Source organism: Ranitomeya variabilis, chromosome 5 (assembly GCF_051348905.1).
Source record: "Ranitomeya variabilis isolate aRanVar5 chromosome 5, aRanVar5.hap1, whole genome shotgun sequence".
Taxonomy (NCBI): Eukaryota; Metazoa; Chordata; class Amphibia; order Anura; family Dendrobatidae; genus Ranitomeya; species Ranitomeya variabilis.
The window spans coordinates 6,548,516-6,692,694 of record NC_135236.1 but is presented as its reverse complement, the minus strand read 5'-3'; the positions used below and the strand labels follow the sequence as shown (position 1 = coordinate 6,692,694).

General features: G+C 49.7%; 1 protein-coding gene across 2 annotated transcripts; it reads left to right on the top strand.

Annotated features, from left to right (window-relative positions):
• The first annotated feature begins 53,404 nt into the window (after positions 1-53,404).
• EPHB4 (EPH receptor B4) lies at positions 53,405-118,571 on the top strand. 2 transcript variants are annotated; one of them, XM_077261515.1, is made up of 16 exons: positions 53,405-53,850; positions 101,465-101,541; positions 102,966-103,650; positions 109,578-109,733; positions 109,836-110,165; positions 110,246-110,382; positions 110,450-110,612; positions 110,706-110,808; positions 113,454-113,518; positions 113,731-113,844; positions 113,928-114,175; positions 115,503-115,718; positions 115,872-116,021; positions 116,102-116,295; positions 116,632-116,787; positions 116,887-118,571. In XM_077261515.1, exons 1-16 carry the CDS (start codon positions 53,796-53,798, stop codon positions 116,999-117,001), a joined length of 2,964 nt encoding a protein of 987 aa, XP_077117630.1. In that variant the 5' UTR covers positions 53,405-53,795; the 3' UTR covers positions 117,002-118,571. The 2 variants fall into 2 exon arrangements, with proteins under 2 accessions (XP_077117630.1, XP_077117629.1); XM_077261514.1 differs by having other exon boundaries at positions 110,688-110,808.
• Positions 118,572-144,179: the final 25,608 nt, after the last annotated feature.

Below are 144,179 nucleotides of genomic sequence, written 5' to 3'. Positions count from 1 at the left end.
ATAGCCATTTGCAAGAAAAAAAAGGTCCGATATCCGGAGTTAAAACATGCGATGTCAAAGCGATATTTTATTGCAACATCCGTATGAAATCCATGTGCAATGTGATTTTAACATGAGATTTTACATACAGCAGTTCTCTGACATTTACATATCATTTTACAATGAAATATTCTTCAAAACACACATATATATATGTGATAGATAGATAGATAATAGATAGATAGATAGATAGATAGATAGATAGATAGATAGATAGATAGAAAAGCCGGCAATTCCTGTTCGCTTACAGTAAAATCACACTGACAGGTTACAATAGAATAGAAATATACACATAGTATAGGGATATATATACAGTATATACAGTATATATATATATGTCATTGACACACACATATATATATATATTTATATTTCATACAGCGCTAGATAGCAGAATAGTCGGTAATTCAATTGCCGGCTTTTGCTCTCTCCTTCCCAAACCCGACAGGATATGAGACATGGATATATACAGTAAACCATTTCATATCCGTTATATTTTTACATATTCCTCACTACTGTTAGTGTCTGTGTGCAAAATTTGGGGGCTCTAGCTGTTAAAATAAAAGGTTAATTCACGGTAAAAACAGGCGTGGGCTCCCGCGCAATTTTCTCCGCCAGAGCGGTAAAGCCAGTGACTGAGGGCAGATATTAATAGCCAGGAGAGGGTCCATGGTTATTGCCCCCCCCCTGGCTACAAACATCTGCCCCCAGCCACCCCAGAAAAGGCACATCTGGAAGATGCGCCTATTCTGGCACTTGGCCACTCTCTTCCCATTCCCGTGTAGCGGTGGGATATGGGGTAATGAAGGGTTAATGCCACCTTGCTATTGTAAGGTGACATTAAGCCAGGTTAATAATGGAGAGATGTCAATAAGACGCCTATCCATTATTAATCCAATAGTAGGAAAGGGTTAATAATACACACACACATTATTAAAAAGTATTTTAATGAAATAAATAAACAAATGGAGTTTTAATATCTTTTGTCACGCTCACGCCCTGACTGGAGGGCGTGAGTTCGGGGGGTTTGTGGCCCCACTGTGCCACAAACCAGACTATCCTGGAAGGGGCGTGACTAAGCAGCTGCCTTGGTCTTCACTGGAGCCCCTGATGGTGAGGTCAGGCTTGTGCGGCAGGCAGCTGCCAGGTGCTACTCCAGGGCGGTGTCTGGCTGTGGCTGCTGATCCCACTGGGGAGACAGGAACACCAGGATTGGTGCGGGCATCAGGCAGGACTGGCAGAAGAGCACGGCAGAAACTCAGACGAGTAGGCTGGCACGGCTGAGACACAGGGCTGGCAGAGACACAGGGCTGGCAGAGATACGGCAGAGAACACAGGGCTGGTAGGCATGGCAGAGACACAGGGCTGGTTGATGTGGTGTATGAAGGAACAGGTTGGGACCTGTTCACACAGGAGAGAACCGCCAGGCTGCGGATAGGAGCGGTAGAGCAGCAAGAGATAGCGCAGCAATAAAAGCTAAGCAGAGCAGAGCCACAAGGAATGTGGAGAGGAGCTGCAGCAAGAGGTTTCTGTAGCAGCAAAGCAGAGCAGAACCGCAAGGAATGCGGAGAGGAGCTGCAGCAAGAGATTACTGCAGCAGAAGATAAGCAGAGTAGAAAGGAGCAGAACCACAGGAGTGCGGAGCAGAGGTAAAGCCACAAAGGTACAGAGCAGGCAAAGCCGCAAGAGTGCGGAGTGTAAGCAGACTGAGAACACGAGGAAAGACAGCAGGGAAGGAGGCCACAGACAAGGAGACCGAGATAAGACTAAGTTCAGACAAGGAAATGGAACAAGACAAGAAACAAGGACAAGGACACAGGGACCAGGATATTCTGCCTCCTGGAGGGCGGACAAGATCAAGGCAAGAATACAGAGTAAAGCCTACAGAGAGGGAGTAACTCAGAGCAAGGCCTGGCAAACTCAGAAGCAAAACACCAACTGAGCTAACACATTGCACAGGCCCAGTCCACAGGGAGGAACTGCACTAAATACTGGAGGCCTCCTGGCAATTGGTCAGGAACAGATTAGACAGATGCACCTGATTCCTATAAGAACGAGAGAGTTCAGGCGCCGCCCCCCTATACACAGAACTATGAAGCATGCAGAAAGCAGAGACACAGAACATGGAGCTGGCATGAAACAGAAATCGCAACATGACCTGGAGCAGTGGGTAAGATAGTGTGAGAGATGAGAGGCCATGCCGTGATGCCAGCAGAGTTGGTACATCTTTATTGTACTCTCAATCCACCTGAAGACCCTGTTTCTCCTGTAAAAAAAAAAAAAAGGAAAATAAAAACCAACAATATTCCATACCTGTCCGCCGTACATGTCCCACGATATAAATCCTCCTAATGCATCCTGTCATGGTTCCCAATGGCAAGGGAACGTAAGAAACATATAAATAACGAACGAGCTCTCGGGTGATGGAAACTCGAGTTGACCGTGAGCTAAATCTACCACACAACTAATAGTAGCCAGGGAGCATACCTACGGCTTCCTAAATGCCACGCGCCAGCCGGAGGACTAACTAAGCCTGGTAGAGGAAGAAACAGACCTGGCTTACCTCTAGGGAAATACCCCAAAAGATGATAGCAGCCCCCCACATGTAATAACGGTGAAATAAGAGGAAAAGACATACACAGTATGAAAGTAGATTTAGCAAAGAGAGGTCCGCTTACTAGATAGCAGAAGGATACAAAAGAGGACTTCACGGTCAACTGAAAACCCTTTCAAAAAACCATCCTGAAATTACTTTAAGACTCCTGTGTCAACTCATGACACAGGAGTGGCAATTTCAGCCCGCAAGAGCTTCCAGCTACAGAGAATTACAAAAACTGCAAACTGGACTAAAGATACAAAACAAAAGGTCAAAGTCCACTTAGCTGATCAGCAGACTAGTAGCAGGAACATGCAACCGAAGGCTTTGGTTACAATGATGACCGGCAAGGAAATGACTGGAGAGCAAGGCTAAATAGGAAACTCCCAAACGCTGATGGAAGCAGGTGAACAGAAGCAGCAAAGTGCAAACAAGTCACCAGTACCACCAGCAACCACCAGGGGAGCCCAAAAAGCGGATACACAACAGTACCCTCCCCTTAAGGAGGGGGCACCGAACCCTCACAAGAACCGCCAGGGCGATCTGGATGAGCCCTATGAAAGGCACGAACCAAATCCGAGGCATGAACATCAGAGGCAGTTACCCAAGAATTATCTTCCTGACCATAGCCCTTCCATTTAACCAGATATTGAAGTCTCCGTCTGGAAATACGGGAGTCCAAGATCTTTTCTACCACGTACTCCAATTCACCCTCCACCAGCACAGGAGCAGGAGGTTCAGTAGAAGGAACCACCGGTACCTCATATCTCCGCAACAGCGACCGATGGAACACATTATGGATAGCGAAAGATGCCGGGAGGTCCAAACGAAAGGAGACAGGGTTAAGAATCTCCAAAATCCTATAAGGACCGATGAACCGAGGCTTAAATTTAGGAGAAGAAACCCTCATAGGGACAAAACGGGAAGACAACCACACCAAGTCCCCAACACGAAGGTGGGGGCCAACACGACGACGGCGGTTAGCAAACTGCTGAGTCCTCTCCAAATTATTCCAATTCCAAATTATCCACCACTTGTCCCCAAATCTGATGCAACCGATCCACTACCGCATCCACTCCAGGACAATCCGAAGATTCAACCTGACCAGATGAAAAACGCGGATGAAACCCTGAATTGCAAAAGAAAGGAGAAACCAAAGTGGCAGAACTAGCCCGATTATTAAGAGCAAACTCCGCCAACGGCAGAAAGGCAACCCAATCATCCTGATCCGCAGACACAAAACACCTCAAATAAGTCTCCAAAGTTTGATTAGTTCGTTCCGTCTGGCCATTGGTCTGAGGATGGAATGCAGACGAAAAAGACAAATCAATGCCCAACCTGGCACAGACTGCCCGCCAAAATCTAGACACGAACTGGGTACCCCTGTCAGAAACGATGTTTTCCGGAATACCATGCAGGCGAACCACATTTTGAAAAAACAGAGGGACCAACTCAGATGAGGAAGGCAATGGCACCAAATGAACCATTTTAGAAAAACGGTCACACACCACCCAGATGACAGACATCTTCTGAGAAACAGGGAGGTCCGAGATAAAGTCCATAGAGATGTGCGTCCAAGGCCTCTTCGGAATAGGCAAGGGCAACAACAACCCACTAGCCCTAGAACAACAAGGCTTGGCCCGAGCACACACATCGCAAGACTGCACAAAAACACGCACATCTCGAGACAGGGAAGGCCACCAGAAGGATCTAGCCACCAAATCTCTGGTGCCAAAAATTCCCGGATGACCTGCCAGAGTAGAAGAATGAACTTCCGAGATGACTCTAGTGGTCCACCCGTCAGGAACAAACAGTCTACCAGACGGACAACGATCAGGTCTATCCGCCTGAAATTCTTGCAAAGCACGTCGCAAATCAGGAGAGACAGCAGACAAAACCACTCCATCCTTAAGGACACCAGCAGGTTCAGAATTCCCAGGAGAGTCAGGCTCAAAACTCCTAGAAAGAGCATCTGCCTTCACATTCCTAGAACCCGGTAAGTACGAGACCACAAAATTAAACCGGGAAAAGAACAACGACCAACGTGCCTGTCTAGGATTCAGGCGCCTGGCAGACTCCAAATAAATTAAATTCTTGTGATCAGTCAAAACTACCACCTGATGTTTGGCACCCTCAAGCCAATGATGCCACTCCTCAAATGCCCACTTCATGGCCAAAAGCTCCCGATTACCAACATCATAGTTTCGCTCGGCGGCCGAAAATTTTCGCGAAAAGAACGCACAAGGTCTCATCACTGAGCAGTCGGGACTTTTCTGCGACAAAACCGCCCCCGCTCCAATCTTGGAAGCATCGACCTCAACCTGAAAGGGAAGGGAAACATCAGGCTGGCGCAACACAGGGGCAGACAAAAAGCGGCGCTTAAGCTCCCGAAAGGCCTCCACGGCAGCAGGGGACCAATTGGCAACATCAGCACCCTTTTTAGTCAAATCCGTCAGAGGTTTAGCAACGCCAGAAAAACCAGCTATAAATCGACGATAAAAATTAGCAAAGCCCAAGAATTTCTGGAGACTCTTCAGAGAAGTAGGCTGCGTCCAGTCGTAAATAGCCCGAACCTTGACAGGGTCCATCTCAATAGAAGAAGGGGAAAAAATGTACCCCAAAAAGGAAATTTTTTGAACCCCAAAAACACACTTTGAACCCTTTACACACAAAGAATTCTCCCGCAAAACCTGAAAAACCCTCCTGACCTGCTGAACATGAGACTCCCAGTCATCAGAAAAAATCAAAATATCATCCAAGTACACTATCATAAATTTATCCAAATATTCACGGAAAATATCATGCATTAAGGACTGAAAGACAGAAGGTGCATTAGAAAGGCCGAAAGGCATTACCAAATACTCAAAATGGCCCTCAGGCGTATTAAATGCGGTTTTCCACTCATCCGCCTGCTTAATTCGCACCAAATTATACGCCCCACGAAGATCAATCTTAGAGAACCACTTAGCCCCCCTTATGCGAGCAAACAAATCAGTCAGCAAAGGCAACGGATACTGATATTTGACTGTAATTTTATTCAGGAGTCGATAATCAATACAAGGCCTCAGAGAGCCATCCTTTTTAGAGACAAAGAAAAAACCGGCTCCTAAAGGTGATGAAGAAGGACGAATATGTCCCTTTTCCAGGGACTCCTTAATATACTCGCGCATAGCAGCATGTTCAGGTACAGATAGGTTAAACAAACGACCCTTTGGAAATTTACTGCCAGGAATCAGATCTATGGCGCAATCACAATCCCTGTGAGGAGGGAGTGAACCAATCTTAGGCTCTTCAAAAATATCACGATAATCAGACAAAAATGCCGGAATCTCAGATGGAATAGATGACGAAATGGGCACCATAGGAGTGTCCCCATGAGCCCCCCGACATCCCCAGCTTAACACAGACATAGCTTTCCAGTCAAGGACTGGGTTATGAGACTGTAACCATGGTAATCCAAGCACCAAAACATCATGTAAATTGTACAACACAAGGAAGCGAATCACCTCCTGATGGTCTGGAGTCATACGCATAGTCACTTGCGTCCAGAACTGTGGTTTATTACAAGCCAAAGGTGTAGAATCAATACCCTTCAGAGGTATAGGGACTTCCAGAGGCTCTAAATCAAACCCACAGCGCCTGGCAAAGGACCAGTCCATAAGACTCAGAGCGGCGCCAGAGTCCACATAGGCATCCACGGTAATAACTGATAATGAACAAATCAAGGTTACAGACAAAATAAATTTGGACTGTAAAGTGCCAATTGAAATAGACTTGTCAACCTTCCTAGTACGTTTAGAGCATGCCGATATAACATGAGCAGAATCACCACAATAGAAGCATAACCCATTTTTACGCCTATAATTCTGCCGCTCGCTTCTGGACATAATTCTGTCACATTGCATTTTCTCTGGCGTCTCTTCAGAAGATACCGCCAAATGGTGCACGGGTTTGCGCTCCCGCAAACGCCGATCAATCTGAATTGCCATTGTCATGGACTCATTCAGACCTGTAGGCGCAGGGAACCCCACCATAACATCTTTAACGGCATCAGAAAGGCCCTCTCTGAAATTTGCCGCTAAGGCGCACTCATTCCACTGAGTAAGCACAGACCATTTACGAAATTTTTGGCAGTATATCTCAGCTTCATCTTGCCCTTGAGATAGGGCTATCAAAGCTTTTTCAGCTTGAATCTCCAAATTAGGTTCCTCATAAAGCAACCCTAAAGCCAGGAAAAACGCATCCACATTGAGCAACGCAGTATCCCCTGGTGCCAATGAAAATGCCCAATTTTGAGGGTCACCTCGCAGCAAAGAGATTACAATCTTAACCTGCTGAACAGGATCTCCTGAGGAGTGAGGTCTGAGAGAAAGGAATAATTTACAATTATATTTGAAATTCAGAAACCGAGATCTATCTCCGGAAAACACCTCTGGTGTAGGGATTTTAGGTTCAGAAATAGGAGTATGCATAACAAAATCTTGTAAATTTTGAACCTTCGTAGCAAGATTATTTAAACCTGCAGCCAAACTCTGAGGATCCATATTTAAACAGGTGAGCTCAGAGCCATTCAAGGATTATAAGGAGAGAAAGGCAAAGGCAGTAATTAGAGCTGAAATACAACTGATCCAACTATGGAGCAAGCATAGGGAAAAAGAAAAAAAAAAAAATTTACAGACTTCCTTTTTCTCTCCTTTCTTCTGCCAATAAGTTTAACACAGGCCGGTCATACTGTCATGGTTCCCAATGGCAAGGGAACGTAAGAAACATATAAATAACGAACGAGCTCTCGGGTGATGGAAACTCGAGTTGACCGTGAGCTAAATCTACCACACAACTAACAGTAGCCAGGGAGCATACCTACGGCTTCCTAGATGCCACGCGCCAGCCGGAGGACTAACTAAGCCTGGTAGAGGAAGAAACAGACCTGGCTTACCTCTAGGGAAATACGCCAAAAGATGATAGCAGCCCCCCACATGTAATAACGGTGAAATAAGAGGAAAAGACATACACAGTATGAAAGTAGATTTAGCAAAGAGAGGTCCGCTTACTAGATAGCAGAAGGATACAAAAGAGGACTTCACGGTCAACTGAAAACCCTTTCAAAAAAACATCCTGAAATTACTTTAAGACTCCTGTGTCAACTCATGACACAGGAGTGGCAATTTCAGCCCGCAAGAGCTTCCAGCTACAGAGAATTACAAAAACTGCAAACTGGACAAAAGATACAAAACAAAAGGACAAAGTCCACTTAGCTGATCAGCAGACTAGTAGCAGGAACATGCAACCGAAGGCTCTGGTTACAATGATGACCGGCAAGGAAATGACTGGAGAGCAAGGCTAAATAGGAAACTCCCAAACACTGATGGAAGCAGGTGAACAGAAGCAGCAAAGTGCAAACAAGTCACCAGTACCACCAGCAACCACCAGGGAAGCCCAAAAAGCGGATACACAACAGCATCCGCTCCCGGCTGTAAAAGACTGGGGAATGAATGAAAATCAGAGAACGGAGCTTTGGTGACCAGCGGCGCTGTCACCGAAGCTGCGCCCCCTGGTGGCATAAACTCATATGAACTTTAGTGTGAGAAAATATTCTGAAAAATTCCCACGCTACAGTTCATATGAGTTTATGCCACCAGGGGCGCAGCTTCTATGATGGCACCGCTAGTCAACAAAGCTCCATTCCCTGGATATCATTCATTCCCCAGTCTTTTACAGCCGGGAGCGGCCGCATTAGCAGCGCTCCCGGTTGTAAATGTAAATTCCCCCAGATATGGATTACTGCGTGGGACATGACTGTACAGAGGACAGGTATGGGATATTGTTGCTTTTTTTATTTTCCTATTTTTTTACAGGAGAGCGAGGGTCTTCAGGTGGATTTAGCGTGCAATAAAGATAATAAAACCCCATGTGTTTATTTATTTCATTAAAATACTTTATTCATAATGTGTGTGTTTATATAACCCTTTATTACTATTGGATTAATAATGGAGAGGTGCCTTAGGCTACTTTCACACATCAGGTTTTTGGTTTCAGGCTAAATCCGGCAAATTTACAAAAAAACGGATCCGGCGTAAATTGTGAAAAACTGATGCACCGGATCCGTTTTTTAGCTGGATCCGGTTCTCTTTACTGCGCATGGATTTTTGACTTCCTGATTGCGGGGATGAGAGGGAGAGAGAGATTTCCCATGCCAGAATCGAAAACAAAGCTTCTGGGCATGCTCAGTGTACAAAAAATGGATTTGGTAGCCGGAAACGTTCATTCATACATCCGTTCCATGCGTTTATTGCCGCAAAAGTCCCTTCAGGCTTTTTCGCCGCACAGAAAAAACGTTGCAGTGCACGTTTTTTGTGTCCGGCAAAAAAGCCTGAAGGGACGGATCTGGCACAAAACGGATGAAACGCATGTCCTTCAGGCACAATCCGGCGCTAATACAACTCTATGGGAAAAAAACGGATCCGGCGTAAAAAAAAAGGATTCGTTTTTTTCAAAAATTGCCGGATTGTGCCTGAAACAAAAAACCTGAAGTGTGAAAGCAGTCTTATTGACACCTCTCCATTATTAACCAGGCTTAATGTCACCTTACATTAGCAAGGTGACATTAACCCCTTATTACCCCATATCCCACCGCTACAGGGCAGTGGGAAGAGAGAGGCTAAGTGCCAGAATAGGCGCATCTTACAGATGTTCAGATGTTTTAGCTGGGGGGGCTATAACCATGGTCCCTCTGATTTACTATACACCGCGCTGAATTACCGGCTTTCCAAAGAACACCAGTGCGTAACAATTTGACAGAACGTGCATGGTGCGAGTGTTGTGTGATTTTTTTCTCGCACCCATTGACTTACATTGGTGAGTCCCCTCCGAGATACACAGCAGATCGCAGCATGCTGCGATTTTATTCTCAGTCCGATTTCGGCTGAGAAAAAAATCACAAATGAGATGTCACCTATTGAATAACATTGGTCCGATTTTTTATCGGATTGCACTCGTCCGTTTTTCTCGCAAATGGGTACGAGGCCTTACACTGATACTTGGGGATGAAATCCGTCTTGTGGTTGTTGTGGAATCTGGATTTTCAGATTTTAGTTAATGATATGCTCGTGCTCCGGGGCGGACTGTGGGTGGGGTTGTGGGTGGGGTCTTTATGTGGTGCTCTGATAGGTATTCATGAGTATGGCTTCTGACAGGTCACTGACCCGCCCCCTAATTTACATACTGAATATTCTATTTATCTTGGAAAAAACCTTCTGCAGGTGGGCGGTGGCGGTGTTCTCCTGCTAGTCATAAAAAAAGTAAAAAGTTTGAAAATGGCGCCGGCCACGCCTGCACAGTAACATCATCACCGATAGCTGCTACTGCACAGGCGCCATTTTCAACCTTTTTTTTTTTTTTTAAGAATACCGATAATAAATGGGAAATGTGTAAGAACATCCTAAATAGGCAGTGTAAGCGGTTTATACCTTGTGGGAATAAAAGGACAAGAAATAGGAAAAACCCAATGTGGCTAAACAGAGAAGTAAGACAGGCAATTAACAGGAAAAAGAAAGCATTTGCACTACTAAAGCAGGATGGCACCACTGAAGCTCTAAAAACTATAGGGAGAAAAATACTTTATCTAAAAAACAAATTAAAGGAAACGGAGAAGCACATTGCTGAGGAGAGTAAAATTAACCCCAAACTGTTCTTGAACTATATCAATAGTAACAGAATTATAAGTGAAAGTGTAGGAAAGAAAGGTTGTAGATGAAAAGGCGAATATATTACACACCTTCTTCTCCACGGTATTCATGGTGGAAAATGAAATGGCGAGAGACAAAGAAAACCCTATATTAAGGGTCACCAATCTAACCCAAGAAGAGGTGCGAAACTGGCTAAATAAGATTAAAATAGATAAATCTCCGGGTCCGGATGGCATACACCCACGAGTACTAAGAGAACTAAGTAATGTAATAGATAAACCATTATTTCTTATTTTTAGGGACTCTATAGTGACGGGGTCTGTTCCGCAGGACTGGCGCATAGCAAATGTGGTGCCAATATTCAAAAAGGCTCTAAAAGTGACCCTGGAAATTATAGGCCAGTAAGTCTAACCTCTACTGTTGGTAAAATATTTGAAGGGTTTCTGAAGGATGTTATTCTGGATTATCTCAATGAGAATAACTGTGTAGCTCCATATCAGCATGGGTTTATGAGAAATCGCTCCTGTCACCAATCTAATCAGTTTTTATGAAGAGGTAAGCTATAGGCTGGACCACGGTGAGTCATTGGACGCGGTATATCTCGATTTTTCCAAAGCGTTTGATACCGTGCCGCACAAGAGGTTGGTACACAAAATGAGAATGCTTGGTCTGGGGGAAAATGTGTGTAAATGGGTTAGTAACTGGCTTAGTGATAGAAAGCAGAGGGTGGTTATAAATGGTATAGTCTCTAACTGGGTCGCTGTGACCAGTGGGCACCGCAGGGGTCAGGGATTAGCAAAATTAGGATTATTTAGTCTAGAAAAAAGACGACTGAGGGGCGATCTAGTAACCATGTATAAGTATATAAGGGGACAATACAAATATCTCGCTGAGGATCTGTTTATACCAAGGAAGGTGACGGGCACAAGGGGGCATTCTCTGCGTCTGGAGGAGAGAAGGTTTTTCCACCAACATAGAAGAGGATTCTTAAGGCTATGGGCACACGTTCAGGAATGTATGCAAAATTTTCCTGAGCAAATCCGGACTACTTTCGCCGGAAATCGGCTCGCATTTTTGTTGCGTTTTTTACCCGTTTTTTGAGTGTTTTTTTTGTGGATTTTCCCGGAGGTTCCCAATGCAATAATATAGCAGCAAATCTGAGAAAAATCTGCAAAATTAATGAACATGCTGCGTTTTTTTGCGTGATGCGTTTTTTTGCGGGAAAAAAATGCAACATGGGCACAAAAATTGCAGAATGCATTAAATTGATGGGATGCTTAATGTAAGTGTTTTTTAAGCATTTTTGCAGCGGAAAACCGCCGAAAAAAAAACCCACAAAAAAAGCAACAAATCCGTAACGTGTGCACATAGCCTGACTGTTAGGGCAGTGAGGATCTGGAATTCCTGCCTGAGGAGGTGGTGATGGCGAACTCAGCCGAGGGGGTAAAGAGAGGCCTGGATGTCTTCCTGCAGCAGAACAATATTGTATCATACAGTTATTAGGTTCTGTAGAAGGACGTAGATCTGGGGTTTGTTCTGAATACAGGCTGAACTGGATGGATGAGTGGCTTTCTTCAGCCTTGCTAACTGTGTTACTATGTCATGGCACAGGGTGACCCCAGGAAGCCTGCGCTCTGCCCCATCCTCCCAGTGTCCGGACTGTCACATTCCTGATCCTGAGGTTTCCTATCACACCACCCTGTGACTTCCTGCAGAGACACCCGGAGAAGAGACACTTGGAGAAGAGACAGCACAGAGGACACGAATAGGGACGAGATTGAGAAGAGACGAGTGACAGCAGCAGAGATCGCTAAGCGGCTGCAATAATGTCCGCAGAGAGACAGCAGGGACTGGAGAACAAGGACTCCGCTCACAGGCCGCACTACATCATATGGCCAGCAGGAGGCTCCAAACACTAATATTCCCAGGAACAACGTCATCAGTGCATCCAAGGAGGACTGACTGCTGAGCCGTGCATCTAATCTCTAATCCGGGGCCCCTGTGCAAGAAATGGGTCTGGGCCCCCTCCTTTCATGGTGACAAAAGCTATATATTTTTAAGCATAGCCACACACCCACGTATATATTACATAGTCTCCTTTATTATGTATATTGCCTTCCCTTATTATACAGTGCCCTCTCTTGTTATGTACAGCACCGTCTCTTATATATCGGATTATATAGAGCCATGTTTTTTGTTACATACCGTCCTGTCTTGTTAGCTGTATAATGCACTGACGGCTGATGGAGCATGGGACAGCTTTTCTAAAGGATAAGCTGATGGACTGGTAGTCTGGTCACCGGCTCCTCCATCAGCAGTCATTTTATATCTAACAAGAGAGGGGACCATGTAATAAAAGAGGGTGCTGTGAATAACAAGAATACACTATGTAAGAGACAGCACTGTACATGACAGCAGAGGAAGCTATATAATAAGGGAGGGCACTATATATAACTAGAGAGGATAGTACACAATAAGGGATGATGTTATACATAATAAAAGAAGAAACTAGCTAACTAAGAACGGCGCTATACATAATACAGTGGATACGGAAAGTATTCAGACCCCTTTACATTCTTCACTGTTTCATTGCAGCCATTTGGTAAATTCGAAAAAAGTTCATTTTTTCTCATTAATGTACACTCTGCACCTCATCTTGTCTGAAAACAAACAGAAATGTAGAAATTTTTGCAAATTAAAAAAGAAAAACTGTAATTTCACATGGTCATAAGTCTTCAGCCCCTTTACTCAGGCACTGATATGTAAGTCCCATGCTGTCCATTTGCTTGTGATCCTCCTTGAGATTGTTCTACTCCTTCATTGGAAGAAGTTTGGGACCACCAGAAGTCTTCCTAGACCTGGCCGTCCAGCCAAACTGACCAATCGTGGGAGAAGAGCCTTGGTGAGAAGGTAAAGAAGAACCCCAAGATCACTGTGGCTGAGCTCCAGAGATGCAGTAGGGAGATGGGAGAAAGTTTCACAAAGTCAACTATCACTGCAGCCTCCACCAGTCAGGCCTTTATGGCAGAGAAGCCTCTCCTAAGTGCAAGACATATGAAAGCCGCATAGAGTTTGCTAAAAAAACACATGAAGGACTCCCAGACTATAAGAAATAAGATTCTCTGGTCTGATGAGACAAATATAGACCTTTTTGGTGATAAATGTAAGCGGTATGTGTGGAGAAAACCAGACACTGCTCATCACCTGCCCAATACAATCCCTACAGTGAAACATGGTGGAGGCAGCATCATGCTATGGGGGTGTTTTTCAGCTGGAGGGACAGGACGACTGGTTGTCATTGAAGGAAACATGAATGCGGCCAAGTACAGAGATATCCTGGATGAAAACCTCTTCCAGAGTGCTCTGGACCTCAGACTTGGCCGAAGGTTCACCTTCCAACAAGATAATGACCCTAAGCACACAGCTAAAATAACAAAGGAGCGGTTTCAGAACATCTCTGTGACCATTCTTGACTGGACCAGCCACAGCCCTGACCTAAACCCAATGGAGCATCTCTGGAGAGACCTGAAAATGGCGTCCACCAACGTTCACCATCCTACCTGACGGAACTGGAGAGGATCTGCAAGGAATAATGGCCGAGGATCCCCAAATCCAGGGGTGAAAAACTTGTGGCATCATTCCCAAGAAGGCTCATGGCTGTACTAGCTCAAAAGGGTGATTCTACCCAATACTGAGCAAAGGGGCTGAAGACTTATGGCCATGGGATAGTTCAGTTTTTATTTTTTAATACATTTGCAAATACAGTGCCTTGCGAAAGCATTCAGCTCCCTGAAACTTTTCAGCCTTTTCCCACATATCATGCTTCTACATAAAGATACCAAATGTAAATTTTTGGTGAAGAATCAACAACAAGTGGAACACAATTGTGAAGTTGAATGAAATTTATTGGTTATTTTACATTTTTGTGGAAATTCAAAAACTGAAAAGTGAGACGTGCAATATTATTCGGCCCCTGTAACTTAATACTTTGTGGCGCCACCTTTTGCTGCGATTACAAGTCGCTTGGGGTTTGTCTCTATCAGTTTTGTACATCGAGAGACTGAAATTCTCGCCCATTCTTCCTTGGCAAACAGCTCGAGCTCAGTGAGGTTTGATGGAGATCGTTTGCGAACAGCAGTTTTCAGCTCTTTCAACAGATCCTCGATTGGATTGAGGTCTGGACTCTGACTTGGCCATTCTAACACCTGGATATGTTTAGTTGTGAACCATTCCATTGTAGATTTTGCTTTATGTTTGGGATCATTGTCTTGTTGGAAGACAAATCTCTGTCCCAGTCTCAGGTCTTTTGCAGACTCCAACAGGTTTTCTTCAAGAATGGTCCTGTATTTGGCTCCATCCATCTTCTCATTAATTTTAACCATCTTCCCTGTCCCTACTGAAGAAAAGCAGGCCCAAACCATGATGCTGCCACCACCATGTTTGACAGTGGGGATGGTGTGTTCAGGGTGATTCGTTTGGCATTGTTGCCAAAAAGTTCGATTTTGGTTTCATCTGACCAGAGCACCTTCTTCCACGTTTGGTGTCTCCCAGGTGGCTTGTTGCAAACTTTAAACAACACTTTTTATGGATATCTTTGAGAAATGGCCTTCTTCTTGCCACTCTTCCATAAAGGCCAGATTTGTGCAGTGTACGACTGAGTGTTGTCCTATGGACAGACTGTCCCACCTCAGCTGTAGATCTCTGCAGTTCATCCAGAGTGATCATGGGCCTCTTGGCTGCATCTCTGATCAGTCTTCTCCTTGTCTGAGATGAAGTTTAGAGGGACGGCCGGGTCTTGGTAGATTTGCAGTGGTATTATGCTCCTTCCATTTCAATATGATCACTTGCACAGGGCTCCTTGGGAGGTTTAAAGTTTTGGAAATCATTTTGTATCCAAATCCGGCTTTAAACTTCTCCACAACAGTATCACGGACCTGCCTGTTGTGTTCCTTGGTCTTCATGATGCTCTCGGTGCTCCACACAGAACCCTGAGACTATCACAGAGCAGGTGCATTTATACGGAGACCTGATTACACACAGGTGGATTATATTTATCATCATTAGGCATTTAGGACAACATTGGATCATTCAGAGATCCACAATGAACTTCTGCACCGAAAGTAAAGGGGCCGAATAATATTGCACCCCCCACTTTTCAGTTTTTGAATTTCCACAAAAATCTAAAATAACCAATAAATTTCGTTCAACTTCACAATTGTGTTCCACTTGTTGTTTATTCTTCACCATAAATTTACATTTGGTATCTTTATGTTTGCAGCATGATATGTTGAAAAAGGTTGGAAAGTTCCAGGGGGCCGAATACTTTCGCAAGGCACTGTATTTATACATTTCTGTTGTTTTTTTTCAGTGAAGATGGGGTGCAGAGTGTACATTAATGAGAAAAAAAATGAACTTTTTAGAATTTACCAAATGGCTGCAATGAACCAAAAGTGAAAAATTTAAAGGAGTCTGAATACTTTCCGTACCCACTGTAAGTGCGCTCCCTATATACTAAGGCTTCTTTCACATTTCCGTCGGTACGGGGCCGTCACAAACCGTCGGCCTGACGGACGTTGTGCACAATTGTGCACAACGTGGGCAGCGGATGCAGTCTGACGACGCATCCGCTGCCCATTGTGTGTTCCGGGGAGGAGGGGGAGGAGTTCCGGCTGCGCATGCGCGGTCGGCACTGGCGGATTCGACGGACGAAAAAATGTTACATTGAATGTTTTTTCGTCTCGACGGACCGCAAAAACACGACGCATCCGTCGCACGACGGATGCGACGTGTGTCCATCCGTCGCAATCCGTCGTTAGTTCAAGTCAATGGCAAAAAAACAGATCCTGAGGGCACATTTGCAGGATCCGTTTTTTTGCCATAACGACGGATTGCGACGGCCCCAGAAGACGTAAGTGTGGAAGAAGCCTTAGAGACTGTTCTATACATAATAAATGAGTACACTATAATAATAATCTTTATTTTTATATAGCGCTAACATATTCTACAGCACTTTACAGACATTATCTTCGCTGTCCCCGATGGGGCTCACAATCTAAATTCCCTATCAGTATGTCTTTGGAATATGGGAGGAAACCAGAGTACTCGGAGGAAACCCACACTAACACGGGGAGAACTATATACTAAGGGACTGTGCTATACATAAGTGAGTACACTATATACTAAGGGACTGTGCTATACATAAGTGAGTACACTATATACTAAGGGACTGTGCTATACATAAGTGAGTACACTATATACTAAGGGACTGTGCTCTACATGAGTACACTATATATTAAGGGACTGCTATACATAAGTGAGTACACTATATACTAAAGGACTGTGCTATACATAAGTGAGTACACTATATATTAAGGGACTGTGCTATACATAAGTGAGTACACTATATACTAAGGGACTGTGCTATACATAAGTGAGTACACTATATATTAAGGGACTGTGCTATACATAAGTGAGTACACTATATACTAAGGGACTGTGCTATACATAAGTGAGTACACTATATACTAAGGGACTGTGCTATACATAAGTGAGTACACTATATACTAAGGGACTGTGCTCTACATGAGTACACTATATATTAAGGGACTGTGCTATACATAAGTGAGTACACTATATACTAAAGGACTGTGCTATACATAAGTGAGTACACTATATATTAAGGGACTGTGCTATACATGAGTACACTATATATTAAGGGACTGTGCTATACATAAGTGAGTACACTTTATATACTAAGGGACTGTGCTATATATAATGAGTACACTATATACTAAGGGACTGTGCTATACATAATAAGCGAGTACACTACATACTAAGGGACTGTGCTATACGTAATAAGTGAGAACACAATATTCTAAGGGACTGTGTATGTATACATAATAAGGCTACGTCCCTGTATCCGTGTGCAGTGTCGGTGTGCTGCCCGCTTTTACAGACGCATTGAGCATTGTGGACAGATGAGACCAAGATAGCGCTTTTTGGTAAAGCACATCATTCTACTATTTATCGAAATTGGAATGAGGTCTAAAAAGAAGAGAACACAGTACCTGCAGGCAAATATTGTGGAGGTTTAAACATGTTTTGGGGCTGTTTTGCTGCCTGTGGCACTGGGAATGTTGACTATGTGCAAGGCATCATGAAATCTGAAAATCGGATGAGAACAGAACATTCTCGGTCCCTCACGGATTTTATTCTCAGATCCATGTGTAAGATTGTAGCAGTACCATATGCAGTGAAGAGGCAGTGACCCACAAAGTTCCAACACAAAAGTCTCTTTAATGTGTTTCCTCACAGCATTAAAGTCCAATTCACACAAATGCATATAACTTCAGTGTATATTATCAGTGTACAGTTCACACCAGCTCATAGCAATACATATCATATGGCTTTAAACTGCAGTCCCTAAATAGGCCAGACGTCCCTTGTCCAGTTTCCCTGGGCGACCGCACGCCATATTACAGTCTCCATACACACAGCCTCATATGTTATAGACACTGCACACGCCAGCCTTCCTCTGACTAGTTCCCGTGGGTGTCCTGCATCGCTGTATCACAGTCTCTTAGTCTCATGACTCACACAGCCATACACAGCCCAGTATATCCTCTGGATAGCAGCCGGGCACAATATCCACCTGTTTGCAATCACTACACATGCTAGTCCTCTATTGGCCAACCTCCGGGCACAGGACATCCACCTCCGGGCACAGGACATCCACCTCCGGGCACAGGACTGTCCACATCCGACTCCTTCGGGCACAGGAAATCCACCTCCGGGCTCAGGACTGTCCACATCCGACTCCTTCGGGCACAGGACATCCACCTCCGGGCACAGGACTGTCCACATCCGAGACCAGTACCATGGACGACTTGCATCGCTGTATATGCTGCGGGTGCCAGGCTATTCAGCTGCCCTGGGTGCTGGCTCCACTGGACTGTGCCTCCATGCACTCAGCCAGTGCTCTGCAGGCCTCTGCTCTGCACACCAGCACACACCAGACTGACACTGACGTGCACCTCACACACCTGACATACCCATACCCCTTACTGCAGGGCTTTTATCACACAAACCTGTGGCCTTCAGCCACATGGAAAACCCGGATCGGAAATCCGTGACTCCCATGCACACCTATGGACTTCATCCGTCTACATGCACATTCTGGGGAGCACAAACAGCGCCCCCTAGCTGTAACAGGTGTCGCAGCCTCACATATCCTCCACCCCGTTTATACCTGTGGGGTTGAACATTTGTTACCCCGTATGGGCGCGGGAAAGGGCATCCGTATGATCATGTAACATCCCCGCCCAAAACAACATTTTCAGTTTCTCCTACCAACACCTCTAGAGGGAACCTATCGGGATTACACTCTGACCCTAATTTGGCGACCCATATGGCAGATATCTCAACATTTTTGGGTTCTACGCCCGACACAGTATATAAACACATTCTCTGCTGCAACTGCAGTGCCTCTTGCTGCTGCTGCCAGAACTGCAGCTCCTGCTGCGCAGACTTCGGGGACCTGCAGATCCACAGAAAATCTTCGAACCCCACCGAGTTACCGCCAGAAGCCACAGCAAGCTGTCTTGAAAAAATTTTTTCAGCAGATTTTGCACAACGCTATGCAGCACGCTTTGGGGTATGCCTCAGTTCACACTGCCCGCATTCTCCACCATATGTAAGATTGTGGTAGCATCGTACGCAGTGAAGAGACAGTGACCCACAAAGTTCTAACACAAAAGTCTCTTTAATGTGTTTCCTCACAGCATTAAAGTCCAATTCACACAAATGCATATAAGTTCAGTGTATATCATCAGTGTTCAGTTCACACCAGTTCATAGCAATATATATCATATGGCTTTAGATTTGCAGTCCCTAAACAGGCCAGACTTCCATTGTCCAGTTTCCCTGGGCAAATAGATCAATGGCTGCACTCAAAATTTACTGTGCTAAGGCAAGGAAATGTGCAATATGTGAAATGTGAATAGCATAATGGCTAGGGAAATTTATGAAAAAACACATGAGATTCTTAGCACAAGATTTGGCCAAAAGTTGTGAGCCCATCCACCAAACGTCAAGGTAATCTCAGATCGGATGGGTAACTGAGCTGACTGCCTAGTGTGAACACTTACCTATGGCTAATAACATGGTAAAGCCTGCTTTTATAGGAAGCCTAGAACCAACTGTTAGGATGTAATTAAAATCACAGCATGGTGAAGGGCGGAGCGTTCAAGCCAGAAAAATAATACATAGTAAATATAAGAAAACTGACCGAACAGCAATCTAATCTGAACTGGTGCATAACCAAAAAAGTCATATAGCAAATAGATCAATGGCTGCACTCAAAATTTACTGTGCAGTTTCCCTGGGCGACCGCACGCCATATTACAGTCTCCATACACACAGCCTCATATGTTGCAGACACAACACACGCCAGCCTTCCTCTGACTAGTTCTCGTGGGTGTCCTGCATCACTGTATTAGTCTCTTACAGTCTCTACTCACACAGCCGTACACAGCCCAGGATATCCTCCGGATAGCAGCCGGGCACCATATCCACCTGTTTGCAATTGTTACACATGCTAGTCCTCTTTCGGGCACAGGACATCCACCTCCGGGCGCAGTACTGTCCACATCTGTCTCTTTTGGGCACAGGATATCCACCTCCGGGCACAGGACTGTCCACATCCGACTCCTTCGGGCACAGGACATCCACCTCTGGGCACAGGACTGTCCACATCTGAGACCAGTACCATGGACGACTTGCATCGCTGTGTACACTGCGGGTGCCAGGCTATTCAGCTGCCTTGGGTGCTGGCTCCGCTGGCCTGTGCCTTCATGCACTCAGCCAGCGCTCTGCAGGCCTCTGCTCTGCACACCAGCACACACGAGACTGACACTAATGTGTACCTCACACACCTGACACACCCATACCTCTTACTGCAGGGCTTTTAACACACACAAACCTGTGGCCTTCAGCCACATGAAAAACCTGGATCGGAATTCGTGACTCCCATGCACATCTATGGACTTCATCCAATTGCATGCACATTCTGGGGAGAATAAACAGTGCCCCCTAGCTGCAACAGGGGTCAGAGCCTCACACGATTTTCATGTATGTGTGAATTGACCTATAAAACTCTACGAGCCCCTGTGCCATCTGATAAAAAACCTGGAAGCACACAGACATTTCACACCAATGTGAGAAAGTAGAATAAGGGATTTTACAGATAACATTATCACTCCACGTCACACAGTGCACACACAGAATAATATCTACATCCAGGCACTTACCGCTGACATCTCATCTGATTATAGCTGCTTTATCCTGTTTCTTCTCCATCTAGTCAGTGTCATGGTTAGGACATGTGTTATGATCCGGTGACCTTGGAGCCGCATGAGACTTTCTCTGGAGAAGGTGGAACCTGTACTGACCGCAAACCCTAAACTAACACCGCAACTAGAAGTAGCCGTGGGATGTACCTAACACATCCTAGACACCTCGACACAGCCGGAGGACTAAATACCCCTATAGATGGAAATGGGAATTCTATCTTGCCTCAGAGCAGAACCCCAAAGGATAGGCAGCCCCCCACAAATATTGACTGTGAGTATAAGAGGAAAGACACACGCAGGCAGAAAACAGGATTTAGCAAAAGAGGCCACTCTAGCTAAATAGAAAAGGATAGGACAGAATACTAAGCGGTCAGTATTAAAACCCTAAAAAATATCCACAGCAGATAATACAAAAATTCCACATCTAACTAAAGACATAGAATGTATATCTGCATCTCCTGAGAATCCAACATGACTGAAAAATCCAAACACAGTCTAAGCTGGACAAAAAACACAATGAATTGCACTGAATTGTAAAGCACACAGAATGTGTGCTGCAAAGACAAAAACCAGACACTTATCTTAGCTGAATTGGCAGCAGGGCAGGAGGAACCAGACAGAGATACAAAACCTCCAAGAACAATGGACAACTGGCAAGGGCTAATGGATCCTGCACTCCTAAATACCCCAGTCAGGGCTGCAATCAGCAGAAACACCTGCCCAGGATTGCAACCCAGAGACCACTGCACTACCAGCACTACCACCAACAACCACCGGAGGGAACGCAAGAGCAGAATTCACAACAGACATGGTTAATGTCCTGTTCTCTCAGGGTTAATTTTGCTGGCCTTCCTTTGGATCTGGGAGGGGTATTTATACTCACTCCAGACTAGGATTCCCTGTCACCTATACTTTCGTCTAGTCTGTGTGCCTGACCCCTTGAGTGTGTGCCGGGTTTGCAATTGATTTCCTTGCTCTCCGTGCTTAACTCTGCTTGTTTGTTCTTTTGGATTTCTGACCTCTGTCTTCCCTTCTGACAATCCCGTCTCACCCCTTTGGTACCTCGTGATCTCCTGGCTCTGATCTTAGCTTGTTTGACTATTCTCCTGTGTTACTCGTCTCCTCTGCACCCCGGCATCTGGCTCCGCCCCGACCACCTCTTACTCTGTCACATGGTTCAGGTCTTGGTTGTTACCTGGTTAGTAACCCGGCGCTTTGCTCATCTCCCTTGCTGTGGTGCGCAGCTCTCCCCACAGCAGTATTACCTGGGAGTCATGACTTTATAGCTGACAGTACAGTCTTTTCCCTGGTGGGGGGGTGTTAGTATGCTATGGATCCGGTACAGGCTCTCACGGAGCAGGTTAATGAGCTCTTTCAGCTTATGCAGAAGCTGTCCATGGAGCAGCAAGCCCTGGTCCACTCGCACCAACAGGTGCAGAGATAAGTGACAGGTGCTTTATAGGGGTCTGCTCTGTTGGGGTTCCAGAAGGAGGGCCCCAGTGATGTATCCCTATCGGACCCCGAGCCACTGGTAAAGTTACCCAATTGGAAGATAAAAAAATTGGTTAGGGTCTTAAAGGAGGGATGCAAGTTGTTTTTCGAATTGCGTCCCCGGGCCTCTGGAAATGAAAGGCAGAGGGTGGGGATCGTAATGTCCTTGTTAAGGGGGCTCCACAGGCATGGGCTTTCTCTCTCCCTTCCTCTGCTCGTGAACGTTTGTCTGTGAACCTGTTCTTTGAGGCTCTAGGGCACATTCATGAGCCTGATAGAGTGTGTCTGGCAGAGGATATGGTGATGAGTGTGACACAGGGGAGGCACTCCGCTGAATGGTTCTGCTCAGAGTTTAGGTGTTGGGCAGCCGAAGTATCTTGGAACACCGCGCCCTGAAGGGGTTGTTCCGCAAGAGCCTGTCTGACCGTCTAAAGGATGCTCTGGCACTTCATCCTCCTCCTGATACCCTGGAGGACGCCATGACACAGGCGGTCTGGATGGCCCGGAGACTCCATGCAAGAGGAGTGATGCAACAAGAGACTCCCTTGTACTCCAAATTGTGTGACTCTGCACCTGTATCTGAGCCCATGGAGATTGGGTCAGTCTTGGTTATGGAGAAAGAGAGAAGGCACCGTAGAGACAACTTACTATGCTTTTACTCTGGAGCCTCTGGACTTTGGAAAAGGAATTGCCCCTCCTGCCTTTCTTCAGTGAAACAGTCAGAGAAACGACTGAGTCTGGGCAACAATTGAGGAGGTTGTCCAGAATCCCAGGTACATTTTTTCTCGCTTGCAAAAATTGTGCTCCAGGTGGAATTGGAACTTGCTGGCGGTCCTGTGGTGACCACCACCTTTGTTGACTGCGGTTATTCCATTAATTTGATTGATGCCCAAGTTGTGACTCGTAATAAGATAGGGACAGTCAGGCTGGAAGACCCTGTTAAAATTGTGGCTGTTGATTCATCCACTCTTACCCGGGATGGAATTTGTTTCAGGACTGATGTCTTTTCTCTGAAAGTGGGTTCCACTCACATGGAAAAATTAAGTTGTTTTGTGATGAATAATCTACCTGCAGGACTGGTATTGCCCTGGCTGCAACACCACAATCCTGTCATTGATTTGGTGGTGGGGGAGATTACTCAATGGGGATGTAAGGGTTATGGTCCGCGTTGTAACTTGGGACCTTTTGTTAATCCGGTAAAGTCTGTATCTGTATCGTCTGTCGGTCTGGAGGGTATTCCGGAGTACCTGAAAGACTTAAGGTACCGTCACACTAAACGATATCGCTAGCGATCCGTGACGTTGCAGCGTCCTCGCTAGCGATATCGTTTCGTTTGACACGCAGCAGCGATCAGGATCCTGCTGTGATGTCGCTGGTCGCTGAATAAAGTCCAGAACTTTATTTGGTCGTCCGATCGCCGTGTATCGTTGTGTTTGACACCAAAAGCAACGATACCAGCGATGTTTTACACTGGTAACCAGGGTAAACATCGGGTTACTAAGCGCAGGGCCGCGCTTAGTAACCCGATGTTTACCCTGGTTACCAGCGTAAAAGTAAAAAAAACAAACAGTACATACTCACCTGCGCGCCCCAGCATCTGCTTCCTGCTCTGACTGAGATCCGGCCCTAAAGTGAAAGCACAGCAGTGACGTCACCGCTGTGCTGTTAGGGCCGGAGCTCAGTCAGTGTCAGGAAGCAGACGCTGGGGGCGCGCAGGTGAGTATGTACTGTTTGTTTTTTTTACTTTTACGCTGGTAACCAGGGTAAACATCGGGTTACTAAGCGCGGCCCTGCGCTTAGCAACCCGATGTTTACCCTGGTTACCCGGGGACCTCGGCATCGTTGGTCGCTGGAGAGCGGTCTGTGTGACAGCTCTCCAGCGATCAAACAGCGACGCTGCAGCGATCGGCATCGTTGTCGCTATCGCTGCAGCGTCGCTTAATGTGACGGTACCTTTAGAAGACGTGTTTTCCGAAAGTGAGGCTGAGGCGCTTCCACCACAACGACCTGGTGATTGTGCTATTGATTTAGTCCCAGGAGCCAAATTACCCAAGGCTCGTTTATACAATTTGTCTGGGCCTGAGCGCCAAGCCATGAAAGAGTACATCACAGAGAGCCTCTGCAAGGAGCATATTCGTCCCTCTGTCTCACCCGTGGCGGCAGGGTTTTTCTTTGTGAAGAAAAAAGATGGTGGTTTGCGACGGTGCCTTGACTTTCGGGAACTGAATAAGATAACTGTAAAGAACACTTACCCTCTCCCTCTGATTCCTGATTTATGTAATCAACTCATGGGGGCCAAATGGTTTTCTAAGCTTGACTTACGAGGGGCTTATAACCTTATAAGGATTCGGGAGGGAGATTAATGGAAAACAGCGTTTCTGACGACCGAAGGGTTGTTTGAAAATTTGGTTATGCCCTTCGGTCTCACTAACGCCCCTGCTGTGTTCCAGAATTTCATTAATGTTGTTTTTTCTGACTTGATTGAACGTTATGTGGTCATTTACCTGGATGATATCTTGATATACTCAGAGGACACTCAGTCACACTTACACCATCTACGTACGGTTCTTGTGAGACTCAGGGAGAACCATTTATACGCTAAGCTGGAGAAGTGCTCATTCTTTATGCAAGAACTGTCTTTTCTGGGTTTAATTGTATCAGGGGAGGGATTCCACATAGATCATGGGAAGGTTCAGGCCATTTCTGATTGGGAGCAACCTCATGACCTGAAGGGATTGAAACGATTCCTGGGCTTCGCTAATTATTATAGGAAGTTCATTAAAGGGTTTTCGCAGGTTGTGAAACCCTTGACGGACCTCACTCTCAAAGTTGTGGATGTAAAAAATTGGCCTGTGGCTGCAAAAAATTCCTTCCAGACACTGAAGAAATGTTTTACTTCAGCACCCGTGTTGATACAACCCAATCCGTCAAGACCTTTTATCGTGGAGGTCGACGCTTCGGAGGTGGGGGTGGGGGCAGTGTCCGTCCACCCTTACTAACCTTAAACCGTGTGCCTTTTTCTCTAAAAAATTCTCTTCGGCCGAGAGAAATTATGATGTCGGCAACAGGGAATTGTTGGCAGTTAAATTGGCCTTCAAAGAATGGAGGCATTTTCTGGAGGGGGCTGTTCATCCCTTTAAGGCATCATCTACTATATAATTGTCTAAGGGTCACTTCTGTCTTTCTGTCTTTCTTTCTGTCACGGATATTCATTGGTCGCGGCCTCTGTCTGTCATGGAATCCAAGTCGCTGATTGGTCTCGCCAGCTGCCTGTACTGGCTGCCGCGACCAAACAGCGACGGCCACAGTCTGATTAGTCCCTCCCTACTCCCTTGCAGTCAGTGCCCGGCACCCGCTCCATACTCCCCTCCAGTCACCGCTCACGCAGGGTTAATGCCGGTGGTAACGGACCGCGTTATGCTGCGGGTAACTCACTCCGTTACCGCCGCTATTAACCCTTTGTGACCAAGTTTTTACTATTGATGCTGCCTATGCAGCGTCAATAATAAAAACATCTAATGTTAAAAATAATTAAAAAAATAAAAAAATCATTATATACTCACCTTTCCCGCTCCTCGCGACGCTCCGGTGACCGCTCCATGTAAGCGGCAGGTTCCGGTGGCAAGGATGGTCTGAGAGAAGGACCTGCCATGACGTCACGGTCATGTGACAAAGTTAAATTGATTTAAAAATAAGTTCCAACGAGCCTGACGAGGAGAAAGACATCTAGCGGATCTAAGGAACTCTAAATTGCGATGGTCAGTTAGCACTATGCTCTGCTGTGCAGCTCCTTGCAGATGATGCCTCCATTCTTTGAAAGCCGCAATAATAGCCAGCAATTCCTTGTCTCCCACGTCGTAATTCTTCTCTGCTGAGGTTAGTCTACGGGAAAAGAAAGCACAAGGATATAGCAGACCCTTCTCTCCAGTTCTTTGGGAGAGAATAGCCCCCAAGGCATTATCAGAAGCATCCACCTCCACAATGAAAGAAAGTGTTGGATCTGGGTGTATCAACAGCGGTGCTGAGGTGAAACAGATCTTAAGCCGATCAAAAGCTTCTTGAGCCTGTGATGACCACTTAAAGGGCTTTTCCTTCTTTGTCAAGGAAGTAATGGGACGGACAATATCAGAAAAATTTCGAATAAAGCGTCTGTAGAAATTTGCAAAACCAATAAAGCGTTGGACCTCCTTAACATTCTTGGGTACCGGCCAGTCAAGGATAGCCTGAATCTTACCAGATTCCGTGTTCAGCCCCTGGGGAGAGATGATATAACCTAAGAACTGTATCTCAGAAAGATGGAACTCGCATTTCTCTGGCTTAATATACAGATGGTTCTCTTTCGGACATCTTAAAACAGTTTTGACATGTTCTTCATGTTCCTGTAGAGTCAGAAAAGATTAGTATATCGTCCAAATAGATCACCACAAACTGGTCCAACAAATCTCTGAAAATGTCATTAGCAAGGTGTTGAAATGTTACAAAGCCCAAAGGGCATCACAAGATATTCAAAGTGTCCATACCTGCATCTGAATGCTGTCTTCCACTCATCCCCTGGACGAATATGCACCAAATTATAAGCCCCACGAAGATCCAGTTTAGAGAACACCTTAGCATGACGGACTCTTTCCAGTAATTCGGGAATCAGAGGCAAAGGGTAACGGTTTCGTATGGTTACCTTATTGAGTTCCCGATAGTCAACACAGGGTCTCAGGGTCCCATCCTTCTTTTTTACAAAAAATATACGTGCCCCTGCTGGTGAGGAAGAAGGACGTATGAAGCATTTGGCCAGATTTTCATCAATATACTCTTTTAAGGCTTGAAGCTCAGGTGCCGCCAAAGGGTATAAGTTACCAAAAGGAATAGCTGCCCCAGGAAGCAGCTCAATGGGACAGTCATAATGCATGTGTGGAGGAAGCCGATCTGCATTCTTCTTGTCACAGATGTCAGAGAACTCTTTATATGCTGGAGGTAAAGAAGATACCTGTACATGTGGTTCCGTAGCCGTGGACTCAGGGACAGCTTCTGTTAACGCTGAGTTGCTCCTTGTTGGAAAGATAATTTCCTTGGTCTCCAAGTTGATAATTGGGTTCTGAGAAAGCAACCAAGGAATGCCTAAAATCACAGGAAAATGAGGAGAAGAAATTAGCAAGAAAGAAAGTTGCTCTTGATGATTAGGCTCCAACAAAATTTCAAGGGGTACGGTCTCCTGATCCACAGGCCCAGAGATTAAAGGTGACCCATCCACTGTTTCCATGGTAATTGGAGAGGCTTTTTGCTGAATTTCAATACCATGTTCCTTGGCAAATGCGATATCCATGAAATTGCCACCTGCACCAGAGTCAATCATAGCTCCACTGTCCTGAACACAGGATCTTAATAGGGAGAGAACAGTGAGAGTTCTTTTCCTTCAGCTCCTTGGGGGGTGAAGTCATAGAAAGTGAATGGAATACAGTGTTTAAAGGCAGGCTACATTCAGAGATGTCAGATTCATCATCACAGTTGTCATACTCCCCTATTGCTGCTAGCACCTTGTTAGGCCGTCTGGGACACTTAGGACAATTGATCAGAAAGTGGTCAGACTGGCTGCAGTAGAAACATAGACTTTCACAAAGGCGATGCTCCCGGCGCTCATTAATCTCGCGCCTCTGAACAGAATCAATTTGCATGGGCACCTCCTCCACCTTCCGAGATGTTTTACCTGCAGGCTATTTGGAAGGAAGGGAAAAGTTAGAAATACGGTTATATGCAGCAAACTTCTCCTGCCTACGCTCAGTAAGGTGAATGTCTATGCGCACACAATGCTGTATTAACGTTTCTAGCTCTTGTGGTGACTCAGAGCAAGCTAATTCAGCTTTTACAATGCTAGACAGACCCCTTTTAAAAATAGGCAATTGTGCATAACTGTCCCAATTAGTATCTACCGCTAATCTCCTGAATTCAGTAGCATACTCAATAACAGAACGTTTAGCCTGGCGTAAAGACAACAAAGCAGATTCAGCGGTTGCATGGCGATTAGGATTGTAACGGGGTCTGCTGTGCTGGAGTACCTCTTTCAGTACCACCCCGTGTTTCAGGAGGTCCACTCTGCTTTGGCTGGAGTCTGAATGAAGGACGCTGACTGGAATACCTTGATTACATGGGCGCATATAAAATATCACTGCTTCTCCACGTATTTCCAGTGTGACAACTCTTTACTCACAGAACACAGAATATACAGTATATCACAACAGATTCAAAAGCGGCAGGCCAGACATACATTACAATAGCCGCAGGTGGCCGGAGCCTGTTGATATTTACTGTAGGAATTACAAAGGTGGGGGAGGTCAGAAGGGGGATATCTTGTCTCCTCTACCCAGGGGCGCAGCCTGTGGGCTGATGCATTAGGGACATATATCTCACATGGAACCTATTATATATACAAATAACTGCATAACATACCCTGAACCCAAACAAGTGTCACGTGGGCAAAGCGGAGGTTCAGTATTTAGGACATTGGGTGGGAAGTGGGAAAGAGCGACCAGAACCAGCCAAGATTGAGGCCATAGCCAAATGGCCCACCCCACGCACTAAAACCCAGGTCATGGCATTTCTAGGGACAGCGGGGTATTACAGGAAATTCATTCCTAATTACAGCAGCGTAGCCAAGCCCCTCACTGATCTGACCCGTAAGAACCAACCCCGCCAGGTAACCTGGACCCCAGAGTGTGAGGAAGCCTTCCGCCAGCTAAAGGACGCCCTCACTAATACCCCTGTATTGGCCGCACCCGATCCAACTTCCTTGTTCACACAGACGCTTCTATGTTTGGACTGGGGGCAGTACTGAGCCAAGTCGGGCCGGACGGTCAAGAACACCCGCTAGCTTACCTGAGTCGGAAACTACTGCCCCGTAAAGTAAGCTATGTGGCCATCGAGAAGGAGTGCCTGGCAGTAGTATGGGCACTCAAAAAGTTACAACCATATTTGTATGGATGACAGTTTTCCCTCCTAACGGACCATAATCCCCTAGTCTGGCTTAATCGGGTCTCCGGAGACAACGCCAGATTACTGCGGTGGAGTTTAGCCCTACAACGTCTGGACTTCACCATCCACTACAGACCCGGCAAACAAAACGGTAACGCCGATGGACTCAGTCGACAAACGGAACTTGTACCAACCCCATAAACTTCGGTCATCCCCAAACCGATCTGTTAAGGATCAGACTGTGTATGTCAAACGCGTCGCTGAAAGGGGGAGCCGTGTTACAGAACCCCCCAGCACCCAGAATACTGGGCAATATACTACATGACTGGGCAATATACTACATGACTGGGCAATATACTACGTCACTGGGCAATATACTACGTCACTGGGCAATATACTACGTGGAAATGCATATTCTAGAATACCCGATACGTTAGAATCGGGCCACCATCTAGTTGATCATAAAAACCTGGCCTATATCGAGTCCGCTAAGAGATTGACCCCCTGGCTCAGTGGGTGTCTATGATCCCAGGGAGGATAACTTTATCATCCCACCACTGCCACCAATATGTCACGGATCCCAGGGAGGATATCTTTATCATCCCCACCGCTCACACTAATATGCCAAGAACCGAGGTTGTTTGGTTGCCCAGTTCTTTTCTGAAGGGGATTTATCTATATCCCACTTCCCATTTCCGGTTTGGAACTTGCAGCTCTCTGGCGCCCCCTTAACCTCAGGTCAGACAGGGTGCTGCAGCTAGGATAATTAGTCACCAGAAAGACTGCGTGCTATGTACTGGCTAATGGGCACACTGCAGCGAGGGTGATATAACTACTCCCATTCAGGCGGGAACAATAATTATCAATGCCGTCCGTCACTGCAAAGTCTCCCAAACGCACAGGACAAATCCACTGCCACCAGCTCAGATTTCTTAATTAATAACGGGTCCGGACCCAACCCAAATTATTAGCGTAATTCACCTCAGAGGACGTGACAGTACGTCATAGAGCAAGGAGAAACGAAGCTAGTAATTTTATATATTTTACTCAAAAAAGGTAGGCAGTATTTACAAAAGTATGAAAGGATATTATAAAAGTGGACAAGTATCGCATGTACAGTACAATTACAAATAAAACGGGATTAAAGTTGAAAAAAAAAACTGTTACAGTTCTCATATCATTTCAGATCATGGTAGACCATGTGGCTTGGGCGAACATATATATCCCAGTGCATGACAGACTCTCAGCTAGACCCAGGACAAAAGACTAGTGAAGACTAATGTCTCACTCACTTATCTCCGTGCCCAAAACCAAGGCACTGTCCCTGTGGTGACCTCACTCAGAGGCTGAATACTCCCCTTTCTTAGAGTTATGACAAGCCATTTCTATACATAACTCACAATATGAACCTCGTAGAAGAACAACACAATGATCATGATGCTCACCACGTCATGGGGGTTCCTTTAAGTAGAAACACGGAGTAGATAAATGACCCGCTTGCTGAGAAATACGTTCTTTGCATTTCGTTGAGTTTAGATCCTAGCGATTTAAGTGAGTTCTAGATTTCTTGGTGGACATTCGGAATATGTAACCCATATATCTCTATCCCTGATTGGTGCCATTATACATAACTTTTCAAGAACAAAGGAGTCCCATGCGGTTGGAAAGTTGGTGTACCAGTAATAGCTGGTATCAGGCGGGAGGGTGGATGAAGGGTTTAGACAGAAGACTGGCTTTCCCAGCTCAAAACCATAAAAATTCCTCAGTGAATGTTGCTGGCACGCTGGTTTCACATTACAGCTATATAGCAGGGGGAGGGAGGAAGAGTGGCATAGAATTCCAGCCTGTGCTGGCAGGCAGAGGAAACTGCAGCTGAAAGCTCTGTATGTGTAATTGAAGTAATAACAACTTCTTCCTATTTCCTGACAGTGGGCACTTTTTTTTCTCGATTTCATTGTACCATTACGTTCCGACCAGGGTCTAAAAATGTAAAGGCGAATGCCTTATCCTGAAGTTTTGATTCTGTGTCCCCTCCAGAACCTCCTTCCTCCATTCTTCAACCGGGAGGGCTTGTGGCAGAAGTCTCATCTGAGTTACAGGGAGAGATTTTGGAAGCACAAGCTCCCAGGAATAAGCCCCCAGGTAAATTGTTTGTACCCGAACATTTCTGTCTCACACTCCTGCAAGAATTTCATGATTCTGTGTTAAGTGCACATCCTGGTATTGCAGCTACCCGGGGGGCAGTAGCTAGGAGTTTTTGGTGGCCCTCTATGGGTACGGATATCAAAAGGTTTGTAAATACTTGTGGGGTGTGTGCTCGCTCTAAGAGCTCTCAGGTCCGGCTGGCCGGGGAATTGGTACCTTTGCCAATTGCGGATAAACCATGGACACACCTGTCCATGGACTTTATCACTAATCTTCTGTCTTCCAAGGGTAACTCTGTAGTCTGGGTAGTGGTTGATAGGTTTTCGAAGCAAGCCCACTTTGTGCCGTTATCTGCGTTGCCTTCTGCTGAAACCTTGGCTCGCTTGTATATACAGCACATAGTTCGGTTGCATGGAGAGCCTGTGAACGTGGTGTCGAACAGGGGTGTGCAATTTGTGGCCAGGTTTTGGAGGGCTTTTTGTAAGAATTTGGGGGTTACGTTGTCATTCTCCTCTGCTTATCATCCAGAATCTAACGGACAAGACTGAACGCACCAACCAGTCGTTGGAATAAATTTTGAGATGCCTTGCCTCTTCCAGACAGGAGGACTGGTGTGAGATATTGCCCACGGCAGAATTAGCGTTCAATTGTTGTATTAATCAGTCTGTTGGCAATTCTCCCTTTCAGAACAATTATGGGTTTGTTCTGCAGTTTGGAGACTTTTCCCGCATGGATTCTGGTTGTCCTGGTGCCGAGGGTCTGGTGCAATAGTTAAGAACCCTTTGGAGGGAGGTTCAGGGGGGACATCTCCAAAGCCCAGAAGAAGTACAAACATTTTGCGGACAGGAGGAGACGGTCAGCTCCTGTGTTGGCTGTGGGGGAGGTGTGGTTGTCTACCTGTAACATCAAACTTAAGATACCTTCTATGAAGTTGGGCCCCAGGTTTATAAGTCCATACAAGATTGTAGAGGTGATGAACCCAGTGCCCTATAGATTACAGTTGCCCACCTCCTTCAAAATATCTAATGTCTTCCACAGGTCCCTATTAAAACCTGTGGGGACAGTTAGAGAAGATTCCTCATCCAATGTTCCGCCAGTGTTGGTAGAGGGTCAGCTGCAGTACGAGGTAGGGCGCATCATTGATTTACGGTGGGTGTGTCGGAGGCTTCAGTACCTAATTGACTGGAAGGGATATTCCACTGAGGATCGGCCAAGGGTACCGGCCAGTTCTGTGCACGCTGATCGACTGGTGCTGGCTTTTCATGCCAGATACTCTGAGAAGCCTGGGAGTCCAGTGGCCCCCCATTAAGAGGGGGGTACTGTCATGGTTAGGACATAAAAGTCCTGTTCTCTCAGGGTTTATTTTGCTGGCCTCCCTTTGGATTTGGGAGGGGTATTTATACTCCCTCCAGACTACATTCCCTGTCAGCTACACTTTCCTCTAGTCTTTGTGCCTGACCCCTGGAGTGTGTGCCCGGTTTGCAATTGTTTTCCTTGCTCTCCGTGCGTTACTCTGCTTGTTTGTTCTTTTGGATTTCTGACCTCTGGCTTCCCTTCTGACAATCCCCTGTCTCACCCCTTTGGTACCTCGTGATCTCCTGGCTCTGACCTTAGCTTGTTTGACTATTCTCCTATGTTTATCATCTCCTCTGTACCCGGGTCTGGCTCTGCCCCGACCACCTCCGACTCTGTCACATGGTTCAGGTCCTGGTTACCTGGTTAGTTACCCGGCGCTTTGCTCAGCTCCCTTGCTGCTGTTTGCAGCTCTCCCCACAGCAGTAATACCCAGGAATCATGACAGTTGGTGATATTTCGGCTGATCTCGGCGATATTCAGGTTTTTTTTGGTGACATTTCGAGTGATGGCAATATTTGAGGGCTGTTGGTGACATTTCGGGTGATCTCGGTGATATTTGAGCGGTGTTGGTAACTTTTCGGGTGATCTCGCTGATAATTGGGGTTGTTGGTGACATTTCGGGTGATCTCGGTGATATTTGGGTTATCTCGCTGATAATTGGGGTTGTTGGTGATATTTCGTGTGATCTTGGTGATATTTCGGGTTATCTCGCTGATAATTGGGGTTGTTGGTGACATTTCGGGTGATCTTGGTGATATTTCGGGTTATCTCGCTGATAATTGGGGTTGTTGGTGACATTTCGGGTGATCTCGGTGATATTTCGGGTGATCTCGGTGATATTTGGGGGTTGTTGGTGACATTTCAGGTGATCTTGGTGATATTTCGGGTGATCTCGGTGATATTTGGGGGTTGTTGGTAACATTTCGGGTGATCTCGGTGATATTTCGGGTGATCTCGGTGATATTTGGGGGTTGTTGGTAACATTTCGGGTTATCTCGGTGATATTTGGGTTATCTCGCTGATAATTGGGGTTGTTGGTGATATTTCGGGTGATCTTGGTGATATTTCGGGTTATCTCGCTGATAATTGGGGTTGTTGGTGACATTTCGGGTGATCTCGGTGATATTTCGGGTTATCTCGCTGATAATTGGGGTTGTTGGTGACATTTCGGGTGATCTCAGTGATATTTGGGTTGTCTTGCTGATAATTGGGGTTGTTGGTGATGTTTTGTGTGATCTCGGTGATAGTTGGGGGTTGTTGGTGACATTTCGGGTGATCTCGGTGATATTAGGGGGTTGTTGGTGATATTTCGGGTGATCTCGGTGATAATTCGGGTGATCTCGGTGATAATTGGGGTTGTTGGTGACATTTCGGGTGATCTCGGTGATATTTCGGGTTATCTCGCTGATAATTGGGGTTGTTGGTGACATTTCGGGTGATCTCAGTGATATTTGGGTTGTCTTGCTGATAATTGGGGTTGTTGGTGATGTTTTGTGTGATCTCGGTGATAGTTGGGGGTTGTTGGTGACATTTCGGGTGATCTCGGTGATATTAGGGGGTTGTTGGTGATATTTCGGGTGATCTCGGTGATAATTCGGGTGATCTCGGTGATATTTGGGAGTGTTGGTGACATTTCGGGTGATCTGAGTGATATTTGGGGGTTGTTGGTGATTAGTTTGGTTGATCTCGGTGACATTTGGGGGTTGTTGGTGATATTTTGGGTGATCTTGGTGATATTAGGGGGTTGTTGGTGATATTTCGGGTGATCTCGGTGATAATTCGGGTGATCTCAGTGATATTTGGGGGTTGTTGGTGATTACTTTGGGTGATCTCGATGATATTTGGGGGGTGTTGGTGATATTTCGGGTGATCTTGGTGATATTAGGTGTTGTGAATTCCGTTCTTGAACTCCCTCCTGTGGTCATGAATGATACTTCGGCGAGTTCTGTCCGTGGACTCCCTCTGGTGGCTGTGAGTGGAACTGCTGGTTCTGAGGTTGCTCCCTCAGCTGCCCTCGTTTGCGGCTAGGCTGGCTTCTCTATTTAACTCCACTCAGATCGTTACTCCATGCCAGCTGTCAATGTATTAGCACTGGTTCAGATCTCTCTCAGATCTTTCTGATGACCTGTCTACTCCAGCGAAGGGACTTCTCTCTCAGATCTTTCTGATGACCTGTCTACTCCAGCGAAGCTAAGTCCCTGCTAGTTAATTTTGTTGTTCATTTTGTACTGAATATATTTCTTAGTACTTGCTAAGTTCTTGTCCAGCTTGCTAACATGATATTGCCTTGCTAGCTGGAAGCTCTGGGTTGCAGAGTGGCACCTCCGCACCGTGAGTCGGTGCGGGGGTCTTTTTGCACACTCTGCGTGGCTTTTTGTAGCTTTTTGTGCTGACCGCATAGATCCCTTTCCTATCCTCAGTCTATCTAGTAAGTCTGGCCTCCTTTGCTGAAACCTGTTTCATCCCTGTGTTTGTGACTTTCCTCTTAACTCACAGTTAATATATGTGGGGGGCTGGCTTTACATTTTGGGGAATTTCTCTGAGGCAAGGTAAGGCTTATTTTCCTATCTTTAGGGGTAGTTAGCTCTTAGGCTGTGAAGAGGCGTCTAGGGAGAGTTAAGTACGCTCCACAGCTATTTCTAGTGTGTGTGATATAGGATTAGGATTTGCGGTCAGCAGAGTTCCCACTTCCCAGAGCTCGTCCTGTCTTCTAGTTTAACCATGAGGTCATTCCAGGTGCACCTAACCACCAGCACCAGGTCCATAACAGTACAGCTGGCCCACAAAGTGTTAATGCATCTCAATAGAGGGATAAGAGAAGTTCTGAGACCATTTTTTTTTCTCTGCAGTGTGTTTTGTCTTTCTTTTCCCCTTAACCTCTGGGTGGTTCAGGACTCAGGTGTAGATATGGACATTCAAGGTCTGTCCTCTTGTGTTGATCACCTCACTACGAGGGTACAAAGCATTCAAGATTATGTAGTTCAGAATCCGATGTTAGAGCCTAGAATTCCAATTCCTGATTTGTTTTTTGGAGATAGATCTAAATTTCTGAATTTCAAAAATAATTGTAAACTGTTTCTTGCTTTGAAACCCCGCTCCTCTGGTGACCCCATTCAGCAAGTAAAAATCATTATTTCTTTGTTACGTGGTGTCACGATATGGTATGAAATATCATAAGTTAGTTTTCTTGCTAGCATGCGGGGGCTAAACCCCCCCTCTCTCTGGTTCTCTTTCCTTCCCTGTGTTTCTATCTGTCTGTGTAGAAGAGCTTGCCTTGTGGGGGAGTTTTATTGACGGAAGGTATTTACGACGGTCATAGCTGCAAGGGAAATTTGTGTTAGCAGGAACTGTTAGAGAAACTTCTAGAATCATGAAAGTCTTTTGTTCCATTTTTGTAAGATATTACGCAAACCGTTTACGTTAAAAACACGAAAATAGATGTTCTTATTCTCTCTCGGTGGATCTATCAATGACTCTAATCCCAGGCTTGTAGCTCCCTCTGGTGAAGAAGTAGGGATTGCTCTGTAAATAATAGGACATATTTGATCTCATAAGAAAGCTCATGTTAATACAAGCTGAATGCTGGGTGTGCTATGATTCTGATATGTACTGGAACGGAGTTATAAGCATTAGACCAATTTGTATTCAAAGTACTCAGACTGAAAGGTAGGAGGATCTGGAAAAGCCAGCCCTTTCTGTGATGTCACTAGCTGTAGGTCTAAAGTTTGTGGCCAGATCCCCCAGCTCCTGCTTCTTGTCTTTTCCTGTGAGGCCTGAGCAGCACGACAAATGAGCTGGGATGTCTGGTTGCCTGCAATGCAATGATCTGAGAATATGTGAGTGTTATCTTTTCTTCATTTAATCCTTTTATTTTCATAATTACCTTGTACATATTTGCAATTGTCTCATTTGTAACATCTTTGTGAAATATTTTATAAACACTGCCTAAAAATCATTTATGGGGTATCATATTTATTACTAGTTCGTTCTCCATGCTCTAAAAACGTACCCTGTCTTTGAAGGGAATTTACGCTACTGTTTTGGGTTAGCAGCCGAACCCGGTTAATCGGCGCTGGTGGCAGCTTACCGTGTGCCGGCTGTTGGGGGGTCACTGTAGCGACTGCGGCTTGATAATTATTGTTCCTGCCTGAGTGGGAGTAGTTATCGCGTTGCTGTAGTGCGCCCAATAGCCAGTACATAGCAGGCAGCCTTTCTGGCGACTAATTACCCCAGGTGCAGTACCTAATCTGACCTGAGAGTAAGGGGGGCGCCAGAGAGCTGCAAGTGTTAAGTGGAACTGTAAGCGGGATAGACACAAATCCCTGCAGTTCATGGTATATTGAAGAGCAGTGGGATACCTAAAATAAGCCCCTGCTGTAAACAAGAGGTCAATAGCCTCGTGTGTGTTCTTTTTTCATCACATTGTGGCAGTGGAGGGATAACTAGGATAAGCCCCCCTGCACATGTGATAGCCGTCTGCTGGTCTAAAGTCACCCCAATCCGTGACATATTGTAGGCAGCGGCTGAGGGATCTTGACAGTCACGGTGTGAATCGTGACAAATTGGTGGCAAGGCGGTGGGATATTAGAGCATTAGTGATTTGGTTTGAGCAATCATTCCTCTCACTAAAAACTTGCAGAAAGTTCTTGCGAGAACTCTGCGCAAATAAGTTTGGAGAACGAACTCAGTGTTTATTAGTTGTGAGACAATTGTGTACTGGTAATTATCCCCTCCCTTTCTCTTTGTTTTTCTATTCTCTCTTTTATTTGGCAACCATGGTTGGGCTAGGAGAAGCCTTCTATGAACAGCAGACCAGAGACACCCTTGTTGCCTTATGCAAGTCACAGCACATTGACTATGCAAGTAAAAGCAAAAGCGAACTGGTCGCAGCCCTGATGCAATGGGAAGCCGCTCTAGACCACTCACAGAGCCCAGAGGCCGCAGAAGCCGGCACAAGCGAACATGGTGCTGCAGCAGAGGTCCAACCACTGAATACGGGCCCTACTGGCAACCAAGGGGGCGCAGACCTCCTCCTGCAGCTGGCTCTGCAACAATGCTCCGCAGATGACCTAGAGAGACGCCTGCAGCTGATCCAGCAATACCAGGAGCGAGCCGAGCGAGAGGCCCAGCGAGAGGCAGAGAGAGCCGAGCGAGAGGCCCAGCGAGCCGAGCGAGAGGCCCAAGCGCAGAGGGAGTACCAGCTGCAGATGGCCCAACTACAAATGCAGGGGTCGTCCCAGTCCAGCCGTGAGCCCAGCAGCGCTCAGACACCAAAGCCCCGGCCCGACCACTTTCCTGTTATGGAAAAGGATGGGGACTTGGACACTTTTCTGCGGGCCTTTGAGAAAGCCTGCAGGCAGTACCAGCTGCCTACACAAGAATGGGCACGGTACCTGACACCAGGGCTGAGAGGAAAAGCTCTGGAAGCGTTTGCTGCACTCCCTCAAGAACAAGATGGTGACTATGAGGCCATCAAGCAGGCTCTGATAGCCAAGTACCAGCTTACACCCGAGGTGTACCGTAAAAAGTTCCGGACCCTCCAACGTGGCCCACACGACAGTTACAGTGATGTGGTGCATGGACTGGGGACCCACTTTGACCAGTGGACCCAAGGACTGTCAGTGACCACCTTTGTACAGCTGCGAGACCTGATGATCAAAGACCAGTTCTTCCGTCTTTGCCCAACTGAGGTGCGACAGTTTGTGATGGACAGAGAACCCAAAGACGTGACGAAAGCAGCGCAGATTGCCGATGCCTATGAGGCCAACCGTAGATCGGAAGTGCGGAAGCCAGTCACCACCAGCTGGAGAGGGGGTAAGCCTGCAGCCAACGCCAGTACCCCTGCCAGCCAACACACCAGAGGTCCTGTCCCCGTGGCCAACAGCACCAGACCTACCACCGAACTTCGCCAGTGTTACCACTGCAGGCAGACTGGACACCTCAGTCACCAATGTCCAGCCAAGCAGAAGAACCCCTCATCCCAGGCCCCAGGGCCTAATGCAGCTGTTCTTTTGGTGGGTGGTGTGGTTGGGAGGGTGTGTGACAACGTACAGCCCGTCACTGTGGGAGGTCGTGTTGCTACAGGCCTTAAGGACATCGGGGCTGAACGAACCCTCATCCGACCCGAACTGGCGGCCCCTGAAGAAATCATTCCGGGGAAAACCCTAACTGTCACTGGGATTGGGGGCATCAGCTGTCCCTTACCGATGGCCCGGGTTTTTATTGATTGGGGTGCCGGGAGCGGGGTGAAGGAAGTGGGGCTGTCTGATAATTTGCCCACTGATGTTTTGTTGGGGACTGATTTGGGGAGGTTGGTTGCATACTTCGTGGATGACCCTCCTCCCCAATCTACTAATGAGGGTAAAGTTAACCCTGATGATGATGATGATGATGATGATGGGAAATCGCATGTGTTACCTGACCATGCTTTATCTTGTAGTGATGCATCTGTTAACCATTTTTTCCCTAGGATTGATGGTGAAAATGTTGTACCTGTGCCAACTGTATCTGATAATAATGTTTCTGTGAAAGTTGATGTGTCCATAGGTACAGGAGTGCTCAGCCACGTCGCTCTGCGGAGTGAGACGGCTGAGGAACCCCTAGCAGGGGCAAGTGTCGGTGCTACAAGAAATGGGGAGATACATGGGAACCGTGAGCAAGGTGATGCCATGCAATTGACCAGTGCCACCGAGGAAGGTAACTGGCCCATAAGTAGCAATGCTCCTGAGGTAATGGGGGTGGATGGGGAGGTAGAGCCCATAGCAGCGTCGGCTGTTGGGTCTGTAGAAATCCCCGGGGAGACAGCCTACGTAGCTGCTGTCACCCGCAGTCAGAGTGCCCGGAACGCAGATACCTGTCTGCCTTCCGGACCCTCCTCAGTCATCAGTGTGACTGAACCAGAGGTGGACCCAGTGCAGGTCCCAGAGGGCTCCCGTGGGGAAGGGACCCTGACATCGCTTTTGGCTTCCCCTAGCCAGGAGTTTCAGGCCGCTCTGCACACAGATGCGAGCCTAGAGAGTTTGAGACAACTCGCCGGGACGCGCTTCTCCGAGACTGATAAGGAGAAGGTGTTCTGGGAAGGAGGAAGGTTGTACCGGGAGACAGTACCCGGAGAATCACAAAAGAAGTGGTTGAGGGAAAGACAGCTGGTCGTCCCACAGCAATTCCGGGGTGAGTTGTTGCGGATTGCCCATGAGATCTCGCTAGCTGGACACTTGGGTATCAGCAAAACTAAGGCCCGGCTGTCTCAACACTTCTATTGGCCTAAGATGGGGACAGATGTGTCAAACTACTGCCGCTCCTGTGTCACCTGTCAAAGAGTGGGGAAGGCGGGGCCTGCTCTTAAGGCTCCCCTGATCCCTTTGCCAGTGATAGAGGAGCCTTTCCAGAGGATTGCGGTGGACATTGTGGGCCCGCTGGCCGTCTCCAGCAGCTCTGGAAAGCGATTTATTCTTACTGTGGTAGACTACGCTACCCGGTACCCAGAGGCAGTAGCTCTGTCGTCAACTAGGGCAAATAAGGTGGCGGATGCCCTGTTGGCCATCTTTTCACGTGTAGGATTTCCCAGGGAAATGCTTACTGATCGAGGGACCCAATTTATGTCTCACCTAATGGAGGCTCTCTGTAAGAAAATGCAGGTGAAGCACCTGGTATCGAGTGCGTATCACCCACAGACCAATGGCTTGTGTGAACGTTTCAATGGTACCCTCAAACAGATGCTACGCATGCTGGTTGAGACACAAGGGCGCGACTGGGAGCGGTACCTCCCACACCTGCTATTCGCTTACCGAGAGGTTCCGCAGGCCTCGACGGGGTTCTCCCCCTTCGAGCTCCTGTACGGCAGGCGAGTCCGGGGACCCCTTGGGTTGGTAAGAGAATCCTGGGAAGAGGAGCCGAACCCTTCTGAAGTGTCCATAGTGGAGTATGTCATGCGCTTCCGTGACAAGATGCAGACCTTGACGCAGTTGGTGCATGACAACATGACGCAGGCTCAGGCTGATCAGAAGCACTGGTACGACCAGAACGCCCGGGAGCGGACCTACCACGTGGGTCAAAAGGTGTGGGTGCTGGTTCCTGTACCAACGGATAAGCTTCAGGCAGCCTGGGAGGGCCCGTACGTCGTCCACCAACAGCTCAACCCGGTCACCTACGTGGTCACGCTTGACCACGCGCGGGGTAGGCGAAAGGCCTTTCACGTCAACATGATGAAGGCTCATCACGAACGTGAACCTTTCGTCCTACCGGTCTGCAGCTTACCCGAAGACGGGGAGGAAGACACCCTCCTGGACATGCTGGCCCAAGCCAAGGCCCGTGGGTCCATTGAGGACGTGGAGGTAAGCGCCTCGCTAGATGAACCACAGCGGTTGCAGTTGCAAACCATGCTGGAACCCTTCCGGGTCGTGTTCTCCAACCGGCCTGGAAGGACTGAGTTAGCCGTCCACGAGGTGGACACCGGGAAACACGCCCCACTACGGCGAACACCCTATCGAATCTCTGACCAGGTGCAGCAGATTATGCGCCAGGAGATCGATGAGATGTTACAGCTGGGGGTGATTCGACGGTCAAAGAGCGCGTGGGCCTCACCTGTAGTTCTCGTGCCAAAGAAGGACCGGACCACCCGGTTCTGCGTGGACTACAGGGGGCTCAACGCCATTACAGCCGCTGACGCGCACCCAATGCCGCGCATCGAGGAGCTGCTTGAGAAGTTAGCTGGCGCAGAATACCTGACAATAATGGATCTGAGTCGCGGATACTGGCAGATTCCCCTGAGCCCCGAGGCGCAGGAGAAGTCCGCCTTTATCACACCCTTTGGACTGTACGAGTCCACGGTCATGCCCTTCGGCATGAAGAATGCCCCTGCCACTTTCCAGCGGATGGTCAATCTCCTGCTTCAGGGACTGGAGAAGTACGCTGTGGCGTACTTAGATGACATTGCCATCTTCAGTCCCTCTTGGGATGAACACCTGCAGCATCTCGAGGAGGTGCTCGGGCGAATTCACCGAGCAGGACTGACTATCAAGCCGGGAAAGTGCCAGATGGGCATGAGGGAGGTTCACTACCTGGGGCACCGGGTAGGTGGAAACACCCTAAAGCCAGAGCCTGACAAAGTGGGCGTGATCGTGAACTGGCCCACTCCCAGGAACAAGAAACAGGTGATGTCCTTCCTGGGCACTGCAGGGTACTATAGGCGCTTCGTGCAGCACTATAGTAGCCTGGCAAAACCTTTGACGGACCTCACCAGGAAGAAGCTACCCCACATCGTCAACTGGACAGATGGCTGTGAGGGGGCCTTCCAGGCGTTGAAAACCGCACTGTGCAACGCCCCTGTGTTGAAAGCAGTCGACAGCAGTCGACCATTCTTGGTACAGACCGACGCCAGCGAGTTTGGCCTTGGTGCTGTGCTCAGCCAGGTGGACTCGGAGGACCAAGAGCACCCCGTGTTGTACCTGAGCCGGAAACTTTTGCTGAGGGAAGTGGCCTACTCCACCATTGAGAAGGAGTGCCTGGCCATAGTCTGGGCCCTGCAGCGCTTGCAGCCCTACTTGTACGGGCGCACCTTCACTGTGGTGACCGACCACGACCCTCTGCGCTGGCTAAGCACCATGTGTGGAACCAATGGCAGGTTGCTACGCTGGAGCCTTGCCCTTCAGCAATTTGACTTCACCATTAAACACAAAGCGGGCAAAGAGCATGGTAATGCAGATGGACTCTCCCGCCAGGGTGAACCCACGGAGGTGCGCATGGAGGCATACCGAGAGGTCCTGCCGCCATAGCGCACGCCAAAAGGGGGAGGTGTCACGATATGGTATGAAATATCATAAGTTAGTTTTCTTGCTAGCATGCGGGGGCTAAACCCCCCCTCTCTCTGGTTCTCTTTCCTTCCCTGTGTTTTTATCTGTCTGTGTAGAAGAGCTTGCCTTGTGGGGGAGTTTTATTGACGGAAGGTATTTACGACGGTCATAGCTGCAAGGGAAATTTGTGTTAGCAGGAACTGTTAGAGAAACTTCTAGAATCATGAAAGTCTTTTGTTCCATTTTTGTAAGATATTACGCAAACCGTTTACGTTAAAAACACGAAAATAGATGTTCTTATTCTCTCTCGGTGGATCTATCAATGACTCTAATCCCAGGCTTGTAGCTCCCTCTGGTGAAGAAGTAGGGATTGCTCTGTAAATAATAGGACATATTTGATCTCATAAGAAAGCTCATGTTAATACAAGCTGAATGCTGGGTGTGCTATGATTCTGATATGTACTGGAACGGAGTTATAAGCATTAGACCAATTTGTATTCAAAGTACTCAGACTGAAAGGTAGGAGGATCTGGAAAAGCCAGCCCTTTCTGTGATGTCACTAGCTGTAGGTCTTAAGTTTGTGGCCAGATCCCCCAGCTCCTGCTTCTTGTCTTTTCCTGTGAGGCCTGAGCAGCACGACAAATGAGCTGGGATGTCTGGTTGCCTGCAATGCAATGATCTGAGAATATGTGAGTGTTATCTTTTCTTCATTTAATCCTTTTATTTTCATAATTACCTTGTACATATTTGCAATTGTCTCATTTGTAACATCTTTGTGAAATATTTTATAAACACTGCCTAAAAATCATTTATGGGGTATCATATTTATTACTAGTTCGTTCTCCATGCTCTAAAAACGTACCCTGTCTTTGAAGGGAATTTACGCTACTGTTTTGGGTTAGCAGCCGAACCCGGTTAATCGGCGCTGGTGGCAGCTTACCGTGTGCCGGCTGTTGGGGGGTCACTGTAGCGACTGCGGCTTGATAATTATTGTTCCTGCCTGAGTGGGAGTAGTTATCGCGTTGCTGTAGTGCGCCCAATAGCCAGTACATAGCAGGCAGCCTTTCTGGCGACTAATTACCCCAGGTGCAGTACCTAATCTGACCTGAGAGTAAGGGGGGCGCCAGAGAGCTGCAAGTGTTAAGTGGAACTGTAAGCGGGATAGACACAAATCCCTGCAGTTCATGGTATATTGAAGAGCAGTGGGATACCTAAAATAAGCCCCTGCTGTAAACAAGAGGTCAATAGCCTCGTGTGTGTTCTTTTTTCATCACATTGTGGCAGTGGAGGGATAACTAGGATAAGCCCCCCTGCACATGTGATAGCCGTCTGCTGGTCTAAAGTCACCCCAATCCGTGACATATTGTAGGCAGCGGCTGAGGGATCTTGACAGTCACGGTGTGAATCGTGACACGTGGCGACCCACAAGACTGGGCATTCTCCCTTGCGCCAGGAGATCCTGCATTGCTTAATGTAGATGCGTTTTTTCTGGCGCTTGGATTGCTTTATGACGAACCTAACTCTGTGGATCAGGCAGAGAAAATCTTGCTAGCTTTGTGTCAGGGTCAGGATGAAGCGGAGATATATTGTCAGAAGTTTAGAAAGTGGTCTGTGCTTACTCAATGGAATGAGTGTGCCCTGGCAGCAATTTTCAGAAAAGGTCTTTCTGAAGCTCTTAAGGATGTTATGGTGGGGTTTCCCACTCCTGCTGGTCTGGATGAGTCAATGTCCTTGGCCATTCAGATCGATCGGCGCTTGCGTGAACGCAAGGTTGTGCGCCATTTGGCGGTGTCCTCTGAGCAGAGGCCTGAGCCTATGCAATGTGATAGGACTTTGACCAGAGCTGAACGGCAAGAACACAGACGTCAGAATGGGCTGTGTTTTTACTGTGGTGACCCTACTCATGCTATCTCTGATTGTCCTAAGCGCACTAAGCGGTTCGCTAGGTCCGTCACCATTGGTACTGTACAGCCTAAATTTCTTTTGTCCGTTACTCTGATTTGCTCTTTGTCATCCTACTCTGTTATGGCATTTGTGGACTCAGGCGCTGCCCTGAATTTGATGGACTTGGAGTTTGCTAGGCGCTGCGTTTTTTTCTTGGAGCCCTTGCAGTATCCTATTCCATTAAGGGGAATTGATGCTACGCCTTTGGCCAAGAATAAGCCTCAGTACTGGACTCAGTTGACCATGTCATGGCTCCTGCACATCAGGAAGATGTTCGCTTTTTGGTGTTGCATAATTTGCATGATGTGGTCGTGTTGGGTTTGCCATGGCTACAGGTCCATAATCCAGTATTGGATTGGAAATCAATGTCTGTGTCCAGTTGGGGTTGTCAGGGGGTACATGGTGACGTTCCGTTGTTGTCAATTTCTCCTTCTACTCCTTCTGAAGTCCCTGAGTTTTTGTCGGATTACCGAGATGTATTCAATGAGCCCAAATCCAGTGCCCTACCTCCTCATAGGGACTGTGATTGTGCTATTAATTTGATTCCTGGTAGTAAATTTCCTAAGGGACGACTTTTCAATTTATCTGTGCTGGAACACGCCGCTATGCGGAGTTATATAAAGGAGTCCTTGGAGAAAGGGCATATTCGCCCGTCGTCGTCACCGTTGGGAGCAGGGTTCTTTTTTGTGGCCAAGAAGGATGGTTCTCTGAGACCTTGTATAGATTACCGCCTTCTCAATAAAATCACGGTCAAATTTCAGTATCCTTTGCCTCTACTGTCTGATTTGTTTGCTCGGATTAAGGGGGCTAGTTGGTTCACCAAGATAGATCTTCGAGGGGCGTATAATCTTGTGCGTATTAAACAGGGCGATGAATGGAAAACAGCATTTAATACGCCCGAGGGCCATTTTGAGTACCTGGTCATACCATTCGGGCTTTCTAATGCTCCATCTGTGTTTCAGTCCTTTATGCATGACATCTTCCGAAAGTATTTGGATAGATTCATTATTGTATATTTGGATGATATTTTGGTCTTTTCGGATGATTGGGAGTCTCATGTGAAGCAGGTCAGAATGGTGTTCCAGGTTCTTCGTGCTAATTCTTTGTTTGTGAAGGGGTCTAAATGTCTCTTCGGAGTTCAGAAGATTTCCTTTTTGGGTTTCATTTTTTCCCCTTCTACTATCGAGATGGATCCTGTTAAAGTTCAGGCCATTTATGATTGGACTCGGCCTACATCTGTGAAGAGCCTTCAGAAATTCTTGGGCTTTGCTAATTTTTACCGTCGCTTCATCGCTAATTTTTCTAGTGTGGTTAAACCGTTGACTGATTTGACCAAGAAAGGTGCTGATGTGGTGAATTGGTCCTCTGCGGCCGTTGAGGCTTTTCGGGAGTTGAAACGTCATTTCTCTTTGGCCCGTGTTGTGTCAGCCAGATGTTTCGCTTCCTTTTCAGGTCGAGGTTGATGCTTCTGAGATTGGAGCAGGGGCTGTTTTGTCTCAAAGATCTTCTGATGGCTCTGTGATGAAGCCATGTGCTTTCTTTTCTAGAAAGTTTTCGCCTGCTGAGCGTAATTATGATGTTGGCAATCGGGAGTTGTTGGCTATGAAGTGGGCGTTCGAGGAGTGGCGACATTGGCTTGAGGGAGCCAAGCATCGCGTAGTGGTCTTAACGGATCACAAAAATCTGACTTATCTCGAGTCTGCTAAGCGGTTCAATCCTAGACAGGCTCGATGGTCGCTGTTTTTCTCCCGTTTCAATTTTGTGGTTTCATACCTTCCGGGTTCTAAGAATGTGAAGGCCGATGCCCTTTCAAGGAGTTTTGTGCCTGATTCCCCGGGAGTTCCTGAGCCGGCTGGTATTCTCCAAGAGGGGGTAATTCTGTCTGCCATCTCACCTGATTTGCGGCGGGCGCTGCAGGAGTTTCAGGCTGATAGACCTGACCGTTGTCCAGCAGAAAAACTGTTTGTCCCTGATAGATGGACTAGTAGAGTTATCTCTGAGGTTCATTGTTCGGTGTTTGCTGGTCATCCTGGGATTTTTGGTACCAGAGATTTGGTGGCTAGGTCCTTTTGGTGGCCTTCCTTGTCACGGGATGTGCGTTCTTTTGTGCAGTCTTGTGGGACTTGTGCTCGGGCCAAGCCCTGCTGTTCTCGTGCCAGTGGGTTACTTTTGCCCTTGCCAGTCCCGAAAAGGCCTTGGACGCATGTTTCCATGGATTTTATTTCAGATCTCCCTGTCTCTCAAAGGATGTCGGTCATCTGGGTGGTTTGTGATCGCTTCTCTAAGATGGTCCATTTGGTACCCTTGCCTAAGTTACCTTCCTCCTCTGATTTGGTTCCACTATTTTTCCAGCATGTGGCTCGTTTGCATGGCATTCCGGAGAACATCGTGTCGGACAGAGGTTCCCAGTTTGTTTCAAGGTTTTGGCGGTCCTTTTGTGCTAAGATGGGCATTGATTTGTCTTTGTCTTCGGCTTTCCATCCTCAGACAAATGGCCAAACCGAACGAACTAATCAGACTTTGGAGACCTATCTGAGATGCTTTGTTTCTGCTGATCAGGATGATTGGGTGACCTTCTTGCCATTGGCTGAGTTCGCCCTTAATAATCGGGCCAGTTCGGCTACTTTGGTTTCGCCTTTTTTTTGTAATTCTGGTTTTCATCCTCGTTTTTCTTCTGGGCAGGTTGAGCCTTCGGACTGTCCTGGTGTGGATTCTGTGGTGGACAGGTTGCAGCAAATTTGGACTCACGTAGTGGACAATTTGACATTGTCCCAGGAGAAGGCTCAACGTTTCGCCAACCGCCGTCGCTGTGTTGGTCCCCGACTTCGTGTTGGGGATTTGGTTTGGTTGTCGTCTCGTCATGTCCCTATGAAGGTTTCTTCTCCTAAGTTTAAGCCTCGTTTCATTGGTCCTAATAAGATTTCCGAAACTCTCAATCCTGTGTCGTTTCGTTTGGCCCTTCCAGCTTCTTTTGCCATCCATAATGTGTTCCATAGGTCGTTGTTGCGGAGATATGTGGCGCCTATGGTTCCCTCCGTTGACCCTCCTGCTCCGGTGTTGGTCGAGGGGGAGTTGGAGTATGTGGTGAAGATTTTAGATTCTCGTATTTCGAGACGGAAACTTCAGTACCTGGTCAAATGGAAGGGCTATGGTCAGGAGGATAATTCCTGGGTTTTTGCCTCCGATGTCCATGCGGCCGAGTTGGTTCGTGCCTTTCATTTGGCTCGTCCTGATCGGCCTGGGGGCTCTGGTGAGGGTTCGGTGACCCCTCCTCAAGGGGGGGGTACTGTTGTGAATTCCGTTCTTGAACTCCCTCCTGTGGTCATGAATGATACTTCGGCGAGTTCTGTCCGTGGACTCCCTCTGGTGGCTGTGAGTGGAACTGCTGGTTCTGAGGTTGCTCCCTCAGCTGCCCTCGTTTGCGGCTAGGCTGGCTTCTCTATTTAACTCCACTCAGATCGTTACTCCATGCCAGCTGTCAATGTATTAGCACTGGTTCAGATCTCTCTCGGATCTTTCTGATGACCTGTCTACTCCAGCGAAGCTAAGTCCCTGCTAGTTCATTTGTTGTTCATTTTGTACTGAATATATTTCTTAGTACTTGCTAAGTTCTTGTCCAGCTTGCTAACATGATATTGCCTTGCTAGCTGGAAGCTCTGGGTTGCAGAGTGGCACCTCCGCACCGTGAGTCGGTGCGGGGGTCTTTTTGAACACTCTGCGTGGCTTTTTGTAGCTTTTTGTGCTGACCGCATAGATCCCTTTCCTATCCTCAGTCTATCTAGTAAGTCTGGCCTCCTTTGCTGAAACCTGTTTCATCCCTGTGTTTGTGACTTTCCTCTTAACTCACAGTTAATATATGTGGGGGGCTGCCTTTACATTTTGGGGAATTTCTCTGAGGCAAGGTAAGGCTTATTTTCCTATCTTTAGGGGTAGTTAGCTCTTAGGCTGTGAAGAGGCGTCTAGGGAGAGTTAGGTACGCTCCACAGCTATTTCTAGTGTGTGTGTTATAGGATTAGGATTTGCGGTCAGCAGAGTTCCCACTTCCCAGAGCTTGTCCTGTCTTCTAGTTTAACCATCAGGTCATTCCAGGTGCACCTAACCACCAGGTCCATAACAATTAGGGGGTTGGTGATATTTCGGGTGATCTTGGTGATAATTCGGGTGATCTCGGTGATATTTGGGAGTGTTGGTGACATTTCGGGTGATCTGAGTGATATTTGGGGGTTGTTGGTGATTAGTTTGGTTGATCTCGGTGATATTTGGGGGTTGTTGGTGATATTTCGGGTGATCTTGGTGATATTCCGGTGATCTCGGTGACATTTCGGGGGATCTCGGTGACATTTCCGGTGATATTCCGGTGATCTCGGTGACATTTCGGGGGATCTCGGTGATATTCGGGTGATCTCGGTGATATTCGGGTGACCTCGGTGACATTTCCGGTGATCTCGGTGATATTCGGGGGATCTCGGTGATATTTCCGGTGATCTCGGTGATATTCGGGGGATCTCGGTGATATTTCAGGGGATCTCGGTGATATTTCAGGGGATCTCGGTGATATTTGGGGATCTCGGTGATATTTGGGGGATCTCGAGTGATATTTCCGGCGATCTTGGTGATATTCGGGTGATATTTTGGGGGATCTCGGCGAAATTTGGGGGATCTCGGTGTTATTTCCGGTGGTCTTGGTGATATTCGGGGGATCTCCGTGATATTCGGGGGATCTTGGTGATATATCCGGTGGTCTCGGTGATATTCGAGGGATCTTGGTGATATTTGGGGGATCTCGGTGATATTTCGGGTGATCTTGGTGATATGCCGGTGATCTCGGTGACATTTCGGGGGATCTCGGTGATATTTCCGGTGATATTCCGGTGATCTCGGTGACATTTCGGGGGATCTCGGTGATATTCCGGTGATATCGGTGATATTCGGGTGATCTCGGTGACATTTCCGGGGATCTTGCTGATATTCGGGGGATCTCGGTGATATTTCCGGTGATATTTCAGGGGATCTCGGTGATATTTGGGGATCTCGGTGATATTTCCGGCGATCTTGGTGATATTCGGGTGATATTTTGGGGGATCTCGGCGAAATTTGGGGGATCTCGGTGTTATTTCCGGTGGTCTCGGTGATATTCGGGGGATCTCGGTGATATTTGGGGGATCTTGGTGATATATCCGGTGGTCTCGGTGATATTCGGGGGATCTCGGTGATATTTGGGAGATCTCGGTGTTATTTCCGGTGGTCTCGGTGATATTCAGGTGATCTCGGTGATAGTCAGGAGATCTCAGTGATATTTCCGGTGGTCTTGGTGATATTTCAGGGGATCTCGGTGATATTTGGGGATCTTGGTGATATTCGGGGGATCTTGGTGATATATCCGGTGGTCTCGGTGATATTCGAGGGATCTCTGTGATATTTGGGGGATCTCGGTGATATTCGGGGGATCTTGGTGATATATCCGGTGGTCTCGGTGATATTCAGAGGATCTCGGTGATATTTGGGGGATCTCGGTGTTATTTCTGGTGGTCTCGGTGATATTCGGGTGATCTCGGTGATAGTCAGGAGATCTCGGTGATATTTCCGGTGGTCTCGGTGATATTTGGTGGATCTCGGTGACATTAGTGTGATCTCGGTGATATTCGGGGGATCTCGGTGATATTTCCGGTGATCTCGGTCATATTCGAGTGATCTCGATGATATTTCAGGTGATCTCGGTGATATTTGGGGGTTGTTAGTGGTATTTTGGGTGGTCTTGGTGATATTTGTCGGTGTTGGTGATATTTCGGGTGATCTCGGTGATATTTGGGGGTGTTGGTGACATTTTGAATGATCTCGGTGATATTTGGGGGGTGTTGGTGATATTTCGGGTGATCTCAGTGATTGGGGGGTTGTTGGTGATATTTCGGGTGATCTCAGTGATTGGGGGGTTGTTGGTGATATTTCGGGTGATCTCAGTGATTGGGGGGTTGTTGGTGATATTTCGGGTGATCTCAGTGATTGGGGGGTTGTTGGTGATATTTTGGGTGCTCTCGGTGATATTTGGGAGTGTTGGTGATATTTTGGGTGATCTTGGTGATATTCCGGTGATCTCGGAGATATTTCCGGTGATTTTGTTGTTATTCGGGGGATCTCGTTGATATTCGGGGGATCTTGGTGATATTTTGTGGGATCTCGGTGATATTTCCGGCGATCTTGGTGATATTCGGGTGATATTTTGGGGGATCTCGGTGAAATTTGGGGGATCTCGGTGACATTTCCGGTGATCTCGGTGATATTCGGGGGATCTCGGTGATATTTCCGGTGATCTCAGTGATATTTGGGGGATCTCGGTGATATTCGGGGGATCTCGGTGATATTTCCTGTGATCTCGGTGATATTCGGGTGATATTTCGGGGGATCTCGGTGAAATTTGGGGGATCTCGGTGATATTTCTGGTGGTCTCGGTGATATTCAGGGGATCTCGGTAATATTTCGGGGGATGTCGGTGATATTTCCGGGGATCTCGGTGATATTCGAGGGATCTCGGTGATATTTCCGGTGGTCTTGGTGATATTTGGGGATCTCGGTGACATTTCCGGTGATCTCAGTGATATTCGGGTGATATCGGTGACATTTCCGGTGATCTCGGTGACATTTCGGGTGACGTCAGTGATATTTCGGATGATCTCGGTGATATTTTGGGTGATCTCGGTGATATTTCGGGGGATCTCAGTGATATTTGGGGGATCTCAGTGATATTCTGGTGATCGCGGTGATATTTCCGGTGGTCTTGGTGATATTTCTGGTGGTCTCGGTGATATTCGTGGGATCTCGGTGATATTCGGGTGATCTCGGTGATATTTCCGGTGATCTCGGTGATATTTCCAGTGATCTAGGTGATATTCAGGTGATCTCGGTGATATTTCTGGTGATCTCGGTGATATTCGAGGGATCTTGGTGATATTCGGGTGATCTCGGTGATATTCGGGTGATCTCGGTGACATTTCGGGGGATCTCGGTGATATTCCGGTGATCTCGGTGATATTCCGGTGATCTCGGTGATATTTCCGGTGATCTCGGTGATATTTCCGGTGATCTCGGTGATATTTCCGGTGGTCTCGGTGATATTCCGGTGATCTTGGTGATATTTCCGGTGGTCTCGGTGATATTCCGGTGATCTCGGTGACATTTCGGGGGATCTCTGTGATATTCCGGTGGTCTCGGTGATATTTGGGTGATCTCGGTGATATTTGGGGGATCTCGGTGGTATTTCCGGTGGTCCCGGTGACATTTCGGGTAATCTCGGTGACATTTCGGGTAATCTCGGTGATATTCCGGTGGTCTCGGCGATATTCCGGTGATCTCGGTGACATTTCGGGGGATCTCGGTGATATTCCGGTGGTCCCGGTGACATTTTTGGGGATCTCGGTGACATTTCCGGTGGTCTCGGTGATATTCCGGTGGTCCCGGTGACATTTTGGGGGATCTCGGTGACATTTCCGGTGGTCCCGGTGATATTTCTGGTGATCTCGGTGATATTCGGGGGATCTCGGCGATATTCCGGGGAATCTCAGTGATATTCTGGTGATCGCGGTGATATTCTGGTGATCGCGGTGATATTTGGGGGATCGCGGTGATATTTCCGGTGGTCTTGGTGATATTTCTGGTGGTCTCGGTGATATTCGTGGGATCTCGGTGATATTCGGGTGATCTCGGTGATATTTCCGGTGGTCTCGGCGATATTCCGGTGATCTCGGTGACATTTCCGGTGGTCCCGGTGATAATCGGGGGATCTCGGTGACATTTCCGGTGGTCTCGGTGATATTCGTGGGATCTCGGTGATATTCGGGGGATCTCGGTGACATTTCCGGTGGTCCCGGTGATATTTCGGGGGATCTCGGTGATATTCGGGGGATCTCGGTGACATTTCCGGTGGTCTCGGTGATATTCGGGGGATCTCGGTGATATTCGGGGGATCTCGGTGACATTTCCGGTGGTCTCGGTGATATTCGGGGGATCTCGGTGACATTTCCGGTGATCTCGGTGATATTCGGGGGATCTCGGTGATATTCGGGGGATCTCGGTGACATTTCCGGTGGTCTCGGTGACATATTCGGGGGATCTCGGTGATATTCGGGGGATCTCGGTGACATTTCCGGTGGTCTCGGTGACATTTCCGGTGGTCTCGGTGATATTCGGGGGATCTCGGTGACATTTCCGGTGATCTCGGTGATATTCGGGGGATCTCGGTGATATTCGGGGGATCTCGGTGACATTTCCGGTGGTCTCGGTGATATTCGGGGGATCTCGGTGATATTCGGGGGATCTCGGTGACATTTCCGGTGGTCTCGGTGATATTCGGGGGATCTCGGTGATATTCGGGGGATCTCGGTGACATTTCCGGTGGTCTCGGTGATATTCGGGGGATCTCGGTGATATTCGGGGGATCTCGGTGACATTTCCGGTGGTCTCGGTGATATTCGGGGGATCTCGGTGATATTCGGGGGATCTCGGTGACATTTCCGGTGATCTCGGTGATATTCGGGGGATCTCGGTGATATTCGGGGGATCTCGGTGACATTTCCGGTGGTCTCGGTGATATTCGGGGGATCTCGGTGATATTCGGGGGATCTCGGTGACATTTCCGGTGGTCTCGGTGACATTTCCGGTGGTCTCGGTGATATTCGGGGGATCTCGGTGACATTTCCGGTGATCTCGGTGATATTCGGGGGATCTCGGTGATATTCGGGGGATCTCGGTGACATTTCCGGTGGTCTCGGTGATATTCGGGGGATCTCGGTGATAATCGGGGGATCTCGGTGACATTTCCCGTGGTCTCGCCCTCCCCCCGGCCCCGCGCCGTCTCCCCACCTCGCTCGCCCTCTTCCTCACAGTTTGGAAACTTTCTGGTCCTTCGGTGAAAACTTTCAGCCAAACTTCAGGAATGATTAAATCCACTGCGGGATTCAGCCAATCAGTGTAGAGGGGCGGAGCGTACAGACCGGGATGCCCCAATTGGCGTAGAGGGGCGGGACGTCGGGATAGAGATGCACCAATGAGCGGCCGCGGGGCGGGGCGGACATCGCGGGTCGGTGTGGACGGGCGCAGCGGCTTGTCACACCGCGGAGTTTGTTGCCGGAGCCCCGGTCCCATCCTCCTCCTCCTCCTCCTCCCCCCGGTCCTCCCGCGCCGCTGCCCGGACACCGCGGACACCCCGCGCCCCGCCGCCCTCCTCCGCTCCCGGCCGCTGCTCAGCGGCTCCTTTGTCTCGTCCGCCCGGATCAGGTTTCTCGCTCCCCCCCGTGGGGCCCCGGAGTCACCTGTGGAGCCCGCACCGTCCGCCCCCGGGAAGCTGCCGCCGCTGTCCCCCGGCTCTGGAGCCGCCTCCCCCCAGCTGAGTCCTGTGGGGGCCCCCGGCCGTGGGCGCGGAGCACCGGGGCCCCCGAACACCGGAGCCATGGACCCCCGCCTGCTGCTGCTCTGCTGGACCCCGCTCAGCCTGGCGCTGGAAGGTAACGATGGGGGGACCGGGGTGTGCTGCAGAAATGTACACCCCCCATATACCGCGGGGGGCCCGGGGTGTGCTGCAGAAATGTACACCCCCCATATACCGCGGGGGGACCGGGGTGTGCTGCAGAAATGTACACCCCCCATATACCGCGGGGGGACCGGGGTGTGCTGCAAAAATGTACACCCCCCATATACCGCGGGGGGACCGGGGTGTGCTGCAGAAATGTACACCCCCCATATACCGCGGGGGGACCAGGGTGTGCTGCAGAAATGTACACCCCCCATATACCGCGGGGGGCCCGGGGTGTGCTGCAGAAATGTACACCCCCCATATACCGCGGGGGGACCGGGGTGTGCTGCAGAAATGTACACCCCCCATATACCGCGGGGGGACCGGGGTGTGCTGCAGAAATGTACACCCCCCATATACCGCGGGGGGACCGGGGTGTGCTGCAAAAATGTACACCCCCCATATACCGCGGGGGGACCGGGGTGTGCTGCAAAAATGTACACCCCCCATATACCGCGGGGGGACCGGGGTGTGCTGCAGAAATGTACACCCCCCATATACCGCGGGGGGCCCGGGGTGTGCTGCAGAAATGTACACCCCCCATATACCGCGGGGGGCCCGGGGTGTGCTGCAGAAATGTACACCCCCCATATACCGCGGGGGGCCCGGGGTGTGCTGCAGAAATGTACACCCCCCATATACCGCGGGGGGCCCGGGGTGTGCTGCAGAAATGTACACCCCCCATATACCGCGGGGGGACCGGGGTGTGCTGCAGAAATGTACACCCCCCATATACCGCGGGGGGCCCGGGGTGTGCTGCAGAAATGTACACCCCCCATATACCGCGGGGGGACCAGGGTGTGCTGCAGAAATGTACACCCCCCATATACCGCGGGGGGCCCGGGGTGTGCTGCAGAAATGTACACCCCCCATATACCGCAGGGGGACCGGGGTGTGCTGCAGAAATGTACACCCCCCATATACCGCGGGGGGCCCGGGGTGTGCTGCAGAAATGTACACCCCCCATATACCGCGGGGGGACCGGGGTGTGCTGCAGAAATGTACACCCCCCATATACCGCGGGGGGACCGGGGTGTGCTGCAGAAATGTACACCCCCCATATACCGCGGGGGGACCGGGGTGTGCTGCAAAAATGTACACCCCCCATATACCGCGGGGGGACCGGGGTGTGCTGCAGAAATGTACACCCCCCATATACCGCGGGGGGACCAGGGTGTGCTGCAGAAATGTACACCCCCCATATACCGCGGGGGGACCAGGGTGTGCTGCAGAAATGTACACCCCCCATATACCGCGGGGGGACCGGGGTGTGCTGCAAAAATGTACACCCCCCATATACCGCGGGGGGACCGGGGTGTGCTGCAAAAATGTACACCCCCCATATACCGCGGGGGGACCGGGGTGTGCTGCAAAAATGTACACCCCCCATATACCGCGGGGGGCCCGGGGTGTGCTGCAGAAATGTACACCCCCCATATACCGCGGGGGGCCCGGGGTGTGCTGCAGAAATGTACACCCCCCATATACCGCGGGGGGACCAGGGTGTGCTGCAGAAATGTACACCCCCCATATACCGCGGGGGGCCCGGGGTGTGCTGCAGAAATGTACACCCCCCATATACCGCGGGGGGGACCGGGGTGTGCTGCAGAAATGTACACCCCCCATATACCGCGGGGGGACCAGGGTGTGCTGCAGAAATGTACACCCCCCATATACCGCGGGGGGCCCGGGGTGTGCTGCAGAAATGTACACCCCCCATATACCGCGGGGGGACCAGGGTGTGCTGCAGAAATGTACACCCCCCATATACCGCGGGGGGACCGGGGTGTGCTGCAAAAATGTACACCCCCCATATACCGCGGGGGGCCCGGGGTGTGCTGCAGAAATGTACACCCCCCATATACCGCGGGGGGACCGGGGTGTGCTGCAGAAATGTACACCCCCTATATACCGCGGGGGGACCGGGGTGTGCTGCAGAAATGTACACCCCCCATATACCGCGGGGGGCCTGGGGTGTGCTGCAGAAATGTACACCCCCTATATACCGCGGGGGGCCTGGGGTGTGCTGCAGAAATGTACACCCCCTATATACCGCGGGGGGACCGGGGTGTGCTGCAGAAATGTACACCCCCCATATACCGCGGGGGGACCGGGGTGTGCTGCAAAAATGTACACCCCCCATATACCGCGGGGGGCCTGGGGTGTGCTGCAGAAATGTACACCCCCTATATACCGCGGGGGGCCTGGGGTGTGCTGCAGAAATGTACACCCCCTATATACCGCGGGGGGACCGGGGTGTGCTGCAGAAATGTACACCCCCCATATACCGCGGGGGGACCGGGGTGTGCTGCAAAAATGTACACCCCCCATATACCGCGGGGGGCCTGGGGTGTGCTGCAGAAATGTACACCCCCTATATACCGCGGGGGGCCTGGGGTGTGCTGCAGAAATGTACACCCCCCATATACCGCGGGGGGACCGGGGTGTGCTGCAAAAATGTACACCCCCTATATACCGCGGGGGGCCTGGGGTGTGCTGCAGAAATGTACACCCCCTATATACCGCGGGGGGCCCGGGGTGTGCTGCAAAAATGTACACCCCCCATATACCGCGGGGGGACCGGGGTGTGCTGCAAAAATGTACACCCCCCATATACCGCGGGGGGCCTGGGGTGTGCTGCAGAAATGTACACCCCCTATATACCGCGGGGGGACCGGGGTGTGCTGCAAAAATGTACACCCCCTATATACCGCGGGGGGCCTGGGGTGTGCTGCAGAAATGTACACCCCCCATATACCGCGGGGGGACCGGGGTGTGCTGCAAAAATGTACACCCCCCATATACTGCGGGGGGACCGGGGTGTGCTGCAAAAATGTACACCCCCTATATACCGCGGGGGGCCTGGGGTGTGCTGCAGAAATGTACACCCCCCATATACCGCGGGGGGCCCGGGGTGTGCTGCAAAAATGTACACCCCCTATATAGTGCAAATGTGTACACCCCCTATATACCGCGGGGGGACCGGGGTGTGCTGCAAAAATGTACACCCCCCATATACCGCGGGGGGACCGGGGTGTGCTGCAGAAATGTACACCCCCCATATACCGCGGGGGGCCCGGGGTGTGCTGCAAAAATGTACACCCCCCATATACCGCGGGGGGCCCGGGGTGTGCTGCAGAAATGTACACCCCCCATATACCGCGGGGGGACCGGGGTGTGCTGCAAAAATGTACACCCCCATATACCGCGGGGGGACCGGGGTGTGCTGCAGAAATGTACACCCCCTATATAGTGCAAATGTGTACACCCCCTATATACCGCGGGGGGCCCGGGGTGTGCTGCAAAAATGTACACCCCCCATATACCGCGGGGGGACCGGGGTGTGCTGCAGAAATGTACACCCCCCATATACCGCGGGGGGACCGGGGTGTGCTGCAAAAATGTACACCCCCCATATACCGCGGGGGGACCGGGGTGTGCTGCAGAAATGTACACCCCCTATATAGTGCAAATGTGTACACCCCCTATATACCGCGGGGGGACCGGGGTGTGCTGCAAAAATGTACACCCCCCATATACCGCGGGGGGACCGGGGTGTGCTGCAGAAATGTACACCCCCTATATAGTGCAAATGTGTACACCCCCTATATACCGCGGGGGGACCGGGGTGTGCTGCAGAAATGTACACCCCCTATATAGTGCAAATGTGTACACCCCCCATATACCGCGGGGGGACCGGGGTGTGCTGCAGAAATGTACACCCCCCATATACCGCGGGGGGACCGGGGTGTGCTGCAAAAATGTACACCCCCTATATACCGCGGGGGGACCGGGGTGTGCTGCAAAAATGTACACCCCCCATATACCGCGGGGGGGACCGGGGTGTGCTGCAAAAATGTACACCCCCTATATAGTGCAAATGTGTACACCCCCTATATACCGCGGGGGGACCGGGGTGTGCTGCAAAAATGTACACCCCCCATATACCGCGGGGGGACCGGGGTGTGCTGCAAAAATGTACACCCCCTATATAGTGCAAATGTGTACACCCCCTATATACCGCGGGGGGACCGGGGTGTGCTGCAGAAATGTACACCCCCTATATACCGCGGGGGGACCGGGGTGTGCTGCAAAAATGTACACCCCCTATATACCGCGGGGGGACCGGGGTGTGCTGCAAAAATGTACACCCCCTATATAGTGCAAATATGTACACCCCCTATATACCGCGGGGGGGACCGGGGTGTGCTGCAAAAATATACACCCCCTATATAGTGCAAATGTACACCCCCCCCCCCATATAGTGCAAAAATGTATACCCCCCATATACCGCGGGGGGCCCGGGGTGTGCTGCAAAAATGTACACCCCCTATATAATGCACATATATACACCCCCTATATAGTGCACATATATACACACCCTATACAGTGCACATATATACACACCCTATACAGTGCACATATATATACACACCCTATATAGTGCACATATATACACACCCTATACATTGCACATATATACACACCCTATACAGTGCACATATATATATACACACCCTATATAGTGCACATATATACACACCCTATATAATGCACATATATACACACCCTATATAGTGCACATATATACACACCCTATACATTGCACATATACACACACCCTATATAATGCACATATATACACACCCTATACAGTGCACATATATACACACCCTATACAGTGCACATATATACACACCCTATACAGTGCACATATATATACACACCCTATATAGTGCACATATATACACACCCTATATAATGCACATATATACACACCCTATATAGTGCACATATATACACACCCTATACATTGCACATATACACACACCCTATATAATGCACATATACACACCCTATATAGTGCACATATATACACACCCTATATAGTGCACATATATATATACACACCCTATATAGTGCACATATATATATATATATACACACCCTATATAGTGCACATATATACACACCCTATACAGTGCACATATATACACACCCTATACATTGCACATATACACACACCCTATATAATGCACATATATACACCCCCTATATAATGCACATATACACACCCTATATAGTGCACATATATACACACCCTATATAGTGCACATATATACACACCCTATACAGTGCACATATATACACACCCTATATAATGCACATATACACACACCCTATATAATGCACATATATACACACTCTATATAGTGCACATATATACACACCCTATATAGTGCACATATATACACACCCTATATAGTGCACATATACACACCCTATACAGTGCACATATATACACACCCTATACATTGCACATATACACACACCCTATATAATGCACATATACACACACCCTATATAATGCACATATACACACCCTATATAGTGCACATATATACACACCCTATATAGTGCACATATATACACACCCTATATAGTGCACATATATACACACCCTATACAGTGCACATATATATACACACCCTATATAATGCACATATACACACACCCTATATAATGCACATATACACACACCCTATATAATGCACATATATACACACCCTATATAATGCACATATACACACACCCTATATAGTGCACATATATACACACCCTATATAGTGCACATATATATATACACACCCTATATAGTGCACATATATATATACACACCCTATATAGTGCACATATATATATATATACACACACCCTATATAGTGCACATATACACACACCCTATACAGTGCACATATATACACACCCTATATAATGCACATATACACACACCCTATATAATGCACATATACACACCCTATATAATGCACATATATACACACCCTATATAATGCACATATACACACACCCTATATAGTGCACATATATACACACCCTATATAATGCACATATACACACACCCTATACAGTGCACATATATACACACCCTATATAATGCACATATACACACACCCTATATAATGCACATATACACACACCCTATATAATGCACATATATACACACCCTATATAGTGCACATATACACACTCCTTACATTGCACATGTGCACACACAGTATTTGACCCCGCGCTGGTTTTGTCCGTTTGCCCACAGTTAGAGCGGGTCCTGAGCCATCAGTGAGAACTCAGGAGCTCGGCGTCACTGCAGTAACTGGGGCCGGATCATTGTACTGACAGAGACATGAACCGTCTGTGATCTTATCATTGAGAGACAGAATATCCAAAATAAAATCCAGAAAATCACTTTGTATAAATTATATAAATTTATTTGCATTTTTCAGTGAGAAATAAGTATTTGATCCCCTACCGACCATCAAGAGTTCTGGCTCCTACAGACCAGTTAGACGCTCGTTACCTGCATTATAGACAGCTGTCTTACATAGTCACCTTTATAAAAGACTCCTGTCCACAGACTCCATTAACCAGTCAGACTCTAACCTCTACAACATGGGCAAGACCAAAGAGCTCTATAAGGATGACAGGGACAAGGTCAGAGACCTGCACAAAGCTGGAATGAGCTACAAAACCATAAGTAAGACGCTGGGTGAGAAGGAGACAACTGTTGGTGCAATAGTAAGAAAATGGAAGAAATACAAAATGACTGTCAGTCGACATCGATCTGGGGCACCATGCAGAATCTCACCTCGTGGGGTCTCCTTGATCATGAGGAAGGTGAGAGATCAGCCTAAAACTACACAGGGGGAACTTGTTAATGTTCTCAAGGAAGCTGGGACCACAGTCACCAAGAAAACCATTGATAACACATTACGCCGTAAAGGCGTAAAATCCTGCAGTGCCCACAAGGTCCCCCTGCTCAAGAAGACAAATGTGCAGCCCGGCTGAAGTCTGACAATGAACATCTGGATGACTCTGTGAGTGACTGTGAGAAGGTGCTGTGGTCAGATGAGACAAGAAATGAGCTCTTTGGCATTAACTCAACTCGCCGTGTTTGGAGGAAGAGAAATGCTGCCTATGACTCAAAGAACACCATCCCCACTGTCAGGCATGGAGGTGGAAACATTGTTTTAAGATTGTGTCTCTACTAAGGGCACAGGACTACTTCACTGCATCATTGGGAGAACGGATGGAGCCATGTACCATAAAATCCTGAGTAACAACCTCCTTCCCTCCGCCAGGACATTAAAAATGGGTCGTGGCTGGGTCTTCCAGCAAGACAATGTCCCAAAACATACAGCCAAGGCAACAAAGGAGTGGCTCAAAAAGAAGCACATTAAGGTCATGGAGTGGCCTAGCCAGTCACCAGACCTTCATCCCATAGAAAACTTATGGAGGGAGCTGAAGCTCCGAGTTGCCAAGCGACAGCCCCAAAATCTTAATGATTTAGAGATGACCTACAAAGAGGAGTGGAGCAAAATTCCTCCTGACATGAGCGCAAACCTCATCATCAACCACAAAAACGTCTGACTGCTGGGCTTGCCAACAAGGGTTTTACCACCAAGTGTTAAGTCTTGTTTGCCAGAGGGATCAAATACTTATTTCCCCCTTATTTTTTTTAATGTTACAGCCATAAACATATACGTAACAACTAATTGTGCCATGCGCTTTGCAGTCAGCCCCCCGTAATCACTCCTTTTTAGGACCACCTTTCTCCGCAGTCTTTTGGGGTCTGTCTCTCCCTCCTTTCTCTGCAGTCTTTTGGGGTCTGTCTCTCCTTTCTCTGCAGTCTTTTGGGGTCTGTCTCTCCATCTTTCTCTGCAGCTTTTTGGGGTCTGTCTCTCCACCTTTCTCTGCAGTCTTTTGGGGTCTCTCCACCTTACTCTGCAGTCTTTTGGGGTCTCTCTCCCTCCTTTCTCTGCAGTCTTTTGGGGTCTGTCTCTCCACCTTTCTCTGCAGTCTTTTGGGGTCCGTCTCTCCACCTTTCTCTGCAGTCTTTTTGGGTCTCTCCACCTTACTCTGCAGTCTTTTGGGGTCTGTCTCTCCCTCCTTTCTCTGCAGTCTTTTGGGGTCTGTCTCTCCACCTTACTCTGCAGTCTTTTGTATCTGTCTCTCCCTCCTTTCTCTGCAGTCTTTTGGGGTCTGTCTCTCCCATCTTTCTCTGCAGTCTTTTGGGGTCTGTCTCTCCCACCTTTCTCTGCAGTCTTTTGGGGTCTGTCTCTCCTTTCTCTGCAGTCTTTTGGGGTCTGTCTCTCCATCTTTCTCTGCAGCCTTTTGGGGTCTGTCTCTCCACCTTTCTCTGCAGTCTTTTGGGGTCTCTCCACCTTACTCTGCAGTCTTTTGGGGTCTCTCTCCCTCCTTTCTCTGCAGTCTTTTGGGGTCCATCTCTCCACCTTTCTCTGCAGTCTTTTGGGGTCCGTCTCTCCACCTTTCTCTGCAGTCTTTTGGGGTCCGTCTCTCCACCTTTCTCTGCAGTCTTTTGGGGTCCGTCTCTCCACCTTTCTCTGCAGTCTTTTGGGGTCCGTCTCTCCACCTTTCTCTGCAGTCTTTTGGGGTCTGTCTCTCCACCTTTCTCTGCAGTCTTTTGGGGTCTGTCTCTCCCATCTTTCTCTTCAGTCTTTTGGGGTCTGTCTCTCCCACCTTTCTCTGCAGTCTTTTGGGGTCTGTCTCTCCACCTTTCTCTGCAGTCTTTTGGGGTCTGTCTCTCCACCTTTCTCTGCAGTCTTTTGGGGTCTGTCTCTCCACCTTTCTCTGCAGTCTTTTGGGGTCTCTCCACCTTACTCTGCAGTCTTTTGGGGTCTGTCTCTCCCACCTTTCTCTGCAGTCTTTTGGGGTCTGTCTCTCCACCTTTCTCTGCAGTCTTTTGGGGTCTGTCTCTCCACCTTTCTCTGCAGTCTTTTGGGGTCTGTCTCTCCTCCTTTCTCTGCAGTCTTTTGGGGTCTGTCTCTCCACCTTTCTCTGCAGTCTTTTGGGGTCTGTCTCTCCACCTTTCTCTGCAGTCTTTTGGGGTCTCTCCACCTTACTCTGCAGTCTTTTGGGGTCTGTCTCTCCCATCTTTCTCTGCAGTCTTTTGGGGTCTGTCTCTCCTCCTTTCTCTGCAGTCTTTTGGGGTCTGTCTCTCCACCTTTCTCTGCAGTCTTTTGGGGTCTGTCTCTCCACCTTTCTCTGCAGTCTTTTGGGGTCTGTCTCCGGCTTTCTCTGCAGTCTTTTGGGGTCTGTCTCTCCACCTTTCTCTGCAGTCTTTTGGGGTCTGTCTCCGGCTTTCTCTGCAGTCTTTTGGGGTCTGTCTCTCCACCTTTCTCTGCAGTCTTTTGGGGTCTGTCTCTCCAGATTTCTCTGCATTCTTTTGGGGTCTGTCTCTCCACCTTTCTCTGCAGTCTTTTGGGGTCTGTCTCTCCGGCTTTGCTATCTTGAGGTGACATTTTGCCCCTTCTTCTTTGCCCCCGCGCTCTGTGCAGAGCTTGGGCTATTTTCTATAACCTAACCCTGCTTTCCTCCTCTCCCCCACTTTATCCTGGACCTGTCTGGTGGGCTCCTTGGTTTCCATGATACTTGATCCCTGATGTTCTCACACAAATCTGAAGCTGACCAGCTGTCGTTATACTGAGGAGGAATCACCCCCAGGGGGACGCAGTGTACTATTGATGTGACTTCTGGGGGTGATGGGTCACTCAGGATGTTATTTGGGGGCATCAGACTACAGGGGGCTGAATACTAATGCACGGCACAGTGTCCCCATGTGTAATAGTTAGTACACCTCCTATCATTTCCTTCACTCCTCACAGATAATCCCAATAAATACGTTGTAGATTGGGGTAAGATGTGGGAAAATTCACGGGGTGTGAAGACTTTTTTTGGCTCTGTATGTGACTGGTTCCGTGCCCGTGTCTGGGGGGCCGGCCCTATACTGTGATTGGAGCCTGCAGGACGCGGTTACAATGGGGGGCAGTCAGTGAGGGGCTTCTCCTGTACAGGCTCCAGTCTCTCCTTGTCCCCCCCCCATTATCTGCGCTCACGGGACCCTCCGCCTCAGTGCTGCCCCTGTCAGTGCTGCACACGAGCTGCAGAGGGTCCCCTGTCCCCCGGCGTGGAGTGCGAGCTCTGCGGTCCAGCCCTCCATTGTACGTGGCTATTAATATCTGGGATGGCCGCTCTCAGGATTGTGTGGGAACAATGGCGGTGTCTGCGCTCCCCTCCTTCCTGCCTCCCCTCCCTTCCTCCCCCTTTCCTCTCCCCCCTCCTCCTCCTCTTTCATCTTCTCCTTTCACTTTCTCCTCCCCCATCCCAACTTTTCTCTACTTTTTTTCCTCTGCTGTGCCCTGCGCGCTGCTGTGCCCACTGCCCTGCCCGCTGCTGTGCCCCGCTGCCCTGCCCGCTGCTGTGCCCCGCTGCCCTGCGCGCTGCTGTGCCCCGCTGCCCTGCCCGCTGCTGTGCCCCGCTGCCCTGCCCGCTGCTGTGCCCCGCTGCCCTGCCCGCTGCTGTGCCCCGCTGCCCTGCCCGCTGCTGTGCCCCACTGCCCTGCCTGCTGCTGTGCCCAAATGCTGAGTCTCACTGCCCGCTGCTGTGCCCACTGCCCAACTGCTGCCACCCAACTACTCTACACACTGGTGCCCCACAACTGTCATTACTGCACAGGCTCCCCCCACAGTCATTACTGCACAGGCTCCCCCCACTGCTGTGCCCCCCACAGTCATTACTGCACAGGCTCCCCCCACTGCTGTGCCCCCCACAGTCATTACTGCACAGGCTCCCCCCACTGCTGTGCCCCCCACAGTTATTACTGCACAGGCTCCCCCCACTGCTGTGCCCCCCACAGTTATTACTGCACAGGCTCCCCCCACAGTCATTACTGCACAGGCTCCCCCCACTGCTGTGCCCCCCACAGTCATTACTGCACAGGCTCCCCCCACAGTCATTACTGCACAGGCTCCCCTCACTGCTGTGCCCCCCACAGTTATAACTGCACAGGCTCCCCCACTGCTGTGCTCCCCACAGTCATTACTGCACAGGCTCCCCCCACTGCTGTGCCCCCCACAGTCATTACTGCACAGGCTCCCCTCACTGCTGTGCCCCCCCACAGTTATAACTGCACAGGCTCCCCCCACTGCTGTGCCCCACAACTGTCATTACTGCACAGGCTCCCCCACTGCTGTGCCCCCCACAGTTATTACTGCACAGGCTCCCCCCGCTGCTATGCCCCCATAGTCATTACTGCACAGGCTCCCCCCACTGCTGTGCTCCCCACAGTCATTACTGCACAGGCTCCCCCCACTGCTGTGCCCCCCACAGTCATTACTGCACAGGCTCCCCCCACTGCTGTGCCCCCCACAGTTATTACTGCACAGGCTCCCCCCACTGCTGTGCCCCCCACAGTTATTACTGCACAGGCTCCCCCCACAGTCATTACTGCACAGGCTCCCCTCACTGCTGTGCCTCCCACAGTCATTACTGCACAGGCTCCCCCCACTGCTGTGCCCCCCACAGTCATTACTGCACAGGCTCCCCCCACTGCTGTGCCCCCCACAGTTATTACTGCACAGGCTCCCCCCACTGCTGTGCCCCCCACAGTTATTACTGCACAGGCTCCCCCCACAGTCATTACTGCACAGGCTCCCCCCACTGCTGTGCCCCCCACAGTCATTACTGCACAGGCTCCCCTCACTGCTGTGCCCCCCACAGTTATAACTGCACAGGCTCCCCCACTGCTGTGCTCCCCACAGTCATTACTGCACAGGCTCCCCCCACTGCTGTGCCCCCCACAGTCATTACTGCACAGGCTCCCCTCACTGCTGTGCCCCCCACAGTTATAACTGCACAGGCTCCCCCCACTGCTGTGCCCCACAACTGTCATTACTGCACAGGCTCCCCCACTGCTGTGCCCCCCACAGTTATTACTGCACAGGCTCCCCCCGCTGCTATGCCCCCATAGTCATTACTGCACAGGCTCCCCCCACTGCTGTGCCCCACAACTGTCATTACTTCACAGGCTCCCCCACTGCTGTGCTCCCCACAGTCATTACTGCACAGGCTCCCCCCACTGCTGTGCCCCCCACAGTCATTACTGCACAGGCTCCCCCACTGCTGTGCCCCCCACAGTTATTACTGCACAGGCTCCCCCCGCTGCTATGCCCCCATAGTCATTACTGCACAGGCTCCCCCCACTGCTGTGCCCCACAACTGTCATTACTTCACAGGCTCCCCCACTGCTGTGCTCCCCACAGTCATTACTGCACAGGCTCCCCCCACTGCTGTGCCCCCCACAGTCATTACTGCACAGGCTCCCCCCACTGCTGTGCCCCCCACAGTTATTACTGCACAGGCTCCCCCCACTGCTGTGCCCCCCACAGTTATTACTGCACAGGCTCCCCCCACAGTCATTACTGCACAGGCTCCCCTCACTGCTGTGCCTCCCACAGTCATTACTGCACAGGCTCCCCCCACTGCTGTGCCCCCCACAGTCATTACTGCACAGGCTCCCCCACTGCTGTGCCCCCCACAGTTATAACTGCACAGGCTCCCCCCACTGCTGTGCCCCACAACTGTCATTACTGCACAGGCTCCCCCACTGCTGTGCCCCCCACAGTTATTACTGCACAGGCTCCCCCCACTGCTGTGCCCCACAACTGTCATTACTTCACAGGCTCCCCCACTGCTATGCCCCCACAGTCATTACTGCACAGGCTCCCCCCACTGCTGTGCTCCCCACAGTCATTACTGCACAGGCTCCCCCCACTGCTGTGCCCCACAGTCATTACTGCACAGGTTCCCCTCACTGCTATGCCCCACACAATCATTACTGCACAGGCTCCCCCCACTGCTGTGCCCCCCACAGTCATTACTGCACAGGCTCCCCCACTGCTGTGCCCCACAGTCATTACTGCACAGGCTCCCCTCGCTGCTGTGCCCCACAGTCATTACTGCACAGGCTCCCCTCACTGCTGTGTCCCCCACAGTCATTACTGCACAGACTCCCCCACTGCTGTGCCCCCCACTGTCATTACTGCACAGGCTCCCCCCACTGCTGTGCTCCCCACAGTCATTACTGCACAGGCTCCCCTCACTGCTGTGCCCCCCACAGTCATTACTGCACAGGCTCCCCCCACTGCTGTGCTCCCCACAGTCATTACTGCAGCGGCTCCCCCCTGCTGTGCTCCCCACAGTCATTACTGCACAGGCTCCCCCCACTGCTGTGCTCCCCACAGTCATTACTGCACAGGCTCCCCTCACTGCTGTGCCCCCCACAGTCATTACTGCACAGGCTCCCCCCACTGCTGTGCTCCCCACAGTCATTACTGCACAGGCTCCCCCCACTGCTGTGCCCCACAGTCATTACTGCACAGGCTCCCCTCACTGCTGTGCTCCCCACAGTCATTACTGCACAGGCTCCCCTCACTGCTGTGCTCCCCACAGTCATTACTGCACAGGCTCCCCTCACTGCTGTGCTCCCCACAGTCATTACTGCACAGGCTCCCCCACTGCTGTGCCCCCCATATTCATTACTGCACAGACTCCCCTCACTGCTGTGCTCCCCACAGTCATTACTGCACAGGCTCCCCCCACTGCTGTGCTCCCCACAGTCATTACTGCACAGGCTCCCCCCACTGCTGTGCTCCCCACAGTCATTACTGCACAGGCTCCCCTCACTGCTGTGCCCCCCATATTCATTACTGCACAGGCTCCCCTCACTGCTGTGCTCCCCACAGTCATTACTGCACAGGCTCCCCTCACTGCTGTGCTCCCCACAGTCATTACTGCACAGGCTCCTCCCACTGCTGTGCTCCCCACAGTCATTACTGCACAGGCTCCCCTCACTGCTGTGCCCCACAGTCATTACTGCACAGGCTCCCCTCACTGCTGTGCCCCCCACAGTCATTACTGCACAGGCTCCCCCACTGCTGTGTCCCCCACAGTCATTACTGCACAGGCTTCCCCCACTGCTGTGCTCCCCACAGTCATTACTGCACAGACTCCCCCACTGCTGTGCCCCCCACAGTCATTACTGCACAGGCTCCCCCACTGCTGTGCCCCCCACAGTCATTACTGCACAGGCTCCCCTCACTGCTGTGTCCCCCACAGTCATTACTGCACAGACTCCCCCACTGCTGTGCCCCCCACTGTCATTACTGCACAGGCTCCCCCCACTGCTGTGCCCCCCACAGTTATTACTGCACAGGCTCCCCCACTGCTGTGCCCCACACAGTTATTACTGCACAGGCTCCCCCACTGCTGTGCCCCCCACAGTTATTACTGCACAGGCTCCCCCACTGCTGTGCCCCACAGTCATTACTGCACAGGCTCCCCCACTGCTGTGCCCCCCACAGTCATTACTGCACAGGCTCCCCCACTGCTGTGCCCCACAACTGTCATTACTGCACAGGCTCCCCCACTGCTGTGCCCCCCACAGTTATTACTGCACAGGCTCCCCCACTGCTGTGCCCCACAACTGTCATTACTGCACAGGCTCCCCCACTGCTGTGCCCCCCACAGTCATTACTGCACAGGCTCCCCCACTGCTGTGCCCCCCACAGTCATTACTGCACAGGCTCCCCCACTGCTGTGCCCCCCACAGTCATTACTGCACAGGCTCCCCTCACTGCTGTGCCCCCCCACAGTCATTACTGCACAGGCTCCCCTCACTGCTGTGCCCCCCCACAGTCATTACTGCACAGGCTCCCCTCACTGCTGTGCCCCCCACAGTCATTACTGCACAGGCTCCCCCACTGCTGTGCCCCACAACTGTCATTACTGCACAGGCTCCTCCACTGCTGTGCCCCCCACAGTCATTACTGCACAGGCTCCCCCACTGCTGTGCCCCCCACAGTCATTACTGCACAGGCTCCCCTCACTGCTGTGCCCCCCACAGTCATTACTGCACAGGCTCCCCCACTGCTGTGCCCCACAACTGTCATTACTGCACAGGCTCCCCCACTGCTGTGCCCCCCACAGTCATTACTGCACAGGCTCCCCCACTGCTGTGCCCCCCCACAGTCATTACTGCACAGGCTCCCCTCACTGCTGTGCCCCCCACAGTCATTACTGCACAGGCTCCCCCACTGCTGTGCCCCCCACTGTCATTACTGCACAGGCTCCCCCCACTGCTGTGCCCCCCACTGTCATTACTGCACAGGCTCCCCTCACTGCTGTGCCCCCCACTGTCATTACTGCACAGGCTCCCGCTTCATTTCTGTCTTGTACATGTGGCCTCTATCGCACATCATGTGTCGCTGCTGCCCACCTTCCCCCCAGGCTGGCGAGTGTTGGTGCTGCTGCCCACCTCAGACACCGGTGCTCCCACCTGCTGGCAGTGATCGTCAGCAGTTTGGAGGGGTGCCCAGGCCGGCGGCCACAGGTCGGACCCCAGGGATCTCCGGTTTCGGTGCAGTGACACCTGACACAGGTGGTAACCTGACTACTGCAGTCTCAGTAACCTGACTCCGGCTCAGGCTGTGAGTATTTAAAGGGACAGTAACACCGGTGATTTATCCTGTGACATAAAGCCTTCGGGCTCAGGATTATAACCCTCAGTGTTGTGTGCAGATGATGAGGATGATACTTCAGGACTGATGGATCTATTAGAGGTAGTCTGAGCGGCTACTGTGTGCACCCTGTGATTTTGCGGCCCAGGCGGTCCCCTGTGACTGTGTCCCCTGGCCTGGGGGGTCCCTGTGACTCTGTCCCCTGGCTCGGGAGCTCCTGTGTCCCCTGGCCTGGGGGGTCCCTGTGACTCTGTCCCCTGGCTCGGGAGCTCCTGTGTCCCCTGGCCTGGGGGGTCCCTGTGACTCTGTCCCCTGGCTCGGGAGCTCCTGTGTCCCCTGGCCTGGGGGGTCCCTGTGACTCTGTCCCCTGGCTCGGGAGCTCCTGTGTCCCCTGGCCTGGGGGGTCCCTGTGACTCTGTCCCCTGGCTCGGGAGCTCCTGTGTCCCCTGGCCTGGGGGGTCCCTGTGACTCTGTCCCCTGGCTCGGGAGCTCCTGTGTCCCCTGGCCTGGGGGGTCCCTGTGACTCTGTCCCCTGGCTCGGGAGCTCCTGTGTCCCCTGGCCTGGGGGGTCCCTGTGACTCTGTCCCCTGGCTCGGGAGCTCCTGTGTCCCCTGGCCTGGGGGGTCCCTGTGACTCTGTCCCCTGGCTCGGGAGCTCCTGTGTCCCCTGGCCTGGGGGGTCCCTGTGACTCTGTCCCCTGGCTCGGGAGCTCCTGTGTCCCCTGGCCTGGGGGGTCCCTGTGACTCTGTCCCCTGGCTCGGGAGCTCCTGTGTCCCCTGGCCTGGGGGGTCCCTGTGACTCTGTCCCCTGGCTCGGGAGCTCCTGTGTCCCCTGGCCTGGGGGGTCCCTGTGACTCTGTCCCCTGGCTCGGGAGCTCCTGTGTCCCCTGGCCTGGGGGGTCCCTGTGACTCTGTCCCCTGGCTCGGGAGCTCCTGTGTCCCCTGGCTTGGGAGGTCCCTGTGACTGTGTCCCCTGGCTCGGAGGCTCCTGCGGCCCCTGTGACTGTCCCCGGCCCGGGGTGGGGGTCCCTGCGGCCCCTGTTACAGATGCCAGGCTGCGGTCCTGATCCTCGAGTCCCGGCGCGGATCCTCCTGCAGACTGGCCGGCGGTGCAGGGTGTGAGATCCGGGCGTCTCCTCATGATTAACATTCCCGTACGAGGATGCGGCGGCTTCATGTGAGGAAACGACAGATTATTACCCAGGAACATTAGAGACGGGGCGAGAAGAGGTCACATGGTGGGGAGATGTATAGTGCTGGGGGAGGAGGGGGATTATAGTGGGGGTAGACTACGGTGCAGGGGGCAGTAGATTACTGTGCGGGATCACCATACAGGACACCCTGATTCTATCATATGCTGGATCCTGTGCAGAGATTCGTCTTCTCCGGGGACAATCTGGTGGGAGTTTTGGGGAGCAGAGCAATGTTTCTTGGTGGCATCTCCCGGATGTGTGGTGTAGTGGTTCCCCTGGTAGTCCTGGTAGTCCCGCTGGTAGTCTCCTGGGTCCATGTGTCTGAAGCTGCTTTCAGGCTGTGGGATCTGCCTGATATAGGAGAACGGTCACTGGAGAGCTGCCGTGGACTCACCCGGGGGGCGCTCCCTCTATTACATGTTGGGCTCAGGCACACAGGGGTCCAGGGGGCGCTCCCTCTATTACAAGTTGGGTCCGGGCACAAGGGGGTCTGTGGGGGCTGCACACCTCCAGTTGCTGGATCAGTGTGGGGCAAGGTGAATGCCCCCTGGGGTGGGCCTGTCTGGTAACTGGTGAGCTGGGCCCTCACTCCTCCTGTATCTGGTGAGCAGGGCCCTTATTCCTCTTGGTATCTGGTGAGCAGGGCCCTTATTCCTCTTGGTATCTGGTGAGCGGGGCCCTCACTCCTCCTGTATCTGGTGATCGGGGCCCTCATTCCTCCTGTATCTGGTGAGCAGGGCCCTCACTCCTCTTGGTATCTGGTGAGCAGGGCCCTTATTCCTCTTGGTATCTGGTGAGCAGGGCCCTTATTCCTCTTGGTATCTGGTGAGCGGGGCCCTCACTCCTCCTGTATCTGGTGATCGGGGCCCTCATTCCTCCTGTATCTGGTGAGCAGGGCCCTCACTCCTCTTGGTATCTGGTGAGCGGGGCCCTCACTCCTCTTGGTATCTGGTGAGCGGGGCCCTCACTCCTCCTGTATCTGGTGAGCAGGGCCCTCATTCCTCTTGGTATCTGGTGAGCGGGGCCCTCACTCCTCCTGTATCTGGTGATCGGGGCCCTTATTCCTCTTGGTATCTGGTGAGCAGGGCCCTCACTCCTCCTGTATCTGGTGAGCAGGGCCCTTATTCCTCTTGGTATCTGGTGAGCAGGGCCCTCACTCCTGTATCTGGTGATCGGGGCCCTCATTCCTCCTGTATCTGGTGAGCAGGGCCCTCACTCCTCTTGGTATCTGGTGATCGGGGCCCTTATTCCTCTTGGTATCTGGTGAGCAGGGCCCTCATTCCTCTTGGTATCTGGTGATCGGGGCCCTTATTCCTCTTGGTATCTGGTGAGCGGGGCCCTCACTCCTCCTGTATCTGGTGAGCTGGGCCCTCATTCTTCTTGGTATCTGGTGAGCGGGGCCCTCACTCCTCCTGTATCTGGTGAGCAGGGCCCTCATTCCTCTTGGTATCTGGTGAGCAGGGCCCTCATTCCTCTTGGTATCTGGTGAGCGGGGCCCTCACTCCTCTTGGTATCTGGTGAGCGGGGCCCTCATTCCTCTTGGTATCTGGTGAGCGGGGCCCTCATTCCTCTTGGTATCTGGTGAGCGGGGCCCTCATTCCTCTTGGTATCTGGTGACCGGGGCCCTCACTCCTCTTGTATCTGGTGAGCAGGGCCCTCACTCCTCTTGGTATCTGGTGAGCGGGGCCCTCACTCCTCTTGGTATCTGGTGAGCGGGGCCCTCATTCCTCTTGGTATCTGGTGAGCGGGGCCCTCATTCCTCTTGGTATCTGGTGAGCAGGGCCCTCATTCCTCTTGGTATCTGGTGAGCAGGGCCCTCATTCCTCTTGGTATCTGGTGAGCAGGGCCCTCATTCCTCTTGGTATCTGGTGAGCAGGGCCCTCATTCCTCTTGGTATCTGGTGAGCAGGGCCCTCATTCCTCTTGGTATCTGGTGAGCAGGGCCCTCATTCCTCTTGGTATCTGGTGAGCGGGGCCCTCATTCCTCTTGGTATCTGGTGAGCAGGGCCCTCATTCCTCTTGGTATCTGGTGAGCAGGGCCCTCACTCCTCTTGGTATCTGGTGAGCAGGGCCCTCATTCCTCTTGGTATCTGGTGAGCAGGGCCCTCACTCCTCCTGTATCTGGTGAGCGGGGCCCTCACTCCTCTTGGTATCTGGTGAGCAGGGCCCTCATTCCTCTTGGTATCTGGTGAGCAGGGCCCTCATTCCTCTTGGTATCTGGTGAGCAGGGCCCTCATTCCTCTTGGTATCTGGTGAGCAGGGCCCTCATTCCTCTTGGTATCTGGTGAGCGGGGCCCTCATTCCTCTTGGTATCTGGTGAGCGGGGCCCTCATTCCTCTTGGTATCTGGTGAGCAGGGCCCTCACTCCTCTTGGTATCTGGTGAGCAGGGCCCTCATTCCTCCTGTATCTGGTGATCGGGGCCCTCACTCCTCTTGGTATCTGGTGATCGGGGCCCTCACTCCTCTTGGTATCTGGTGAGCGGGGCCCTCACTCCTCTTGGTATCTGGTGAGCAGGGCCCTCATTCCTCCTGTATCTGGTGATCGGGGCCCTCACTCCTCTTGGTATCTGGTGAGCAGGGCCCTCACTCCTCTTGGTATCTGGTGAGCAGGGCCTTCATTCCTCTTGGTATCTGGTGAGCGGGGCCCTCACTCCTCTTGGTATCTGGTGAGCGGGGCCCTCATTCCTCCTGTATCTGGTGAGCGGGGCCCTCACTCCTCTTGGTATCTGGTGAGCGGGGCCCTCATTCCTCTTGGTATCTGGTGAGCGGGGCCCTCATTCCTCTTGGTATCTGGTGAGCAGGGCCCTCATTCCTCTTGGTATCTGGTGAGCAGGGCCCTCATTCCTCTTGGTATCTGGTGAGCAGGGCCCTCATTCCTCTTGGTATCTGGTGAGCGGGGCCCTCATTCCTCTTGGTATCTGGTGAGCGGGGCCCTCATTCCTCTTGGTATCTGGTGAGCAGGGCCCTCACTCCTCTTGGTATCTGGTGAGCAGGGCCCTCATTCCTCCTGTATCTGGTGATCGGGGCCCTCACTCCTCTTGGTATCTGGTGATCGGGGCCCTCACTCCTCTTGGTATCTGGTGAGCGGGGCCCTCACTCCTCTTGGTATCTGGTGAGCAGGGCCCTCATTCCTCCTGTATCTGGTGATCGGGGCCCTCACTCCTCTTGGTATCTGGTGAGCAGGGCCCTCACTCCTCTTGGTATCTGGTGAGCAGGGCCTTCATTCCTCTTGGTATCTGGTGAGCGGGGCCCTCACTCCTCTTGGTATCTGGTGAGCGGGGCCCTCATTCCTCCTGTATCTGGTGAGCGGGGCCCTCACTCCTCTTGGTATCTGGTGAGCGGGGCCCTCATTCCTCTTGGTATCTGGTGAGCGGGGCCCTCATTCCTCTTGGTATCTGGTGAGCAGGGCCCTCATTCCTCTTGGTATCTGGTGAGCAGGGCCCTCATTCCTCTTGGTATCTGGTGAGCAGGGCCCTCACTCCTCCTGTATCTGGTGAGCAGGGCCCTCACTCCTCCTGTATCTGGTGATCGGGGCCCTCATTCCTCCTGTATCTGGTGAGCGGGGCCCTCACTCCTCTTGGTATCTGGTGAGCGGGGCCCTCACTCCTCTTGGTATCTGGTGAGCAGGGCCCTCACTCCTCTTGGTATCTGGTGAGCTGGGCCCTCATTCCTCTTGGTATCTGGTGAGCGGGGCCCTCACTCCTCCTGTATCTGGTGATCGGGGCCCTCACTCCTCTTGTATCTGGTGAGCAGGGCCCTCACTCCTCTTGGTATCTGGTGAGCGGGGCCCTCACTCCTCTTGGTATCTGGTGAGCGGGGCCCTCATTCCTCTTGGTATCTGGTGAGCGGGGCCCTCATTCCTCTTGGTATCTGGTGAGCGGGGCCCTCATTCCTCTTGGTATCTGGTGAGCAGGGCCCTCATTCCTCTTGGTATCTGCTGAGCAGGGCCCTCATTCCTCTTGGTATCTGTTTTGGTCTGTGATTACTGTTATGCTGTAATGTCTATTGTCTGTACAAATCCCCTCTATAATGTAAAGTGCTGCGGAATATGTCGGCGCTATAGAAATAAAATTGTGACACCCCCCACCTTGCGTACTCTCCTTGGTAGACCTGTCCCATTGTCTAACCTGGGGGCCGGAAACTTCTCTTCCTCCTGGCACCTCCACCAGTGCTCCGGTTACTCAGCTGTGCTGGGACTTGTAGTGCCTAGGCAGATAGGCAGACACTGTAGTTGTGAGGAGGCAGCGCCCGGGGGAAGTGTCCCAACAATGGCCTCATTTTCTGGCCGGAGCGGCACTTCCTCTGTTCCTGCACAAACAAAGTGACATTCTCCGAGCAATTCCTGGGAATCGTCACCAGGATGAGCGCAGAGGGCCGGCTCCGTAATACCCATATAATGTACGATCCGATATACACTGCTCAAAAAAATAAAGGGAACACTAAAATCCCACATCCTAGATCTCACTGAATGAAATATTCCAGTTGTAAATCTTTATTCATTGCATAGTGGAATGTGTTGAGAACAATAAAACCTAAAAATGATCAACGTAAATCACAACTAATATCCCACGGAGGTCAGGAGTTGGAATGATGCCCAAAATCAAAGTGGAAAATGAAGTTACAGGTTGATCCAACTTCAGTGGAAATGCCTCAAGACAAGGAAATGATGCTCAGTAGTGTGTGTGGCTTCCACGTGCCTGTATGACCTCCCTACAACGCCTGGGCATGCTCCTGATGAGGCAGCTGATGGTCTCCTGAGGGATCTCCTCCCAGACCTGGACTAAAGCATCCGCCAACTCCTGGACAGTCTGTGGTGCAACATGACATTGGTGGATGGTGCGAGACATGATGTGCTCGATTGAATTAATGTCTGGGGAACGGGCGGGCCAGTCCATAGCATCAATGCCTTCATCGTGCAGGAACTGCTGACACTTCAGCCATGTGAGGCCTGGCATTGTCATGCATCCGAAGGAACCCAGGGCCAACCGCACCAGCATATTGTCTCAATTTGGGTCTGAGGATCTTTTCCGGTTCCTAATGGCAGTCAGGGTACCTCCTGGCAAGCACATGGAGGCTGTGCGACCCTCTAGAGGAATGCCACCCCACACCAGTACTTGACCCACTGCCAAACCGGTCAAGCTGGAGGATGTTGCAGGCAGCAGAAAGTTCTCCACGGCGTCTCCAGACTTTGTCATGTCTATCACATGTGCTCCGTGTGAACCTGCTCTCATCCGTGAAGAGCACAGGGCGACAAAGGTCGAAATCTGCCAATCTTGGTGTTCTCTGACAAAGGCCAATCTCCCTGCACGGTGTTTGGGCTGCAAGCCCAACACCCACTTTCAGATGTCGGGCCCTCATATTACCCTCATGGAGTCTGTTTGACAGTTTGAGCAGACACATGGATTCAGGTCTGGGGAACGGGCGGGCCAGTCCATACCTTCAATGCCTTCACAAAGGCTGAGGTAGCGGTCCTGCTGCTGGGTTGTTGCTCTTCTACGGCCCCCTCCACATCTGGAGTACTGTCCTGTCTCCTGGTAGCGTCTCCAGCCTCTGGACACAACGCTCACAGACACGGCAAACCTTTTTGCCACAGCTCACATTGATGTGCCATCCTGGATGAGCTGCACTACCTGAGCCGCTTGTGTGGGTTGTAGAGTCCGTCTCATGCTACCACAAATGTGAAAGCACAACCAACATTCAAAAGTGACCAAAACATCAGCCAGAAAGCATTGGCACTGAGATGTGGTCTGTGGTCCCCACCCGCAGAACCACTCCTTTATTGAGGGGGTCTTGATAATTGCCAATAATTTCCATCTGTTGTCTATTCCATTTGCACAACAGCATGTGAAATTGATTGTCAATCAGTGTTGCTTCGTAAGTGGACAGTTTGATTTCACAGAAGTTTGATTTGCTTGGAGTTATATTCTGTTGTTTAAGTGTTCCCTTTATTCTTTTGAGCAGTGTGTGTGTGTGTGTGTGTGTGTGTGTGTGTGTGTGTGTGTGTATTATATACACACCCGCATGACATGTATTGTAAGGCCCGATGCATACTGTGGGGGAAATAAGTATTTGATCCCTTGCTGATTTTGTAAGTTTGCCCACTTACGAAGACATGAACAATCTATAATTTTAAGGGGTTAATTTTAACATTATAACTCCATGACCTTAATGTGCTTCTTTTTGAGCCACTCCTTTGTTGCCTTGGCTGTATATTTTGGGTCATTGTCTTGCTGGAAGACCCAGCCACGACCCATTTTTAATGTCCTGGTGGAGGGAAGGAGGTTGTCACTTTGGATGCAGCCATGTTCAACAAAATCCTTTCTCCCATTGATGTGGTGAAGTAGTCCTGTGCCCTTAGTAGAGAAACTCCCCCAAAACATAATGTTTCCACCTCCATGCTTGACAGTGGGGATGATGTTCTTTGGGTCATAGGCAGCATTTCTTTTCCTCCAAACAGGGCGAGTTGAGTTAATGCCAAATACCTCAATGTTTGTCTCATTTGACCACAGCCCCTTCTCCCAATCACTCACAGAATCATCCAGGTGTTCATTGGCAAACTTCAGACGGGCTGCACATGTGCCTTCTGGAACAGGGGGACCTTGTGTGCACTGCAGGATTGTAAACCTTTATGGCGTAATGTGTTGGCAATGGTTTTCTTGGTGACTGTGGTCCCAGCTGCCTTGAGATCATTAAGTTCCCCTGTGTAGTTTTAGGCTGACCTCTCACCTTCCTCATGATCAAGGATACCCCACGAGGTGAGATTCTGCATGGTGCCCCAGATCGATGTCGACTGACAGTCATTTTTTATTTCTTCCATTTTCTTACTATTGCACCAACAGTCGTCTCCTTCTCACCCAGCGTCTTACTTATGGTTTTGTAGCCCATTCCAGCTTTGTGCAGGTCTATGATCTTGTCCCTGACATCCTTATAGAGCTCTTTGGTCTTGCCCATGTTGTAGAGGTTAAAGTCTGGTTAATTGAGTCTGTGGACAGGAGTCTTTTATAAAGGTGACTATGTAAGACTGCTGTCATTAATACAGGTAACGAGCGTCTAACTGGTCTGTAGGAGCCAGAACTCTTAATGGTTGCTAGGGGATCAAATACTTATTTCTCACTGCAAAATGCAAATACATTTATGTAATTTATACAATCTGATTTTCTGGATTTTATTTTTGATATTCTGTCTCTCAATGTTAAAATTGACCTTAAAATTATAGACTGTTCATGTCTTTATTTCCCCCACTGTATAAACCCAGATATCATATAATGTATGGCCTGGGTTTATACAGAGCCTTGTACGTAGGTGATGGACGGACCATGGTGTGGATGTACAGTACAGACCAAAAGTTTGGACACCTTCTCATTTAAAGATTTTTCTGTATTTTCATGACTATTAAAATTGTACATTCACACTGAAGGCATCAAAACTATGAATTATCACATGTGGAATTATATACTTAACAAAAAGTGTGAAACAACTGAAATTGTCTTATATTCTAGGTTCTTCAAAGTAGCCACCTTTTGTTGCTTTGACTGCTTTGCACACTCTTGGCATTCTCTTGATGAGCTTCAAGAGGTAGTCACCGGGAATGGTCTTCCAACAATCTTGAAGGAGTTCCCAGAGATGCTTAGTTGTTGGCCCTTTTGCCTTCACTCTGCGGTCCAGCTCACCCCAAACCATCTCGATTGGGTTCAGGTCTGGTGACTGTGGAGGTCAGGACATCTGGCGTAGCACCCCATCACTCTCCTTCTTGGTCAAATAGCCCTTACAGCCTGGAGGTGTGTTTGGGGTCATTGTCCTGTTGAAAAATAAATGATAGTCCAACTAAACGCAAACCGGATGGAATAGCATGCCGCTGCAAGATGCTGTGGTAGCCATGCTGGTTCAGTATGCCTTCAATTTTGAATAAATCCCCAACAGTGTCACCAGCAAAGCCCCCCCACACCATCACACCTCCTCATCCATGCTTCACGGTGGGAACCAGGCATGTAGAGTCCATCCGTTCACCTTTTCTGCGTCGCACAACGACACGGTGGTTGGAACCAAAGATCTCAAATTTGGACTCATCAGACCAAAGCACAGATTTCCACTGGTCTAATGTCCATTCCTTGTGTTCTTTAGCCCAAACAAGTCTCTTCTGCTTGTTGCCTGTCCTTAGCAGTGGTTTCCTAGCAGCTATTTCACCATGAAGGCCTGCTGCACAAAGTCTCCTCTTAACAGTTGTTGTAGAGATGTGTCTGCTGCTAGAACTCTGTGTGGCATTGACCTGGTCTCTAATCTGAGCTGCTGTTAACCTGCGATTTCTGAGGCTGGTGACTCGGATAAACTTATCCTCAGAAGCAGAGGTGACTCTTGGTCTTCCTTTCCTGAGGCGGTCCTCATGTGAGCCAGTTTCTTTGTAGCGCTTGATGGTTTTTGCCACTGCACTTGGGGACACTTTCAAAGTTTTCTCAATTTTTCAGACTGACTGAACTTCATTTCTTAAAGTAATGATGGCCACTCGTTTTTCTTTACTTAGCTGCTTTTTTCTTGCCATAATACAAATTCTAACAGTCTATTCAGTAGGACTATCAGCTGTGTATCCACCAGACTTCTGCTCAACACAACTGATGGTCCCAACCCCATTTATAAGGCAAGAAATCCCACGTATTAAACCTGACAGGGCACACCTGTGAAGTGAAAACCATTCCCGGTGACCACCTCTTGAAGCTTATCAAGAGAATGCCAAGAGTGTGCAAAGCAGTCATCAAAGCAAAAGGTGGCTACTTTGAAGAACCTAGAATATAAGACATAATTTCAGTTGTTTCACACTTTTTTGTTAAGTATGTAATTCCACGTGTGTTAATTCATAGTTTTGATGCCTTCAGTGTGAATGTACAATTTTCATAGTCATGAAAATACAGAAAAATCTTTAAATGAGAAAGTGTGTCCAAACTTTTGGTCTGTACTGTATGTCCGTAGGTGAGGGACGGTCCGTGGTGTGGATTTATGTATGTGACGGACGGACTGTGATGTGGATGTACGTAGGTGAGCGACGGACGGTGGTGTGTATGGACGTAGGTGAGGGACGGACCGTGGCGTGTCTGGACGTAGGTGAGGGACGGACCGTGGCGTGTCTGGACGTAGGTGAGGGACGGACCGTGGCGTGTATGGACGTAGGTGAGGGACGGACCGTGGCGTGTCTGGACGTAGGTGAGGGACGGACCGTGGCGTGTCTGGACGTAGGTGAGGGACGGACCGTGGCGTGTCTGGACGTAGGTGAGGGACGGACCGTGGTGTGTATGGACGTAGGTGAGGGACGGACCGTGGCGTGTCTGGACGTAGGTGAGGGACGGACCGTGGTGTGGATTTATGTAGGTGACGGACGGACTGTGATGTGGATGTACGTAGGTGAGCGACGGACCGTGGCGTGTATGGGCGTAGGTGAGGAACGGACCGTGGCGTGTCTGGATGTAGGTGAGGGACGGACCGTGGGGTGTCTGGACGTAGGTGAGGGACGGACCGTGGCGTGTCTGGACGTAGGTGAGGGACGGACCGTGGCGTGTCTGGACGTAGGTGAGGGACGGACCGTGGCGTGTCTGGACGTAGGTGAGGGACGGACCGTGGCGTGTCTGGACGTAGGTGAGGGACGGACCGCGGCGTGTCTGGACGTAGGTGAGGGACGGACCGCGGCGTGTCTGGACGTAGGTGAGGGACGGACCGCGGCGTGTCTGGACGTAGGTGAGGGACGGACCGTGGCGTGTCTGGACGTAGGTGAGGGACGGACCGTGGCGTGTCTGGACGTAGGTGAGGGACGGACCGTGGCGTGTCTGGACGTAGGTGAGGGACCGTGGCGTGTCTGGACGTAGGTGAGGGACGGACCGTGGCGTGTCTGGACGTAGGTGAGGGACGGACCGTGGCGTGTCTGGACGTAGGTGAGGGACGGACCGTGGCGTGTCTGGACGTAGGTGAGGGACGGACCGTGGCGTGTCTGGACGTAGGTGAGGGACGGACCGTGGCGTGTCTGGACGTAGGTGAGGGACGGACCGTGGCGTGTCTGGATGTAGGTGAGGGACGGACCGTGGCGTGTCTGGACGTAGGTGAGGGACGGACCGTGGCGTGTCTGGACGTAGGTGAGGGACGGACCGTGGCGTGTCTGGACGTAGGTGAGGGACGGACCGTGGCGTGTCTGGACGTAGGTGAGGGACGGACCGTGGCGTGTCTGGACTTAGGTGAGGGACGGACCGTGGCATGTCTGGACGTAGGTGAGGGACGGACCGTGGCGTGTCTGGATGTAGGTGAGGGACGGAGCACGGTCTGAGCTCCTGGGCAGCGCCATTTACAGGCCGTGCTCCATAGGAGTTACATTTTTCTTGTAGCATTATTCACATCTTTCTACACGCGCTCCGCGCGCCCTCATCTGTCCCCGCTGCTCACTCTTAAAGGGCTGCACTCGCGGTGAGACATTCCCGGCATTCCCCGCCACCTGTGATGTCTGCTGCCCCTGGGCCCTGTGCTCGGTCTATGACTGGCGGACAGCTGTTATCACCTCCATCATGTCCATGTGTCAGCAGCGTCCTCACAGACTTCCCCGGGGTGAATGTGACTCCCTCCCTTATCACCTGAGCCTCCATATAGAGGGGCTATTATCGCCTGAGCCTCCATATAGAGGGGGCTATTATCACCTGAGCCTCCATATAGAGGGGGCTATTATCACCTGAGCCTCCATATAGAGGGGGCTATTATCACGTATGAGCTGATTGTGGACTAATTACATGAGGAGATATAATCAGCAGAGCTGTTGTAACCTGACGTAGCATCGTGTTATATCCCTGCATAGTACAGGCCTGCAGATGTCCCCGCAGTCTGAGGGTCTTCATCAGAGAGACCACGATACCCCCGTCCTCTGCAGTCTGGGCCCTGTTTCTCTGGTGAAGCCCCCGTCCCACCGTCCCAGAGTATGGAGAATAAGGGGCCGCCGGGAACATTGAGGCATCTCAGAAACATCATGCTTTTGTCACTGCAACGTGCGGAATGTTTAGAATTGTCAGTAACCATAGAAATGCCGACTAAAAGAGCGAAAGCACTGAAGCCGCTCAACGTGCGTCCATCTCGGGACCCGGGGCTGTAGGTTGCCACCCTCGGGGACCCGGGGCCGTAGGTTGTCACCCTCGGGGACCCGGGGCCGTAGGTTGCCACCCTCGGGGACCCGGGGCCGTAGGTTGCCACCCTCGGGGACCCGGGGCCGTAGGTTGCCACCCTCGGGGACCCGGGGCCGTAGGTTGCCACCCTCGGGGACCCGGGGCCGTAGGTTGCCACCCTCGGGGACCCGGGGCCGTAGGTTGCCACCCTCGGGGACCCGGGGCCGTAGGTTGCCACCCTCGGGGACCCGGGGCCGTAGGTTGCCACCCTCGGGGACCCGGGGCCGTAGGTTGCCACCCTCGGGGACCCGGGGCCGTAGGTTGCCACCCTCGGGGACCCGGGGCCGTAGGTTGCCACCCTCGGGGACCCGGGGCCGTAGCTTGTCATCCTCGAGGACCGCCGTCAGCCGGCATTATTTGGGGCAGGTGATGGTGTCTCCTGGTGAATGAGGACTCTCAGCTTCCGGTGCAGTGAAAGCTGCGTGTCTGGCCGTCACCACTGCAGTCATTACCCCCGGGGCAGCGCTCTCACCGTCTGCCAAGGCTGTAATTACCATCCTCCTCCTCCCTGCTCATTCCCTGGGCACCTGGAAACAGACACACCTAGACTGCCTCATCTCGCCTGCCTGCTGCGCCCCGGAGGGTCACGCTGCGCCCCCTCACCTGTAACACTCGGTGCCTGAGGCCCTGCAGGGCTCTGCGTCATGTAAGCGGAGACTATAGCCCATGTGTGGATGCAAGAAAGTCTACACACCCCTTTTATAATGACCTATTTTTTGTCATGTTAAAAAAAAAAAAAATCCAACCAAAAAAAAAATTTCAGAACTTTTTCTTCTTTTTAATGTCACCCATAATCTGTACAAATCCAGTGAGAAACAGAAGAAAAACTGAAATAATTTTAGGGAAGGAAGTAAAATATTGTGGTTGCATAAGTGTGAGCACCCTCCTATAATCGGTGCTGTGGTTGTGTTCAGAATCGGCCGGTCACATTTCCCCCATGTTACACAGTAGTCTGCTTCCGGCCACCGTCATTTACCGTGATTCTGATTAACCCCAGGGTAAGTGTCGCTGCTCTCGATGGATTCTTCTGGTCTGTAAGCAGCTGACAACACAGCAAAAGATCTGTGTGTAAAGTAATCCGTCAGGAGAAGGGTCAAGAACTTTTCCCAGACATTAGCTCTACCATCGACACTGTGAAAAGGTCATCGAGAAGGGGCTGAATCTATCACCACGGTGACATTACTGAGAACTGGACATCCCTCAAACATTGATGAAATGACCAGAAGAAAATTGGTGCTGGAGGCCAACTGCAACATGAGAGGAGCTGCAGGAATTTCTGGCCAGTCGTGGTTTTGTATGTGGCCAAAATCTCTCCGGTATTCTTCCTATGTCTGGGGAAGACTGAAGCCTTTTCCTACGGTGAAACTGATTCAAGCCTGGTGATGTGACACCAAAACCTCCTTCACTTTGGCCAGAAGCCAGGAACGTGTTCTGGAATTATGGCCAAAAAGGTTTCCCCTTGGTCTCAGACAGAAGGTGCAAGTCCGACATAGGTCATCACCAGAAGATGCCCATCCCCACAGCGAGGCATGGTGGGGTCAGCATTGTGCTCTTGGGCTGTCTTTCGGCAGCAGGAACTGGGGCTTTAGTTAAGGAGGAGGGAATTATGGACAGAACAAATCGGACAATTTCACATAATAACCTTCAGGTCTCTGATATAAAGCTGAAGATAAGGAACTTTACCTTTCAGCAGGTAAAGCCCCATAGCGTCTGCCAAATCACCAAGAGAACTGCTTCACCAGGGGAAGATGGACGCTCTGGAGCAGCCAAGCCCAGACCTGAACCAGAACCCAAAGGGGTGTGGTGACCTGAAGAGGACGCTGTACACAGGAGATGTCCCCACAATCTGTGGTGATCTGAAGAGGGCGCTGTACACAGGAGATGTCCCCACAATCTGTGGTGACCTGAAGAGGGCGCTGTACACAGGAGATGTCCCCGCAATCTGTGGTGACCTGAAGAGGGCGCTGTACACAGGAGATGTCCCCACAATCTGTGGTGACCTGAAGAGGACGCTGTACACAGGAGATGTCCCCACAATCTGTGGTGACCTGAAGAGGGCGCTGTACACAGATGTCCCACAATCTGTGGTGACCTGAAGAAGGCTCTGTACACAGGAGATGTCCCCGCAATCTGTGGTGACCTGAAGAGGACGCTGTACACAGATGTCCCCACAATCTGTGGTGACCTGAAGAGGACGCTGTACATAGGAGATGTCCCCGCAATCTGTGGTGACCTGAAGAGGACGCTGTACACAGGAGATGTCCCCGCAATCTGTGGTGACCTGAAGAGGGCGCTGTACACAGGAGATGTCCCTGCAATCTGTGGTGACCTGAAGAGGGCGCTGTACACAGGAGATGTCCCGCAATCTGTGGTGACCTGAAGAAGGCGCTGTTCCCAGGAGATGTCCCGCAATCTGTGGTGACCTGAAGAGGACGCTGTACACAGGAGATGCCCCCGCAATCTGTGGTGACCTGAAGAGGGCGCTGTACACAGGAGATGTCCCCGCAATCTGTGGTGACCTGAAGAGGGCGCTGTACACAGGAGGGACCCCCACAATCTGTGGTGACCTGAAGAGGGCGCTGTACACAGGAGATGTCCCCACAATCTGTGGTGACCTGAAGAGGACGCTGTACACAGGAGATGTCCCGCAATCTGTGGTGACCTGAAGAGGGCGCTGTACACAGGAGATGTCCCGCAATCTGTGGTGACCTGAAGAGGGCGCTGTACACAGGAGATGTCCCCGCAATCTGTGGTGACCTGAAGAGGACGCTGTACACAGGAGATGTCCCCGCAATCTGTGGTGACCTGAAGAGGACGCTGTACACAGGAGATGCCCCCGCAATCTGTGGTGACCTGAAGAGGGCGCTGTACACCGGAGATGTCCCCACAATCTGTGGTGACCTGAAGAGGGCGCTGTACACAGGAGATGTCCCCGTAATCTGTGGTGACCTGAAGAGGATGCTGTTCCCAGGAGATGTCCCCGCAATCTGTGGTGACCTGAAGAGGGCGCTGTACACAGGAGATGTCCCGCAATCTGTGGTGACCTGAAGAGGACGCTGTACACAGGAGATGTCCCCGCAATCTGTGGTGACCTGAAGAGGGCGCTGTGCACAGGAGATGTCCCCGCAATCTGTGGTGACCTGAAGAGGGCGCTGTACACAGGAGATGCCCCCGCAATCTGTGGTGACCTGAAGAGGGCGCTGTGCACAGGAGATGTCCCCGCAATCTGTGGTGACCTGAAGAGGGCGCTGTACACAGGAGATGTCCCCGCAATCTGTGGTGACCTGAAGAGGGCGCTGTACACAGGAGATGTCCCCACAATCTGTGACCAGAAGAGGGCGCTGTACACAGGAGATGTCCCCGCAATCTGTGGTGACCTGAAGAGGGCGCTGTACATAGGAGATGCTCCCACAATCTGTGGTGACCTGAAGAAGGCGCTGTTCCCAGGAGATGTCCCCACAATCTGTGGTGACCTGAAGAGGGCGCTGTACACAGGAGATGTCCCCGCAATCTGTGGTGACCTGAAGAGGGCGCCGTACACAGGAGATGTCCCCGCAATCTGTGGTGACCTGAGGAGGACGCTGTACACAGGAGATCCCCCGCAATCTGTGGTGACCTGAAGAGGACGCTGTACACAGGAGATATCCCCGCAATCTGTGGTGACCTGAAGAGGACGCTGTACACAGGAGATGTCCCCGCAATCTGTGGTGACCTGAAGAGGACGCTGTACACTGGAGATGCCCCGCAATCTGTGGTGACCTGAAGAGGACGCTGTACACTGGAGATGCCCCGCAATCTGTGGTGACCTGAAGAGGACGCTGTACACTGGAGATGCCCCGCAATCTGTGGTGACCTGAAGAGGGCGCCGTACACAGGAGATGCCCCCGCAATCTGTGGTGACCTGAAGAGGACGCTGTACACAGATGTCCCACAATCTGTGGTGACCTGAAGAAGGCGCTGTACACAGGAGATGTCCCCGCAATCTGTGGTGACCTGAAGAGGACGCTGTACACAGGAGATGCCCCCGCAATCTGTGGTGACCTGAAGAGGACGCTGTACACTGAAGATGCCCCGCAATCTGTGGTGACCTGAAGAGGACGCTGTACACAGATGTCCCACAATCTGTGGTGACCTGAAGAAGGCGCTGTTCCCAGGAGATGTCCCCGCAATCTGTGGTGACCTGAAGAGGGCGCTGTACACAGGAGATGCCCCCGCAATCTGTGGTGACCTGAAGAGGACGCTGTACACTGAAGATGCCCCGCAATCTGTGGTGACCTGAAGAGGACGCTGTACACAGATGTCCCACAATCTGTGGTGACCTGAAGAAGGCGCTGTTCCCAGGAGATGTCCCGCAATCTGACAAAGGTGGAGCTGCAGCAAGGAGGAGCCGGCAAACCGCCAATTCTAGGTGTGCGCTGCGCTCATAGACCCCCGACTCAAAAATACTGAACGCTGCCGGAAATTTACAGGGGACTGCACCAAAGTATTAGTGTAGACTTATGCAACCACATTATTTTACCACTTTATTTTTCTTTTCCAGAAGGAAAGGTTGGTTTGCTTCTCTCAGGGTATGTTCAGATTATGGGTGACATTAAAGGGGGAAAAATGTCCTGAAATGATTCTTCTATGAGGCAAAAACTTGGGATTGTGACAGGTGTGAAGGCTTTTTATATCCACAATGTGTGTACAGTGGTAGACACACGTGGATGAAGTGTATAGTCCGTCCTAAACGTTAGGCCGCTTCCATTTTGGAGCTGTTTCTTGGGCACAAATAAATCCTTTTCTCTCAGTAAAGCACAATACATCAGAGAAGCCCTGACAGAGCATCTGCATTTCATGGAGCTCACCGCTCTATGCTCTCTAGAGGAGGAATTTTCCCTCACATTGGGAAAATAGTCTACAGTTAGGTCCATATATATTTGGACGACATTTTTCTAATTTTGGTTATAGACATTACCACAATGAATTTTAAACAAAACAATTCAGATGCAGTTGAAGTTCAGACTTTCAGCTTTCATTTGAGGGTATCCACATTAAAATTGGATGAAGGGTTTAGGAGTTTCAGCTCCTTAATATGTGCCACCCTGTTTTTAAAGGGACCAAAAGTAATTGGACAATTGACTCCAAGGCTTATTTCATGGATAGGTGTGGGCAATCTCAATGTCATTCTCAATTAAGCAGATAAAAGGCCTGGAGGTGGTAATGTCTATAACTAAAATTAGAAAAATGTCTCTGTCCAATTATATATGGACCTAAATGTATGTGGTTAGAACATCTGATGTTCCTCCCCACTGATATTCTGGGACATGACCAGCCCTAGCCCTACATCCGACACATCTGTCTGGACTATGAGCTACCCTCACTGGTTGCCTACAGAGAGCAGTTTAAGCTCCTGAAATGTCCCCTCAGCCTCTGGAGACTATTTAACCATAACTGATTCTGCCCTTTAGGCGATCAGGGAGGCGCTGCTATTATGGCAAAATGAGGGACAGACCTGTAAGAGCCTACAGTTCCCAACAATGCCCTGACCTGTTTTTTTGTGAGGGGGTGAGGCAAGCTCTGTATCGCCTTCTTTGAAATTACCTTCCCCGGGCTTCAGGAATCCTAAAAGGCTTTAAATTAATCCAAGCGTTCTACTCAGTGAGCATCTCATGCTTGATGACACAAGTGAGATCTGGCCACTCTGAGGACATGTCCCTATCTTGGTGTACCGATTTCCTGCCTTGCTGTTTTTGAGAAGATTACAAAGTATCTGCCACCTTGACGCCCTCAATGTTGGCTGCTGACTGGGTCAACAAGCGAGGGGTTTAGAGCAGGTCCCTATCCTTTCAGGGTTTTAGAAGATTGCCATGATATATCGGGAAGGGTTTCCTTTTCCTTGGTCGGTGTAATTTATAGTTGACCTCTCCCACCACCTCATATTGTCCCTGCCACTGGGTAAGGCTAGGTTCACATTGCGTTAGTGCAGTCCGTTTAGCGCATATGCTAACGGACTGCGTTAACGCAATGTCCAAAAGGGATCGCGTTTAGCAATCGCGCTAGCGCAGATGCCTGATCTGCGCTAGCGAGAACGGACCCAAAAACGCTGCAGACAGCGTTCGAGGTCCGTCACAAAATAACGGAACATCACTAACGCATGCCAAAAATGGCATGCGTTAGGGATGCGTTACAGACATTGCGGTCAGTGGGTGCGCTGACGGATCCGTTACATTGCGTTAGTGCCGCTATGAAACGGATTCCGTCAGCGGACACCCACTAACGCAATGTGAACCTAGCCTAAGGAACTTGCTCTCCACAATGGCCACTAACACAAGTACCCAGTCCCCAGGTTTAAATTGTCTTCTTGAGCCGACCTATTATACCCCCTGGATTTTGCCTCTTGGGCCTTCAGGAGGTGCTCTTTTACTTCATCCCTCACTTTAGTCCCTCAACACAGCTGATCATTATTCATGGGAAAACAATTATCGGCTCTCGAGGAACACTATTGAGCCCCGTTACATTTCCCAAAGCACCTTTCAACATTAAGTCCCTGATCTTGGCGGCCTAATAGTTGTCCTGGGACCCCACCGTAGTTGTCCTGGGACTCCTCCAGGTCAGGCACATTGGCTTCAGCAGATGCTTCCTCATCCTCCTCAACAGCCAGCACAATGAAATTCACCATTTACATCATTTGACCTTGTTATCATAGCAACTCCTAGCAACATACCGAACTATGGGTACTACAGCATCAGCCCATAAGTCCCAGAACTGAAATTCTCATCCGATCACAATAGCAGGCAACAAATCCTCAACAATTTCTACATGGTGGACATGGAACCACAGACTGAGCGTCTGTCTAATTGGCCATGGGATAGTTCTTGGCATCTCGATGGATCCTCTTCCTACAGATGATCACATACCATACGGAAGTGTGGCCCTTACCAGTGTCACCAAACTCCCTATGTCGATGTCCTGTCTGAATCACACCGTTAATGGTCATATGGCACAGCTGAGGTACCTCACAATGGTGCGGTATGGCACTGCATGCGGGATGTGATAATGAGAAGCGTTGGCCTATGGAGCAGTCCATTGGTTCTGAGACCAACGGACAACAGGCTGATATGACCTGGGGCACAACACCTTCAACAATAGTATGAGATATACACCTTGAACCTGGGTCTTTGGGCACCCCTCGGATGTGGCCTTGGGCCTCTTTTGGCTATCCTAGAAATGCGACCTCGGACTCCATTACCTGCTCAGGGTGTTTTTTACATGACCGAGTATTTTTCCACAAGGCTCATGAGGTCATCTGCGTTCTGGGGATCTCCTTGGCAACCTGACTTAGCACGGACTTTATGTAGTGAGTCCACCACCATTCTTTCCATCATCTTGGTCGGAGAGCAGGTCTCCGGCTGCAGCCATTTTTTCAGCAGGTTGAACATCTGGAACCTGATAGAGCCAGAGTTGCACACTGACTACGGTGATGCCCAAATATGCCATTATCCTCAGCCTGTGGTACTCCTTGCCATCCTGCAGGGCAAAGTCGTAGTACTCTTTCTGTGGTTCCTTCCCGGATAAGGTATGGAGCTTAGGACCTTTGCCCAATGTTCTGGGGATTTCTCCTGATCTGTCATCATCTCAAAGACGGTCAGGAAAGCCTCAACGTCATCCTCCAGATTCATTTTCAGCAAGGCCTCCTGTACTATTTGCCTCACATGGGTACAGTCTTTTTGGCTGGCGAGAGGTGCTGTGTCCCTGCCAGTACAGTTTCTGTCATGAGTGCCATCTGCTGCTGAATGGCTTGGGCCAATTGTTTAACAAAGTCCTTCATGCTTTCAGACTGTTTTCAAACTTGTAGCTGCCTTTACCCAGGACCACCTTACCACCACTGAACAAGACCCATAAGTACAAGGTGCCTGGTGCTTACAGACACGGCCAAGGTAAGGAGGCTGAGCCCGACCACCATTGAAAAAGACGCAGAAGTGGAAAAATCAGGCCTGGGCTAAAGAAATATGATAAAGGTTGTTCACAGGTTTTATTGACTGATTAGCCGAAACGACTCTTGAGGGAAAGTGGAGGTCTGTGTCCAGTACTGATCCAGCCACGGCCCATCCATCTGATCCACCCAGACACCAGCGAGGTGGAGGGATACGCACTGCTATGAGTGGGATTATTACAAAGGAGCTCGTTGGACCTTTTTTAGGTTGAAGATGGATCACCATCCTTTCCCAAACCTCCCGCAAGTGATCAGAAGACACTTTCTTCCAGCAGTGGAGCCACGAACAAGTCTTCATCTCTCCAGAAAACTAGGATTGTTCTGCAGGACAAGTCTTCATTGCAGCATCGAAGCTTTACGGGTCTGGGCCCAGGAAAGGCCTTGGGGTATGTGCACACGGTCAGTAATTGGCAGCAGTTTGGATGCAGCACATGTCTGCTCCGTCCAAAGCGCTGCTAGTTTTTGAACACAGGTGATTCCACTTGTGTTCATTGAACCGTGCGGAATCACCGCGTCCAATACATTGTATGGGTGAGATTTATCTTGCAGAGGCTCACGTGTCTACAAGGTAAATTGATATGCTGCAGTCTGGAAAAACGGTGCCGCATGTCTGTCTCCGCAGGTGTCAGTGCACGCATAGCGAGCATGGGATTTCTTTAATACCATCCACAATGCTGTAACATCTGGATGCTGCGGAGGTACGCAGCTTCCAATCGGCGGTGTTTACTGACAGTGTGCACCTACCCTTAAAGATGGAGAGGAGAATAATCACCCGTCCCGTCCTCACGAGACCTAAACCCTATAGAGAACTTGTGATCCTTCTTACACAGAGCTTTTCTGTGAAGGACAAGAGGCTCCTTTCTGATCCATGTCTGGTGCTTTGGGGAAAGAACCTGACAGAATCCATGGATGGAGCGTATGGCTGTCACTGAGGAGAAGGGCGGCCATATTACTGTATACACTGCTCAAAAAAATAAAGGGAATACTAAAATCCCACATCCTTGATATCACTGAATGAAATATCCCAGTTATAGATCTTTATTCATTACATAGTGGAATGTGTTGAAAACAATAAAGCCTAAAAATGATCAACGTAAATCAAAATTGATATCCCATGGAGGTCTGGATTTGGAATGATGATCAAAATCAAAGTGGAAAATCAAAGTACAGGCTGATCCAACTTCTGTGGAAATGCCTCAAGACAAGGAAATTATGCTCATTAGTGTGTGTGTGTGTGTGTGTGTGTGGCCTCCACGTGCCTGTGTGACCTCCCTACAATGCCTGGGCATGCTTCTGATCAGGCTGTGGATGTTCTCCTGAGGGATCTCCTCCCAGACCTAGACTAAAGCATCCGCCAACTCCTGGACAGTCTGGTGCAACGTGACGTTGGTGGATGGAGCGAGACATGATGTCCCAGATGTGCTCTATCCGGTCCATAGCATCAGTGCCTTCATCGTGCAGGAACTGCTGACACTTCAGCCATGTGAGGCCTGGCATTGTCATGCATCCGAAGGAACCCAGGGCCCACCGCACCCTGCATATGGTCTCACTATGGGTCTGAGGATCTTATCCGGTTCCTAATGGCAGTCAGGGTACCTCTGGCGAGCACATGGAGGGCTGTGCGACCCTCTAGAGAAATGCCTCCCCACACCAGTACTGACCCACTGCCAAACCGTTCAAGCTGGAGGATGTTGCAGGCAGCAGAACGTTCTCCACGGCATCTCCAGACTTTGTCATGTCTATCACATGTGCTCCGTGTGAACCTGCTCTCATCCGTGAAGAGCACAGAGCGACAAAGGTCGAAATCTGCCAATCTTGGTGTTTTCTGGCAAATGACAATCGCCCTGCACGGTGTTGGGCTGCAAGCACAACACCCACTTTCAGATGTCGGGCCCTCATACTACCCTCATGGAGTCTGTTTGACAGTTTGAGCAGACACATGGATGTTAGAGGCCTGCTGAGCGTCATTTTACAGGGGTCTGGCACTGCTCCTATTCCTCCATGCACAAAAGAGGAGGTAGCGATCCTGCTGCTGGGTTGTTGCCCTCCTATGGCTCCCTTCACGTCTCCTGGTGTACTGTCCTGTTTACTGGTATCTGCTCCATGCTCTGTACACTGTGCTGACAGACACAGCTACCCATATTGCCACAGCTCGCATTCATATGCCATCCTGGATGAGCTGCACTACTTGAGCAATTTGTATGGGGTGTAGACACCGCCTCATCCTACTGTACTGTACCTCCAGGGGTGAGTGCAATGACAAAAAGCAAAAGTGACACAGCCAAAAAGGATGAGAACAGAGAAATGGTCTGTGGTCACCCACTGCAGAAGCACTCCTTTCATAGGGTTTGTCTTGCTAATTGCCGATCATTTCCACCTGTCGTCTGCTCCATTTACACAACAGCAGGATAAATTGATTCACAATCTGTGTTGCTTCATAACTGGACAGGTTGATTTCACAGAAGTGTGATTGACTTGGTTACATTGTATTGTTTAAGTGTTCCCTTTATTTTTTGGAGCAGTGTATATTACTAAATCACACTGAGGAGAAGGGCGGCCATATTACTATATATATTACTATATCACACTGAGGAGAAGGGCGGCCATATTACTATATATATTACTATATCACACTGAGGAGAAGGGCGGCCATATTACTATATATATTACTATATCACACTGAGGAGAAGGGCGGCCATATTACTATATATATTACTATATCACACTGAGGAGAAGGGCGGCCATATTACTATATATATTACTATATCACACTGAGGAGAAGGGCGGACATATTACTATATATATTACTATATCACACTGACGAGAAGGGCGACCATATTACTATATATATTACTATATCACACTGAGGAGAAGGGCGGCCATATTACTATATATATCACTACATCACACTGAGGAGAAGAGCGGCTATATTACTATATATATTACTATATCATCACTGAGGAGAAGAGCGGCCATATTACTATATATATTACTATATCACACTGAGGAGAAGGGCGGCCATATTACTATATATATATTACTATATCACACTGAGGAGAAGGGCGGCCATATTACTATATATATTACTATATCACACTGAGGAGAAGGGCGGCCATATTACTATATATATTACTATATATATTACCATACCACACTGAGGAGAAGGGCGGCCATATTACTATATATATTACTATATCACACTGAGGAGAAGGGCGGCCATATTACTATATATATTACTATATCACACTGAGGAGAAGGGCAGCCATATTACTATATATTACTATATCACACTGAGGAGAAGGGCGGCCATATTACTATATATATTACTATATCACACTGAGGAGAAGGGCGGCCATATTACTATATATATTACTATATCACACTGAGGAGAAGGGCGGCCATATTACTATATATATTACTATATCACACTGACGAGAAGGGCGGCCATATTACTATATATATTACTATATCACACTGAGGAGGAGGGCGGCCATATTACTATATATATTACTATATTACACTGAGGAGAAGGGCGGCCATATTACTATATATATTACTATATCACACTGAGGAGGAGGGCGGCCATATTACTATATATATTACTATATCACACTGAGGAGAAGGGCGGCCATATTACTATATATATTACTATATCATCACTGAGGAGAAGGGCGGCCATATTACTATATATATTACTATACCACACTGAGGAGAAGGGCGGACATATTACTATATATATTACTATATCATCACTGAGGAGAAGGGCGGACATATTACTATATATATTACTATATCACACTGAGGAGAAGGGCGGCCATATTACTATATATATTACTATATCACACTGAGGAGGAGAGCGGCCATATTACTATATATATTACTATATCATCACTGAGGAGGAGGGCGGCCATATTACTATATATATTACTATATCACACTGAGGAGAAGAGCGGCTATATTACAATATATATTACTATATCATCACTGAGGAGAAGAGCGGCCATATTACTATATATATTACTATATCACACTGAGGAGAAGGGCGGCCATATTACTATATATATTACTATATCACACTGAGGAGAAGGGCGGCCATATTACTATATATATTACTATATATATTACCATACCACACTGAGGAGAAGAGCGGCCATATTACTATATATATTACTATATCACACTGAGGAGAAGGGCGGCCATATTACTATATATATTACTATATCACACTGAGGAGAAGGGCGGCCATATTACTATATATATTACTATATCACACTGAGGAGAAGGGCGGCCATATTACTATATATATTACTATACCACACTGAGGAGAAGGGCGGCCATATTACTATATATATTACTATACCACACTGAGGAGAAGGGCGGCCATATTACTATATATATTACTATATCACACTGAGGAGAAGGGCGGCCATATTACTATATATTACTAAATCACACTGAGGAGAAGGGCGGCCATATTACTATATATATTACTATATCACACTGAGGAGAAGGGCGGCCATATTACTATATATTACTAAATCACACTGAGGAGAAGGGCGGCCATATTACTATATATATTACTATATCACACTGAGGAGAAGGGTGGACATATTACTATATATATATTACTATATCACACTGAGGAGAAGAGCGGCTATATTACTATATATATTACTATATCACACTGAGGAGAAGGGCGGCCATATTACTATATATTACTAAATCACACTGAGGAGAAGGGCGGCCATATTACTATATATTACTAAATCACACTGAGGAGAAGGGCGGCCATATTACTATATATATTACTATACCACACTGAGGAGAAGGGCGGCCATATTACTATATATATTACTATATTACACTGAGGAGAAGAGCGGCCATATTACTATATATATTACTATATCACACTGAGGAGAAGGGCGGACATATTACTATATATATTACTATATCACACTGAGGAGAAGGGCGGCCATATTACTATATATATTACTATATCACACTGAGGAGAAGGGCGGCCATATTACTATATATATTACTATATCACACTGAGGAGAAGGGCGGCCATATTACTATATATATTACTATATCACACTGAGGAGAAGGGCGGCCATATTACTATATATATTACTATACCACACTGAGGAGAAGGGCGGCCATATTACTATATATATTACTATATCACACTGAGGAGAAGGGCGGACATATTACTATATATATTACTATATCACACTGAGGAGAAGGGCGGCCATATTACTATATATATTACTATATCACACTGAGGAGAAGGGCGGCCATATTACTATATATATTACTATATCGCACTGAGGAGAAGAGCGGCCATATTACTATATATTACTATATCACACTGAGGAGAAGGGCGGACATATTACTATATATATTACTATATCACACTGAGGAGAAGGGCGGCCATATTACTATATATATTACTATACCACACTGAGGAGAAGGGCGGCCATATTACTATATATATTACTATATCACACTGAGGAGAAGGGCGGCCATATTACTATATATATTACTATATCACACTGAGGAGAAGGGCGGCCATATTACTATATATATTACTATACCACACTGAGGAGAAGGGCGGCCATATTACTATATATATTACTATACCACACTGAGGAGAAGGGCGGCCATATTACTATATATATTACTATATCACACTGAGGAGAAGGGCGGCCATATTACTATATGTATTACTATATCACACTGAGGAGAAGGGCGGCCATATTACTATATATATTACTACATCACACTGAGGAGAAGAGCGGCCATATTACTATGTATATTACTATATCACACTGAGGAGAAGGGTGACCATATTACTATATATATTACTATATCACACTGAGGAGAAGGGCGGCCATATTACTATATATATTACTATACCACACTGAGGAGAAGGGCGGCCATATTACTATATATATTACTATATTACACTGAGGAGAAGAGCGGCCATATTACTATATATATTACTATATCATCACTGAGGAGAAGGGCGGACATATTACTATATATATTACTATATCACACTGAGGAGAAGGGCGGCCATATTACTATATATATTACTATATCACACTGAGGAGAAGAGCGGCCATATTACTATATATTACTATATCACACTGAGGAGAAGGGCGGACATATTACTATATATATTACTATATCACACTGAGGAGAAGGGCGGCCATATTACTATATATATTACTATATCACACTGAGGAGAAGGGCGGCCATATTACTATATATATTACTATATTACACTGAGGAGAAGAGCGGCCATATTACTATATATTACTATATCACACTGACGAGAAGGGCGGCCATATTACTATATATATTACTATACCACACTGAGGAGAAGGGTGGCCATATTACTATATATATTACTATATTACACTGAGGAGAAGGGCGGCCATATTACTATATATATTACTATACCACACTGAGGAGAAGGGCGGCCATATTACTATATATATTTCTATATCACACTGAGGAGAAGGGCGGCCATATTACTATATATATTACTATATCACACTGAGGAGAAGGGCGGCCATATTACTATATATATTACTATATTACACTGAGGAGAAGAGCGGCCATATTACTATATATTACTATATCATCACTGAGGAGAAGGGCGGCCATATTACTATATATATTACTATATCATCACTGAGGAGAAGGGCGGCTATATTACTATATATATTACTGTATCACACTGAGGAGAAGGGCGGCCATATTACTATATATATTACTATATCACACTGAGGAGAAGGGCGGCCATATTACTATATATATTACTATATCACACTGAGGAGAAGGGCGGCCATATTACAATATATATTACTATATCACACTGAGGAGAAGGGCGGCCATATTACTATATATATTACTATATCACACTGAGGAGAAGAGCGGCTATATTACTATATATATTACTATATTACACTGAGGAGAAGAGCGGCCATATTACTATATATATTACTACATCACACTGAGGAGAAGGGCGGCCATATTACTATATATATTACTATATCACACTGAGGAGAAAGGCGGCCATATTACTATATATATTACTATATCATCACTGAGGAGAAGAGCGGCTATATTACTATATATATTACTATATCACACTGAGGAGAAGGGCAGGCATATTACTATATATATATTACTATACCACACTGAGGAGAAGAGCGGCCATATTACTATATATATTACTATATCATCACTGAGGAGAAGAGCGGCCATATTACTATATGTATTACTATATCACACTGAGGAGAAGGGCGGCCATATTACTATATATATTACTACATCACACTGAGGAGAAGAGCGGCCATATTACTATGTATATTACTATATCACACTGAGGAGAAGGGTGACCATATTACTATATATATTACTATATCACACTGAGGAGAAGGGCGGCCATATTACTATATATATTACTATACCACACTGAGGAGAAGGGCGGCCATATTACTATATATATTACTATATTACACTGAGGAGAAGAGCGGCCATATTACTATATATATTACTATATCATCACTGAGGAGAAGGGCGGACATATTACTATATATATTACTATATCACACTGAGGAGAAGGGCGGCCATATTACTATATATATTACTATATCACACTGAGGAGAAGAGCGGCCATATTACTATATATTACTATATCACACTGAGGAGAAGGGCGGACATATTACTATATATATTACTATATCACACTGAGGAGAAGGGCGGCCATATTACTATATATATTACTATATCACACTGAGGAGAAGGGCGGCCATATTACTATATATATTACTATATTACACTGAGGAGAAGAGCGGCCATATTACTATATATTACTATATCACACTGACGAGAAGGGCGGCCATATTACTATATATATTACTATACCACACTGAGGAGAAGGGTGGCCATATTACTATATATATTACTATATTACACTGAGGAGAAGGGCGGCCATATTACTATATATATTACTATACCACACTGAGGAGAAGGGCGGCCATATTACTATATATATTTCTATATCACACTGAGGAGAAGGGCGGCCATATTACTATATATATTACTATATCACACTGAGGAGAAGGGCGGCCATATTACTATATATATTACTATATTACACTGAGGAGAAGAGCGGCCATATTACTATATATTACTATATCATCACTGAGGAGAAGGGCGGCCATATTACTATATATATTACTATATCATCACTGAGGAGAAGGGCGGCTATATTACTATATATATTACTGTATCACACTGAGGAGAAGGGCGGCCATATTACTATATATATTACTATATCACACTGAGGAGAAGGGCGGCCATATTACTATATATATTACTATATCACACTGAGGAGAAGGGCGGCCATATTACAATATATATTACTATATCACACTGAGGAGAAGGGCGGCCATATTACTATATATATTACTATATCACACTGAGGAGAAGAGCGGCTATATTACTATATATATTACTATATTACACTGAGGAGAAGAGCGGCCATATTACTATATATATTACTACATCACACTGAGGAGAAGGGCGGCCATATTACTATATATATTACTATATCACACTGAGGAGAAAGGCGGCCATATTACTATATATATTACTATATCATCACTGAGGAGAAGAGCGGCTATATTACTATATATATTACTATATCACACTGAGGAGAAGGGCAGGCATATTACTATATATATATTACTATACCACACTGAGGAGAAGAGCGGCCATATTACTATATATATTACTATATCATCACTGAGGAGAAGAGCGGCCATATTACTATATATTACTATATCACACTGAGGAGAAGGGCGGCCATATTACTATATATATTACTATATCATCACTGAGGAGAAGAGCGGCTATATTACTATATATATTACTATATCACACTGAGGAGAAGGGCGGCCATATTACTATATATATTACTATATCATCACTGAGGAGGAGGGCGGCCATATTACTATATATATTACTATATCACACTGAGGAGGAGGGCGGCCATATTACTATATATATTACTATATCACACTGAGGAGGAGGGCGGCCATATTACTATATATTACTATATCACACTGAGGAGAAGGGCGGCCATATTACTATATATATTACTATATTACACTGAGGAGAAGAGCGGCCATATTACTATATATTACTATATCACACTGAGGAGAAGGGCGGACATATTACTATATATATTACTATATCATCACTGAGGAGAAGAGCGGCCATATTACTATATATATTACTATATCACACTGAGGAGAAGGGCGGACATATTACTATATATATTACTATATCATCACTGAGGAGAAGAGCGGCTATATTACTATATATATTACTATATCACACTGAGGAGAAGGGTGGACATATTACTATATATATATTACTATATCACACTGAGGAGAAGAGCGGCCATATTACTATATATATTACTATATCACACTGAGAAGAAGGGCGGCCATATTACTATATATATTACTATATCACACTGAGGAGAAGGGCGGCCATATTACTATATATATTACTATATCACACTGAGGAGGAGGGCGGCCATATTACTATATATATTACTATATCACACTGAGGAGAAGGGCGGCCATATTACTATATATATTACTATATCATCACTGAGGAGAAGAGCGGCCATATTACTATATATATTACTATATCACACTGAGGAGAAGGGCGGCCATATTACTATATATATTACTATATCATCACTGAGGAGAAGGGCGGCCATATTACTATATATATTACTATATCACACTGAGGAGAAGGGAGGCCATATTACTATATATATTACTATATCACACTGAGGAGAAGGGCGGCCATATTACTATATATATTACTATATCACACTGAGGAGAAGGGCGGCCATATTACTATATATATTACTACATCACACTGAGGAGAAGAGCGGCTATATTACTATATATATTACTATATCACACTGAGGAGAAGGGCGGCCATATTACTATATATATTACTATATCACACTGAGGAGAAGAGCGGCCATATTACTATATATATTACTATATCACACTGAGGAGAAGAGCGGCTATATTACTATATATATTACTATATCACACTGAGGAGAAGGGCGGCCATATTACTATATATATTACTATATCACACTGAGGAGGAGGGCGGACATATTACTATATATATTACTATATCACACTGAGGAGAAGGGCGGCCATATTACTATATATATTAGTATATCATCACTGAGGAGAAGAGCGGCCATATTACTATATATATTACTATATCATCACTGAGGAGAAGAGCGGCTATATTACTATATATATTACTATATCACACTGAGGAGGAGGGCGGCCGTATTACTATATATATTACTATATCACACTGAGGAGAAGGGCGGACATATTACTATATATATTACTATATCACACTGAGGAGAAGGGCGGCCATATTACTATATATATTACTATATCATCACTGAGGAGAAGAAGGGCGGCCATATTACTATATATATTACTATATCACACTGAGGAGAAGGGCGGCCATATTACTATATATATTACTATATCACACTGAGGAGAAGAGCGGCTATATTACTATATATATTACTATATCACACTGAGGAGAAGGGTGGACATATTACTATATATATTACTATATCACACTGAGGAGAAGGGCGGCCATATTACTATATATATTACTATATCACACTGAGGAGAAGAGCGGCCATATTACTATATATATTACTATATCACACTGAGGAGAAGGGCGACCATATTACTACATATATTACTATATCACACTGAGGAGAAGGGTGGACATATTACTATATATATATTACTATATCTCTCTGAGATCTGTGGAATTATCAGACTTCTTATATTCAGGATTCTTCACCTTCTGGACGGGCGACACCAGAGACATCCTAAGTGCCCAATATTAATGTCTATTGATGTAGATGAGGACAGAGAAGCCCCGGAGGTGGATGTGGGGGCACATACTTTCCTTGCAGCATATATGGTGGCCCACGCACTCCTGCCCTGTGCTGGTCCTTCCAGTATAAAACTGGTTGATGGATGGGCAGTCGCCATGTGGAGGGGTGCATGAGGATAAGTGTCTGGATGTGACCCTTTCTGCCTGTAAATCTGCACTGCTCTGTAGGGTTGTACTTTTAACCCCTTTTCTCCTGGCCGTCCTTGATCACGTGTTTATAGAGCGGGGATGTCGCCCACACCGAATGTGCCCTTGTTATTGTCCCCTCTCCCCGACGCGCTGCAATAAGTCAATATTTACCCATCTGCCGTATCTCGGCTTTCCATTCCTTATCACTGTATATAGCAAGCAGCTGGCACTGTGCTGAACCGGACACGCACTGCCCCTCCGCACATGGTCTGGTCACGCGCTGCCCCTCCACACATGGTCCGGGCACGAACTGCGCCTCTGCACATGGTCCGAGCACGCGCTGCCCCTCCACACGTGGTCCGGGCACGCGCTGCCCCTCCGCACATGGTCCGGGCACGCACATGGTCCGGGCACGCGCTGCCCCTCTGCACACGGTCCGGGCACGCGCTGCCCCTTCCGTGCACGGCCCGGGCACTCCCTGCCCCTCCGCACACGGCCCGGACAAACACTGCCCTTCCGCATATGGGCCAGACACTCATTGTCAGGAGGAAGGAATATTGGCTTCGGCTGTCGGGACGGAGGACAGGTGAGAGGACGGTGGTCTCTTTGTTCTGACATCTTCTGTTTTTTTTACAGTCACTCTCATGAACACCAAGCAGGAGACCTCTGACCTCCGATGGACAATATATCCCAAACTGAAAGACAAAGACCAGGTAATGTCTGCTGTCCTCGTGGAGCCCCGTTCTCTGCCCATTCCTGTCCCCTATTTCTTCCCTCATAGAGCCTTTCCCAGTTGTGCTCCCCTGATGTACCTGCCATATTCCACATAGCGAGACCTATGATCTCTGCATGATACTTTCTTCTGCTTTGATCATTTTTACTCTGTGTCTCCCCTGGTCTCTTCTGCATCTCCCCTGGTCTCTTATGTCGCTCTCATCTGTCTTTTCTTCTGCTCCGCCCTCGTCTTCTGCTCCGCCCTCGTCTTCTGCTCCGCCCTCGTCTTCTGCTCCGCCCTCGTCTTCTGCTCCGCCCTCGTCTTCTGCTCCGCCCTCGTCTTCTGCTCCGCCCTCGTCTTCTGCTCCGCCCTCGTCTTCTGCTCCGCCCTCGTCTTCTGCTCCGCCCTCGTCTTCTGCTCCGCCCTCGTCTTCTGCTCCGCCCTCGTCTTCTGCTCCGCCCTCGTCTTCTGCTCCGCCCTCGTCTTCTGCTCCGCCCTCGTCTTCTGCTCCGCCCTCGTCTTCTGCTCCGCCCTCGTCTTCTGCTCCGCCCTCGTCTTCTGCTCCGCCCTCGTCTTCTGCTCCGCCCTCGTCTTCTGCTCCGCCCTCGTCTTCTGCTCCGCCCTCGTCTTCTGCTCCGCCCTCGTCTTCTGCTCCGCCCTCGTCTTCTGCTCCGCCCTCGTCTTCTGCTCCGCCCTCGTCTTCTGCTCCGCCCTCGTCTTCTGCTCCGCCCTCGTCTTCTGCTCCGCCCTCGTCTTCTGCTCCGCCCTCGTCTTCTGCTCCGCCCTCGTCTTCTGCTCCGCCCTCGTCTTCTGCTCCGCCCTCGTCTTCTGCTCCGCCCTCGTCTTCTGCTCCGCCCTCGTCTTCTGCTCCGCCCTCGTCTTCTGCTCCGCCCTCGTCTTCTGCTCCGCCCTCGTCTTCTGCTCCGCCCTCGTCTTCTGCTCCGCCCTCGTCTTCTGCTCCCCCCTCGTCTTCTGCTCCCCCCTCGTCTTCTGCTCCCCCCTCGTCTTCTGCTCCCCCCTCGTCTTCTGCTCCCCCCTCGTCTTCTGCTCCCCCCTCGTCTTCTGCTCCGCCCTCGTCTTCTGCTCCGCCCTCGTCTTCTGCTCCGCCCTCGTCTTCTGCTCCGCCCTCGTCTTCTGCTCCGCCCTCGTCTTCTGCTCCGCCCTCGTCTTCTGCTCCGCCCTCGTCTTCTGCTCCGCCCTCGTCTTCTGCTCCGCCCTCGTCTTCTGCTCCGCCCTCGTCTTCTGCTCCGCCCTCGTCTTCTGCTCCGCCCTCGTCTTCTGCTCCCCCCTCGTCTTCTGCTCCCCCCTCGTCTTCTGCTCCCCCCTCGTCTTCTGCTCCGCCCTCGTCTTCTGCTCCGCCCTCGTCTTCTGCTCCCCTCTTATTTCCTCTGCTTTCATGGTTACATCGTCTTTCTCTTGCAGTGGGATGAGTCGTCGGGCATAGATGAGGAGAACATGCCCGTCCGCACCTATGAGATCTGCAACTCCCATCTTCCAGACCAAAACAACTGGCTACGCACAGGCTTCATCCCTCGAGGCCCTGCCCACCATGTTTACATAGAGATCACGTTCACCATGATGGAATGTGCCTCCATCACCCGAGCAGGGCGCTCTTGTAAGGAGACCTTTAACCTCTACTACTACCCAGCCAACTCTGACATCGCCAATGACCATTTCCCAAAATGGATGGAAAATCCCTGGATCAAAGTGGACACTGTGGCAGCGGACACGCTGGCACGACAAACTGGGCGAGTGAAGGGAGCCCCCATGCGCTCCAACATTAAGACCTTACGTCTTGGTCCTCTGAAGGAGAATGGTTTCTATTTGGCGTTCTTGGATCAGGGGGCTTGTATGGCGGTGCTCGCTGTCCGGGTATTCTATCGCAAGTGTCCAGCAGTGGTGGCCTCCCTGGCCAGTTTCCCGGAGACGGTGCCCGCAGGACTGGTGGTGCCAGCAGAGGGCAGCTGCGTGGAAGGAGCTGAGGGCTCCCTTGGAAGACGACCCATTATGTATTGTCGAGAAGATGGAGAATGGGCCAAACCTGCAGCGGGCGAGTGCGTCTGTGAGGCCGGAAGGGAAGAGAAAGATGGTCGTACTAAGTGCACAGGTAAAAAGAATAGGCAGAATGTCACGTGGCACATGTATGGTATACAGGGGTCTCCCCCGCAATGATGCGCTAGTCTCCATGTATGTGGGCACAGAGCCCTCAATGATGTTCTGGTACCCTGTCTGTACGGCTGGAGGGGGAAGGGTGGGCACTGTCAAAGCTCTGAGGTGTCACAGACAAAAGGGGTCTGGAATTTCAGGTATGTGAGGAAGGGGAGGAAGCAGGAAGTATGGAGGGGGCTGCAATTATTCCTAACCTGATACAACAGTTTGCTTGCTCGCTTAACCTGTCTCCCTCTGCAGAATCGATGAGACCACCAGGATTAACCCTTCTCCTTCCACCAGTACAGAGAGACCACTGCTGGCTTAACCCATTACCTTCCACCAGTACAGAGAATTCATGGCTCGCTTAACCCTTCTCCATCCACAATATCAGAACATTCACCACTTGCTTATCCCTTCTCTATCCACCAGTATCAGTCCACTGCTAGCTTAATAATAATAATAATCTTTATTTATATAGCGCCAACATATTCCACAGCGCTTTACAGTTTAACAGTTTCAAACACAACAGTCATAAGTAACAATGTTAACAATACAATAATAAAGCACAATAAGCCGCTCCTGCTCGTGAGAGCTTACAATCTACAATGAGGTGGGGGAGATACAAAGTACAGGTGTGTATTTACAATGATGTATTTACAATGATGGTCCAGCCATCTTCAGGGGTGGGGGGTAGATGGAGATAGTGAATGGGCTGCACACACACATAAAATGACTTTGATTAGTGAACGTGATGGGCCGCCCTGTGTTTTGAGGGAACGCTAAAACTATGCAAATTGTGGATGGTCCTAATATCTTGGGGTAGAGCATTCCAGAGGATTGGTGCAGCACGGGAGAAGTCTTGGAGTCGGGAGTGGGAGGTACGGATTAGTGCAGAGGTTAGTTGAAAGTCATTTGCAGAGTGCAGCGGTCGGCTAGGCCGATAGACAGAAATGAGGGAGGAGATGTAAGGGGGTGCCGCACTGTGGAGAGCTTTGTGGGGGAGAACAAGAACTTTGAATTGTATCCTGTAATGAATGGGCAGCCAGTGTAACGACTGGCGAAGAGCGGACGCGTCCGAATAATCATTAGCCAGATGGACGACCCTGGCTGCTGCATTAAGGATAAACTGGAGAGGGGAAAGTCGCGTGAGGGGGAGGCCAATTAATAGAGTGTTGCAGTAGTCCAGGCGGGAGTGGATCAGGGCGACAGTGAGGGTTTTTGTTGTCTCCATGGTGAGAAAAGGGCGGATTCTAGAGATGTTCTTTAGGTGTAAGCGGCACGAGCGGGCAAGAGATTGTATGTGGGAGGTGAAGGAGAGATGGGAGTCAAACATAACACCAGACAGCGTGCCTGCTGCCGGGGCGTTATTATGGTGCCACCCACGGAGAGGGAAATGTCAGGTTTAGGGAGGTTAGTAGATGGCGGGAGCAAAAGAAGTTCAGTTTTGGAGAGATTGAGTTTCAGATAGAGAGCGGACATGATGTTGGAGACTGCGGACAGACAGTCACTGGCGTTCTGTAGTACAGCGGGGGTTAGGTCAGGGGATGACGTGTATAGTTTTGTCATCGGCATAAAGATGGTACTGAAAGCCAAATCTGCTGATGGTCTGTCTAATTGGGGCTGTGTAGAGAGGGCCAAGGACTGAGCCCTGAGGTACCCCGACAGTGAGAGGAAGAGGAGATGAAGTGGAGCCGGAGAACAGAACACTGAAGGAGCGGTCAGAAAGATAGGAAGAGAACCAGTAGATACCAGTGTCCTTAATGCCTAGTGACTGGAGCCTAGAGAGTAGGAGAGGGTGGTCAACAGTGTCGAAAGCTGCAGAAAGGTCGAGAAGAATGAGCAGAGCGTGGTCACCGTTGCACTTTGCTGTCAGAAGGTCATTGGTCACTTAGATGAGTGCAGTTTCTGTCGAGTGTAGGGGGCGGAAGCCGGACTGTGAAGGTTCTAGGAGGGAGTGAGTGGAGAGGTAATGGGTAAGGCGGGAGTATATCAGGCGCTCCAAGAGTTTAGAGATGAAGGGGAGATTGGAGACTGGTCTGTATTTATTTTGTGCAGGATGGCTCGAGGGTGTGTTCCTTTAGTAATGGAGTAATGATAGTGTTTGAAGGAGGAGGGGAAAATGCCAGAGGAGAGGGAGAGATTAAAGATTGTAGTCAGGTGAGTTGTGACGACTGGAGAAAGAGACTGGAGGAGATGAGAGGGAATAGGGTCAGTCGTGAATGTAGTCGGACGAGAAGAAGAGAGGAGCCTGGAGACTTCTTCTGTGATTGGATCGAATGTGGAGAGTGAGCCAGGGGAAATGCAGGGAGGGATGGGAGTTAGTTGCTGCGCTTGGTGTCTGGGAGCGGATTTCCTGACGGATATCGTCTATTTTCTCTATAAAGTGGGAGGCCAGGTCATCAGCACAAATGTCTGTGATAGGGGCTTGTGCTTTTGGCCTGAGGAGGGAGTGAAAGGTGTCAAAAAGTTTCTTGGGGTTGTTGGCTAGTGAGAAGATCAGGGTGGTGTAGTAGGTCTGTTTGGCGAGGTGAAGGGCCGAATTATAGGTTCTTAACATAAATTTGAAGTGTATGAAGTCTTGTGGTGTCCGAGTTTTCCTCTATAAGCGTTTAGCACACCTAAAGCATCGCTGGAGAAATCGGGTTTGCGATGTGAGCCAGGGCTGTTTCACTCTGTGTTTGGAGGTTCTGAGGGTGAGGGGCGCTACTTGGTCCAGGGTGCTTCTAAGAGTGTCATTGTAGTGATGTACCGCCAGATCAGGACAGGAAAAAGAGGAGATTGTCCCCAATGATGAGTGTCGGGAGTCTGAAAGTGTATGAGGGTTAATAGCATGTAGATTTCTGAATATGTGTGATAGGTAAGAGTGTGCTGGGGGGGTGAGGGATTGTGAGCACGAAGGGAGAGTGTTGTGGTCAGAGAGGGGAAGCGGTGAGTTATCTAGGTAAGAGATTGAGCAGAGCCGGGCGAAGACCAGGTCCAGGGTTTTACCGTCCTTGTGTGTCTCAGAGGTTGAGAGCTATGGGAGGCTGAGAGAAGTGGTTAGTGATAGAAGCTGGGATGCAGATGTAGAAGTGAGGCTGTTTATGGGGATGTTGAAGTCTCCCAGGATGAGGGTTGGGAGTTCTGAGGACATAAAGTGCGGCAGCCAGGCAGAGAAATGGTCCAGGAAGAGGGTGGGTGAGCCTGGGGGCTGGTATATGACCGCTACTCCGAGGGAGAGGGGACGGAAGAGCCTGATAGTGTGGTCCTCAAAAGAAGGGAATAAGGCCATGTGCACACGTTCAGTATTTTTTGCGTTTTTTCGCTATAAAAACGCGAAAAAAACGCTTACATATGCCTCCCATTATTTTCAGTGTATTCCGCATTTCTTGTGCAAATGTTGAATTTTTTTCCGCGAAAAAATCGCATCGCGGAAAAAAAAGCAACATGTTCATTAAATTTGCGGAATTGCGGGGATTCCGCACACCTAGGAATGCATTGATCTGCTTACTTCCCGCACAGGGCTGTGCCCACCATGCGGGAAGTAAGCAGATTATGTGCGGTTGGTACCCAGGGTGGAGGAGAGGAGACTCTCCTCCATGGACTGGGCACCATATAATTGGTAAAAAAAAAAAAGAATTAAAATAAAAAATAGTCATATACTCTCCTTCGATGGACCCCGGAGTCTTCCCACCTCTCATCGGTGCATGCTGCCGCTTCCATTCCTATAGCTGGTGTGTGTGAAGGACCTGCGATGACATCACGGTCTTGTGATTGGTCGCGTGACCGCTTATGTGACCGCTCACGTGACCGTGACATCATCGAAGGTCCTGCACACACACACCATCTATAGGAACAGAAGCCGCTGAGGAGATCGGCTGTCTGCAGGTGAGTATAAACATTTTTTTTTATTATTTTTAACATTCTATCTTTTACTATTGATGCTGCATAGGCTGCATCTATAGTAAAAAGTTGGTCACACTTGTCAAACACTGTTTGACAAGTGTGACCAACCTGTCAATCTGTTTTCCAAGCGATGCTACAGATCGCTTGGAAAACTTTAGCATTTTGCAAGCTAATTACAGTTGCAAAATGCTAAAAAAAAAGGGAAAAAAACGTATAAAAAAAAATGCGGATTTCTTGCAGAAAATTTCCGGTTTTCTTCAGGAAATTTCTGCAAGAAATCCTGACGTGTGCACATACCCTGAGAGTTATGGAACTGGGGGGATGACCTGGAAAGTGCATTGTGGGGACAAGAGTATGCCGACTCCACCACCAGGTCTGTTTGTGGGTCTCCGGGAATGTGAGAATTGTAAGCCACCATGGGAAATGGCAGCAGGAGAAACAATGTCAGAATCCTGAATCCAGGTTTCCGTGAGGGCCAACAGATGAAGAGAGTTTTTCTATAAGTAATTGTGCAGGAAAGGAAGCTTGTTGCATACAGACCGTGGATTCCAAAGGGCACAATTAAGAGAAGTAGATGGGGTGCAACTAATAGTAGTAAGATTAGTAAGGTTTCGATATGAGGTAGGGTAGGGGTTGAGGTTGGTGGACCAGGGTTGGGGGAGATGTCCCCTGAAATTAGTAGGAGTAGGAAGATAAAGAGCAAGTAGGTATTGGAATTGTACAAAGTTTTTTTGTGCAGTGTGTTTGGGCAAGATGGGCTGCGGTTTTTCAGGAAGGTGAGAAGTGCATGGGAGCTGTACATGGGAGAGGGAAGGAGAGAGAAGCTCATGTATATGAGTCATGGTGGAGGGGGATAGTGTGGTGAATGTGGATAGCAAGGGAACATAGGAGGATAGGAATAAAGCACATGGATAGAAGGGAGAGCAGAGTGTGAGTTACCTTACGCCTGCCCTAACTGCCATGGAATAACTGCTTTACCTCGATGCCTATCTTTGGGATGCTTTGCTTCGGGATGTTTGCGTGCACCCCTAAAGAGATGTCTAAATTTATAGTTCAGAATGCTGGGTCAGAAGAGATAGATTGTGGGAACTGATTAGGGATAAGCTTAACCCTTCTTTCACCAGTATCAGAGATACCACCACTCGCTTAATCATTCTTCCACCAGTAGCAGAGAGACCACCACTCGGTTAACACTTCTTAAATCAGTATCAGAAAGACCACCAAAAGCTTAACACTTTTCCCTTTGTAGTATTAAGAAAGACTACTGCTCGCTTAGCCATTCACCTTCCACCAGAGACCACTGGTCGCCTAACCCTCCTCCCTCCACAGTATTAGACAACTGATCGCTTAATCCTCCTTCCTCGTCAGTTTCAGAGACCAACGCTCGCTTTACCCATCTCTCTCTGGAGTATCAGAGAACCCACCGCTCACTTTACCAGTCTCCCTCGGAGTAGTAGAGAGACCACCACTCACTAACCCTCCACCCTCTGCAATATCAGAGAGACCATCACTCGCTTACCCCTTCGCTCTTCGCCTGTACAAAGTGCCCACTGCTGGCTTAACCTTTCTTCCTCTACCAGTATAAATGAGACCACCTCTCGCATAAATCTTTCTCCCTCCACAAGTATCAGAGAGACCACCGCTTGCTTAACCTCTCTCCCTCTGCAGAATCAGAGAGACCACCGCTCCAGAGTGAGAGAGTTTCCCGCTTGCTTAACCCTTTTCCTCTGCAGAACATAAGACCACCCCTGCTTACCCCTTTGCCATTTGCAGAATCAGAGAGACCACTTCTCTTTTGACCCTTTTCTTTTGGCGGTATCCTGCTAGTGAGCGGTGGTCTCTCATTGAGGTGTGCCGTGAGTTGCAGTACCAGACATAGGCTGTGGACAGGAGTGGCGCGGTTTCTGATCTCGTATTATCCTTGTAGTGGGCGTATTACATAATCCGGCAGACATGACCTGTTCTTGACTGAGGAGCTTGCACTCTTTCTCTGTGTAGTATGTCTGCCTGGATATTTTAAGCCGAATGTTGGCGAGTTATCCTGCCAGATGTGTCCTCAGAACAGCCTGACGACCACCGCCGGCGCAACTGCGTGCATCTGTAAAGTGGGATATTACCGTGCCCCTGGGGACCCCGTAACTGCGGCCTGCACCAGTAAGTACCCTGGTCTTCTGAGACCCTCACTCCGCGGCAGTAGCATGGACCCACACCGGGCTGATCCGTTCTTTCTGCTGACATGATCTCCCTCTCCCGCAGAGCCTCCATCTTCCCCTCGTAGCATTGTCTCCAGTGTGAACGGATCCACCCTAGATCTGGATTGGAGCGAGCCGCTTGATTCTGGGGGACGCTCAGACCTGTACTATGAGGTGCAGTGTTCGGAGTACGCAGCGGGTGGGGGCTGGGTGGCCTGCAGCCGCCTCTCCTTCACATCGAGACCCCAAAAGCTAGCAGAACGTAAACTGCGAGTGTCCGGCCTCCGCCCACAAGTCATTTACAACTTCCGGGTCCTGGCGTTGAATGGCGTGTCAGAACGTAACGGTGCGGCAGCGATGGGCGAAGAGCTGAATGTCACCATCGACCGTGACCGTGAGTCCTAATACTGCACCATTTCTGTGTCCAGACCTCTCTAGAACGAGGAATTAACCCCTTCATTCTCCATCCTGCAGTTCCTCACGCGGTGACGGGTATCCAGCAGATGGCCTCCTCGGCGTCCTCCTTGTCCTTGAGGTGGAGCCCAGCAGCGCCCCCACAGTCTCCACACAGGGGTAACATTCTGGATTATGAGGTCAAATACTATGAAAAGGTGAGGTGGGCACAGGTGGGGGTCTCTGCAACGCAAAGAGCCGTATTAAATGAGGTGTCTTGCATAGGATCAGGAGAAGCCGCTCATCATGTTCCTGAAGACCACCAGTAATGAGGCCAAGCTGCCGGGACTGCACTCGGGGACCGTGTACACTGTGCAGGTGCGGGCCAGGACGGAGGCCGGATACGGGGCGTTCAGCGGAGAAAGTGTGTTCCAAACGCTGCCATTGGGTAAGTTGGGGGCAGTATTCATGGTATATGGCCGTGTTCTGTGCAGACCCCAGTAACCTTCCCGTATACTTATAGGGGCATTTCTTCTTCCAGACCCAGAAAAGGCTCAACCTCAGGTGGAGCTCATTGCTGGGACGGTGGGGGTAGGCGCTGTCCTGATTCTCGTTGTGGTCATCATTGCTGTGGTGTGTGTGAGGTACGTGACTTGGAACATCCCAAAATGACTGCTGACAACAAACCTGTGTATGGAATGTGAGAGGTTGTCAGCTCCGCCCCGTCAGTTAGCTGGCCACATTATGTTCACTTAGCATTACTCGGTGTGGCCCTGTGATGATTACGTGGTGTGGTCATATTATGTACACTCAGTGTTACTCACGTGGTCATATTATGTACACTCACTGTTACTCGGCGTGGTCCTGTGATGATTACATGGTGTGGTCATATTATGTGCACTCAGTGTTACTCGGCGTGGCCCTGTGATGATTATGTGGTGTGGTCATATTATGTACACTCAGTGTTACTCGGCGTGGCCCTGTGATGATTACGTGGTGTGGTCATATTATGTGCACTCAGTGTTACTCGGCGTGGCCCTGTGATGATTACGTGGTGTGGTCATATTATGTACACTCAGTGTTACTCGGCGTGGCCCTGTGATGATTACACGGTGTGGTCATATTATGTACACTCAGTGTTAGTCGGCGTGGCCCTGTGATGATTACGTGGTGTGGTCATATTATGTACATTCAGTGTTACTCTGCTTGGCCCTGTGATGATTACGTGGTGTGGTCATATTATGTACACTCAGTGTTACTCGGCGTGGCCCTGTGATGATTACGTGGTGTGGTCATATTATGTACAATCAGTGTTACTCGGCGTGGTCATATTATGTACACTCAGTGTTACTCGGCGTGGCCCGGTGATGATTACTTGGTGTGGTCATATTATGTACACTCAGTGTTACTCGGCGTGGTCCTGTGATGATTACGCGGTGTGGTCATATTATGTACACTCAGTGTTACTCGGCGTGGCCCGGTGATGATTACTTGGTGTGGTCATATTATGTACACTTAGTGTTACTCAGCGTGGCCCTGTGATGATTACGTGGTGTGGTCATATTATGTACACTTAGTGTTACTCGGCGTGGCACTGTGATGATTACGTGGAGTGGTCATATTATGTACACTCAGTGTTGCTCGGCGTGGCACTGTGATGATTACGTGGTGTGGTCATATTATGTGCACTCAGTGTTACTCGGCGTGGCCCTGTGATGATTACGTGGTGTGGTCATATTATGTACACTCAGTGTTACTCGGCGTGGCCCTGTGATGATTACGTGGTGTGGTCATATTATGTACACTCAGTGTTACTCGGCATGGTCCTGTGATGATTACGTGGTGTGGTCATATTATGTACATTCAGTGTTACTCTGCTTGGCCCTGTGATGATTACGTGGTGTGGTCATATTATGTACATTCAGTGTTACTCTGCTTGGCCCTGTGATGATTACGTGGTGTGGTCATATTATGTACACTCAGTGTTACTCGGCGTGGCCCTGTGATGATTACGTGGTGTGGTCATATTATGTACACTCAGTGTTACTGGGCGTGGTCCTGTGATGATTACGTGGTGTGGTCATATTATGTACATTCAGTGTTACTCTGCTTGGCCCTGTGATGATTACGTGGTGTGGTCATATTATGTACACTCAGTGTTACTCGGCGTGGCCCTGTGATGATTACGTGGTGTGGTCATATTATGTACAATCAGTGTTACTCGGCGTGGTCATATTATGTACACTCAGTGTTACTCGGCGTGGCCCGGTGATGATTACTTGGTGTGGTCATATTATGTACACTCAGTGTTACTCGGCGTGGTCCTGTGATGATTACGCGGTGTGGTCATATTATGTACACTCAGTGTTACTCGGCGTGGCCCGGTGATGATTACTTGGTGTGGTCATATTATGTACACTCTGTTACTCGTCTTGGCCCTGTGATGATTACACGGTGTGGTCATATTATGTACACTTAGTGTTACTCAGCGTGGCCCTGTGATGATTACGTGGTGTGGTCATATTATGTACACTTAGTGTTACTCGGCGTGGCACTGTGATGATTACGTGGAGTGGTCATATTATGTACACTCAGTGTTGCTCGGCGTGGCACTGTGATGATTACGTGGAGTGATCATAGTATGTACACTCGGTGTTACTCGGCGTGGCCCTGTGATGATTACTTGGTGTGGTCATATTATGTACACTCTGTTACTCGTCTTGGCCCTGTGATGATTACGCGGTGTGGTCATATTATGTACACTCAGTGTTACTCGGCGTGGCCCGGTGATGATTACTTGGTGTGGTCATAGTATGTACACTCGGTGTTACTCGGCGTGGCCCTGTGATGATTACGTGGTGTGATCATATTATGTACACTCAGTGTTACTCGGCGTGGCCCTGTGATGATTACACGGTGTGGTCATATTATGTACACTCGGGTGTTACTTGGAGTGGCCCTGTGATGATTACGTGGTGTGAGCATATTATGTACACTCAGTGTTACTCGGCGTGGTCCTGTGATGATTACGTGGTGTGGTCATATTATGTACACTCTGTTACTCGGCGTGGCCCTGTGATGATTACGTGGTGTGGTCATATTATGTACACTCAGTGTTAGTCGGCGTGGCCCTGTGATGATTACGTGGTGTGGTCATATTATGTACACTCAGTGTTAGTCGGAGTGGCCCTGTGATGATTACATGGTGTGATCATATTATGTACACTCAGTGTTACTCGGCGTGGCCCTGTGATGATTACGTGGTGTTCCTGGCTCCCTCTCTCTACAGGAAGCAGGGAAGTAACAAGGAGCCGGAGTACTCGGACAAGCCGGGCCAGTACCTGATTGGACACAGTAAGTCTGCTGTTGGGCATGGAGGTCTCTTCCTTCAGGGCTAACAGCTCGTTCTTCTGGTGATATTGATGTGTCCACTGCCGTCCGACCAGTATCCTTATTTCTTTGGAGCCCTTCAATGTTGCCTCCATCCTGTTGAGTGTTCTGGAGGATTTCTGTGGCTGTGTCCGAGCGTTGCCCGAGTCTCCATTAATTGTCATGTTCTTTTTCAGACACCAAACTGTACATCGATCCGTTCACCTATGAAGACCCCAATGAGGCTGTGAGAGAATTTGCTAAAGAGATTGATGCCTCCTATGTGAAGATTGAGGAAGTGATTGGTGCTGGTGAGTAGATGTGGGGGGTTGGAGGAGATCTGTACTGAGGGGTGTCATAGACGGGCTGCTCGCTAACCCATGGTCTGTTACAGGGGAGTTTGGAGAAGTCTGTCGGGGGCGTCTAAAGGTCCCAGGGAAGAAGGAAAATTATGTGGCTATAAAGACTCTGAAGGGTGGTTACACCGAGCGCCAACGTCGGGAGTTTCTGAGCGAGGCCAGTATCATGGGACAGTTCCAGCATCCCAATATCATACACCTAGAAGGAGTCATCACCAATAACTGTCCTGTCATGATTATCACTGAGTACATGGAAAACGGCGCCCTGGACTCATTTCTAAGGGTGAGTGAAGGGCTTGTTAGTGGACTGTTGGGTTGTGGGAGAGGAGTCTGTCAGGAGACAGTTGGGTAGTTTAAGCTGTCTGAGGTTGTTTGTGGTAGATTGAGGGCAGACTGTCTGAGGATGGTGTGAGAGTGGGTCCTGTCGGTGGGTTGAGAAGGATCTTTCGGAGGGCGGTTGGAGCGAGTGGGGTCTGCCAGAGAACAGTTGAAAGGTCAGAGAGGGGAATGTCGTAGGGTGGTTGGGTTGTAGGAAGGGGGGTCTTGCTGAGGACTGTGGCAGAAGGTCTGCCAAAGGACAGTTGGGTGGAGGAGGGTCTGTCTGAAGAGGACTGTCCGAGGGTGGTTGAGGTGCGTTTAGGAGTGTCTGTCAGAGGACGGATGGAGTGGTGGAGGGTCCTTCAGGGAAAGGTGGTATGAGTGGGGAATGTCAGAGAATGGTTGGGCAGAGGACGGTTAGGGTGAAGGAGAGTTTGTCGGAGGGTAGTTGGATTGAGATAGAGGGGTTTGTCAGAGGGTCGGTTAAAGAGGGTCTGTCGGAGGACGGCTGGGATGGGTGGCCAGAGGGTAGTTGGGTTGATGAAGAGGGGTTTGTAGGAGGGTGGGTGGAAGGGCTGTTCGAGCAGTTGAGATGGGTTGTAAGAGTGGGATATGTCGGGGGATGTTCAGGGAGTGTGGCGAAGGGTCTGTTGGAGGACAGTTGGGGTGGGTGGCAGAAGGTTTGTCGGAGGGTAGTTGGGTTGAAGGAGAGGGGTTTGTTGGAGGGTGGTTGAAGAAGGTAGAGATGTTGGAGCAGTGGAGATGGGTGGTAACAGTGGGATATATCGTCGGACCGTTGTGGGTGGCTAAAGGTCTGATGGAGGGTGGCTGGGGTGGATAGAAGATTGTTGGAGGACGGTTGGAATGGGTGGAGGAGGGTCTGTCAGAGTAGTTGGGTTGAGAGGGGTTTGTTGGAGATTGGTTAGAGTGGGCGTAGGGGCTGTCGGAGCAGTTGTGGTGGGTTGTAGTAGTGGGATATGTCTGGGGACGGTCCTACAACAGGTGGGTGGTGAAGGATCTGGCAGAGGACAGTTGGGGTGGGTTACGAACGGTCTGTCGGAGGACGGTTGGAGTGGGTGGCGGATGGTCTGTTGTAGGACAGTTGAGGTTCGTGGCGGAGGGTCTCTCGGAGGACATTCGGGATGGGTGGCGGAAGGTCTGTCTGAGGACTGTTCTGGTTGGTGGCAGAGGGTCTGTCAATGGTTGGGGCGGGTGGAAGACTGTTTGTTGGAGGATGGTGGAGCAGTGGGGACTATTGTAGGGTAATCCTGAACCCTTTTTTGTGTTCACAGCAAAACGATGGACAGTTTACTCCAATCCAGCTGGTGGGGATGCTACGAGGGATCGCCTCGGGCATGCGCTACCTGGCAGAGATGAATTATGTTCACCGAGACTTGGCGGCACGAAATATTTTGGTGAACAGTAACTTAGTTTGTAAAGTGTCTGATTTTGGATTGTCTCGATTCTTGCAAGAAGGATCGACTGACCCAACATACACGTCCTGCCTGGTGAGAAGAGGCCGGGGGTTCGGGAGGGTGGGCTGTACATGCGTGTTCTGTATGACTGGGGTTATGGAGGTTCTGGGGTGTGGCGGGGGATGGGACATAATGTCAAATTGAGCTTTCTCCACCTCTCACTGTCAAGCCTTTCTTTTTTCTCAGGGTGGTAAAATACCAATCAGATGGACGGCGCCAGAAGCCATTGCATTCCGCAAGTTTACTTCATCCAGTGATGTCTGGGGCTACGGGATAGTCATGTGGGAGGTCATGTCCTTCGGAGAACGTCCTTACTGGGACATGTCCAACCAAGATGTGAGTCCAGAAGCCGATGTCTGTGGGTGGTGAGACCGGACCTCCAGTGTAGGGACTAATGTGCCGTCTGATTTCCTCAGGTCATCAATGCTATAGAGCAGGATTACCGTCTGCCCGCTCCCCCAGATTGTCCATCCGCTCTCCACCAGCTCATGCTGGACTGCTGGCAGCGCGACCGAGCCGCCCGTCCTCGCTTTACTGAGATTGTTAGCGCTCTGGACAAACTCATCCGCAACCCAGCCAGCCTGAAAATCACAGCTCGTGAGCAGCCTGGGTAAGAGAGGGGCTACTGTGCGGGACAGAAATGCATCTTTTCAGGGAGCAATGGGTTTAAGGAGACTGTTGACGAGAGTACGAGAGCACAATCCCATAAATGTAATGGAAAGCAGTGAGACATTTTGGGCAGCCTCTTTAAGGAGATCTGAGGTATTGGGTGATGGGAGGGCAGGGGTTAACCGGCTTTGAACAGGAATCGAGTTCTGCTCTGCAGGTCAGGCTGAAGGTCAGTGTTCCAGGGTCAGCAGGAAGCGCAGGAAGTTTCTGGGCGTAGTGGAGATAATGAGGGGATTGTATTGTGTAACGTCACCCATGTCCTTCTCTCTCTGTCCAGATCCTCGCAGCCCCTCCTGGACCAGCGCACACCCCACTACTCCTCCTTCTCCTCCGTGGGCGAGTGGCTCCATGCCATCAAAATGGGAAGATATGAAGAAGGATTCCGAAACGCTGGCTTCACCACCTTCAGCCGAGTGCGGCAGATGACCACAGAGTACGTGACTGTGATATTGGGTGGGAGGCGCCGGACCGCACAGTAGCCATGATGGAGGCAAGGTGAGGACTGATGAATTGTGACTTCTGTTTCCCTCAGGGACCTACTTCGGATCGGGGTCACCCTGGCCGGGCACCAGAAGAAGATCCTGTCAAGTCTCCAGCAGATTGTTCCGGCTGAGAAGGTCTCGGGGGGCTCGGCGCCGTTCTACTGAGCATCTGATCATTGGACATGTGCATTACCATGACTGTGAACCTACAGCCACCATGACGCTGACCCAGGTGGCCCGCTCTGTACCACCCGCTGACGCTGGAGGCTGCCTTGTCAAGCTGAGCAAAAGACTGGAACCTCTGCTTACAATGGGCCATTCCAACAGCTAACCTGGGAGACCGCCGATAATAAAGCCTAGGAGACCACCTATAATAGAGCCTGGGAGACCACCTGTCTAAGAGGCCAGGAGACAGCCTATACTAGAGCGGAGGAGACTGCCTGTAATAGATCCCGGGAGACTGCCTGTAATAGAGCGGAGGAGACCCCTGATAATAAAGCCAAGAGACCACCTGTAATAGAGCGGAGGAGACCCCCGATAATAAAGCCCTGCAGACCACCTGTAATAGAGCGGAGGAGACCCCTGATAATAAAGCCCAGGAGACCACCTGTAATAGAGCGGAGGAGACTTCCTGTAATAGATCCCGGGAGACTGCCTGTAATAGAGCGGAGGAGACCCCCGATAATAAAGCCTAGGAGACCGCCTATAATAGTGCCTGGAAGACCACCTGTCTAAGAGCCCAGGAGACAGCCTTTACTAGAGCGGAGGAGACCCCCGATAATAAAGCCCAGGAGACCAACCGTAATAGAGGGTAGGAGACCCCCCATAATGAAGGCCAGGAGGCCATCTGTAATAGAGCGGAGGAGACCCCCGATAATAAAGCCCAGGAGACCACCTGTAATAGAGCGGAGGAGACTTCCTGTAATAGATCCCGGGAGACTGCCTGTAATAGAGCGGAGGAGACTCCTGTTAATAAAGCCTAGGAGACCGCCTATAATAGTGCCTGGAAGACCACCTGTCTAAGAGCCCAGGAGACAGCCTTTACTAGAGCGGAGGAGACCCCCGATAATAAAGCCCAGGAGACCAACCGTAATAGAGGGTAGGAGACCCCTGATAATAAAGCCCAAGAGACCACCTGTAATAGAGCGGAGGAGACCCCCGATAATAAAGCCCAGGAGACCACCTGTAATAGAGCGGAGGAGACCCCTGATAATAAAGCCCTGCAGACCACCTGTAATAGAGCGGAGGAGACCCCTGATAATAAAGCCCAGGAGACCACCTGGAATAGAGCGGAGGAGACCCCTGATAATAAAGCCCAGGAGACCACCTGTCATGGAGAGGAGGAGACCCCCAATAACACAGCCTAGTAGGCCACTTGTAATAGAACGGAGGAGACCCAGATAATAAAGGCAGAGAGTCCGCCTGTAATGGAGGAGACCCCCCGATAATAAAGCCTGAGAGACCCCTATAATAGAGGAGCAACTGGAGGACTATGATGGTCCCATGACCTTCGCTCTTGTGCCAGCGGGTGGTCTCGCTGCCCGCCACATTGCAGCACTATCTGACCTTTGACTCTCAGCTGACCCTGCAGCTACAGGCAGTGGTCCACTATTACTGGAGACTGGTGCCCCCCGGGATCGCTACACCCCTGTATATAGCTGTATATTTTCGCCTCTTCTGATGTTCTTTCATTTTTATATTAAATTATTTGATAATAAACCAGGAGTGAGATTAATGGAACGCTGCTCCTGCTGCTGGTTAATGCAGCCTGTGCAGGTGATGCCGGCAGTAGCAATCACATGTGTAATACTTATTGTCACCTGGGTGACAGAAAGCATGGCTGCCGTGGCCGATCCTGACGCTCTGGCTGCCGTGGCCGATCCTGACGCTCTGGCTGCCATATTGATTATTACCCAGCATTCCTTCACATTGTGCTTTGTTATTGTAGTGTGGGGGAGGGGCCGGCTGCCACATACAGACCGAGACGCACAGACTGATATCACCTGATCCATTCCTGATACCATGGCTTGTGAAATATCAGTGGGTTATGGGCGGGCCACCATCGCGGGGTTATGGGCGGGCCACCATTGCGGGGTTATGGGCGGGCCACCATCGCGGGGTTATGGGCGGGCCACCATCACGGGGTTATGGGCGGGCCACCATTGCGGGGTTATGGGCGGGCCACCATTGCGGGGTTATGGGCGGGCCACCATCGCGGGGTTATGGGCGGGCCACCATCGCGAGGTTATGGGCGGGCCACCATCGCGAGGTTATGGGCGGGCCACCATCGCGAGGTTATGGGCGGGCCACCATTGTGGGGTTATGGGCGGGCCACCATCGCGGGGTTATGGGCGGGCCACCATCGCGAGGTTATGGTCGGGCCACCATCGCAGGGTTATGGTCGGGCCACCATCGCGGGGTTATGGGCGGGCCACCATCGCGGGGTTATGGGCGGGCCACCATCGCGGGGTTATGGGCGGGCCACCATCGCGGGGTTATGGGCGGGCCACCATCGCGGGGTTATGGGCGGGCCACCATCATAGTCCGTGGCACATTATCTGCACCCCATGACATGTTTTTTTTTTACCTGCTTTATCAACCAGTACACCCCCCAGATGTTACAGCCGCCAAGCCAAACAAATGGGTGATGGTAAAGGAACCCAATATCTCCAGTCCATGAGTCCTGGGCGGTACCTCTAGCCCTCCAAACAATGGCCAAACTTCACAGAACCCTGCTGCCATGAGAGAAAGAGACTGAGAGGATTCAGCAGAGTGTCTGTATTAGATGTGAGATACTACATGGGAGAGTGCCTGTATTACACCTGTGATATTACACGGGGGGGGGGGGCTGTATTACACGTGTGATATTACACGGGGGAGTGTCTGTATTACACGTGTGATATTACACGGGGGAGTGTGTATTACACATGTGATATTACACGGGGGAGTGTCTGTATTACACGTGTGATATTACACGGGGGAGTGTCTGTATTACACGTGTGATATTACACGGGGGAGTGTCTGTATTGTGTGATATTACATGAGGGAGTGTCTGTATTACGTGTGATATTACATGGGGGAGTGTGTATTACACCTGTGGTATTACACGGGGGTCTCTATTACACGTGTGATATTACATGTGGGAGTGTCTATTACACGTGTGATATTACATGGGAGAGTCTCTATTACACGGGGGAGTGTCTGTATTACATGTGATATTACACGGGGGAGTGTCTGTATTACATGTGTGATATTACACGGGGGAGTGTCTGTATTACATGTATGATATTACATGGGGGAGTGTCTGTATTGTGTGATATTACACGTGGGAGTGTCTGTATTACACGTGTGATATTACACGTGGGAGTGTCTGTATTACACGTGTGATATTACACGTGGGAGTGTCTGTATTACACGTGTGATATTACACGTGGGAGTGTCTGTATTACACGTGTGATATTACATGGGGAGTGTGTATTACACGTGTGATATTACACGTGGGAGTATCTGTATTACACGTGTGATATTACACAGGGGAGTGTGTATTACACGTGTGATATTACACGTGGGAGTATCTGTATTACACGTGTGATATTACATGGGGGAGTGTCTGTATTACACATGTGATATTACACGGGCGAGTGTCTGTATTACATGTGTGATATTACACGGGGGAGTGTCTGTATTGTGTGATATTACATGAGGGAGTGTCTATTACACGTGTGATATTACATGGGGAGTGTCTGTATTACACGTGTGATATTACACAGGGGAGTGTCTTACACGTGTGATACTACATGGGGGAGTGTCTGTATTACACATGTGATATTACACGGGGGAGTGTCTGTTACACGTGTGATATTACACGTGTGAGTGTCTGTATTACACGTGTGATATTACACAGGGGAGTGTCTATTACATGTGTGATATTACATGGGAGAGTGTTTGTGGTACACCTGTGATATTACCTGGAGTGTGTGTATTACACGGAGGAGTGTCTGTATTACGTGTGATTTTACATGGGAGAGTGTATTACATGTGTGATTTTACATGGGGGAGTGTCTATTGCACATGTGATACTACACTGGGAGTCTGTATTACATATATGATATTACATGGGGGAGTGTATGTGTTACACGTGTGATATTACATGGGGGTGTCTGTATTACATGTGTGATATTACCTGGAGTGTGTGTATTACACGGAGGAGTGTCTGTATTACGTGTGATTTTACATGGGGGAGTGTCTATTACGTGTGATATTACACAGGAGATTGCTGGGCCGGTGTGTAGGGTAAGACTCCCATGTGCTGCTCATGGCCAGGCCCGTGTGTAGGGTGAGACACTTTTGTGGTGTTCACGGCCAGACCAGTGTGTAGTGTAAGACCACCATGTGATGCTCACGATTAGGCCGGTGTGTAGGGTAAAACCCCCACGTGGTGTTCACGGTCGGGCCGGTGTGGCGAGTAATGCTCTCACGTGGTGCTCACGACTGGGTTGGTGTGTAGGGTAAAACCCTATGTGGTGCTTATGGATGGGCCAGTGTGTAGGGTGAGATCCCCATGTGGTGCTCATGGTCGGGCCGGTGTGTAGAGAAGACTCACATTGTGCTCACAGCTGGTGTATAGGTAAGACCCCCCATGTGGTGCTCACGGCTGGGCCGGTGTGTAGGGTAAGACCCCCATGTGGTGCTCATGACTGGGCCGGTGTGTAGGGTAAGTCCCACACATGGTGCTCATGGTCGGGCCTTTATGTAGAGTAAGACTCTGACATGGTGCTCACTGCTGGTGTATAGGTAAGACCGGATGGGGGATGTGGTGCTCACGGCTGGGCTGGTGTGTAAGGTGAGTCCCCCACGTGGTGCTCATGGTCGGGCCGGTGTGTAGGGTAAGACCCTCATGTGGTGCTCACGACTAGGCTGGTGTGTAGGGTAAGACCCTATGTGGTGCTCATGGATGGGCCAGTGTGTAAGGTGAGATCCCCATGTGGTGCTCATGGTCGGGCCGGTGTGTAGAGAAGACTCACATGGTGCTCACAGCTGGTGTATAGGTAAGACCCCCCATGTGGTGCTCACGGCTGGGCTGGTGTGTAAGGTGAGACTCTCATGTGGTGCTCACGGCTGGGCCGGTGTGTAGGGTAAGACCCCCATGTGGTGCTCATGACTGGGCTGGTGTGTAGGGTAAGTCCCACACATGGTGCTCATGGTCGGGCCTTTATGTAGAGTAAGACTCTGACATGGTGCTCACTGCTGGTGTGTAGGGTAAGACTCCCATGTGGTGCTCACGGCCAGGCCGGTGGATTCTTTGGCGGACGGCACATGAGGTCCCAGGGCCGCTGCTCGCCATCTGGCCGTGGAGTTTCTCGGGCCGGGGGTAATTAGCAGAGTTTGTTTAGAGCCGTCTGCTGCTCTTGGATGTGGCTTTTGAGGAACACTCAGGAAATGGGAGCAGACATGTTTACTCTGGGGTAATGAGGGTAATTATTATAAATGGAGGGGCTGTTAATGACTCATCATCCTCTGCACCGGTTTGTGTGTGTTCTCTTGTGATACGGTTATTATTCTCTGCAGGCCGATGATCCCCTCTCTGTTGGGCCCCTTCACCCCTGATATCTTCCCTGCCTGTCACGGTGGGGCCACTTTCTGTGGCGGGGGATCATATGTTCTGAGGGGCTATGCGGGACCCCTGGTTGTGATGGCACCGAGAGGTGCGAACCTCTCCATGGAGTGCGACAAACACTAAATGACATCATAGACCACTGGCAAAAGTATGTGACCCCTCAGGCCGTTTCCCCCACATCTATTGCTAACAGGTGCAATCAATAAAGAGCACAGAAGATGAAGACTGGAGCCCTGACCCCCCGTCCCACCTGGGTGCCCCCCAACCTCTACCGCTCCTGCAGACTCCATGGTCACCCCCTTGGTTGATGTCCTGGGGGGGGGGGGGGAAGATCCTATTAACTCTTTACTGGAGGTCTGCAGATGACTGCTGTCTGCTCTGTCCTGACGTGAAGGCGCAGGTCGCCATTTTCATGTGTAATGGCATTACTGGCAGCAATGAGAGAGGCCCCACGAACATCTGAAAGCCTAAGTGGGCAGCACAATAGTGGGCCCTGCGGCTCTTCTCTCGGCCCGCGCCGCCCCCCTTGCTCACCTGTCTGGTATGTTAATTATAGTTTTAACATTCCACCCAAATCCTTCCTTAATCCCACAGGTCTCAGATGCCTCCTCCCCATCTCTGCTCCAGCCTGCGGGGCAGCTACACTGAGAGGATAGCATTGATGACAATGTGGGGTGGAAAGCGTTAATGGCAGGGTCCTCTACAGTCAGTGGCAGGTTGTCAGCATATGAAGAGTTAAAAGTGCCTCTGTCCAAGACTCAGGAGTCTATGCTATAAGTAAGCTCTGTAGAGTCATTCCTGCTTTCAGTTACTAAGCCTTTACACCACCCTCCTGGCGCTGAGCGCCAATCCTACATCCAACATCACGGAGATCTGCTAAATCCTCCATCACGGTCATCCCTGATTATATCCCACTTAGGTCATAAGTAATATAATTACCTGGGCGATACGGAGACTTAACCTCGCATCAATCTACACGGACTATAATCTGCACTTTCCACGTTCAGCATTTCAATATCTTCAAATCTTTCCCTTGAGAGAAATTTTCTGCATCCGGAAGAATTTACCATATTCTGCACAACAAAGCCCTAACGTGTCACATAGGTTTTGTCGCATAACTTTTGTTTTTGTACCAAGAACTAAAAGGACAAAACTGAACTTGGCTTACCTAATGCACAAGGGTGAAAGTCCATTGTCATCCCCTTAATGACGTTTACTTTAAGTTTTTAATAACATTTCTTCATTAATTTATATGTTGTAACCAATTAAAACCGATAAATATTACAGATATGCAATCAATCACAAGTGGTGTTAGGTTCCCTAATAAATGAGGGTGAAAGTCAGAATTCATCTTGAAATTGTTTTGCATCATGTATGAGTTAGGGGCATGGAGAGATAATATAACATTCTTATTACATGTCAACATAACTATTCATATATTCTTCTTTTGTAAACAATAGGATATAAACAGAACTAGATTTAATCCCTACGTCATGTGGATGAAATAAAAAATTCATCCTGAAATTGCTCTACATATTGTGCTGTTGGCTACAGGCATGGTCAGATAATATATCTTACTACTTATTACATGTGAACATAACTATTTATATAGTGCCGTGAACTGAACTACATTTAGCTCCCTAAGTCATGTGGATGAAATTAAAAATTCATCCTGAAATTGTTCTACATATTGTGCTGTGTTGGCTACAGGCATGGTCAGATAATATATCTTACTACTTATTACATGTGAACATAACTATTCATATAGTGCCGTGAACTGAACTACATTTAGCTCCCTAAGTCATGTGGATGAAATTAAAAATTCATCCTGAAATTGTTCTACATATTGTGCTGTGTTGGCTACAGGCATGGTCAGATAATATCTTACTACTTATTATTACATTACTATTCATACAGTGACATGAAGTGAACTAGATTTAGCTCCCTAAGGCCTGTGGGTGAAAGTACTTATTCATCTGGTGGAGATGCTATTTCATTGTGTTTTCTTTTCGGGTTAGGACCTGATGATGTAGCAGAAGGTCCACCATGCTGTCATCCCTCTCCTGCCAGTCTCCGTTTTGAGATTCTTCATACATACTGTATAGCAGATGTACTTGACATATGTTCAGGGTCTTTCTTTCTTGCGCTGGTTCAGCCTCTGATCCCTGCGAGGACTTTTTTCAGCTTTTCACATATTTTGATGCATTCCTTACATTTATGCAATGACCTTGCAGTCCCTGAAGCCTTAGTAATGAATGGAGGGTGTTGGGCTCAGTGACCGGACTCCTCAGTGATTGGAGGCCTTCCAGGAAAGTTTTGGAGAATTGGAGGTTAGAGGTTAATGTGCTTTGTATGGAGGCTGCTCTGGGATAATGTGCTGCAGGCTGTCCGCTGATGGTGCGATGTGCAGCAGAGCTCCAGTCATGTACTAACAAGTCGCCTGACATCAGAGGTCTGGAGGATTAGATTGTCAGCTCTGCGGACGGAACACGTCATGAGGAACGGCCTCCTTCTCATACTGAAATATTCTGTGCTGCTGGAAAACCTTGCTCCTTTCCTTCTCAACACACAAAGGCCCCCCAAAAAAATAAGACAGGCCACAAAATGTTTAAGTTCAAAAACATATAATTTTATTTATATCAAATGGATAAAAACCTCAAGCAATATACATAATCAAAGAAGATGTAAAGGTACCTCCGATCTAAAACCAGATCTCGTGTAAAATATACTAATGCCGATATGTTGCCACCTATACAGTGAATGTGCCACAAGTGGCTTTATGCCACATATATCAACATGAAGGTCATAAATAATGTCTGATGTAAAGCGTAAGAGGGAGACCCCATATAAAAGTGCACAACCTCCCATACAAATCAATATGGCCTAATATTCAATGGCTAAAAGGGTATTACCCTAACGTTGGTAATTATTGTCCTGGTTGAAACACCTAAGGAAAGAGCCAAATCCAAAGTGCCTACAGGGATTGCGGGTTCCTTTACTAATCATGGAAAAAACGTCATACGCCCACGGAAGAATTCATCGAAACGCGCGTAGGGGTTTACACAGGTCTCGTGTGATCCCACTGTGGTAAATATGCTCTGATGTTTTTTCCATGTATACGGCGGGTATACGGCACAACAGAAAGCATGCTGTGGCTGGTATATGGCACGGCAGAATGTATGGTGTGGCGGGTATACGGCACAACAGAAAGCATGGTGTGGTGGGTATACGGCACAACAAAAAGCATGCTGTGGCTGGTGTATGGCACGGCAGAATGCATGGTGTGGCGGGTATACGGCACAACAGAAAGCATGCTGTAGCTGGTATATGGCACGGCAGAATGTATGGTGTGGCAGGTATACGGCACAACAGAAAGCATGCTGTGGCTGGTGTATGGCACGGCAGAATGCATGGTGTGGCGGGTATACGGCACAACAGAAAGCATGGTGTGGCGGGTATACGGCATGGCAGAATGCATGGTGTGGCGGATATACGGCACAACAGAAAGCATGCTGTGGCTGGTATATGGCACGGCAGAATGTATGGTGTGGCGGGTATACGGCACAACAGAAAGCATGGTGTGGTGGGTATACGGCACAACAAAAAGCATGCTGTGGCTGGTGTATGGCACGGCAGAATGCATGGTGTGGCGGGTATACGGCACAACAGAAAGCATGCTGTAGCTGGTATATGGCACGGCAGAATGTATGGTGTGGCGGGTATACGGCACAACAGAAAGCATGCTGTGGCTGGTGTATGGCACGGCAGAATGCATGGTGTGGCAGGTATACGGCACAACAGAAAGCATGGTGTGGCGGGTATACGGCATGGCAGAATGCATGGTGTGGCGGGTATACGGCACAACAGAAAGCATGGTGTGGTGGGTATACGGCACAACAAAAAGCATGCTGTGGCTGGTGTATGGCACGGCAGAATGCATGGTGTGGCGGATATACGGCACAACAGAAAGCATGCTGTGGCTGGTATATGGCACGGCAGAATGTATGGTGTGGCAGGTATACGGCACAACAGAAAGCATGCTGTGGCTGGTATATGGCATGGCAGAATGTATGGTGTGGCAGGTATACAGCACAACAGAAAGCATGGTGTGGCGGGTATACGGCATGGCAGAATGCATGGTGTGGCGGATATACGGCACAACAGAAAGCATGCTGTGGCTGGTGTACGGCACGGCAGAATGCATGGTGTGGCGGGTATACGGCACAACAGAAAGCATGGTGTGGCGGGTATACGGCATGGCAGAATGCATGGTGTGGCGGATATACGGCACAACAGAAAGCATGCTGTGGCTGGTGTATGGCACGGCAGAATACATGGTGTGGCGGGTATACGGCACAACAGAAAGCATGCTGTGGCTGGTGTATGGCACGGCAGAATGCATGGTGTGGCGGGTATACGGCACAACAGAAAGCATGCTGTGGCTGGTATATGGCATGGCAGAATGTATGGTGTGGCAGGTATACGGCACAACAGAACGCATGGTGTGGCGGGTATACGGCATGGCAGAATGCATGGTGTGGCGGATATACGGCACAACAGAAAGCATGCTGTGGCTGGTGTACGGCACGGCAGAATGCATGGTGTGGCGGGTATACGGCACAACAGAAAGCATGGTGTGGCGGGTATACGGCATGGCAGAATGCATGGTGTGGCGGGTATACGGCACAACAGAAAGCATGGTGTGGCGGGTATACGGCATGGCAGAATGCATGGTGTGGCGGATATACGGCACAACAGAAAGCATGCTGTGGCTGGTGTACGGCACGGCAGAATGCATGGTGTGGCGGGTATACGGTACGGCAGAATGCACAGTGTGGGTATACGGCACGGCAGAATGCATGTTGCTACGAGTATGCGGCACAATGCACAGTGCGATGGGTATGTGGTATGGCAGAATACCCGGTGTGGTGGGATGTGAGTTACGGCATGGTGTAGGATATGTTAGGGAACAGTATGGCGGTGTCACGGGTGTGTCAGAGGCTGAAGACCGTCACCTTGCATCGGACTGCAGAAGGTCTCTGCGGTTAGCTTTGCAGACTCCTTCCTAGTCCTGACTTTCTGCTGGAAGTTGTCGGTGATATTTCCATTTCCCTGTTGAGGCTTGGAGCTATAGCAGTCGGCTATCTTCCTCTTTTGTATTTGGAGGACGTCTGTGTTTCTCTGAGTCTACTCAAGCTAAGTGTTCCGCTTATTTGTATATCCCATTTGTATTTAGTGGAAGTGGGGATTGACTAGTGCATATCCTTTCCGGTGTAGGGCTTATCACCTTCTCGGCGATAGGTGCGGAACCTATGTAGGGACGATAGGGCAGACAGGGTGATGTTAGGTATGCCTAGGAGTCTCCACTTCCCCCTTCACTAGTGTTTGGTTCCCTTTCCCTTATCCCTTCGTGTTGCACTCAGCCTTTCCTACACGTTGCGTGACAGGCGAGATGTAAGTTATCCTAGAATGCAAGGCATGGTGAGGAGCATGGTATGTTGGGTGTGAAGTATGGACAAATACATGGGATTGCTAGAGTGGAGGGTATGGCGGGTGATAGTGTGTTACGGGATGCAGGGTACGGCGGGTGATAATAGGTGACAGAATGCAGGGAGTGGTGAATGGTAGGGGAATTGTGTAGTGGGTTATGGTGAGTGTCACGGATCACAGGGGGATATCTTTATCATCCCCACCGCTCACACCAACATATCATGAACCGGGGTTTTTGGTTGCCCCAGTTCTTTTCTGAAGGGGATTTATCTATATCCCAGTTCCGGTTTGGAACTTGCAGCTCTCTGGCGCCCCCATACCCTCAGGTCAGACAGGGTACTGCACCTAGGATAATTAGTCGCCAGAAAGGCTGCCTTGCCTTACTTTGTACTGGCTAATGGGCACACTGCAGCGAGGGCGATATAACTACTCCCTCTCAGGCAGGAGCAATAATTATCAACGCCATCCGTCGCTACAAAGCCTCCCAAACGCACAGGACAAATCCGCTGCCACCAGCTCCGATTTCTTTAATAATGGGTCCGGAGCCAACCCAATTAGTGTAATTCACTTCAGAGGATGAGACAGTACATTATATCTATATATATAATTGTCTAAGGGTTTTTCCGTCTGTCTGTCTGTCTTTCTGTCTGTCTGTCTGTCTTTCTGTCTGTCTGTCTGTCTGTCCTGGAAATCCCGCCTCTCTGATTGGTCGAGGCCGCCAGGCCTCAACCAATCAGAGACGGGCACAGCATGGCGACGATGATGTCATAATGGAAATCCGCCAGGCCGCCAGGCCTCGACCAATCAGCGATGGGCACAGTATCGACGTAGATGTCATAATGGTTGCCATGGCGACGATGATGTCATAAAGGTTGCCTCGACCAATCAGCGACGGGCACAGTCTGCCGTGAATTCTGGAATCATCATTGTCCATATACTACGGGGACATACATATTCTAGAATACCCGATGCGTTAGAATCGGGCCACAGTCTAGTATATATATATATTCGCGCGCGCACACACACACACACACACACACACACACACACTACAGACCAGAAGTTTGGACACACCTCATTTAAAGATTTTTCTGTATTTTCATGACTATGAAAATTGTACGTTCACACTGAAGGCATCAAAACTATGAATTAACACGTGGAATTATATACTTAATTTCAGTTGTTTCACACTTTTTTGTTACGTCTTATATTCTAGGTTCTTCAAAGTAGCCACGTTTTGCTTTGATGACTGCTTTGCACTCTTGGCATTCTCTTGATGAGCTTCAAGAGGTAGTCACCGGGAATGGTCTTCCAACAATCTTGAAGGAGTTCCCAGAGATGCTTAGTTCTTGGCCCTTTTGCCTTCACTCTGCGGTCCAGCTCACCCCAAACCATCTCGATTGGGTTCAGGTCTGGTGACTGTGGAGGCCAGGTCATCTGGCGTAGCACCCCATCACTCTCCTTCTTGGTCAAATAGCCCTTGCACAGCCTGGAGGTGAGTTTGGGGGCATTGTCCTGTAGAAAAATAAATGATGGTCCAACTAAACGCAAACCGGATGGAATAGCATGCCGCTGCAAGGTGTTGTGGTAGCCATGCTGTTTCAGTATGCCTTCAATTTTGAATAAATCCCCAACAGTGTCACCAGCAAAGCACCCCCACACCATCACACCTCCTCCTCCATGCTTCACGGTGGGAACCAGGCATGTACAGTCCATCCGTTCACCTTTTCTGTGTCGGACAAAGACACGGTGGTTGGAACCAAAGATCTCAAATTTGGACTCATCAGACCAAAGCACAGATTTCCACTGGTCCAATGTCCATTCCTTGTGTTCTTCAGCCCAAACAAGTCTCTTCTGCTTGTTACCTGTCCTTAGCAGTGGTTTCCTAGCAGCTATTTTACCATGAAGGCCTGCTGCACAAAGTCTCCTCTTAAGGGCGCCTACTCACTTGCGTGAAATACGGCCGAGTCTTGCATGTTAAAACCCGGCTCTGCCACCGGCACTCCAGAGAGGAGAGTGCGGCCGCATAGCAATACATTGAGCTGCCTGCTCCGCTCCCAAGTGTCGGCGGCAGAGCTGGGTGTTACCATGCGAGACTCGGCCGTATTTCACGCAAGTGAGTATGAGCCCTAACAGTTGTTGTAGGGATGTGTCTGCTGCTAGAACTCTGTGTGGCATTGACCTGGTCTCTAATCTGAGCTGCTGTTAACCTGCGATTTCTGAGGCTGGTGACTCGGATAAACATCCTCAGAAGCAGAGGTGACTCTTGGTCTTCCTTTCCTGGGTTGGTCCTCATGTGAGCCAGATTCTTTGTAGCTCTTGATGGTTTTTGCCACTGCACTTGGGGACACTTTCAAAGTTTGCCCAATTTTTCGGACTGACTGACCTTCATTTCTTAAAGTAATGATGGCCACTCGTTTTTCTTTACTTAGCTGCTTTTTTCTTGCCATAATACAAATTCTAACAGTCTATTCAGTAGGACTATCAGCTGTGTATCCACCAGACTTCTGCACAACACAACTGATGGTCCCAACCCCATTTATAAGGCCAGAAATCCCACTTATTAAACCTGACAGGGCACACCTGTGAAGTGAAAACCATTCCCGGTAACTACCTCTTGAAGCTCATCAAGAGAACGCCAAGAGTGTGCAAAGCAGTCATCAAAGCAAAAGGTGGCTACTGTGAAGAACCTAGAACATAAGATATAATTTCAGTTGTTTCACACTTTTTTGTTAAGTAAATAATTCCACATGTGTTAATTCATAGTTTTGATGCCTTCAATGTGAATGTACAATTTTCATAGTCATGAAAATACAGAAAAATCTTTACATGAGGTGTGTCCAAACTTTCGGTCTGTACTGTGTGTGTGTGTGTATATGTATATATATAATATATATGTGTGTGTGTGTGTGTGTATGTATGTATGTATGTATGTATGTATGTATGTATATATATATATATATATATATATATATATATATATATATATATATATATATATATATATATATATATATATATATAGATCTCTCTACTATATAATTGTCTAAGGGGTACTTCCTTCTGTCTGTCAGTCACGGATATTCATTGGTCGCGGCCTCTGTCTGTCATGGAAATCCAAGTTGCTGATTGGTCGTGGCAAAACGCCCACGACCATTGCCATGACCAATCAGCGACGGCCATAGTCTGGCAGCGAAATGGCCGCTGCTTTACTGCCCTGCAGTCAGCGCTGAGCGCTCACACAGGGTTAATGCCAGCGTTAACGGACCGCGGTGTAATGTACTCCGTTAACGCAGCTATTAACCATGTGTGACCAACTTTTTACTATTGATGCTGCATATGGAGCATCAATAGTAAAAATATCTAATGCTACAAATAATAATGAAAAAAAAAGGTTATTCTCACCATCCGACATTGCACGCTGTCCTCGGCAGTGCAAGCATCAGGTTCCGGTGCCAAGGATGCTATGCGAGAAGGACCTGCCATGACGTCACGGTCATGTGACTGCGACGTCATCACAGGTCCTGCTCTCATACCAACCCTGGGACCGGAAGCTGCCGCGTGCACCACACACAGGCGCCAGGACTTCAAGGGGCCTTCAGAAGGTGAGTATATGTTTATTTTTTATTTTAAGTCTTTATTTAACCACGCATATAGTGCCCACATTGCTATGTACTACGTGGGCTGTGTTACATACTGCGTGGGCTCTGTTATATACTACATCTCTGTGCTATATACTATGTAGCTGGGCAATATACAACGTGACTGCAATTTACTACATGGCTGTGCAATATACTACGTGCTCTGTGTTATATACTATGTAGCTGTGCAATATACTATGTGGCTGTGCCGGTTCTGTTATATACTACGTTGACTGCAATATGCTATGTGGCTCTGTTATATACTACATGGCTGTGCAATATACTACTTAGCTATGCAGTATACTACGTGCCTCTACAATATACTACGTGGCTATGTTATATACTATGTCGCTCTGCTATATACTACGTCGCTGACCAATATACTGCATAGCTGTGCAATACACTACGTAGCTGTGCAATACACTACGTGACTGTGTTACATACTACTTGGCTGTGCAAATACTACGTGCCTGTGCCATATACTACGTGGCTCTACAATACACTACGTGCCTATGTTATATACTACTTGGCTCTGCTATATACTACGTGGCTGACCAATATACTACGTGCCTGTGCAATACACTACGTGGTTATGTTATATACTACATAGCTATGTTATATACTACGTCGGTTATGTTATATACTACGTCACTGTGCAATATAGTACGTAGCCTTTGCTATATACTACCTACATATTCTAGAATACCCAATACGTTAGAATCGGGCCACCATCTACTATATATATATATATATATATATATATGTGTATATATATATATATATATATATATATATATATATATATATATATATACGATTACTAATAAAATTCATTTCATATCATGGCTGATCATGTGGCTCGGGGGAAGGGCGTCACATCAAGATGCATTACAGATGTGTCTCGCAGCTAGACCCTGGACAAAAGATTAGTGAAGACTGATGCCTCACTCACTTATCCCTGTGCCCAAAACCCAGGCACTCCCCCTGTGATGACCTCACTCAGAGGCTGAATACTCCCCTTTCTTAAAATTATGAAAAGCCATTTTTACACATATCTTGGAGTAGGAACCTCATAGAAGAAAGACAAAGTTATCACTATGTTCAGCGATACCTGGAGGTTAATTTAAGTATAAACACGTCTTGGCTATGAGCCCCAGTTAAGCAGTGATGCATTTCTCAATTTCTGGTGAGCGCTGACCTCCCAAAACCCACCAATTGGGAGCTCTGTCCCTGCGGTTTCCGGAAATATGAACTGCCTATTCTGTGAATATCCTGTTTTGATATATTTGGTCTTAAAGGATCACTGTAGCTACACAAAGGGATTGCCATGCATTACTACTCTGTACTTTCAGTTTTACAGCTGCAAACAATGACATTCCTGAGGGAGGGGGGAAAGAGTGGCTTAGAACTTCACTGTGCTGGCAGTCAGAAAGAAGAGGGGGGGGGGGGTCAGAGAGCCCACAGCGTGTGTCTGCCACCATGGTACCTTCTAAAAAATTGCTCATCACATGGCATTTTTACATTATCGTGACAGTGAGGTGCAGCTATAGTGAGTATAGGATATGGAGTGCGGTAGATTATGGTGGGGGGCAGGGTATGGAGTGCGGTAGGTTATGGTGGGGGGCAGGGTATGGAGTGCGGTAGGTTATGGAGGGGGCAGGGTATGGAGTGTGGCAGATAATGATGGATGCAGGGTATGGAGTCCTGTAGGTTATGGTGGGTGGCAGGGTATGTAGTGCTGTAGATTATGATGGGGCAGGGTATGGAGTGCGGTAGATTATGATGGGGCAGGGTATGGAGTGTGGTAGGTTATGGTGGGGGGCAGGGTATGGAGTCCTGTAGGTTATGGTGGGTGGCAGGGTATGTAGTGCGGTAGGTTATGGTGGGGGGCAGGGTATGGAGTGCGGTAGATTATGATGGGGGCAGGGTATGGAGTGCGGTAGGTTATGGTGGGGGACCGGGTATAGAGTGTGGTAGGTTATGGTGGGGGACAGGATATGGAGTGTGGCAGATTATGATGGATGCAGGGTATGGAGTCCTGTAGGTTATGGTGGGTGGCAGGGTATGGAGTGCAGTAGATTATGATGGGGACAGGGTATGGAGTGCGGTAGGTTATGGTGGGGGGCAGGGTATGGAGTGCGGTAGGTTATGGTGGGGGACAGGATATGGAGTGTGGCAGATTGATGGATGCAGGGTATGGAGTGCGGTAGATTATGATGGGGGACAGGGTATGGAGTGCAGTAGGTTATGGTTGGGGGCAGGGTATGGAGTGCGGTAGGTTATGGTTGGTGGCAGGTTATGTAGTGCGGTAGGTTATGGTGGGGGGCAGGGTATGGAGTGTGGTAGGTTATGGTGGGGGGCAGGGTATGGAGTGTGGTAGGTTATGGTGGGGGACAGGATATGGAGTGCGGTAGTTTATGGTGGGGGGCTGGTTTGGTGGGTTATGATGGGAGGCAGGACATGTGTTTGTTATGGTGGGGTTCAGGTGTGGTGGGTTATGGTGGGGTGCAGGGTATGGTGTGTGGTTTGTTATGGCGGGGGGCAGGTTTGGTGGGTTATAGTGGGGGCTGGTTTGGTGGGTTATGGCGGGGGGAAGTGTGATTGGTTATGGCGGGGGGGGGTGGGGCAGGTGTGGTGGGCTATGGCAGGGGCAGAGATTGTGCCCAGCTTTTACTCTCCATATTTTCACCTCTCCTCACAGTGACGCGGCCACGTGTGATGACGTTTTTCTGCTGTGTTACAATGGAGGTCAGAAGCCACATTGTTCCGAGTGTGATTTCTAATGCTCTTTTCCATTTGCATTCTCCGATTTGGGGCGCAGGGTGCCGTCACACCTGGAGCCCCATAGCTGGGGAACATGACCTCTCCGGCACGTAAGGCCGTGTGTACACACAGGGGGTTCACATTGTAGAACGCTCCAGCTTTGAGAGTTTTTGGAGCAGTTCTTTGATTTCTGAAGCAGTTTCGAGGATTTTTTTTCTTAAGGCATCTTTCCAGCCTTGTGATTGGTCAGTGCCCAGTTTGGAGCAAATTTCATCACACATTTTCCTTTTTTTCTACCAATTTTCAAAACCTGAAGTAGTAAAAATGCTCAAAAACCTGAACATGGGAGCGGTGTCACCCCAGGAGGGGATCGGAGGAGCCTTTTCAAGAAGTCAGTCCTCACGTTCCCAAAACCTAATGAAAAACCAAGGTGTGCACATACACCAAGAGGACAAGGGCCAGGACAAGATATTACGCCAGGGCGCAGGAGTCTTGTACACAATGTGCAGGGTCCAGTTAGGGCAGGCACTGTGGATTCAGCGGGATCCTGATGGCCCCTCTCAAATGCAGCTGTTGTGGAAGCATAGAATGCCTTATGCCCCCTCTGCAGGGCAGGCACTGTAGAGCTGGTGGGACTTTTGTGCCCCCTCTACAGGGCAGCTGATCAGGAAACGCTGGGAGCCTTGTGGGTCCTCTACAGGCAAGCGCTGTAGAGGTGAAGATAGCCATGTGCCCCCTCTCCAGGTCAGGCGCTGTGGATTCGGCGGGACCCTGGTGGCCACTCTCAAAGGCAGCAGCTGTGGAAGCATAGAGAGCCTTGTGCCCTGTCTGCAGGACAGGCACTGTGGAGGTGGTGGGACTCTTGTGCTCCCTCTCCAGGGCAGCTGATGTGTAGGCACTGGGAGCCTTGTGGGCCCTCTACAGGCAAGTGCTGTAGAAGTGAAGATATCCATATGCCCCCTCTCCAGGGCAGGCGGTGTGGAGGCGCTGGGAGCCTCATGCCCCCTCTCCAGGGCAGGCGCTGGGAGCCTCGTGCCCCCTCTCTAGGGCAGGCGCTGGGAGCCTCGTGCCCCCTCTCCAGGGCAGGCGCTGTGGAGGCGCTGGGAGCCTCATGCCCCCTCTCCAGGGCAGGTGCTGTGGAGGCGCTGGGAGCCTCGTGCCCCCTCTCCAGGGCAGGCGCTGTGGAGGCGCTGGGAGCCTCATGCCCCCTCTCCAGGGCAGGTGCTGTGGAGGCGCTGGGAGCCTCGTGCCCCCTCTCCAGGGCAGGCGCTGTGGAGGCGCTGGGAGCCTCGTGCCCCCTCTCCAGGGCAGGCGCTGTGGAGGCGCTGGGAGCCTCGTGCCCCTTCTCCAGGGCAGGCGCTGGGAGCCTCGTGCCCCCTCTTTAGGGCAGGCGCTGTGGAGGCGCTGGGAGCCTGGTGCCCCCTCTCCAGGGCAGGCGCTGTGGAGGCGCTGGGAGCCTCATGCCCCCTCTCCAGGGCAGGCGCTGTGGAGGCGCTTTGAGCCTGGTGCCCCCTCTCCAGGGCAGGCGCTGTGGAGGCGCTGGGAGCCTGGTGCCCCCTCTCCAGGGCAGGCGCTGTGGAGGCGCTGGGAGCCTCGTGCCCCCTCTCTAGGGTAGGCGCTGGGAGCCTCGTGCCCCCTCTCCAGGGTAGGCGCTGTGGAGGCGCTGGGAGCCTCGTGCCCCCTCTCCAGGGCAGGCGCTGTGGAGGCACGGGGAGCCTCGTGCCCCCTCTCTAGGGCAGGCGCTGTGGAGGCGCTGGGAGCCTCGTGCCCCCTCTCCAGGGCAGGCGCTGTGGAGGCGCTGGGAGCCTCGTGCCCCCTCTCTAGGGTAGGCGCTGGGAGCCTCGTGCCCCCTCTCCAGGGCAGGTGCTGTGGAGGTGCTGGGAGCCTCGTGCCCCCTCTCCAGGGCAGGCGCTGTGGAGGCGCTGGGAGCCTGGTGCCCCCTCTCCAGGGCAGGCACTGTGGAGGCGGTGGGAGCCTGGTGCCCCCTCTCCAGGGCAGGCGGTGGGAGCCTGGTGCCCCCTCTCCAGGGCAGGCGCTGTGGAGGTGCTGGGAGCCTGGTGCCCCCTCTCCAAGGCAGGTGCTGTGGAGGCGCTGGGAGCCTCGTGCCCCCTCTCCAGGGCAGGCGCTGTGGAGGCGCTGGGAGCCTCGTGCCCCCTCTCCAGGGCAGGCGCTGTGGAGGCAGTGGGAGCCTGGTGCGCCCTCTCCAGGGCAGGCGCTGTGGAGGCGCTGGGAGCCTGGTGCGCCCTCTCCAGGGCAGGCGCTGTGGAGGCGCTGGGAGCCTGGTGCCCCCTCTCCAAGGCAGGCGCTGAGCAATGTGCAAGCAGTTAGTTATCAGCCTCGCGACATGTGGGACTCGTTAGTGGCGGGAGAGGACGAGCGCTAGGAAATGAGTCATTGTGAGTAATTAGAGCATCCACTGTGCTGGTGTTTATATCATTTGTCTGTATATCGCCACCCCTCCCCTGGCACGCTGTGCACAAGAGCTGACACTCAATCTGGAAATTTCCGGACATCACTGCGCATATTGTATCCCTGCACGGACGCACAGAGTCAGGTCACGTGGCTGAGAACAGCAATTCAGTGGATGAAAAATGGAAAATAAGTCATGGGTAACAAAATAGTATTCAGAATTGGACGAACTGCAGGGGCAGGAAATCGCCAGCTAGTGGCGACTGCATGAAAAACGCAGTTTGCAACACGTACTAAGACTATGTGCACACGTTGCTGATTTGCCTGTGGAATTTTCTGTGCAGATTCTGCATTTCTTGGCAAAAAACGCAGGTCAGAATCTGCGCCTTTTTTTGGTATGTGCACACGTTGCAGATTTTTGTGCAGATTTCTTCCTTTTTTTACCCTTGCAGATTTCTATTATGGAATAGGTGCAGAAACACAGCAGAACTGCACAAAGAATTGACATGGTCCTTTTTTAAATCTGCTGCGTTTTCTGTGCAATTTTTTCTGCACCATTAGCACGGCATTTTTTTTTTTTTGCCATTGATTTACATTGTACTGTAAATCACTTGCGGATCTGCAGTGTTTTTGCGCGGAAAAAAGCTGCAGATCTGCAGGAAATCTGCAACATGTGCACATACCCTTAAGGCAGAAAAGTGGCACCCACCACAAATAAAACCCTGTGCCTGGCATTGCCCAGACATGAGAGACTAAGGCCCTGTCACATGGTAACGTGGTCAGCACCAATGTATCATACAGCGAAAAATCAGCGCTCCTTACATGGTCCTACATAGGACTGCTGCACACATTATGTCCTACATGACGATCGAACACCGGAAAATGTGATCAGTGCCCAAACTCCCATCATCCTCTACGCAACACATCCCCCAATCAATAAATAATACAATATTCATGGCACCGTAATAGTAAGTCCTAAAACTTCCACGAAAACCTACCACAAAAAAATTCCCAAAGATTGATGTCAGCAACTGAAAAGAATCGCCCCCAAGGACACAGGAAGCTGGCAGGTGTCTGATTACCCCTCTCTCCTGCACAATGGGGTAATTAGGAGATAATAACCCTCTGACCTGTGTATATTGTGCCCAAACCCCAAGGGCAACCAAGCCCAAGAACAGACCAACGAGCAACACGGTGAAAAATATATAACTACACCCATCAGAGAGCAAGCTAAAGAACAGGACCAAGATATAGAACAGGATGGAGGAGCAGGGTAAAGCTGTGCTTATGGAGCGCCCCCATGGGGCCGTGGGGTACTCGGTAAGGGTCCTTCAGTTCACAGGGTGGATGTCACGGTGGCTGACTTGGCCCGTGGCACTGGGATGTCCGTGTAAAATGGGAAGGTCTTTAAGGGGAATGTTCGTGACGCCACCTGTGGTATTCGGTCAGGGTGACCGACGCTGCTTTAAGGGGTCCACTGGGGTGATGATATGGCAGCTAGATGGTATACCTTCCCACAGGTGAAGTGTCACGATTCACTTCGTGACTGTCACCAATTGTCAAGATCCCTTAGCCGCTGCCCACAATATGTCACGGATTGGGGTGACTTTAGACCAGCAGACGGCTATCACATGTGCAGGGGCTTATCCTAGTTATCCCTCCACTGCCACAATGTGATGAGAAGAACACACACAAGTTTATTGACCTCTTAGTTTACAGCAGGGGCTTATTTTAGGTATCCCACTGCTCTTCAGTATACCATGAACTGCAGGGATTTGTGTCTATCCCGCTTACAGTTCCACTTAACACTTGCAGCTCTCTGGCGCCCCCCTTACTCTCAGGTCAGATTAGGTACTGCACCTGGGGTAATTAGTCGCCAGAAAGGCTGCCTGCTATGTACTGGCTATTGGGCGCACTGCAGCAACGCGATAACTACTCCCACTCAGGCAGGAACAATAATTATCAAGCCGCAGTCGCTACAGTGACCCCCCCAAAAAGCCGGCACACGGTAAGCTGCCACCAGCTCCGATCAAACAGGTCCGGAGCTAACCCCCAAAATAGTAGCGTAATTCCCTTCAGAGACAGGGTACGGTTTAGGGCAGGAAGAACGAACTAGTATTAAATATTATACTCCATAAATGATTTTTAGGCAGTGTTTATAAAATATTTTACAAAGATGTTACAAATGAGACAATTGCAAATATGTACAAGGTAATTATGAAAATAAAAGGATTAAATGAAGAAAAGATAACACTCACATTTCTCAGATCATTGCATGGCAGGCAACCATACGTCCCAGCTCATTGGGCGTGCTCAGGTCTGTCCAGGAAGAACTCAAAATCTGCTCTCTTGGATGCCTGCCAGCACTTAAAACCTACAGTCTGTGACCTCACAGAAAGGGCTTGGTTTTCCAACTCCTCCTACCTCTTCGGTTTCACTAACTGGGCATTAAATATATCTGATGCCCGTAACTTCGCTCCAGAACCTGTCATAGTCATAACAAACCCAGCATTCATCTCAGATTACCGTGAGCTTTCTAAGGAGATCAAATATGTCCTATTTGGGATGTATATTCACCGAGTAATCCCTATTTCTTTACCTGATGGAGTTAAGAGCTGAGGCTTAGAGTGATGGGTAGGTCTACCGAGTGAGATTCCAAATATGTATTTTCGTGTCCATAACTTAAACAGTTTGCATAATATCTTACCAAAATGGAACAAAGGACTTCCAGGGGTTCTAGAAGTTTCTCTATCAGTTCCTGCTAACACAAATTCCCTTGCAGCTATGCCAGTCGTAAATACCTTCCGTCAATAAAACTCCCCCACAAGGCAAGCTCTGCTACACAGACAGTTAGAACCACAGGGAAGGAAAGAGAACCAGAGAGAGGGCGGGTTTAGCCCCCGCATGCTAGCAAGAAAACTAACTTATGATATTTCATACCATATCGTGACACCTCCCCCTTTTGGCGTGCGCTACGGTGGCAGAACCTCTCGGTATGCCTCCATGCGCACCTCCGTGGGTTCACCCTGGCGGGAGAGTCCATCTGCATTCCCATGCTCTCTGCCCGCTTTGTGTTTAATGGTGAAGTCAAATTGCTGAAGGGCAAGGCTCCAGCGCAGCAACCTGCCATTGGTTCCACACATGGTGCTTAGCCAGCGCAGAGGGTTGTGGTCGGTCACCACGGTGAAGGTGCGACCGTACAAGTAGGGCTGCAAGCGCTGCAGGGCCCAGACTATGGCCAGGCACTCCTTCTCAATGGTGGAGTAGGCCACTTCCCTCGGCAAAAGTTTCCGGCTCAGGTACAACACGGGGTGCTCTTGGTCCTCCGAGTCCACCTGGCTGAGCACAGCACCAAGGCCAAACTCGCTGGCGTCGGTCTGTACCAAGAACGGTCGACTGCTGTCGACTGCTTTCAACACAGGGGCGTTGCACAGTGCTGTTTTCAACGCCTGGAAGGCCCCCTCACAGCCATCTGTCCAGTTGACGATGTGGGGTAGCTTCTTCCTGGTGAGGTCCGTCAAAGGTTTTGCCAGGCTACTATAGTGCTGCACGAAGCGCCTATAGTACCCTGCAGTGCCCAGGAAGGACATCACATGTTTCTTGGTCCTGGGAGTGGGCCAGTTCACGATCACGCCCACTTTGTCAGGCTCTGGTTTTAGGGTGTTTCCGCCTACCCGGTGCCCCAGGTAGTGAACCTCCCTCATGCCCATCTGGCACTTTCCCGGCTTGATAGTCAGTCCTGCTCGGTGAATTCGCCCGAGCACCTCCTCGAGATGCTGCAGGTGTTCATCCCAGGAGGGACTGAAGATGGCAATGTCATCTAAGTACGCCACGGCGTACTTCTCCAGTCCCTGAAGCAGGAGATTGACCATCCGCTGGAAAGTGGCAGGGGCATTCTTCATGCCGAAGGGCATGACCGTGGACTCGTACAGTCCAAAGGGCGTGATAAAGGCGGACTTCTCCTGCGCCTCGGGGCTCAGGGGAATCTGCCAGTATCCGCGACTCAGATCCATTATTGTCAGGTATTTTGCGCCCGCTAGCTTCTCAAGCAGCTCTTCGATGCGCGGCATTGGGTGCGCGTCAGAGGCTGTAATGGCGTTGAGCCCCCTGTAGTCCACGCAGAACCGGGTGGTCCGGTCCTTCTTTGGCACGAGAACTACAGGTGAGGCCCACGCGCTCTTTGACCGTCGAATCACCCCCAGCTGTAACATCTCATCGATCTCCTGGCGCATAATCTGCTGCACCTGGTCAGAGATTCGATAGGGTGTTCGCCGTAGTGGGGCGTGATTCCCGGTGTCCACCTCGTGGACGGCTAACTCAGTCCTTCCAGGCCGGTTGGAGAACACGACCCGGAAGGGTTCCAGCATGGTTTGCAACTGCAACCGCTGTGGTTCATCTAGCGAGGCGCTTACCTCCACGTCCTCAATGGACCCACGGGCCTTGGCTTGGGCCAGCATGTCCAGGAGGGTGTCTTCCTCCCCTTCTTCAGGTGCGCTGCAGACCGGTAGGACGAAAGGTTCACGTTCGTGATGAGCTTTCATCATGTTGACGTGAAAGGCCTTTCGCCTACCCCGAGTGTGGTCAAGCGTGACCACATAGGTGACCGGGTTGAGCTGTTGGTGGACGACGTACGGGCCCTCCCAGGCTGCCTGAAGCTTATCCGTTGGTACAGGAACCAGCACCCACACCTTTTGACCCACGTGGTAGGTCCGCTCCCGGGCGTTCTGGTCGTACCAGTGCTTCTGATCAGCCTGAGCCTGCGTCATGTTGTCATGCACCAACTGCGTCAAGGTCTGCATCTTGTCACGGAAGCGCATGACATACTCCACTATGGACACTTCAGAAGGGTTCGGCTCCTCTTCCCAGGATTCTCTTACCAACCCAAGGGGTCCCCGGACTCGCCTGCCGTACAGGAGCTCGAAGGGGGAGAACCCCGTCGAGGCCTGCGGAACCTCTCTGTAAGCGAATAGCAGGTGTGGGAGGTACCGCTCCCAGTCGCACCCTTGTGTCTCAACCAGCATGCGTAGCATCTGTTTGAGGGTACCATTGAAACGTTCACACAAGCCATTGGTCTGTGGGTGATACGCACTCGATACCAGGTGCTTCACCTGCATTTTCTTACAGAGAGCCTCCATTAGGTGAGACATAAATTGGGTCCCTCGATCAGTAAGCATTTCCCTGGGAAATCCTACCCGTGAAAAGATGGCCAACAGGGCATCCGCCACCTTATCTGCCCTAGTTGACGACAGAGCTACTGCCTCTGGGTACCGGGTAGCGTAGTCTACCGCAGTAAGAATAAATCGCTTTCCAAAGCTGCTGGAGACGGCCAGCGGGCCCACAATGTCCACCGCAATCCTCTGGAAAGGCTCCTCTATCACTGGCAAAGGGATCAGGGGAGCCTTAAGAGCAGGCCCCGCCTTCCTCACTCTTTGACAGGTGACACAGGAGCGGCAGTAGTTTGACACATCTGTCCCCATCTTAGGCCAATAGAAGTGTTGAGACAGCCGGGCCTTAGTTTTGCTGATCCCCAAGTGTCCAGCTAGCGGGATCTCATGGGCAATCCGCAACAACTCACCCCGGAATTGCTGTGGGACGACCAGCTGTCTTTCCCTCAACCACTCCTTTTGTGATTCTCCGGGTACTGTCTCCCGGTACAACCTTCCTTCTTCCCAGAACACCTTCTCCTTATCCGTTTCAGAGAATGACGTCCCGGCGAGTTGTCTCAAACTCTCTAGGCTCGCATCTGTGTGCAGAGCGGCCTTAAACTCCTGGCTAGGGGAAGCCAGAAGTGACGTTAGGGTCCCTTCCCCACGGGAGCCCTCTGGGACCTGTTCTGGGTCCACCTCTGGTTCAATCATACTGATGACTGAGGAGGGTCCGGGAGGCAGACAGTTATCTGCGTTCCGGGCACTCTGACTGCGGGTGACAGCAGCTATGTAGGCTGTCTCCCCGGGGGTTTCTACAGACCCATCAGCCGATGCTGCTATGGGCTCTACCTCCCCATCCACCCCCATTACCTCAGGAGCATTGCTACTTATGGGCCAGTTACCTTCCTCGGTGGCACTGGTCAATTGCATGGCATCACCTTCCTCACGGTTCCCATGTATTTCCCCATTTCCGGTAGCACCGACACTTGCCCCTGCTAGGGGTTCCTCAGCCGTCTCACTCCGCAGAGCGACGTGGCTGAGCACTCCTGTACCTACGGACACATCAACTTTCATAGAAACAGCGTTATCAGGTACAGTTGGCACAGGTACAACATTTTCACCATCAATCCTAGGGAAAAAATGGTTAACAGATGCATCATTACAAGATAAAGCATGGTCAGGTAACACATGCGATTTCCCATCATCATCATCATCATCATCAGGGTTAACGTTACCCTTATTAGCAGATTGGGGAGGGGTGTCAGGGACGTAGTATGCAAACAACCTCCCCAAATCAGTCCCCAACAAAACATCAGTGGGCAAATTATCAGACAGCCCCACTTCTTTCACCCCGCTCCCGGCACCCCAATCAATAAAAACCCGGGCCATCGGTAAGGGACAGCTGATGCCCCCAATCCCAGTGACAGTTAGGGTTTTCCCCGGAATGATTTCTTCAGGGGCCGCCAGTTCGGGTCGGATGAGGGTTCGTTCAGCCCCGGTGTCCTTGAGGCCGGTAGCAACACGACCTCCCACAGTGACGGGCTGTACGTTGTCACACACCCTCCCAACCACACCACCCACCAAAAGAACAGCTGCATTAGGCCCTGGGGCCTGGGATGAGGGGTTCTTCTGCTTGGCTGGACATTGGTGACTGAGGTGTCCAGTCTGCCTGCAGTGGTAACACTGGCGAAGTTCGGTGGTAGGTCTGGTGCTGTTGGCCACGGGGACAGGACCTCTGGTGTGTTGGCTGGCCGGGGTACTGGCGTTGGCTGCAGGCTTACCCCCTCTCCAGCTGGTGGTGACTGGCTTCCGCACTTCCAATCTACGGTTGGCCTCATAGGCATCGGCAATCTGCGCTGCTTTCGTCACATCTTTGGGTTCTCTGTCCATCACGAACTGTCGCACCTCAGTTGGGCAAAGACGGAAGAACTGGTCTTTGATCATCAGGTCTCGCAGCTGTGCAAAGGTGGTCACTGACAGTCCTTGGGTCCACTGGTCAAAGTGGGTCCCCAGTCCATGCACCACATCACTGTAACTGTCGTGTGGGCCACGTTGGAGGGTCCAAAACTTTTTACGGTACACCTCGGGTGTAAGCTGGTACTTGGCTATCAGAACCTGCTTGATGGCCTCATAGTCACCATCTTGTTCTTGAGGGAGTGCAGCAAACGCTTCCAGAGCTTTTCCTCTCAGCCCTGGTGTCAGATACCGTGCCCATTCTTGTGTAGGCAGCTGGTACTGCCTGCAGGCTTTCTCAAAGGCCCGCAGAAAAGTGTCCA

Coding starts and splice junctions, on each gene's coding strand:
- EPHB4 (XM_077261514.1), top strand. CDS start 53,796: ATGGACCCCCGCCTGCTGCTGCTCTGCTGGACCCCGCTCAGCCTGGCG. Junction 53,851..101,464: donor GCTCAGCCTGGCGCTGGAAG/GTAACGATGGGG, acceptor TTTTTTTTACAG/TCACTCTCATGAACACCAAG. Junction 110,166..110,245: donor TGTCACCATCGACCGTGACC/GTGAGTCCTAAT, acceptor TCCATCCTGCAG/TTCCTCACGCGGTGACGGGT.